This window comes from Sorex araneus, chromosome 3 (assembly GCF_027595985.1).
Source record: "Sorex araneus isolate mSorAra2 chromosome 3, mSorAra2.pri, whole genome shotgun sequence".
Taxonomy (NCBI): domain Eukaryota; kingdom Metazoa; phylum Chordata; class Mammalia; order Eulipotyphla; family Soricidae; genus Sorex; species Sorex araneus.
In genome coordinates, this window is record NC_073304.1 from 207,190,815 (window position 1) to 207,331,195 (window position 140,381).

General features: G+C 49.6%; 3 protein-coding genes and 1 pseudogene across 5 annotated transcripts; 2 read left to right on the forward strand and 2 right to left on the reverse strand.

Annotated features, from left to right (window-relative positions):
* Positions 1 to 14,851: 14,851 nt before the first annotated feature.
* SCPEP1 (serine carboxypeptidase 1) lies at positions 14,852 to 51,462 on the reverse strand. Its single transcript, XM_004608643.2, has 13 exons — positions 51,345 to 51,462; positions 46,396 to 46,541; positions 41,987 to 42,076; positions 35,236 to 35,391; positions 33,844 to 33,918; positions 31,086 to 31,158; positions 26,173 to 26,210; positions 25,442 to 25,570; positions 24,751 to 24,844; positions 22,346 to 22,459; positions 20,128 to 20,265; positions 18,423 to 18,586; positions 14,852 to 16,272 (listed from the first exon to the last, which is right to left on the reverse strand). The coding sequence occupies exons 1-13, from the start codon at positions 51,415 to 51,417 to the stop codon at positions 16,210 to 16,212; spliced, it is 1,353 nt and encodes a 450-aa protein (XP_004608700.2). The 5' UTR covers positions 51,418 to 51,462; the 3' UTR covers positions 14,852 to 16,209.
* LOC129403937 (small nucleolar RNA SNORA72) lies at positions 47,369 to 47,483 on the reverse strand (annotated as a pseudogene).
* A 3,860-nt stretch (positions 51,463 to 55,322) lies between the features above and the next one.
* COIL (coilin) lies at positions 55,323 to 72,887 on the forward strand. Of its 3 annotated transcripts, none has more exons than XM_055133734.1 (7): positions 55,323 to 55,627; positions 60,740 to 61,865; positions 61,983 to 62,096; positions 62,780 to 62,827; positions 65,275 to 65,344; positions 68,715 to 68,803; positions 72,568 to 72,887. In XM_055133734.1, exons 1-7 carry the CDS (start codon positions 55,383 to 55,385, stop codon positions 72,580 to 72,582), a joined length of 1,707 nt encoding a protein of 568 aa, XP_054989709.1. In that variant the 5' UTR covers positions 55,323 to 55,382; the 3' UTR covers positions 72,583 to 72,887. The 3 variants fall into 3 exon arrangements, 2 of the variants coding, with proteins under 2 accessions (XP_054989709.1, XP_054989708.1); XM_055133733.1 differs by lacking the exon at positions 72,568 to 72,887 and adding an exon at positions 71,057 to 72,438; XR_008629366.1 differs by lacking the exon at positions 72,568 to 72,887 and having other exon boundaries at positions 65,279 to 65,344.
* A 20,694-nt stretch (positions 72,888 to 93,581) lies between these two features.
* Positions 93,582 to 117,157, forward strand: TRIM25 (tripartite motif containing 25). The gene is made up of 9 exons (XM_055132231.1): positions 93,582 to 94,218; positions 100,006 to 100,101; positions 101,431 to 101,664; positions 104,756 to 104,930; positions 109,158 to 109,229; positions 109,864 to 109,893; positions 110,819 to 110,893; positions 110,972 to 111,070; positions 116,622 to 117,157. Exons 1-9 carry the CDS (start codon positions 93,631 to 93,633, stop codon positions 117,155 to 117,157), a joined length of 1,905 nt encoding a protein of 634 aa, XP_054988206.1. The 5' UTR covers positions 93,582 to 93,630.
* The last annotated feature ends 23,224 nt before the right edge of the window (positions 117,158 to 140,381 follow it).

Below are 140,381 nucleotides of genomic sequence, written 5' to 3' on the forward strand. Positions count from 1 at the left end.
TCAGAGAGATGCAGATCAAAACAACCATGAGATACCACCTCACACCACAGAGATTAGCACACATCCAAAAGAACAAAAGCAACCGCTGTTGGAGAGGATGTGGGGAGAAAGGGACCCTTCTACACTGCTGGTGGGAATGCCGGCTAGTTCAGCCCTTTTGGAAAACAATATGGACGATTCTCAAAAAACTAGAGGTTGAGCTCCCATTTGACCCAGCAATACCACTGCTGGGAATATATCCCAGAAAAGCCAAAAAGTATAGTCGAAGTGACATATGCACTTATATGTTCACCGCAGCACTGTTTACAATAGCCAGAATCTGGAAAAAACCCGAGTGCCCTAGAACAGATGACTGGTTGAAGAAACTCTGGTATATCTATACAATGGAATACTATGCAGCTGTTAGAAAGAATGAGGTCATGACGTTTGCATATAAGTGGATCAACATAGAAAGTATCATGCTAAGTGAAATGAGTCAGAAAGAGAGAGACAGACATAGAAAGATTGCACTCATCTGTGGAATATAGAATAATAGACTATAAGACTAACGCCCAAGAATAGTAGAAATAAGTACCAGGAGATTGTTTCCATGGCTTGGAGGCTGATCTCTCATTCTGGGTAACTCAGGGAAGGGACCACCAAGTAAAATGTGGTTGGAGGTCATGTGGGGGAAGGGTGATGCGGGCCGAATACAGACTAGAGACTGAACACAATGGCCACTCAACACCTTTATTGCAAACCACAACACCTAATCAGAGAGAGAGAACAAAAGGGAATTCCCTGCCATAGTGGCAGGGTGGGGTGGGGGGAGACGGGACTGGGGAGGGGGGGAGGGATGTTGAGTTTACTGGTGGTGGAGAATGGGCACTGGTGAAGGGATGGGTTATCGAACTTTGTATGGAGGAAACATGAGCACAAAGATGTATGGATCTGTAACTGTACCCTCACAATGACTCTCTAATTAAAAATAAACTAATTAAAAAAACAAACAAACAAACAAAAAAACCCTGTGGTTCATGTGGGTCCGGGGATCCGGCCCAGCCTCCTGAATGCTTTGCATATGCCCCAGCCTGCTGAGTTTGGTCCAGCCTAGCGTGTGCCACACGTAGGCACGAGCGGGCTGTCCCCTCCGGGTCAGTGGAGAGAGGACGGGACAAGATCCTGGAGGCGCAATCAGCTAAGTGAGTGGAAGAGGCATCTGACAGAATCGAGGCAGCCCATTCCAGGTGGTCGGGCAGAGAGGACCGTGGAGGGGAGAGCCGGCGCGGAGGGGTCTGCGTGACGGAGGAGAACATATCAGGCTGCATCTTTGAAGACAAGAGTCAATTCCAGAACAGGCCTGCTGACTCTTTGCTTTTGAGTTGGACCCTGATTTTGACAGCTGACAGGTTCTAATGACAGGGAAGAGTAAGTGCCAGAGCTTTTTCTCAGCATGACAGTAAATTATCAAGCGCCCTTTGCTGCCCCACTCCTCAGCAGAACAACAAAAAGAGCTGATTCCTTGACCCTAACAGATTGTGGAGCTGAACCTCCAAGCATCAGTGTTTTCAGCAGACTTGATTTATTGTAACCGGAGTCATCCTAACACATTTCCTTTTGATGTATCATTTGCTGCTGCTTCTTCCTCCTTTTTCCTCTTTTTTCCTTCTTCTTTCTCCTTCCTCCTCCTCCCCCCACCCTTCTTCCTTCTCCTCCTTCTTACACCTGGTGGTGCTCAGGGCTTACTCAATGCTGAAGAATCACTCCTGGTAGGACTTGGGGGACTATATGGGGACATGGGGTACTGGGAAATTGAACCCGGGTCGGCTGAGTGCAAGGCAAGCACCATACCCTCTGTGTTATCTCTCCAGCCCCTCCTTTTTTTTTTCTTTAGTTGACATTTTTATTTCTAAAATTATTTCTGTGGCCTCTTCTTCTTTTTTAAACCCAGAGTAAAACAGGGCTTGCCTTGGGCTTTAGCACAGATTTCAGGAGCAGAGTTTAATGGGTTTCCAGACAGACATCAAATGCCAGTTTATTTAGTTCTCTCAGTGTGTCTTTTTTTTTTTTTTTTTGCTTTTTTTTTGGGGGGGGTCACACCTGGTGATGCACAGGGGTCACTTCTGGCTCTGCACTCAGGAATTACCCCTGGCAGTGCTCAGGGGACCATATGGGATGCCAAACCCGGGTCAACCGCGTGCAAGGCAAATGCCCTACCCGCTGTGCTATTGCTCCAGCCCCTCAAGTGTGTCTTTTAAAAGTTCTTGAATACTGATGGAAATCTCTGGAAATAAGATAAATTGGGAGCGTCTACTCCTCTCCCCATCCTTCCTCCCCCTTAACTCCTAAGGCAACAAAACTGGAAGTTGGAGATCACGAATTCTAGAGTTTTGCTTAGATTTCCTTCCGAAGGGGCCAGGAGATGAAGTGTGCACGCTTGTCTTGCAGAATGCCTCAATCCCGCAGCCTCTCCCAGCACCACCAGGTGTGCCCCCTCGGCCCCCCCAAACAAAACCAGAATTTCTTGTTGCTGATTCTAAAGTGTTCTCTTCTGTTGGGGTCAGGAAAACCTAAGAAGCCCAAACTGGTGACAAAGTCAGACCTCCTCAGAGTTTCTTAGAGGAAATCATCAAACAAGTTTAGATAGACAAGAAATGAGACTGGGAAAAACAAACAAACAAACAAAAACCAAAAAACAGGGGACTGGAGCGATAGCATAGCAGGTAAAGCATTTGCCTTGCATGCGGCCGATCCGGGTTTGATTTCCAGCTAAGGTCCCCTAAGCACCGCCAGGAGTAATTCCTGAGTGCAGAGCCAGGAGTAATCCCTGTGTATCACCAGGTGTGACCGCCCCCCCCCAAAAAAAAGAGAAAAAAATGGGTCTAGAGCGATAGGTCAATGGATAGGGTATGTGCCTCGCACATAGCCAGCCTGGGTTTGATCCTTAGCACCCCATATGGTTCCCTGAGCACCCCTGGTGAGCACATGTGTGGGACTGCAGGGGTGTCACACATTTTTAAATGCTCACAGAAGTTTCTAGTTTCATGGCCCTGAGGGGGGAAAAATGTGTCAGATGTCGTTTGAGTCATTTGAGTCTATTATTATTATTGTTATTATTTTTTTTTGGTATTTGGGTCACACCCGGCGATGCACAGGGGTTACTCCTGGCTCATGCACACAGGAATTACTCCTGGCAGTGCTTGGGGGACCATATGGGATGCTGGGATTCGAACCTGGGTCGGCCGTGTGCAAGGCAAATGCCCTACCCGCTGTGCTATTGCTCCAGCCCCTTGAGTCTGTTTATTGAATAAAACACGCCTTGGCGGAAGCGTCCTGAAGAGTGGGTGGAGATTGGCCTTGAGGAGGATACTTACCCTGCCCCCTGCCAGGCTTCACCAAGGACAGGGCCTGGTTCAAGTTTCCTGGGAGAAAGCTTTATGTCTGCGTGCTCTGATCCCCTCCTTAACTGACCCTCCCGTCCTTCCCCAGCTGACTTGGTCTTAGCTAGGGAGGGGCTTTGAGTTGGGTTTGGTTTTACAGTGCCAGGAATTGAACCCAGGCCTCACCCAGGGCTCTACTACTGAGCTCCATGCCTGTAATGCCGTCTGTGCGTGTGGTCGGGAGAGTCACACCTGGTGGAGCTTGGGGATCATTCCTGGCTGCTCTGGGGGGCCGTGCAGGACACGGGAACTTTGAACTTGTGACCCTACCTTTGTAAGCAGGAACTCTAAGCTAGACCGCTACTATTCCTCTGGCTTAACTAGGGTTTACGGGGGTGGGAGGGGTTTGGAGCTACCACTTGGCTATTAATAAACTTCATTTTTATTTGTTTTGGGACCACACCGGGAAGGGCTCAGGGCTTACTCCTGTTTCTGCATTTAGAGATCACTCCTGGCAGTGCTTTTGGACCATATGTGGTGTCGGGGATCTACTATGGATTGGCCCAGGGCAAGACAAGTACCCACCTCACTGTACCATGGCTCTGGCCCTAACAGATATATGCTTGCATCACCTTTATTTATTTTTGTTTTGGGGCCACACCTGGCCATGCTCAGGGCTTACTCTTGGCTCTGTACTTACTTCTGGCAAGTTTGGGGGACCATATGGGTGCCAGGGATTGAACCCACGCCAGCTGCGTGCAAGGCAAGTGCCTTACCTGCTGTGCTTCTCTGACCCCTGCACCTTTAGAGGACATTTCAGTTCCGTAGGAGGGAAATTGTGGGAGATATGAAGTCTGTGAGGTCCTGTGGTTAGCAGAATTCACCTTGCGTGGGCACCTCTTTCTAGCCTTGCCAACTCCTTTAAAGAAAGCTTCCTATCTCTGGACTTTGCCTCAAGGTAACTTGGGGTGGGGGGAGAGTGGATGAGGTGTGGCTGGAAGCAGTTAAAGCTGATGGTTTGGGGAACTGGGTGTTGAGTCCATGGGGGATCATTATATCACCCTTTCAACTTCTTCAGAATCTTCCATGATGAAAGGTTTGAAAAATTAAAAGAGTTCTCATCTTTTACAAGTTAACACTGAAATATTTATGGATGATTAGTAGGGCATGCTTTCAAGTAATCGGTTCGGGAGTGGAAAGAATAGGTGAAAGCAGTTTGGGAATTGATCATTGAAATGGAGTGATAGGCTGATCGCTGTATACTGGTGTCTCTACTTTTCCATTGATTCAAAGTTTGTCATAATATCATTTTGTTTGTTTGGAGGCCAGCAGTACTCAGGGGCAAACCCTGATTCGTGCTCAGGGGTCACTCCTGATGGTGCTCAAGGTACCACAGGCAGTTCTGAGGTTGATTGCAAGTCAAGTGCCGTTTTTTGTTGTTGTTGTTTTTGCTTTTTGGGTCACACCCGGCGATGCACAGGGATCACTCCTGGCTCTGCACTCAGGAATTACCTCTGGCGGTGCTCAGGGGACCATATGGGATGCTGGGAATCGAACCCAGGTCGGCCGCATGCAAGGCAAACACCCTACCCACTGTGCTACCACTCCAGCCCCTCAAGTGCCTTTTTAAATCTGTTTTTAGACCACACCTTGCCTGTGCTCAAGGTTCTCTCTGACTCTGCACTCAGGGTCACTCCTGGCGGGCTGGGGGAACCATAAGCAGTGCTGGGAGGGAACCAGGAACCAGCTGCATGCAAGGCAAGCCCATTCCCTCTCTATTATCTCTCTAGTGCTTTCAAAACCTTTAACCTCTCTTGGGGCTGAGTGATAGCATAGCAGGTAAGGCGTTTGCCTTGCATGCGGCCGACCGACCTGGGTTCGATTCCCAGCATCCCATATGGTCCCCTGAGCACCGCCAGGAGTAATTCCTGAGTGCAGAGCCAGGAGTAACCCTTGAGCATTACCGGGTGTGACCCAAAAAAGAAAAAAAAACATTTAAAAGAGCTTTAACCTCTCTACTATCTCTGTTTAAAAATATTGGTAATTTTTCAAAATGCTAAGAATTTGGAGGCTGGAGTAATAGTACAGCAGGAAAGGTGCTTGCTTGCCTTGCACGTGGTCAACCCTGGTCCAATCTCTGGCACCCCCTACAATCACTCCAGCACTGCTAGGAGTGATTCCTGAGCACAGAGCCAGCTGGAATCCCAGAGCATCACCAAACGTGATTCCAAACCAAACAAAAATACCAATAATTACTTCAATTTCTAACTATGTATGACGTTTCAACAGTTCATTAAATTATGTGTGAAACCTGAACAAAGCTGTCAGAAAATCGTGAGACAGGAAGGCAAATGTTAGTGTTCACTTTTGTCACTAGGGCTATTCTGGTGCGCAGAGATCACTTCTGGAGGGGCTAGGGGGACTCAGTGATGTACTGGGGACCAAACCAGGGCTGGTCACATCGAGGCAAGCTCCTTACCTGCTGTACTATCTCTTGGGTCATTCTCTGGATCTCGACTAGACCAAGACAGAAGCTTATAAATATTTTTGTGCTAATAAGAACCCTGGACCCCTCGCTGGACAGACTGTTCCATGGACTCCGCACAATACAACATTTTTTGGACCCCACCAGGAGTGTTCCCTGAGCACAGAGCTGGGAGTAAGCCCTGAGCACCATCAGGTGTGGCCCCCAAACCAAATAAATACACAAGATTTTCCCTAAACAACAACAACAAAACTCTTAAGGATGCAGACTGTGACAGCACCTTAACTCTACTTGGTATTAAGCCATAACTCATCTTTCTGAAGCTTGCTCTACAGCTTGTGCGAGCCAGACTTGCTTAACTTCGAAGTCATTTTCTCACCAGTAAAGTCCTTTTCTTCTTTCTCTCCAGATCTCCTTGTGATTTTTGCATGACAAAGCCCAGCAAAACTATAGCAGCTGCTGTTGGTTCCCCAGAAGAATCTCCTTCCCTACCACACACAGACACATTCATGCATGCACACACGTATGCATGCTCACTCATGTGCATGTGTGCGTACTGGATTAGTCACTTTCAAAGTCCTCCATGACTCTGCAGGGGGCTAGCAAATGCTTTTTTTGCTTTTTTTGGTCACACCTGGGAATGCACAGGGGTTACTCCTGGCTCTGCACTCATGAATCTCTCCTGGCATGGGATGCTGGGACTCAAACCCAGGTTGGTTGCATGCAAGGCAAACGCCCTATCCGCTGTGCTATCGTTCCAGCCCCTAGCAAATGCTTCTAAAGGAAGCTCTAAGGAGAAAACTTTTTTTTTTTTGACCACGGCCTAACTACTGGACCTAACTACTGCTTAACTACTGGACCAAGCAGGCAGCCACAAGAGAATTCTGAGCTGCCCTAGAGAAAACTGACTTTCCTTAGGCCTGTCTGCTGATAAAGCCTGCTAATCCCAAGGAGGCTAAACCATTTGCCATTCTTCCCAGGAGATTAGCTGAAAACAAAACAACATTCCTCTTTCTGTGAACTAATTAACAATAACAGCAGATAATGCTAGTCCAGGCCTTCCAGTTTAATTATCACAATAACCCCACTATTATGCCCATTTTACAGCAAAGGAAGTTCAGGTCCAGGATAGTAGCCAATTGCCTAAGGCCCCTGACTCCTAGTGAACGGAGCTGAGTCCTGGTTAATTCAGAGCTTTGAATAGCTCTGCTTCCTGGTCTTGCAGATTCTTCCAAACACTGTTAACCATTTGATTTTTTTTTTTTTCTTCTTCTTCTTTGGGTCACACCCAGCAATGCTCAGGGCTTACTCCTGGCTCTGCACTCAAGAATTACACCTGGCGGTGCTTGGGGGACCTTATGGGATGCCAGGGATCGAACCCAGGTCGGCCGAGTGCAAAGCAAACGCCCTACCCGCTGCACTACCACTCGGGCTCCTGTCAACCATTCGAAAAAGGACTCTCTTACTTATTCTCCAATTCTCCAGCAAGTCAGCCTCTCCCGTACCTGTCCAGTAACTTTTACAGCTGAAACTCCTCCTAGACTCTCCTCTCTTCTCTCTGGGCAAATTGATTAAGGCCCCTTCGATTCACTTGTCCTCAGAAACAAGACTGCCTTTCAGCAAATAGAACAGGAAAAAAAGAGATTATGCTCAGGCAACAAAATGGGAACATATTTTCCTAGCAAGGCTCAAAGTACATGGTAAGGGGTTCTTAACTTTTTATTTTTTGCTTTTTGGGTCACACCCGGTGATGCACAGGGGTTACTCCTGGCTCTGGACTCAGGAATTACTCCTGGCGGTACTCAGGGGACCATATGGGGTGCTGGGAATTGAACCTGGGTCGGCCGCGTGCAAGGCAAATGCCCTACCCTCTGTGCTATTGCTCCAGCCCCGGCAAGGGGTTCTTGCAGCTCCACATCATCACTGAATGTTCCCAGGTTCTTTCTGCTCGTGGCATGGTGGATGCTCTGTCCAGCCTAATGTTCATGTTCCAGGCAGCTAGAAAGGGACAAGTGTCTTGCAATTCTAGGGGTTCACGGTGTGGCCCAGTGCTCAAGCACTGACCACCAGTATATGTGGCCTGAGTTCAACATTCGGAAACCTCACTAACCCCAAATGATGCAATTCTAATCTCAGAGTAGGTAGTTTCTTGGAACGCCAGTTCAGCCACTTGTGCTTAACCTCATCAGTCAAACCCTGGCTATGGCCAGCAGCTGGGAAATCAGGGATGGATGGTATCTGTACCGGGAACAAAGTTAAGATTCTGACAGAAAAATGCATTTTTGTTTCTGCTTTACTGGAATGTTTTGAGGTAAGGCCTGGGTGTGGCATCTGACAGAGAAAGCTCCCAACCTAACCAATGCTTAGGCCTATAAGATTTGTTGTAATTAAGGTACAATTTTAGATAAAAAGAGGTTGGAGTGATAGGGCATCTGTGTTGCACACAGCCAACCCAAGTACAATCTCTGGCATCCCACTTTGTCCTCCAAATCCGGCCAAGAGTGACCTCGAAGCACAGGAGGGTGGCCCCAAAATAGAAAGAAAATATTTAGGTAAAAAACTGTCTTTCCCGGGGCTGGAGAGATAGCACAGTGGGTAGGGCGTTTGCCTTGCACACGGCCGACCCGGGTTCGAGTCCCAGCATCCCATATGGTCCCCTGAGCATGGCCAGGGGTAATTCCTGAGTGCAGAGCCAGGAGTAACCCCTGTGCATCGCCAGGTGTGACCCAAAAAGCAAAAAAAAAAAAAAAAAAAAAAAAATTGTCTTTCCCAACGATGGAAGACGAATAAGGAGAGGCTGCTATAATCTCAGGGCTGAGTGTAATAGAGATGTTACTGGTGCCCGCTCAAGTAAATCAATGAACAACAGGATGACATTGATACAGTGATACAGAAAAAAATTATGCTTAGGGCTGGAGCGATAGCATAGCGGGTAGGGTGTCTGCCTTGCACGCGGCCGACCTGGGTTCCATTCCCAGCATCCCATATGGTCCCCTGAGCACTGCCAGGAGTAATTCCTGAGTGCATGAGCCAGGAGTAACCCCTGTGCATTGCCAGGTGTGACCTAAAAAGAAAAAAAAAATTATGCTTGACAGACATGATTTCCTCTCTTTTGCCTCTGTGACTACCGGGAATGAACTTTGCACATAGCCCACCTGGATTCCATCCCTGGAACCACATATGGTCCCCAAGTCCAGCCAGGAGTGACCCCTGAGCACAGTCAGGTGTGGCCCCAAACACTCCCACCACACGCGCGCACACACACACACACACACACACACACACACACGGAACCAATATAATGACTTGAGTGTACATAGTTTCCATGCGAAGGAGGTCTCAGAAAGTTTCTTTTTCCCTCTGGCTCATTTTTCCCAGACAGGTAGATAAAGTGGAAGAGCTCTGGTGTTGCATTTGTCATTTTCTTTAGAGAACAACATTTAAAAATATTCCTTGCTTTATTCTGAGATTCATGCTAACTAGGTGCTGAACCCCAGGGCCAAAGCCGTAGCACAGTGGCAGGCACTCCCCTAGCGTGCAGCTGGCCTAGGTTTGATCCCTGGCACCCAGATGGTCCCCTATGCCTTCTAGGAATGATCCCCAAATGCAGAGCCAGAACACCCGGGCACAGCCAGGTGTGACCTCCAAAAACAAACAGGAACCTCAAAGAGCTGCACAAGGTGAGAGATTTTTATAGCCTCAAGAGGCCCAGAACAGGAAATTATACTGGCACTGGCTGGTGAAAGCACGCTTGCTCTCTTACAGGGGAAGGAAGAGAAGCATTTTTCTAACAAAGGGAAGCCTTGGAACCTGGAATCTAAGGAACACCTGGTTGCTTTAGGTCTTCCTTTTCAAGAGGCCAGACAGTTAGCAAAGTTCTGCTTCTCAGACAGTTCAGTTTAGCATGAGTAACCTAATTGGGTCACTTTAAGAGACATTACACCAGTTAATCTGCCTGCCTATTGCCCCAAACTATGCTAAATGAGATTACGACATCTCCCTGCTGAATTTTTAACATTGAAGGAAATATCTCCGAGAACCACAGAGTGCAAAGGGCTGAGCACGTGGCCTGCCTGGTGCGGGCAGCCGTTGATCTCTACACCTGTATGGCTCAGGAACACAGCTGGGAGCAACCCCAGCACTGAGCGAGGGGCAGCCCCTAAGCACCACAGGTATGCACCATCCTCCAAATGAACAACAACAACAAAATATCCTAACTTAAATACAGTGGGCTGTTTGGGGGTCCAAGAGGACCCTCGGTGTCTTTGGCTGGGCCAATCTTCAACAGTCGTATTAAGATCTGTTGTAGGGCTGAGAGGGGTACTGGTACTTACTCTGCATGCTGTTGGCCCTGGCTCCATTCCTTGCACCATATATGGTGCTCTCTCCTGCACACTATCAGGAGTGATCTCTAAGCTATTCCTAACTCCTGACAACCTTCTTGTAGGTCCCCAAAGCCCAGCCCACCAAAAAACAAAACAAAAAAACAAAACAAAGCAAAACAAAAAAACCAAAATCAAAAGGCTAGTTCACATGTTGTACATGAACCATCAGGAACAACCCCAGCCTCTGCCCCACATACCAGCAAAGCCCCAGAAGTAGGCCCTGCGCGCTGCTGAGCGTGGTTCAAAATCAAAAGCAGACCTTCTGTCTCCTCAGTGTCCAGCTCTGTTGATCTCATGCCCAAAGATTTCCACCTTGCTGGCATGGGTTTCCCCACCCTTCCCTCTGCCTCCTGACATTCTACTGTTAATAAACTACTTTTTCTGTCACTTTTGAGCCACCCAGTGGTGCTCAGGAACTACTCCAGGTACTCAGGGATTGCTCCTGGCAGTGTTTAGGGCACCAAGCAGTGTCAAGGATCCAATCTGCATCTCTTGTGCGCAAAACAGGCGCTCAGTCCCTTGAGCCAATTCTTTCCCATAGCTCCATGCTTCTAGACCTAAGAACGGAAGCTGAGACACCAAGCTTAGAAGGCTTCTGGGATTCTTGCTGATTTTGCAGCAGTGAACTAACACAGGGCACCCACCACAAAGTGACCCTTCAGTCATGGCGTTACTGTCACCTGTGAAACAACCAGAGTCCCAGAAGCATTTCATTCATACCAAAGAGAGAAATGACTCAGAACTATTAAGAGCCCTCATTTCTACAACTGGTGATCAGGTCAGAGCTAATACGGGTGACTAGTGACTTCTTTTTCTTTTGCTCAATAGGTCCTAGTCCCCAGCCTGGAGGAATGGCCTGACCTTTTGGCAGGGTCTGATTAGCATTCCATTATGCCAAGAATGCCATTTGCATTCTAAAGTGGGTGGCTGTAGTTTTCCACTGACTTTCATCCAAGGATTAGAGTATTATGTCCCAAAGGTGCTCCTGCATTCCTTTGCCCCAGTTTTCCAGTGATGAGGTTCAAAAATCAATCTACAGCCAGCACTTTTCCTGCTGATTCAGTGTATACAGAGGCTGGATGGGAATTTCTGGTTCCAGTTCCACGGAACTGATAAAATCATTTCCCCCTTTGAAACTAAGGCTTAGTCTACACTGGCAGAGGCTAAAATGGCAAGAATGAGATGTGAAAGTTTTACTACTGGACTAGTAGGACTAAAAGAGCAACTTTTTTTTTCATTCAATCCCTATATCCCCTAAACTCCAGAATTTGGGGTATGGATGGCAATTTAGAGCTTACAGAACATTCTAGAGGATGCTACCCAACCTCAAAGTGTCACTCTAGTTCTCTCTGTAACTGAATCTTTCATTTGTGCCACAGTGAGTGCACAAGTCTGCAGCTTTGCTCAAGGAGTCCTAGGCTTGATCCTGGCGCTGCATGGCTACCCAGTGACCTCCTACCCCCACAAAAGCCACCTGGCCATCTTAGGCAGTTGCTTCAAGATAATTAGAAATAGGGCCAGAGAGATAGTACAGTGGACAGGGTGCTTGCCTTGTGTGCAGCTGATCCAGGTTCAAACCTCCAGAACTTGATACAGTCCCCTAAGCGTCACCTCCAGGAGAGATCCCTTGAGCACAAGCACAGCCAGGAGTAGGCCGTGAGCACCACCAGGTGTGGCCCCCAAACAAACAGAAAAAGTAACCTGGGCATAAGAGGGTAGGTAGGTAGAAGCACAGGAAGGAAGGCACGTGCCTTGCGTGCTGTTGCATCAACAGTGACCCTAGTTTGAATCCCCAGCACCTCCTACGGCCCCCTGAGCACAGCCAGGGGACACTCTTGAGACCTGAGCACCCTTGGATGTGGGCCCTCCAACACCAAAATGCACTGTAGCACTGTCATCCTGTTGTTCATCGATTTGCTCGAGCAGGCACCAGTAACGTCTCCAGTGTGAGACTTGTTACCGTTTTTGGCATATCAAATATGCAACAGGTAGCTTGCCAGGTTCTGCCCTTGCCGGTGGGATACTCTTGGTAGCTTGCCCAGGCTCTCTGAGAGGGACGGAGGAATCAAACCTAGGTCGGCCGCGTGCAAGGCAAATGCCCTACGCGCTGTGCTATTGCTCCAGGCCAACACCAAAATAGTAATAATAATATTAATGGGGAGTGTGGGTCAATGAGGGATTTCTGTGTGCATGTACTCACTGCACCTTTTTTTTTTTTGCTTTTTGGGTCACCCCCGGCGATGCTCAGGTATTACCCCTGGCGGTGTTCAGGGGACCATATGGGATGCTGGGAATCGAACCCGGGTCGGTCGCGTGCAAGGCAAATGCCCTACCGTGCTATTGCTCCAGCCCATCACTGCAGCATTTACTGTGAATAATGGTGATGGCGGATGACATCAGCCGTAAAGTCACACACAGGCAGAAAGAAAAAAAGAAAGTCCGGTGTAAGTGTCCACTGCAGCAAGAACAAAGCGCTGCCTCTTCCAGAATGTGAACGGCCCAGTGGGATCAAGCTACGGCTGGTGACCGGCAAGCCCCTCCAGCACGGCAGCTGTTAGGGGTTCTGGATTGTAGCTTCCTTGGGTGGAGTCCACATGCTAGAGCTGGAGCCAGGGCCACCTCACGGAGCGCCTGCCCATTTTACTGGACCCAGGCCTATCCTTTGTGCCTATTACCATGACACTTTGTTCAGGAGTCCACAGGAATGACTGAGCGATGACACCTTCACTAGTGTTGTCCTACCCCCAGCAATACTCCTCCAGTCTCTGTTGAGTTTTGCTGTGGAACGAACACACACGCCAAGGTGGCTAGTCTTCATATCTCCTTATCACCAATGTCCCCACCATTCCCTCCACGCCTGACCACCCGTCCAGACTCTGCTTTGGTTCAGACCCTGTCTTCTGGGCTGCGCCTCTCCGAGGTAAAGCATACACATGCCTCATTCGGTGTCCGTCCCCTGTGAGGGACCATCCATGCAGAGCTACGTGGAAACCAGGCCCAGGCCATTTCTCCCTCAGCTGACAGGGCAAAGGGGATTTATGAAGGAATGAATGTAGTTCTAGAGAGAATGCAAGGTGACAAGCCTGGGAAACTGGCTGCTAAGATCACTGGATAAGAGACCCACCTACTCGGGGCTGGAATGATATAGCACAGCAGGTAGGGCGTTTGCCTTGCATGTGGACGACCTGGGTTCGATTCTCAGCATCTCATAAGGTCCGCTGAGCACCACCAGAAGTAATTCCTGAGTGCAGAGCCAGAAGTAGCCCTTGCCTCTGGGTGTGACCCAAAAAGCCAAAAAAAAAAAAAAAAAAGACTCATCTACTCAGGCAAGGCTGGCAGGGCGGCTTCTAGTGGTGGAAAGGCTTGAGGTCTCAAGCTTCCTTGGAATGAATCCTTAGATCCCGTCCTATTAGTTTTTGTGGTCATATCTGGCTGTGCTCAGGGCTGACTCCTGGCTGAGTGCTCAGGGATCATTCCTGGTGGTTCTCAGGGGATCATATGTGGTGTTGGGAGATTGAACCAAGGCCAGTCACCTGCAAGGGAAGTGGCTACATATCTTGTCCTCTCTCTCCAGTCCTATTTGTTTTTGGCTCAGGGATCAGAGCTGGAGGTACCTGGGGACATGCAGATGCCAAGGATTGAACGCAGGCCTCAAGAATAAAAAGCACATGGTGGGGCTGGAGCGACAGCACCGAGGGTAGGGCGTTTGCCTCGCGTGGCCTTGCATGGGTTCGATTCCCAGCATCCCATATGGTCCCCTGAGCACCACCAGGAGTGATTCCTGAGTGCAGAGCCAGGAGTAACCCCTGTGCATCGCCGGGCGTGACCCCTGTCCCCCCAAAAAAAGCATATGGTCTGGCCCTATGAGCGGTTCTGATACTGAGACTCCCATTGCTTTGCCATCAATGCCATGACTCAAATGGAAGAAAGTCCTTGAGGGCTGGAATCCAATGGAGTATTGGGGAGACCCACAGGGCTCAGGAATGACTCCTCACAACTTTTTCTCTTGCTCCCCAACCAATAGTTCCCTGGGAGGAGCAGAACACCACGCCACAGAAGTCAGAAAGATCCAGCACAAGCCTCCCCTTCTCTGTGTGGTGTTTAGAAGTGCTCTCCGCACCAGCAAACCCAGGAAAAGCACGTGGTGCCTCTGCCAAAGGCTCGGGAGGCCCATTTCAGTCTCAGTTCTGAAGGGTCTCGTCATGTCGGCTCCAACTGCGTGCAACTTCTTCCCGACATTCCTCCGGAACCAGCTGGGTTTGGAGTCTCCATCTCGAAGAAGCGGGAGGCGGGGTTTCATTCCTGACCTTGCACAGAAGCTGAAAGGGCCCTACGCAGACCTCGAGTCACCAACGCAGATTCCTGAGCTCCGCGATTTAATCTAAAGGACTGTCACAGCCCATGTGAACAAATGACTTATGCTTCTCTAGCTCCCAGGAGTTACTGCTAAGCAAGTAAGGATGCACACAAAAAACAGATCAGGAGGAATGACTAGAGCACTGGTAGCAATAGTGACAAACTACAGATTACTCCAAAGACGCAGATCATTGGGCATCTGGTTCATAAATTATGAATATATACTGCACATCCTTCAAACAGAATACTCAGCAACCATTAAAAAGTATTACTGAAGAGTATTTATTGAGTTCATTTTGGGGTCACCCCCAGAGGCGCTCTGGGGCTATTCCAGGTTTGATGGTTGGGGGGTTGCTCTTGGCAGTGCTCACGTGACCAGGTGGTAATGGGGATCAGACTTGAGCCTTCTGCATGCAAAGCGCTATTATTCTATCCCTTTGGCTTTACAGAAGAATATTACTGACATAAGAAGGTGCTTCAGACAAACTAGTATGTGAATCAATAGGACAGTAAAATAACAGTGCTGATTCACTCTATGTATTCACAGACTCACAGATGTATGGTGGCCTGACATGTGTTATCTTGATTCTGTGATGGGGCAGCCACGTGCATCTATGAACCATTTAGAATCTTGACCATACCCCACGGTGTGCTGGTCTCTTGCTGGACGCTGGGTGGTGCTGAGCTGGAGTTCCCAGGCAACCGTGTTGGGAGTTAACAATGGACACCCCGCCAGGTGCCTCTATGCTGCTGAGGACAGACCGAGGACCCTGGCGTCACATCACCTGCACGGATATCAGCTCAGCGCCAGTCACAGCCGCAGGCCCGGAGGGTTTCCCACTGAGCTGTCAGTGCTGAGAACTCAGCCAGCCTTCGCTTTCACTGTCAATACACCATTAATACATTATAGCAAGTAATCAATACGTCATTATCAAGCAGGCTTTGCACTGGATCCTTAGCTAACCCAAATGGAGGCTAGCTAAGCTATGACGTTCAGTAGGTGAGGTGTATCAAATTCATTTTTGATCTAAGATATTGTCAAATTACAATGGGCTTATATCCATATTGCAGAAAGGGCAGAGCTGCATCTAGAGGAAACAAACAAAGAATATATACTGCGTAGATAATAGGAATGGAGAGCAGAGATCTTTCTTGATTGTCTCCCTTTTTTCTATTAAATAATTTGCTTTTCTTCTTTTTGGTATTTTTTTTTTAATTGAAAAAAATCAGGTAACAGCAATAGCACGGCAGGTATGGCGCTTCTCTTGTACATGGGTGACCAAGTTCAACGCCTGGTTCCCCATATGATCCCCTGAGCTCTGCCAGGAGTGATCAGAACCAGGAACAAGTCATCAGTGCCAGGAATAAGCCCCGAGCACAGCCAGGTACGGTCCAAAAATTTAAAAAAAAAAAAAATCTAGTTTAGTTCTATCCTTCATGATCATGAGAACAAATCCCCTAAGCCACTCTGAGGTGTCTGAGAAACAGAGGAGATCCCCAGCTTGCCGAGGCCACGCGTCTGTTCTCAGGGAGGCTGGAGGAGCCTTCAGCCGTCACAGTCGGACCTGGGGCAGCAGCGGGGCCCTCCTCCAGCTTCGGGGAGCTCGCCTCCAGCACGGCCAGCCTATTCTTGCTGCGTCACCTGCCTCATCATCTTCAGAGCCATGTCCCCCTGGTCAGACGGAACCTAGAACCCAACAGCATTCAAGTCAGTGCTCCGGGCTGTGCTCCGGGGACGCACCAGGACGTCCCCCCCACCCCCCCCCACTCTCAGGAAGCCTGCCGCAGCTCTGGGCACCCCCCTCCTCTGATGGGGGTCTCAGAGGCCAACGGGAAAGCCTAGAGCAAGTGAATGAGCCCAGGGGAGGAGAAGACCACCCACCAGGAGAGCAGAAGGAAGCAATCCATGCTTTCAGAGGCCTGATGCGAAGCAGGCATGAACATGCGGGCAAGACACACGTCAGGATACAGGGCTGGTACCCAGCTCCTCCATGGCCGAGTATACACCTTGTAGGGCGCTACTTCGGGCGTGCACGGGGTCCTGTTCTTCCTCATCTCAACTCTTGCTTCAGGTCCTCTTAGATTCCACAGTACTGAGGCCCTGTCCCCTCTCCCCTTCCCACCCCTGAATCCTGAGCCTCCGAGAACAGACATCTGTCTCCCAGTCCAGACTCAGCTTTCCCATTGTTGTCTTCCAGACAGCCTCCCACCTGGCTATTCTGCAAATTAGCCCGGCCTCTCTCTCGTCTCCTCTGGATTAGCAGGCAGACCTCCCAACCCCCTCCTCTGTTCTTCCCCCTGTCTTAGCCTAGACCTCTGCTTAAGGGAATAATATTTCTGGGGCCGGTCCAGGGCTTTTGCTCTTTTGCTCACACCCCTCGATACCGCCTGCCCCCGCTGCCTTAGGAAAGATCTTTCAGGTGGGGCACACAGCCTCCCAGCCCAGCCCCTCCCCTCAGCCCCCCGCCGTGCCCGTGCCCTCTCCGGGTCTGGCACGATGCCCTCCTGGCTTCCTCATTCTTCCTGCCCAACACTGGGCCTGGGTCTTCTGGACTCCCCTACCCAGCCAGATCATTTCCCTGCACCGTTTCTCAGGCCCTGTTCCCAGTTTCAGCCTGTCTGTGCCCTGCCCGGGGTTCAAAGGAGCAGAGACTGTGCACCCATACCTCTGTGTGTCTGCTGGTGTGTGCCTGTGTGTTGGTGTGTGTTACATGACTCACCAGCATGTAAGCAAAGCGCAATGCTGGTTTCTCTGAGTTCTTGTAAGGGGCTCTGTGAGAGGGGCTCTGAGACCAGACCTGAGACACCCCCAGATGCCCAGTTCCTCTCTGCCAGGGTTCTCCACCCTGACATGAATGACATTTTAGGGAGCACCTCTTTGTCGGGGGGCTGTCCTGGGCTTGGCAGGTTTTTCTCAGGATCTCAGGCCCCTTCCATGTGGATATCTCCCACCTTCTTTCTAAGCGGTGACATTAAGATGGTCTTTCGATGTGCCAGAGTCCCCGAAGAGGGCACTTTAGACCCCCACTCCCTCTGAGCATTCCCTCAGCCAGCCAAAACAGTCATGTCTGCGGCATGCAGAGAGCTTAGGGAGCTGGAAGTTGGGGCTCCTGCAACACACAGACAGACAGACACACACACACAGACACGCACACAGACATACATACAGACACTTACACACAAAGATACATAGACATGCACAGATATGCACACAAACACAAAGACAGACACGCACAGACATAGGGACACACATAAACAGACATACAGACACCCCCCCATACAGACACACGACACGCACATTGACAGACAGACACACAGAGATAGACATGCACACATGATACACACACACACACACACACACACACACCCATGCTGGACGGGTGGCCTGCTCTGAAGGATTTGAAGTCTGAAACTAAAATAGATGTTAGGGCCAGAGAGTAGGTAGGGTGTACATGGTTTGTACATGTACAAGTACAGCGGGTAGGGTGCTTGCCTTGCATGTGGCTGACCAGGGTTCAATCCCCAGCACCCTGTATGGTCCCCCAAGCCCTGCCAGGAGTAACTCCTGAGTGCAGGGTCAGGAGAAAGCCCTCAGCACCACTGGGTGTGGCCCCAAAACAAACAAACAGGCAGAGGCAGAGCTGGAGAGAAGCTTAAAAGACCAAGAACATACTTTGCACAAGAGACCCAGGTTTCATCCTGGTCCCCCAAAAGCACTGTAGGGAGCGACCCCCGAGCACTAAGCCAGGAGAGCAGCCCTTCCTCCAACCAAGATGCCATCAGAGTCAAATCAAACCCAAACACCCGAGCCCAAATCTAACCCAAGCGGCTGCTCACCATGTGCCCAGCTCTGAGGATCCAGTAGAAGGTCAGGTTCTTGTAGGACTTGACAAACGCTGATGTCTCTGGAGACTTGGGGTCAGCATACAGCGGCTTCCACCTCAGCTGATGGAACTTGGGCAGCTCTGGCCAACTGAGCTTCCGTATCCAGGCCTCCTGACCTGGGGAGGGGGGAGAGCCGAGCACTGATCACTGGCGGGGCAGAGCAGACCACCAGGCCCTCCCCACCATGGGTCTCCAAGCTGAATGTACCCCAGAATCACCTGGACAGAGTGATGCCCGTGCCTCCGCCCCTGCAGAGATGACCGTGATGTCACAGCCCTGGCCGTGCTCTGGCCCTCAGCCCCAGGCTGAGGATATTATAAAGACATGAGGGGTCTGAAAGCTTGCCCAGAGATTCAAGTAAAACGGGAGTTTTGAGGATGTCAGTCCTAAGTTACTACCTGCATAAAACTTACCCTGGATCTTATTAAGAAAAAAAAAAAAAAGGTGGTCGAGGGAGGCAGTACAGTGGGTGAAGCACTTGCCTTGCAGCCATCCCTGGCATCCCATGCAGTACCCAGAGCCCCGACAGGAGTGATCCCTGAGTTCAGAGCCTGGGCGAAGCTCTGAGCACTTCTGGTTGTGGCTCCAAAAGAAAAACATCAAAGTCACAAAATGGGCTGAGGAGAGGACTGAGAGCGCCGAGCACATGTTTTCACACACAGCTGACTTGGGTTTGATATGCAGCATGACAGTTCCCTGACCACTGCCAGGTGTGGCCAGTACAGCGCCCCAAGCAAAACCCTAACAAAAAGTTGACTTCAATACCTGCAATGATAGTACAGCTGGTAGGGCATTTGTCTTGCACGTGGTGAACCTGGGTTCAATCCCCAGCATCCCTGAGCATCACCACCAGGAGTAATTCCTGAGTGCAGCCAGAAATAAGCCCCAAGCATCGCCAGGTGTGACCCAAAAAGTGGAAAAAAAAAAACCCAAAAAAACCCAAACCAAACCAAAAACAGAACCAAAAAACCCCAAAAGCATAAAGCTGCAAAGTGGCACTCAGCAGGTTAGGGTGGGGTGGGAGACAGTGCCAGCATCCGTGGGCAGGTCACCAGAAAACTGAGCAGTAGGGTAAGGCCATTGTCACCCAGGAGGTGACAGGGCTGTCCATGGACAGAGGGGTCTGAGCAGGGTTGAGTCAACCATGGCGCCTCCTCACGGTCTCCTCACGCCTTGGCTTGCAACCACAGAAACGCACGGCTACGTCGTGGTCCCCCACGAAGGGTCCTACCTATCATGTCCATCACCACTGCCCTGGAGACGCCCCCCAGTACCTGTCCTTAGGCTTTCTGAGCCCCACCTCCAAGCCTCCACTCTGCACAGTGGAGCTCTGCAAAGCTCACGGTTTGCAGTTGTTGGTGGTGGGGGGTTGGGGGGTGTTCCAATTCGAAATCCACCATCTGCTGTGACAGCACAAAATGAGGCTCCCCTATTCCTAAATAGCATCTTAGCCCCATGACCAGGAAAAATGAAAAATGGCTTATTCTGTGGTGGAGGCAGGTGCATGTCCTTCCCGTCCACCACACCCCGATCTTAAAAGTTGGGAGAGCCTCAGGCAGCTCCTGTCTCCTCAAGGCACCGAGGGGAAGGGCGGGTGCTTGGGCGGGTTGATGGCCTCTCACCAGCACGGCCAATGGTCCCCCACGCAGGGTCCTACCCATCGTGTCCACTATGAGGTCCAGCTGGCCATTGTACACCGTCACGTTGACCCCAGCTTCCAGCAGCTCGTCCACAACGCTGATTGCAGACTTCATGAAGTCCCCTTGCATGTTCTCAAAGACGGAGGTGGCCTGGCCTGCACCCAGGAAGGAGAAGCAGCAGCTTGTAGAGCCGGTGATTACGGCACAGTTCCTCCCGGGCACCGAACACAGCTGTGCGGGGCATGGGGCAGGGAGAGATAGGATGCTCACACCCGTCTCTCAGTCACTAGCAATGACAAGCAGATGTCCTTTGAGGGGGCAACGCTGGAGATCAAACCCAGGAACTCACAAGAAAGGCAGAGCCACATCTCAAACTTAATGGGCCAGGGGAGGACAGGAGGTGGTGGTGGTGGTATTGGGGTGTGTGTGTGTGTGTGTGTGTGTGTGTGTGTGTGTGTGTGTGTGTGTGTGTGTGTGTGTGTGTGTGTGTGTATGTGCATGCATCAGAGCAGTGCAGAGGGGATGGAATGCACTGTGTGTGTGTATGTGTGTGTGTGTGTGTGTGCGCGCGCGCATGCATCAGAGCAGTGCAGAGGGGACAGAATGCAGTCAGGGTCAGCCCCGAGTGAGGCAAGAGCCTTACCCACTGGCTATACTATCTCTTCAGTCTCCAGACGCCTTTATTCTCTTATTTGTTTTGGGGCCACACCTGGTGGTTCTCAGGACTTACTCCTGGCTCTGCACTCAGGAATCATTCCTGGCAGGCTCGGGGGACCATATGTGGTATCCAGGATCGAACCCTGGTCAGCTGTGTGCATGACAAGTGCCCTACCCACTGAAGGACCCAACTGGTCCTCTAAATGCCACTTTGTTTGTTTTTGATCTTTGTGTGTGTGTGTGTGTGTGTGTGTGTGAGTGAGTGTGTTTTTTTTGGGGGGGTCACACCCGGCGATGCACAGGGGTTACTCTTGGCTCTGCACTCAGGAATTAGCCCTGGCAGTGCTCAGGGGACCATATGGGATGCTGGGAATTGAATCTGGGTCTGCCGAGTACAAGGCAAACGCCCTATTCGCTGTGCTATTGCTCCAGCCCCCATTTGTTTTTGTTTTGGGGCCACCCCTGGTGATGCTTGGAGATTAATCCTGGCTCTGCACTCAGGAATCACTCCTGGCAGTGCTCAGGGATGCTGGGGATGGAAGCCTGTAGTGTGGAGTTCTATGGAGTATCTGCAAATCACACCCCCAGCAGCTGCAGCCGGAGCCTGGCCCTTCAGTACAGAAAACTTCCAGCTGATATACTGAGGAAAGGGAGGCTGACCTGACCCACACACCTCCACCCCCGGCTTCCAGGTACCGAGTCACAGGCGGGGTTCAGGCACTCTCTCTAGCCAACCCGCATCCTGAAGCTCTCCTGGAATGCTGCCTCGGCCTCGGCTCTCCCATCTGTGAAACAGGCCACCTCCACCGACCAGCCCCATTCTACGAGATCAGGCCTGGGGACGCAGGGACAGCCCGGACTTTAAAGCACTTGCCTTGTCAGAACCGGCCCTGCCTCCTGCCCAAATGAGACCCCGAGTGGTCGCCCATAAACAGCTCCCCCGTTCCTGAACAGCCATGATCCCAGCACCACAGAAACCAATCTCAGAATGTAGCGGCTGCTGGCAGAAATACCTCTGGACTTAATACCAGCATTCCAAACCTGGGCAGCCGCTTTCGAGACCGTGCAACATCATATGCTCTGTTACCAACAATAGAAAACATACAACCTACTGATGACACTCCGAAAGGTCTGACTGTTGGGGGAAAAACTCCAAATAATGATAGTGAGTTTCCTGTCGAAAATTGAATGTAATCAAGGTAAGGAAAGAGTAAAAGTGAAAATCATCTGCCACACAGGCAGAGGGGGAGAGGGAAGGGGGGTATGCTGGGATTATTGGTGGTGGAACATGTGCACTGGTGAAGGGATGGGTGTTTGAGCATAGTATGACTGAGACTTGATCCTGAAATCCCTGTAACTGTTCTCACGGTAACTCAACTAAATAAATAAATAAATAAATAAATAAATAAATAAAGCACTTGCCTTGAATGCGGCTGATTCCGACTGAATCCCCGGCTTCCAAGGGTCCCTGGGCATTGCTTGGGTGTGGCCCCCACCCCTCCCCTGAGTCAGCAGACAAGGGCGGAGCCTGGCTGCGTCAGCTCTCCAGGTAGCAAGTGATTGGCTCTCGGCAAGTACCTCCCCAGGTGCAGTCCTCGGGGATGATCCTGAGCTTCTTCCTGATGGGGCCGTTCATGAGCTGGCTTAGGGCATCCCGGTGCAGGTGTCGCAGGTGCCGCTGGCTGAGTTGAACTGAAACAAACCAGCACACGGTGAGCCAAAGGGCCGGCGAGAGGGTCAGCAGGAAGAGGGGGGCTTTGGGGGTTGAAAACCGCCAGGCGGCTCCTGGATTCACCACGGAGCCAGGAAGAAAGTCATCAACATGCCTGAGTGCAGACGCTCGTCAGGAGGCACTGTGCTGGGTTCCCGAGATGATCCCAGCCAAGAGGTGGCACCTCAAGGCCTCTTACAGGCTGACTCCAGCCTTCAGACCCGCAGGGAAGCTGTCACTGTTACTGTCACTGTCATCCCGTTGCTCATCGATTTGTTCGAGCGGGCACCAGTAACGTCTCTCATTGAGAGACTTATTGTTACTGTTTTTGGCATATCCAATACACACGGGTAGCTTGCCAGGCTCTGCCACGTGGGCTCCATACTCTCGGTAGCTTGCCGGGCTCTCCAAGAGGGGCAGAGGAATCGAACAAGGGTCGGCGGCATGAAAGGCGAAAGCCCAACTGCTGTGCTATCGCTCCAGCCCTCAGTGAAACTGTACCCCCAGGAAACAGAGCAACGTAGCCAGTGGGAGGATAGATTAGGGGGGTCTGGGGCAGCAATTGATGCCCACACTTAAAAAACACTGTGCTCTGGGGGCTGGAGAGACAGTACAGTGGAAAGGGCATTTGCCACCTGCCTTGCATGCAGACAACCTGGGTTCCATCCCTGGCATGCATCCCCTCTGGTACCGTGAGCCCAGCCAGGAGTGATTCCTGAGTGCCGAGCCAGAAGTAACCCCTGAGCATTGCCAGGTGTGGCCACCAAAACAAACCAACAAAAATTACAGTGGTAAGCCAGAAGCTAGTGTGAAAGACTCCCTCCTGCCCGATTCCAGTGATGAGGGTCCTACCAAGAGAAAACTGGAAGTAAATAAGTTCAGGGATGAGTGGGGAAGAGGTAAGGGTGGATGGGGTGGAAGTTTCTAAAATTTTAGGACTGTAGTGATGAGGGCATGGCTTGGTGAATAGGTGCCAAACCACTAAATTCTGCACCTAAAAAAAGTTTTTTTTAGGGGCTGGAGAGATAGCACAGCGGGTGGGGTGTTTGCCTTGCACGTGGCCGACCTGGGTTCGATTCCTAGCATCCCATATGGTCCCCTGAGCGCTTCCAGGGGTAATTCCTAAGTGCAGAGCCAGGAATGACCCCTGTGCATTGCCGGGTGTGACCCCTCCCCCCAAAAAAAAGTTTAAAAATTTTTTTTTTAATTTTATAAGGTAGTTCACAATATTTGATTACATTTAACATTCAAACACCAATTCCACCACCATTATACCTTCCCACCACCAAATTAGGGATGTTTCCATCTCATGCCCCGATCCCTGTCCCAAGGCACAAATGGAATAATAAATTTTGTATTGTCTGTTATGAAGAACTGCTGAAAAAGCTTTCAAAAAAGGACTCATATAGGAAAGAGTGTGGAGACTGTTCTATTTTGGCAGGGACCATTAAGACATTCTTCAGGATATCACTAACATGTTGTGAAAGGTTGACTGATGTGAGCTTTCGTATATATGAAAATATGCATATATGCATATACATATATATTTCCCTCTGTGATTTGTTGCCTACTATCTGAACCAATCAAATGTGGTGTGGTACTTACAGAGATTGAGTAGGGAGTGTCTTATGATGTGCCAAGAATATGTTCATTCATATGTGAGGCTCAGCCCGGAGGGGACTGGAGCGTGACGGTGTTTGGGTTGTGGAGGTCAGCTGCCGGGGCTGGGTTCCTTGAGGTGGGGAGAACTCTCACCCGCCTCCCTCTGGGGCACCCTGAGTGAAACAGCCTGGTGCAGAGTCCGGTGGCATGGCTATGGCAGGCTTCATGTTATGCTCGTAATTATTATTATTTTTTTTTCTTTTTGGGTCACACCCAGCGATGCTCAGGGGTCACTCCTGGCTCTGCACTCAGGAATTACCCCTGACCGTGTTCAGGGGACCATATGGGATGCTGGGAATCAAACCCAGGTCGGCCGTGTGCAAGGCAAACGCCCTACCCACTGTGCTATCACTCCAGCCCCTGTGTTTTTTTTTTTTTTAATAAAATTTTTTTTTAGACTTTTGGGCCACACCAGGTGGTGCTCAGGTCTTAGCTGGTGGGACCGTGGAGACCACAGGGGAGGCTGCATGGAAGGCAAACACCAGGAGTCACTGTACTATCCCTTGGGCTCCAAGTGGCGGGCTTTAGGGTAGTGAACTATAGGTCCGTTACGACTCTCAGAAGCAGGGCTACCTTGGAGCCGGGGCTCTGAGCCTCAGGTCTTACTCACCTAGATGGCTCTGGGTGAACTCCAGGCTCGACTTCATGGCAGATGTGGGCGTGTCTTTGGTTAAGATGTTGTAGAAGTTCACGCCGTCCGTGTTCTGAAACACAGTGGGGGCAGCGGGCAGCTCGTTGCACGTCTTTCTGAGCGAGGCTGCATGAGGGAACGGCGCCTGGCCTGTCTCATGAACTTCACCAGCGTGCGCAGATCAGAAAGTAGGGCAGTTAGGGGAGGCGTGTGAGACCCCGAACCAGCCCCCTGGCCTAGGGGTGGCGAGCAGATGCGGGGAGGGGTTGGGGGAGGAAGAGCTCCCATGCTGCAGGGGGAAATCTGGCCGTCTTTCCCAGGAAGCAGGGGAAGGGCCTGTGCATCTGAATCCGCACCCAGGCCCTCCTCCTCTTCCGACTGCAGGATGCTGCCTGTGCCCCAGTCAGTGGGGACACACCTGCAGGTGGACCACTTCTGACAGAAGCCACTCGGGCTTGCGGTCAGGGGGAGAGCAGACTGGCCGCTCCCAATAGCCCAGGGAGGGGAGGGCTTCCTGACCCCCAACATCCCTTGCCCACACCAGAGTTACCACTTCTGGTCTTGTGGGCCAATGCCGGAGAGAATGGGATCCCCCCGGCACCTGCCAGGGGCCCCGTGCCTCACGGAGTAAAAGAGCCACAAGAGCTGCCCAGCGCCGACTCCCTCTTACCTCCTCGATGACCATCTCCGCCTTCCCCCACAGCTGCGTGGCCTCCGTGTACTGCCCCTTATTCAAGGCGCGCAGGACCTGCTCTGCCACCCTGGACACCTCCTTCAGACCTTGGTCATCTAGAAGGGACTGGAATGCAGACGAGAACAAGATGACCGCGCGGCTTAGAGCCACACAACCGGGGCTGCCCTCAAGGCCTCTGCCTGCCAGCCGCCTTCCCACTGACGCCACCGGCAGAACAGGACGGTGGCGGCTCTTGGGAGCGAGTAACCGGGCTCTGTCCTCTGTCCCGCGTGTCTGAAGACAGCCATGATGAAAAGCTGGGTGGACTTTATTCATTTTGGTTTGGAACAGGGTGTGTGTGTGTGTGGCGGGGGGGCGGGGGGGTGGGGGACACACTGGCCAGTGCTCAGGTCTTACTCCTGGCTCTGTGCTCAGGATCACTCATGGTGGGGGCTCAGGGGTCATCTCCAGGTCAGCCCATGTGCAAGGCAAGCACCGTAACCCACTGTGTTATCTCCCCGCCCGCCCCACAGATTTTGTGTTTCTTGTTCCCAGAGAAATGGAGTAACTCCCTGAGGCCAGCTCTTAATTAGGGTCTCCATCGCAATGTGGCCTCCCTCAGAGTCCCCCAGGAGAGGGCCAACCACATGAGCAGGGTCATCTGGATCTGTCCTTCCCGGAGCCCACAGAGGCCAGCGGAGCTGCTGGGCGACGTCCCGTCCACTTACCATGCTGTAGAGGTAAGGGCCCCAGGAGAGCACCGAATCTAAAGGCAACCAGAGACACAAGATAAGGCCCTCCCGGCTCTGTCCTTGCCAAGGGAAATCCAAAGAAGAGCAGAAGCATGAGATGTGGGCTTTGGGCCTGGGGGCCCGGGGACAGCAGGGGCCTTGGTGGCTGGGCCACGGGGAGGACACGTGGTCTCCTTCTCTGCCGACTCAGGACTCCTGGCACGTTAATTGGCCTGAAACTGGCCCCTCGAGTGAGTCACAGCCAGTGAGTTGCCAGCAGGCCCTCAATTGCAGACGTCTAGGCTTTCGGAGCCGAAATCTCCCCGCCCTCACATTTCTGCTCTGCACCCTGGCCGCGCCTCCAGTTTGGGGACACCAGCTTCTGCGGAGGAGCTAATTAAGGAAGACAAACGATTTTGCAATTCTGGTGTCTCTGGCTACACAGCCAATTGATTTCTATCCTGCAAACGTGTTGAGAATTTACAAGGGGCCTGAAGCCAGGGAGGAGGAGGTGTGGGAGATGAGTAAGTTGGGCTCACCCCAAAGAGGACATTTGTGCGTGGCTGAGAGGGTCACGAGGAGCGTGATGTTAGGGCAGGCCAGTGCCAGCGGGAGCCGTCCCAACAGGCACCAAGGACCACAAACCCCAAGTGTATTTAGTCCAACACTCCTTTGCTTAAAAGTCTTTAGCGGCTCCCTGAGGTCAACTGCCTCAAAGTATGTTTCAAATAGGCTCAATGCTGTAGGCTTTCGATCTGGTATTACAAGAACAAACGAGTCTTTGGTTAAACAGCGTTGATGGGGGGGCTGGAACACATGTTTAGTCTAGGGGAGGCCGGGGTTGGATACCCAGCACCAGACAGTTCCCTGAAGCACTGAGCCAGGAAGACCCCTGAGCATCACTGGGTGTGGCTCAAACAACAAAGAAGAAATATCTGGGGTGTGGGGCTGGAGAGATAGCATAGCAGGTAGGGCGTTTGCCTTGCATGCGGCCGACCCGGGTTCGATTTCCAGCATCCCATATGGTCCCCCAGCACTGCCAGGAGTAATTCCTGAGTACAGAGCCAGGAAGGAGTACCCCTGTGCAATGCCAGGTATGACCCAAAAAGAAAAAAAAAATATTTGGGGTGTTATGCCGAAGAGAGCACATTTCATTACAGCAGGACTTCCTGGAGCCTTTCATGTACCCAGGAAACTGGAAAAACAGATGGAGCTGTGTGTAGCACTTTCTGAAACACATTTGAAGGGTCGATGGTATTTTTGGTTCTTGTTTTGTTTTGGGGTGTGTGTGTGTGTGTGTATATTTGTTCATTTGGGGCGACACAGGGAGGTGCTAAGGGGTAACTTCTGGCTCTGCACTCAGGGATCACTCCTGATGGGGCTTGGGGGACCATATGGGATGCTTGGGATCAAACTCAGATTGGCCATGTGCAAAACAAGCATCTACCTGCTGTTCCCTAGGCTCTGAGTTCAATTGTCAACCCTCCCCAGACCCCTCCCCCCCACTCAAATAATATCCAAGACTAATTTGCCTGTGGAGTCTTTGTGTAATGCCCCTCTAGACTGGTATTCTTCTTCTTCTTTTTTTTTTTTTTTTTTTTTTGCTTTTTGGATCACACCCAGCGATGCTCAGGGGTTACTCCTGGCTTTGCACTCAGGAATTGCTCCTGGCAGTGCTTGGGGGACCACATGGGATGCCGGGGATCGAACCCGGGTCGGCCGCGTGCAAGGCAAATGCCCTACCCGCTGTGCTATCGCTCCGGCCCTGGACTGGTATTCTTCAATGCGCTTGCTGAGAAATGCAGGTGTGCCAGGTCTCCCTGAGCCGAGCCTTCCCTCTCCAGTCTAGACATCAAGCTGGTACCCTGGGTGCTAGGATACTCCTAAAGGCAGCATCACCTGCCATTCTCAAAAGCGTCCCTTGTTGGATGGCGACCAAGATGGAGACCATACACCTTTTCAGTAAAGGGATGAAAAAATAAATCTTCGCAGTCTGACAGGCCAGCCGGTCTCTGTTGTAGCGACGCATCTCCAACACTGTGGTCGCAGCACCCAAATAGCCCCAGCCGCGCTGTCAGTCAATGGCGTGACTGTGTCCCAAGAAAAACCTGCTCCTCCAAGTAAGGTGAATGTGACCTGTCTGTGGATCGCAGCCGGCTGATCTTAACACAGCGGGTATGTCTAATAATAGGACTTCCTGCCGTGATGGCGACATATTTATGTGGTCTAAACCAGCCACCAGCCACCAACCACGTAAGTTGTAGAGCATATGAAACACGGAAGGTGAAACCAAAGGACAGAGTGCTGTACGGTACTTTTTAATTAATTCAAATTTGCATGGTCTAATGTGGCTATGAGTACCACTGAACAGCACAGGTGTCCTTTGAAAGGCATGGGCTGTCTCTGTCTGTCTTTCCTATATCTATCACCTAACAAGCAATTAATATTGGTCCAGGCCTTTATTCTTCAAAAGTCACTTCTGAGATAGGGGAGTGGCAAACCAAGTGGGCCTGGAAAAAGGAATTAAGATGTGAACAGGTAGGGGGCTGAGGGATAGAACAGTAGGTAGGGTACTTGCCTCGCATATGGATGACCTGCATTTGATGCCCAACATCCCATATGGTCACCCTAGCACTGCCAGGAGTAATTCCTGAGCATCGCTGGTGTGGCCCCAAAACAAAACAAAAAAGATGCAAACAGGGAGATGAGTGATAGTACCATGAAGGGCACTTGCCTTGCACGTGGGTGACCCGGGTTTGATCCCCAGTACCCCATATGGTCCACTGAGACTGTCAGGAGTGATCCCTGAGTGCAGAGCCAAGAGTAAGCCCTGAGCATAGCCAGGGGTGAGCCAAAACCAAGTAATTTTTCCAAATATGTGAAGAGGAAGAGTCATAGGGAAAATGGGTTGTGACAACATAAAAATACAGATTCTAGACGAGATGAACAATACCTGCAAAGCCATAGACTAAACACACTTCCTAGGGGAGGACCCACATGGCAGGTGAGTGCTTGGATCCCAAGGCCTGGGGCTTGAGCAAAACGGCATACCCTAATGAGTCTGTCTCATTAGTCCCCAAACTGTGGGGGGCTTGTAAGGACAAATGGTAACATGTGTAAAGTGCTGAGTGTCTGTGTGAGAGTACAAAGAACCCCCCTGTGAAACCATGAGGGCCAGAGCTGGAGCAATAGCACGAGAGGGAGGGCATTTATGCCTTGCATGCAGCTGACCTATGTTCAATCCCCGGGATCCCATATGGTCCTCCGAGCACTGCCAGGAGTAATTCCCGAGTACAGAGCCAAGTGCTCACTTCGGCAGCACATATACTGAGCACAGAGCCAGAAGTGATCCCGAGCATCGCCAGGTGTGACCCAAAAAGCCAACAAATATATATATTTAGATAAATTTGGAGCTGGAGCAAAATAGCACATCGGGTAGAGCGTTTGCCTTGCATGTGGCCGATCCGGGTTTGATTCCCAGCATCCCATCTAGTCTCCTGAGTACTGCCAGGAGTAATTCCTGAGTGCATGAGCCAGAAGAAACCCCTGAGCATTGCCAGGTGTGACCCAAAAAGCAAAAACAAAAACAAACAAAAAACTAATTAAAAAAGTTAAAATTAATTGTGCTGCTAAAGCCTGAGCAACACAGCTGGCCAGAAGCCTCTGAACTGAGTGTCTCCAGCTAAGGCACTGGGTATCCTAGGAAATCCCTCAGCAAGGGCAAGTAAGCAGCAGTCCTTCCCCCAGGAAACCCTGACCTCTCGCTAAGGCCAGACCAAGCCTGTCGGGCGGGTAGGGCGTTTGCCTTGCACGCGGCCGACCCGGGTTCGATCCCCGGCATCCCATATGGTCCCCCAAGCACTGCCAGGAGTAATTCCTGAGTGCAAAGCCAGGAGTAACCCCTGAGCATCGCTGGGTGTGACCCAAAAAGCAAAAAAAAAAAAAAAAAAAAAAAAGAAAAAAAACAACAGACCAAGCCTGAGCATCTCTGGGTGTGACCTAAAAAGCAAAAAAAAAAAAAAAAAACAACAGACCAAGCCTGTCGGAGGGCACCAAGAAATCCAGGCCAAGCAGCACAATATTCAAAAACATTAGGATCTGCTCTGTTAACAAGACACAATCCTATGTTTCGGGGGAAATGTTGTAAATAATAATAAAAATGATAATGATGATGATGATGATAATAATAATAATTTGGTTTTTTAGTTAAAAACAATTTTGGTTTTGGGGCCACACCCAATTGTGTTCAGGGGACCAGATGGGATAACAGGTATCAAACGTGCCCCCCACCCAAGGGACATCTGGCAATGTCTGGAAGTGCTTTTTCCCCTGGAATTTTAGGTTACAGCCAGTGGTACTCAGGAACACTCCCAACAAAGCTTGGGGGATTATATGTGATGCCAGGGATTGAATGGGGGTCAGTCGTGTGGAGGTGAAGTGCTCTAACCCCTGCACTATCTCTCTGGCCTTGGAGGACCCTGATGGCACACTAGATAGTCTTAGGACTGTAGTGGGCAGAGATACTGCTAAACGCCCTCCAATGCCCAAGACCAGGAATTACGTGATGCGAACTGTCTGTGGTGCTGAGATTTAGAAGCCCCAGGTTAGAGCTCACTCCACCAAGATGGTTATTTCAGGGTCTGCAGGGACAGACACCCTCTCTCTGGACAGAAACAGCATTTCTTGACACTCCCAGCAAGGAAATGCGGTTAGGAAACCGTGAAGCTGAGTTGCAGGGCTAGATGGGAACCTCATTATTAATCAGATCAACCAATGAGAATGTTGTCATCTTGTCCCCATCACCACCCGAAGGCGCCGGCAGCAGGTGCTTATGCAGGTTCTCATATCCGGATACACAGCCCACAGCCCCGGGGAGGGCAGGAGAGGCACTGGGAAATGGGGACACTTACCAATCGGCGAGATCCAGGAGTCACCCAAAGCGACTCCAGCGAAGTTACAGCAGATGGTCCCTTTCTGAATGGCCTGAAAGACGAGACATCCATTGAGGGGTGCCAGGGCCTCAACACTCCTCCAGGAGGAAGCCCCACCTCCCTACACCCCTTCCCTGAGCACAGGAAACTCCCACTGGTGCCTTGGAGATTCCCGAAGCGCAGATACTCGTGAAAAGGTGACATCCCTGTCACCATTTTCTGCAAAATGAGGAGGAGCTGTGTGAGTTCCTCTCTACTTTTCATAAAGGTGACTGCAGGATTTGGGGACAGCTGGCACTGTCCCTGATAATTTCTAGAAGAGACCTTGTTACCCTCTCTCTGGGGTCACGAGGTCAACCCAGCAGGAACCACCAAAGCCATGAAAGGGCTGGGAGCCACCACAGCATGGGCTGGATACCTTAGGACAGGTATCTCTACTGCTTTTATTCATTTAAAAGTAACACTGGGACTAGAGCCATAGTACATCAAGTGAAGAGCTTGCCTTACACAAAACTGACTTTTAGTTTGATCTCTGGCATCCTAAATGGTTTCCTGAGTTCCTGCCAAGAGTAACCCCTGAGCATAGGCAGAGCCAGGAGTAAGCCCTGAGCACTGCCAGGTATGGCCCCAAACCAGAAAAATAAATAAAAGTAATGTTTGGGGGCCGGAGCGATAGCACAGCGGGTAGGGCGTTTGCCTTGCACGCGGCCGACCCGGGTTCGATCCCCGGCATCCCATATGGTCCCCCAAGCACCGCCAGGAGTAATTCCTGAGTGCAAAGCCAGGAGTAACCCCTGAGCATCGCTGGGTGTGACCCAAAAAGCAAAAAAAAAAAAAAAAAAAGTAATGTTTGGCAGCAAAAAATTAGAGACAGTATCAGTAACATGGGATAAATAAATGATTATTTCCATAGTACACTGTAGGATAACATTGGGTTTGTCCTTTCAGCCTTGTCACAGGGAACTTAGTTTACCTTAGAGCAATGGCCTTTCTGTAGTGACACAGGAAGACAGTTAATATTATGCTTTGTAACTTGGGAGCTGAGTGACTCCAATAATATTTATTCCTGGACATCTGCTTTCTCAACTCAGTTGCCCTTAGTTCCTAGCACCCCAAAAGCAGGGTCCTGATGAGGGACAGAATGGAGCCAGGGCAAGCTGTGAGCTACCCTGGCATTGAAATGGGCCAGGCCAAAGCGCCACAATACTCAACTATAAGTTGAGAGCATGGTCATAGACAAATGCTGCGATGATCCAAAAGTAACGATGAGACTAGGACCCTGCTGGGGTTAAGAAGACTAACCTGGCCTGAGGACTGTGGTCTGGAATATATAGTGAATGTCCTCAGGAAGAACCAAACTTTAAGTTTGATACATCTCTTACTGTGCTCATACAGAATGACATTACTAGAAATATTTGAAGTAGATTTACTAAACTATTTAAGCGGATTACTAGCTGAGGAAGGAAGAAAGGGACACACCCTAACACACCCTTGTTTGGACCCCACCCTTGATCGGATCTCCTAGTAATCTACAGTAATCAATCTCCTTAGATGAGATTTTGTTAATCTCCTGGAACAATGGTCCTACCCCTCTTTGTTGACTTGTTAATGTTCAACCCATCTTTGTGTTACCGCCCTATGTGATTGCAATATAAACTAAGACTGTGGGGGAAGAGAGGGAGACAACACAGACAGAAAAAGACACAGCAAGAAGACACAGAGGCATGACAGAAGAGGCAGAGGTAAGACAGAAGCAGCAAAGGGAGGACAGAGGCAAGACAAAAGCAAGGAGAAGAGATAGAAGTGGAGAAAGAAGGTACAGAAGCAAGAGAGAAGACACAGAAGCAGAGACAGAGAGAGGTCGGAAGAGACCAGAGGAGAGACCACAGAGACAGAGATAGAGAGACAGACAGAAGAGAGCACAGCAGCACACACAGAAGCAGAGCACAAGGAGGAGCCATCCCGATCCGGTCCATACTCAGCGGCTCGAGAGCACCGAACTCGAGCCGTGCTCGAGAGAGAGCTGCCCCCGAAAGCCCAAGGACAACAACAGAACACAACACACACACTGCATCTCCCCCCACCCTCAAGCGCGAGTGTCCTTGTAATTGTTTTACAGTACACGAGTCAAATTGAAAAAGAAAAAAAGGCCCTTTATTTTTGCTTCAGGGCCACACTTGGCAGTGTTCGGGGGCCTCTCTTGGGGATGCTCAGGGAAATATGAGGCACTGGGGTTCAAACCTAACACTCCTGTATGCAGAGCAAGTGCTCTTGTCCAAGAAGGCTCTGTATGGACTGAAATGAAAAGATCTCCAAGGTAAACTGCTAAATCACCAAGATAAACAAAAGAAATAACGTGCAGCATATAATTTCATTTCTATAATAATAGGGGCAAAGTCTATGTAAACTAGCTCAATAGGCATGAGCTACCTCCATAAAGATAAACCGGCAGAGAGGTTGCCTTGGGGGTTCTGGTTATGCATTTAATCTACTTATCAGTGGCTATGCCGGCACTACAGTGTTTTACTCATCAGACTTTATAGCTTGTTTGGTATCTGGCCGGGCCCCCTTCACTGTTCTTTCTACAACGCTTTTCGCTTATTAGTATAGACTTGCTCTTTCTGTTCATGTACAAAGCCTTATTCAAAGCACAGTGTTAATAGGAAACAAGTACGAAAAGGTGAACATAAGCAGTTTCTGTCTGAAATCCAAACAAGAAAGGCATCTTGCCTATTACCTTATGAAGTTCCAGGCCAATGGCAGCAGCCATTTTTCCTCCATAAGACTCTGAGAAAATGTAGAATGGAATCCTCTAGCAAGAAAAGGAATTTACAAACAGTTAAATAGCACAAAGGCCCTTTTTTATTTTCTTATGGTGTCAGGTATCAAACCCACGGCCACACAGATGCAAAGCCTATACTCCACCACGTAGCTACATCATCAGGCCCTTTTCAAGTCATAAGAATTGACTGTGGGCTAGAGAGATAGCACAGTGGGTAGGGCGTTTGCCTTGCATGTGGCCCGGGTTCGATTCCCAGCATCCCATATGGTCCCCTGAGCACCGCCAGGAGTAACTCCTGAGTGCATGAGCCAGGAGTAACTCCTGTGCATTGACGAGTATGACCCAAAAAGAGCAAAAAAAAAGAATTGACTGTCTGGGAGACACATTTGACAGTGCTCAGAGCTTACTGCTGGTTCTCTGCTCAGGGACCACTCCTGGCAGTGCTGGGGGTGCCCTTGGGGAGGCCATATGTGGTGACAAAGATTGAGCTGGGGCTAACTGCGTGCAAGACAAGCACTTGACCCCCAAACTGTCTCTTCATAAGAATTAATAAGAATTAATTTAAAATTCCTTTTACATGTAACAGTCAGATAAAACAAATCTGCTGTCTCCCCTACCCTCTCCCATATCTGGTTATTATCTCTCATTAAAATTTTGGCTTCGGGGGCTGAAGCAATAGCAGAGCAGGTAGGGCGTTTGCCTTGCATGCGGCCGACCCAGGTTCAATTCCCAGCATCCCACATGGTCCCCTGTGCACCGCCAGGGGTGATTCCTGAGTGCAGAGCCAGGAGTATCCCCTGTGCATCGCGGGGTGTGACCCAAAAAGAAAAAAAAATTCTGGCTTCATGGAGGCTGAAGCGATAGTACAGCGAATAGTTAACCTTGCACAAGGCTGACCCAGGTTCAATCCCCAGCATCCCCTATGGTCACCTGACTCCTCCAGGAGTAATTCCTGAGTGCAGAGCCAGGAGTAACCCTTGAGCATCACCAGATGTGACCCAAAAAGAAAAATAAATAAATAAAATTCTGGTTCCAGGATCTATTTAGCAAGTTAGAAGCCCTGCACGTGACCAACTGGGATTCAATCCCCAGCAACCCACGGGGTCCCGTGAGCACTGCCAGGAGTGATCCCTAAGCAGAGCCAGGAGGAAGCCCTGAGCACAGCCAGGTGTGGCACCAAAACCAAAAACTGACAGCAACAACAAATTCTTTAGAACTGACAGAACAAAAGCCTACACTTCAAGGCTCTCCCTGCATCTCTGCAGGAGCTGAGCTCTCCGGGGAGACAATGTTGCAGCTTCCCCACCCGTCCCCACACCTGAAAGCTGGCCCAGCCTCTCTGCTCACCTGGAATTCCTTGTGGCTGTCAAAGAAGCTCTTCAGGAGAACCAGCATGTCTGACGCCACCATGGCAAGGTCTTTGGCATAAGCGTTACTCTTGTTCACATAGCTGAACCCCGTGCCCACCGGGTTGTCCACAAACAGAAGATTGGCAGACTGGAGCTACAACAGGGAAACAAAAGTGGGGAGCAGTCACCCACTATCCTTTGATCATCTCTTACCAGCTCATCAAACCCCACAGGTGAGGCTATCAGTGGGTTACGACCTTTTTGCTAGGAAGGATTAAAAAAAAAAAAAGTGTGTGCGTGGTGGGAACAGGAATCAAGGCCACTACAGCAAACAAGGGAAAGGGGAAAAAGAGGCAGACAGAAGAATTCAAACATGAGATCCATGACTCTACGGCGGGATTCTGTAGCAGTGCGGGGAGAAGCAGGCGGCATCTGTCCAAGTGGGAGGCTGAAGCCGAGAGGGCACACCCCGTACGTTCTCTCCAAAATGAGTCCAGTTTCCACCTGGTCTGATTCTCTGTGCACTGCAAGAAGTCTTTATTCTGGGCCAGAGCAATAGTACTAAGGTCAGGAGCTTGCCTTGCAGGAGGCTGACCAGGGTTCGATCCCCAGCATTTCATAAGGTCTTCCGAGAACCTCCAGGAGTGACTCCTGAGTAACCCCTGAGCATGGCTGGGTGTGGCCCTCCACTCCCCCAAAAGAAGGCTTTATTCTAATTCCTTTTCCAAAGAGGCTTAAAGTTACATTGTTTTCTATCTGGGTTGGCCTTAAACAATGATAGAGCAGCTATTATCCTTGCTTGATCAGGAACCCAAAGTATGTGTGTGGACCAGGACTTATCCAAGTGGCCCTTGGGTGAGTCCTGGGCAACACAAGTTAACAGGTAACAGCGGCATCAGGTTTAAGACCTGAGTCACCAGTCTTCACTCAGGCTGTCTGCCCTTTCTATCACCATCCGTCCTGGCAGGCTGCAGACAAGTTAGTGGGGTGATCTACTACTGCAAGGAGAAGGGGTGCTTCCAATGAAATAGAGAGCAGGAATATTCCAGATACACATTCAGCATGTGCAGAGACCCTGAGGCCAGAGTGAGTAAAACACAGTCCAGGAAGACCAGGGTGGAGACAAGAGAATCAAAGGAAGGAATCTCGTTCTCGTTCTCTCTCCTCTCCTCTCTCTCTCTCTCTCTGGCACACCTGGTGATGCTCAGGGGTTACTCCTGGCTCTGTGCTCAGGAATCACTCCTGGCAGTGCTCGGGGGACCATACTGAATGCTGAAGATCAAACCCAGGTTGGCCGTGTGTGAGGCAAGTGCTCCACCTCCTGTACTATTTCTCTGGCCCCTTCCTGGTCACTTTTGGTGTGGGGTCTATATCAGGTGGCTTTCCAGGGACCATATGGCCCTGGGGGGTTGTTACACACGCCAGGCTTGTGCTCTGCCACTTGAGCCACATCCCAGCTCCCCTGCATTAAGCCTTTTGTGTGTGTGGAGGGGGGGTGGGGAGGTGAGAGGGGGTAGAGAGAGTAATTGGGGTGACACCTGGTAGGACCCTGGCATGCTGCTGGGGACTGTCCTAGGCAGTGTCTGTGGGACTGTGATCTCAGGGATCAAGCCAGGGCCTCCTGTGAGCAGTTTCCCTGCGCTCCGGGCCTCGGAGCTACCTCCCTGGCCCTGTCTTAAAGAGCAGATGGGGGAGGGGGAGCCGGAAGGGTGGCCAGGGAGGAAGTCAGGAGGAGGCAATCAGCTACCCAGAGGCCAGAAAGTGGGCTGTGCACGGGTAAGAGCTGGGAGAGGGAGGGGCAGGCTGTGCCTCAGAATCTGGGTCTGGTCTTGGGGTAACTGAAACGAAGAGTGACCTGTGTTGGAGAGCTTCACTCAAGGGGGACATAGAAAATGAACTGCGCGCACACGCCACCAAGTCACTAGGGCTGATGAGGAAGGGACGGGGAAGGAGGAACAATGCCTGGGTGTCGAACACTGCGCTGGATCCTGAACCAGCTATTCCGGTCGTAGGCACAGTTCCCATAAATATTGGAAAATCAAGGGCTCCAACAAATATTTGTGTGTCAGTGCTCTCTGCATTATTCATAATGGCCCAAAAGTGTTCGTCAAAGATGACTGGATAAACAAAATATGGTGCAGCAGTACAAAGGCACAATGCTCAGTCTTATTAAGGAATGAGGTGGGGGATGGGCCTCATGGCTTATAGGTCAGAGGCCCGGGATTTGACCCCTCATATGGCCAAACATAAACTCTATTTTTTTCAAAGGAAAGAAAGATTTTTTGGGAGGCTAGTGAAATGGCTTAAAGGGCTGGCACACCTGCTTTGCATACAGGAGCCTCGGGTTAATCCCTGGCGTTGCTTTCCTAAGCATTGCTAAATGCAGTCGAAAAAAAAAAAATAAAGAACTGACCCACGCTTCATGCGTGGACTCTGCAGAACTTATGCTGTGAACGGAGACAGATACCAAAGGTCAAAAACTAAGATTCCAATTTTTGGGGGGGAAGCAGGGTGCTGTCGAGTGGGGTGATTGTTGGTCACCTAGCCCAGGAGTCAATGCAAGGCGTGGTTCCGGTCCTGTGGTGAGAGATTACCTGGGTCACCTTGGTGGTGTTCAGCAGCCACCAGGACTGTATACGGCTGTGCTCAGGGTTACACCCAGCATTGCTTGGGACATTCAGTGCTATACCAGGCGATGCTTGGGGACGTCCAGGGCTATACAGGACAAGGTTCAGAGGATGTTGACCATGCTCAATTCACGGGGTGCCAGGAGTTGACCCAGCATCAGCGACATCTAAAACCTGTGCCTTGAGCCCTGTATCTCTAGCCCAAGATCCTATTTTATAAAATGTTCCTAGAAGGCAAGTCTAGGGAGAGAAAGTGGTTATGAGAGAAACTGGAGGATGACATCTAAGAGGTATGATATTTTGGGGGTAGGAAGGTAATAAAATATTCTGAAATTATGGTAAATGGTTGCAGAATTCAGTACAGAGGCCCAAGCAATAGTACTGCAGGTAGGGTGTTTGCCTTGAATATGGCTGACCCAGTTTTGATCTCTAGCATCCCCATATGATTCCCCGAGCACTGTCAGGAGTGATCCCTGAGTGCAGAGCCAGGAGTAAACCCCTGAGCATCATCAGATATGGCCCCCAAAACCAAAACTCTGAGTATATACTAATAGCCATTAAATCATACACTTTAGATGGGTGATCTGCATGACATGTGAATCACTTTCAATAAAACTGCTTTGTTTGGGGCCAGAGAAATAGAACAGTGGGCAAGATGCTTGCATTGCACATAACCAATCACTGGCACCACTTATGGTCGCCTGAGCACTGCCAAGAGTGATTGATACCTGAGCATAGAGTAGGAGTAAGCTCTGAGGACCTCCCCGAATGTGGCCTTAAGACTCCTAACCGTGATCCCCCGCTAAAGCAAAAGAGCTGTTTTATTTTATTCCCCAGTGTCAGGGATAAAACCCAGGACCTCACACATGGAGGGAAAGCGTTCTATAGTGGAATTACGTCCTTGCTCAAGCAAGCTGCCTTTTAAGGCTCTATTCTTTGCATCGTAGAACCCAATGCTTGGGGAGTCCAAGGCTGTACATGACAATGAAGAACCAACCCAGGCAGGTCTAGGGTGGGGAGAGATGGGGAGGGCTGAGGCGCCCACGTGGTTGGTCATACAAAGCACCCTAAGAAGGGAAATGGGAAGCTGGCTGGCTCTGTGGGTGGGGTGCAGACCTAGCGCCTAGTGTAGGACACAGAACAATGAGCACCATTTGGGATGTATGGGTGGGGGATGGAGGAGGGGAGACCCAAAGGCGAGTGGAGAAACAGTTCTGGGGCAAAGAGGAAGTTCAGAATGAGTGATACTGTGAGCAGCTCTAGTATCACTAGAGCTCACATATGGACTAGAGTTCACATGTGGACGCCACTGTGCTAAGTGTGAGCCACCGGTGGTCAGGGCTGGCTTCCACATGTGATTAAAGCCGTTTGGAAAGGGGAAAGAGAGAGAGGCAGAAAGAGAAACAGAGAGAGAAGAGAGAGAGGGAGAATGAGAGGGATAGAGGGATAGAGAAAGGGAGGAGAGAGGAGAGAGAGGAAGAGGGAGAAAGAGGAGAGGAGAGAGAGGGAGAGAAGAGGGAGGGGGGTGGAGAGAGAGAGAGAGAGGGAGAGAGAGAGAGAGAGAGAGAGAGAGAGGGAGGGAGAGAGAGAGAGAAGAAAAGTGCCTGCCACAGAAGTGGGCATGGGTGGTGGGAGAGAACCTGGGGACACTGGTGGTGAAAAATGTACACTGGTGAAGGGACAGGTATTGGATCATTACATGACTGAAACTCAATCATGAACCACTTCATAACTGTTTGTCTTACTGTGATTCAATTAAAAACATTAATAAATTTTTAAAAATTAAAAAGAGTGAGAGGTGGCTGGGTGACAATCTTAAAACTTTTACTGCTGTTGTTGTTCTGGGCCGCAGAGATAGTACAGCCAGCAAGGCACTGCCCCTGTGTTCAGCTAACCCAGGGTCGGGTCAATCCCTGGCCCCTCCATATGGTCCCCTGAGCACTGCCAGGAATAATTCTTGAGTGCAGAGCCAGGAGTAAGCCCTGACCACTGCTGGGGGTGACCTCCCCCAGTAGTAGTAATATCATTGATAATAATAATAAATGTTTTGCTCTGTACTTGGGAATGCCTGGTGGTGCTGCACAGGGGTCACCCTGACAGTACATGAGTGACCATGTGGTTGGGGGGGGGGGGGTCTACACTGGGCCTTCAACATCGAAAGCCTGTGCTCCAGCCCTTGAGCCATCTCCCCAGTCCAGAACTTGCTTTTCTCTTTCTTTCTTTCTTTCTTTCTTTCTTTCTTTCTTTCTTTCTTTCTTTCTTTCTTTCTTTCTTTCTTTCTTTCTTTCTTTCTTTCTTTCTTTCTTTCTTTCTTTCTTCCTTTCCTTTCCTTCCTTCCTTCCTTCCTTCCTTCCTTCCTTCCTTCCTTCCTTCCTTCCTTCCTTCCTTCCTTCCTTCCTTCCTTCCTTCTTTTGGGGCCACATCTGTGGTGCTCAGGGGTTGCTCCTGGCTCCAAGCTCAGAAATTACTTATGACCATGCTTGGGTGACCATAAGAGATGCCAGGGATCAAACCTGGGTTGGCCGTGTTTATTTGTCTTTTTGGGGCTTTTTGGGTCACACTTGGCAGTGCTCAGGGGTTACTCCTGGCTCATGCACTTAGGAATTACTCCTGGCGGTGCTCAGGGGACTATATGGGATGCTGGGAATTGGACCCAGGTCGGCCATGTACAAGGCGCCCTCTCTGCTGTACTATCACTCCAGCGCCAAATTGGCTGTGTTTAAAGCAGGTGCACATACCCGCTGTACTGTCACTTCAGACCTGAGAAAATTTGCTTTGTTTATTTGTTTTTGTCACACCCAGCAATGCTCAGGGGTTACTCCTAGCTCTGCACTCAAGAATTACTCTTGGCGTTGAGCGGGGCACCATGTGGGATGCCAGGGATAGGACCTGGGTTGGCTTCATGCAATGTAAATGCCCTCCCCACTGTACTATCACTGTGGCCCCAAGAACTTGCTTTTCTTTGGGAAAGATGGGCACATGTGTGCACTGTCAGGGAAGAGAGACCAGAGACTAAGATGCACAAGGAGCCTGACCGCCCACCATTTGGAACTCGGAGGACAGAACATCAGGATGAGAGGTCTTGCCTGACGTTTTGATTGGTTTGGTTTCTGGGCCACACCTGGCTGTTCTCTGGGGTTACTCCTGGCTCTGCGCTCAGGGATCACTCCTGGCAATGATCGGGGGACCATCTGGGGTGCCGGGGGTCGGGTCAACTGCATGGAAGGCAAGCACCTTTCCTCTGTATTATCTCTCCAGCCCCCTCACCTCATGCTTTGGGATGAACAGGGGAGTAGGAAGGCCAGCAGGAAGGACAGAAAGTTGCCAGTTGCACGTGCACATTACTGTTCTCTCTGGGAGGCAGGGACAGGGATACTTCTCACAAGGGAGGAAAACTGCAGCCTGGACCTCAGCAAAGTGGAGAATGTCTGGGCAGCAGGAGCTGGGGGGAGGGCAGAGCCGGGCACAGAACAGAGGGCAGAGCACCGAGCAGGGCAGAGCCGAAGCTGAGCCCGGATCAGGGAGCAGCGGGTAAGCCTTGGCCAGAGCAAAGCCCACCGTGGCAACAGTGCTGACAATGTGGCTTGGGCTGCTGTGTCAGGCGGCCTGGAGAAAGGGGCTAGACAGGTGGGAGTGACGAGCAATTGGGTGAGGCAGGGCTGTTAAGGGGGCCGTCCTCCAGGAAGTCGGTGGGGAGGAATGGCTGGGGAACGCGGCCATGCAAAGACTGAGGAGAAAGCGAGGCCAAAGGCCAAAGGGACACAAGGGCCGGGCTCCAGGGACATGAATCCCATCTCCACTCTGCCGTGGAGAAGGAGGGCTGCAGACGGTGCGTGACGGAGGCTGGGGGCGCTGTGGATGGAAGGTGACCTCAGGGAGGGGGAGCGCAGAGAGGGTCACTCCTGGGCGGTGACAAGGTCAGCCGGTGAGGGCGGAAGGTCACCAAACAGGACAGAGGAGAGGAGACACTGGCGGAGCCATCCCAAGAGCTAGGAGAGCGGCTTAGAGGAAAGCTGTGTGCCCTGGAGAAAAAGGGGAGCAGGGAGCCTCTTGGGGGGAGGGGGCCAGCCTTGGAGGGGCTATATGGCAGATCCAGTGGGGGGCGGGTCATCCTCACCGTACCCAGGTAGTTGTTCGTGGTTTGAGGTTACTGTCGAGGGGCCCAATTTCCTCAAAGTTTCCAAATCCAGTGCTGGAACCACCGGGACCACCCTATGGAGGAGAAGAGAAACAAAAATAAATCAAACAGAAAACTAGAGTCAGGGGCCAGGCGGAGAACTCAAAGGGTTAGTTCAACAAAACAACTTTAGTCTAGGGCCAGAGTGATAGCACAGCGGGAAGGGCACTTGCCTTGTATGCAGCCGACCCAGGTTCAATCCCTGGCATCCCCTATGGTCCCCTGAGCACCACCAGGAGTAACCCCTGAGCATTACTGGGTGTGACCCAAAATTAAAAAAATATTTTTTTAATTAAAAAAACAAAAACAAAAACCACTTTAGTCTATTCTTGGCTATTACAAAGTCACAAAGGCCTATATTCCCATATTCCCCTCGGTAACTTATGATTCAGTGGTGGCTGGGTCAGCCCAGCAAAAAGGACAGAACTGGCCAGAAAGAAATTGGGGGGAGGGGAGGGGTACTCTGAGCTAAGAAATCCTCACCCCCTCCTAGAATCATTGGTCTTCCTAGAAGTAACTCACCTCGGCTGAAATAACTGTTTCAAAAAATGTTTCTTTAGGAGCCAGCAATAAAGTATAGCAGGTAGGGTGTTTGCCTTGTATGCAGTTGACCTGAGTCTGATCCCAGCATAAGATCCCAGAATAGGATCCCCTGAGCCCTGCTAGGAGTGATCCCTGAGTGCACAGGCAGGAGTAAGCCCTGAGCAGAGTTTTGGGTATGGCCCCAAACCAGTTTATTTTATTTTATTTTTGGGTCACACCCAGTGATGCTCAGGGGTTACTCCTGGCTCTGCACTCAGGAAATTATTCCTGGCGGTGCTGGGGGAACCATATGGGATGCTGGGGATTGAACCCGGGCCGGCCGTGTGCAAGGCAAACACCCTATCTGATGTACTATCGCTCCGGCCCTACCAGTTTATTTTACTTATTTCATTTTTTTAAATTTTTATTGAATCACCATGTGGAAAGTTACAAAGTTCTCGGGTTTACGTCTCAGTTATACAATATTCAAACACCCATCCATTCACCAGTGCCCATATTCCACCACCAAAAACCCCAGTATACCCTCCGCCCCCCCCCCCAACTGTATAACTGATGAATTTCACTTCATTTTCTCTTTACCTTGATTACGTTCCATATTCCAACACAAAACTCACTATTATTGTTGGAGTTTCCCCCCAAGAAAGACAGCCCTACTACCAAGGGAGCATTTGATGATTACTTTTCCATTAAAAGATTGTATGTTTTCAGTTTTTAGAAAAGGTCGGAGTTTTTAGAAAAATTTCGGAGTTGTCCCAGTCCCGCATCCTGGAGCCGTGTTAGTTGCTGCTCAGTGTCGCCGGGGCTCCATCTGGAGAAGGTGTCCTACCAGTTTATTTTAAAAGGTTCATAATCCAGGGGCAGAGAGATGACTCGACAGACCAAGCACCTGCTTCACACACAGGAAACCAGGGTTGGATCCCCTGCACCGCATGGTCCCGTCAGCACTGCCAGGAGTGACCCCGAGCACGGAGCCAGGAGCAGCCCCAGAGCACTGCTGGGTGTGGCCCAAACCAAAGCTCACAATCCGAAGGCAGCTGTTTGTCATGGGGTATGTGTTAAAACAGCAAAGTCAGGCAGCAGCTTGATGCCTCGGGTCAGAAAATGGTGTCAGGATTACTGAGTCACGGGGCTGCAGGCGGAAACGTGACACTGACGTCTAGAATCGCGGTTAAGAACGGTGTGGCGGTGGCCCTGGAGAACGCTGATTGTGCAGCCTGCGCTCCCTGAGAAGCAAGAGTGCCTCCTCCTTGAGCAACGGTGGGTCCCTTTCTGTTTCCTGGTGCATTCCCCGGGATGGGATCATGACCCAAGAGAAAGGAGGGCAGCTGGGGACCGGGCATGGTTGAAGGGGAAATCCTACTCCCCCTGCCCCATTTCTGGTAAGCCATGATGGCAGTGTGGCCTCCGTCTGCCCAGCCAATGACAGACGAGAAGCTGGATGGTGGATGTGGCCGTTCCGCTTGGTTTAGTTCTCAGGCCACACATGCTGGTGCTCAGGGGCCAACTCCGAGCTCTGTGCTCTGGCCTGGCAGTACTGGGGACTGAGTCGCAGCGGGCCACGTGCAAGGCCAGTGCCTTACCCCCACACTTCCAGCCTTGCACAAAAATTTGGGATGGCATGCTATTATGGCCGAGGGCTCTACAGCGGCCCTGAAGAGTAAGTCTGCAGACCAACTGTACCACGTATCCAACCCCCACCCACCCCACCCCGGTGATCACAATGCCAAAAACAAAAGGGAAAAGGAGGTGCCAGGAGAGAGGGGAGAGGGGTTCAAAGGGCTGGAGCACATGCTTTGCATGCAAGAGCCGTGGTTTCAATCCTGGTACCACAAATGGCCCCAGCACCACAGGAATCACCCCAGAGCACTGATGGGTATTGTCCCCAAATTAAAAGAAAATTGGGGGGGAGCATATCCGGGGGTTCTAAGGGTTTACTCCTAGCTCTGCACTCAGGGGATCATTCCTTGTGGGGCTTAAGGGACTATGCTGGGTGCCAGGGATCAAACCAGGTCAGCTGCAAGCAAAAGGGATGGAAAGTGGAAGAGAAGGACAAGGGATGATGATAAAGCAACAACAGCAAAACTTTAAAATTCTGGCAACTAACTGAAACAAAACAACCCCGGTTAGCAGTCAAACAAAAGAACAACTGGCAACCTCTGAAATCCAGTGTTGGGCAAATTACATTCCTGAGAGTCCAGAAAGTGCCTCAAAAGGGACAGTACAGGAGGCAAAGTACTTGCTTGGCTTGTAACAACCTCGGTTTAATCCCTAGCACCGCTCCAAGCACAGACAGGAAAGATACCTGAGAGAGAACAGAGAGACCCTGAAGAGAGACAAGAGCAACCTCTGAGCACACAGGTATGAACCCTGGGGCTGGAGCAACAGTGCAGCGGGTAGGGTGGTTTGCCTTGCATGCGGCCGGCCGACCTGGGTTCGATTCCCAGCATCCCATATGGTCCCCCAAGCACCACCAGGAGTAATGCCTGAGTGCAGAGCCAGGAGTAACCCCTCTGCATCGCTGGGTATAATCGAAAAGAAAAAAAAAAAAAGGAGTGAGCCCTGAGCAGAAACAAGAAGAAGCCCGGAGCACCAGTGGATGTTGCCCGAGCACTTGCTCCCTAGCCAAAAGGACTAGCGTTTTGTCTCAGGGCATCTGCAAAGCCTTGCATGCATGAAGCGTGGGTTGAACACTTAGCACTGCAGAGCCAAACATGTCCCGGGGTAGCATGTGACAAAGAGGAGCCTGACCAGATGGGGCCCGTCCGCCAGCCTCCTTCAGAAAGCCAAAATGCAGAGAGGAAGTGTCACGAAGGAAGTCACAAGTCACGAGAACCCCTTATCAGGCCAGTGCTTGCCCCGGCCAGGCCACTGGGTCAGGTGCCTAGAGGGCGCCCCCGAGTCTCCGCACCTCCAGGCTGGGCCTCGCCTCCCGCCCCACAAAAAGCCACTGACTGTAACTCTGAGAGGCCCCTGGCCGCAAACGGAAAGTTTGTACTCATTGGCCTGGGAGGCGAAGCCAGCCCCTGGGGAGTCGAGTACCTGGGCACCTTTGTCACTGCCGAGCAACCTGCAGGCCCAGTTGGGGCGTGCCCGCACTGGCCAGAGGTGGAAGCAGGGCGCTGCTGCACCCCACCCCGGCACTGGTCTCCAGGTGGGTGGGTGTGGGCCGCCTCCGGGCAGATATTCCGGGAATGTGAGGAGGATCACCCTCTGCCTGACCCCGAAACCCTATGACCTGAGCCCAAGGCACAAACACTTGGGGAGAACCAAGACACCACAGGCTGGCTACTTAAAGATCAGCTTTACTCGGGCAAAAATTCAGGATGGACGGGGCTGGAGCTATAGTCCAGTGGGTAGGGTGTTTACCTTGCACGCAACCAACCCAGGTTCAATTCCCAGCATGCCATATGGTCTCCTGAGCACCACCAGGAGTAATTCCTGAGTACAGAGCAAGGAGTAACCCCTGAGCACTGATGGGTGTGACCCAAAAAGAAAAAAAAATTCAGAATAGAGGGGAAGGAAGGCGACTCGGTCAGAGTGACGGTAGCCCTGTCTCTGCTTTGGAAACTCGGAGAACACCTGGTGGACACAGAGATGCACCTTCAGGCTCCTCTGCCAGCAGCTCTCCCCCTCTCACCTGGTCTCTTTCCCATACCACTGCCTTTGCTGGCCTGGAGAACCCAGTCTAAGTACCAGATGTCCCCTGCGGGGGCGGGGGCAGGGGGGATGAGAGCCCTTCAGTATTAATTACTTCCCTCTTCAGTGATGGAAAAGTGGCCTCAACCTCTAGCCTGGAAGTGAAGTCTCTTACCTGAAGCCACATGACCAGGGGCAGTTCGGAGAAGGTCTTGTTGGAGTTGGTGGCATAATAGAGCCACCAGAACATGTGGGCGTCCTTGCGGATAGTCACATAATCCCATTCTTCCTTGCCCTCCCTGAGACAGTTCAAGACGGCTCCTGATACAGAAAGAAGCACAGTTTGATCATCAGTTGATGTTCAGCTGAAGTCCCGGCCCAGCAGGAACGGCCAGGCCAGAAGGGAGAGGGCTTAATTTATACCTTAAGCAGTCTCCTCATCCTAATATTGTGGCAATGATCCTAAAAACCCCTCTGGGGCTGGAGTGATAGCACAGCGGGTAGGGCATTTGCCTTGCACGTGGCCAACCCGAATTCGATTCCCAGCATCCCATATGGTCCCCTGGGCACCGCCAGGGGTAATTCCTAGTGCAGAGCCAGGAGTGACCCCTGTGCATCGCCGGGTGTGACCCAAAAAGCAAAGAGCAAAAAAAAGAAAAAGAAAAAGAAAAAAAAAAATCCCTCGGTCAAGAAAAAGCAAACCAAATTCCACAGTGGCCCGAGTTCCTTCTACACCCTTATGCAGTGTTTGAATTTTTGTTTCTGTGACTGCGGGGTCACAACCAGCAGTACTTGGGAAGAATGGCAAGCTCTGTGTTAGGGAGGTCACCCTGACAGTGCTCAGAGAACCATGTGGTGCCAGGGATCAAACTAGAGTCAGTCTCAAGCAAGGCTGAGACTTAACCTTAACCTTAGCCCCTGTATAATCTGTCCGGTGCCTAGTTTTTGGAATTTGGGGAGTAAGGTGGGGCATGGGTTTGGGCCATAGCAGGTGATATTTAGGGATTACTCTTGACTCTGCATTCAGGAATTAGTCTGCTAATGGTGATGCTCAGAGGACCATACTGGGCGCAGGGATCAAACCTGCATCAGGTGCATATGCCCTATCTGCTACACTATCTCTCCAGTCCCTGGATTTTTTTTTTTTAATTTAACACCAGCATTTATTGGAAGAGCCTAGGTAGGTAAAGAACTAGATATGGGGACACATGTATGGTCTTACTATAGTGAATGCTTAGATTGCCCTGATTATGATATTCACAAGTGTTTGGATTTTTTTTTTTATTAGTGAATTACCGTGGGGGTACAGCTACAGAGTTATACATTTTTGTGCTCATGTTTCCCCCATACAAAGTTCGAGAACCCATCCCTTCACCAGTGCCCATTCTCCACCACCAGTAAACCCAGCATTCCTCCCAACCTCCCCAGTCCCATCTCCCCCCACCCCACACTGCCACTATGGCAGGGTATTCCCTTTTGTTCTCTCTCTCTGATTAGGTGTTGTGGTTTGCAATAAAGGTGTTGAGTGGCCATTGTGTTCAGTCTCTAGTCTACATTCGGCACGCATCACCCTTCCCCCGCATGGCCTCTGACCACATTTTACTTGGTGTTCCCTTCTCTGAGTTACCCAGAATGAGAGACCAGCCTCCAAGCCATGGAGACAGCCTCCTGGTACTTATTTCTACTATTCTTGGGTGTTAGACTCCTAGTCCATTATTCTATATTCCACAGATGAGCGCAATCTTTCTATATCTGTCTACAAGTGTTTGGATTTTAAACAATAAACATGAAATGAGTTTCTGCTTTAAAAAAAGAGAGAAAACATATTTTTGGGGGGGAAAGGGAAAAAAGTGTTAAAGTACAATTGAGTGGCTTTTTAAAAAATATCATATTGCCCTGTCAGTGCTCAGGGTTTCATATATGATATTGGGGCTCAAACCCGAGCTCCTTGCATGCAAAGCACAACCTCTAGCCTGATGAGATGCTGGCATCTAAACATATTGCATTAAGTTTTTGCTTTTCTTTTTTGGGGGGGTGGTCACATAAGGGTTACTCCGATGCATAAGGGTTACTCCTGGCTCATGCACGCAGGAATTACTCCTGGCAGTGCTCGGGGGACCATATGGGATGCTGGGAATCGAACCCGGGTTGGCCTCGTGCAAGGCAAACACCCTACCTGCTGTACTATTGCACCAGCCCCCAAGGAGTTTCTTTTCCTTTACCTTTTACTTTCCAATAAACCTTTCTACTTAAAAAATAAAATAAAATAAAAGGCCTTTGGAAGTCCTAATTAAATTGGCAAAGGTTACAAAGAAATTACTTATGGAAGGGTAGTAACCACAATATTATAACAATGTGAAAGTTATTTTTTCTGGGGGGACAGGGTATGGGTCACTCATGGCAGGGCTAAAGGTTACTCCTGATTCTTTACCCAGGGGTCACTCCTAATTTTCTTCCAGGGACCCTACCTGGTGCTGGGGATCAAACCAGGATTGGTTGTTCAGTGCCTTAACTACTTTATTATCCCTCAGTCCCTGGAAGGATTTCAACATCACTTTCACTCTCCCACCTATTTTTTTTTGGGGGGGGGGCCACATCCAGTGGTACTCAGGGCTTACTCGGGGCTCTGTGCTCAGGAGTCACTCCTGGAGGAGCTCAGGGAACCATATGGGGAGCTGGGGATCAGGGTCAGCCATGGCTAAGGCACCGCCCTACCTGCTGTACAATTGCTCGGGCCCTAAATTTCAAAGATGAAAATTAAAGATTAAAGAAATAGGTTAATAAATAACCTGTGCTTATTTTGCCAAGAAAAAAAGGCAACTACAACTTTCTCACAAAGTGAAAACAGACTGGCACCTTTACAAGCACTTTTTTTCTTTTTCCTTTTGGGTCACACCCAGCGATGCACAAGGGTCACTCCTGGCTCATGTACTCAGGAATTCCCTCTGGCGGTGCTCAGGGGACCATATAGGATGCTGGGATTCGAATCTGGGTCGGTCGTGTGCAAGGCAAGTGCCCTACCCGCTGTGCTATCACTCCAGCCCCCCTTTACAAGCACTTTACAAGAGAAAAATCACTAACTTTTGGGGAATGCAATTTGGCAAAAAATATTCTATATTAATATATAGAGAGATATATATGGACTGGAGCGATAGCACAGCGGGTAGGGCGTTTGCCTTGTATACAGCCAGGCCGGGTTTGATTCCTCTGTCCCTCTCGGAGAGCCCAGCAAGCTACTGAGAGTATCCCACCCTCATGGCAGAGCCTAGCAAGATACCCTTGGCATATTCGATATGCCAAAAACAGAAACAACAAGTCTCACAATGGAGACATTACTGGTGCCCAATCGAGCAAATTGATGAATAGGAGGATGTGCTACAGTGCTAAAATAAAAAATGTAACAGGAAAAAAGTAGACTAAATACACGCTCTATATTACTTTTTACTAAAGTTACTGGTGCCTGCTGAAGCAAATGGATGAATAAGACAGTGCTACAGTGCTACTAAAGTTACAAGTTACAAGTTTCATGATACAGGGGGCTGGAGCAATAGCACAGCGGGTAGGGTGTTTGCCTTGCACGCGGCCGACCCGGTTCGATTCCCAGTATCCCATATGGTCCCCTGAGCACCACCAGGGGTAATTCCTGAGTGCAGAGATAGGAATAACCCCTGTGTGTTGCCGGGTGTGACCCAAAAAGAAAAAAAAAAGTTTCATGATACAGTGTCTCCTCCTCTTAAAAACAACTGGGTTGGTTAACAACAATAACACTGAAGTTAAAAGGTAACAACACCCTTGGTGACCAGAGTCTTCTACTTTCTAGTTCCATTATGTTTAAATTTCAAGCTCTTTTGTACAAGCAAAACAACACAAACTTGCCCCTCGGAGAGAAAGGCGCAAATAAGAGAAGAGTGCTAGGACAGAGATCAGGAAAGGCAGAAACAGACTGCAGGAACAAAAGGGGAAGACCAGAATATTATTACCCAGAATATTACCCTTATGGCTCTGAGATTGTATATGCAAGAAACAAAAGCTTGAAAATACTAGACTTGACTTGGGTCCCTTTTGACCTAATCCCTGAACTCCTGCCCTCCCAGACGGTGACCCCTGTTCAAGTTTGAGAGCAACACCTAGAACATTTCCCAGACACAAGCTGAAGGGCCAGCGCCACCCTTTTTGACAAAAAGGAAAATAAGAACTTGCTTAAAATTCACAAGACCAACTTGCGGCTCCGTTCAGACAACAATTTGCTGGGCAGAGTGAAAACTAATTTGCAAGTCATCCTATTAAACACCAATTTGCTGGGCCGAAGAACACCACCTATCAAAATTTACATTTGAGGGGCCAGAAGAGGACGTTTGCTTTCCAAGCTGTTGCCCTGGGTTTGGTTGGGGCACCCCAGATGGTTCCCTGAAACTGGGCTGACGGGAAATTTCTGAGTTCAGAGTCAGCCAACAAAATAAAACAAAACAAAAAACCACCAAGTTGTTTCTGCTGAAAGGGGTCTTTCCGGAAGAAGACCTCAGTTCAGGATTTCGTTTTGATTTTGCGCCACGTCCAGGGGGTGCTCAGGGTTTACTCCTGGACCTAAGTTCAGGGATCACTCCAGTCAGGCGCAGGGGCCATATGTGGTCGGGCGGACGGAACCCGGCGCCCCACCCTCTCTATTTCTTCGGCCCTTCAGGAGAAAAAGATTTAACCGCATGCTTCTGTTCAAAATCTTTTATAAAAGTCTAAGCTAACAGCCAATCAGCGCAGGAAAGGCAGCTGGCCTTAGGATCGTGGAAACCTCACTGCCCAAGTTTCTCTGAAACCAACATTTTGGACATCTACTGGGCTGGGGAAGAGAGGTGCACCCCATTCATCATGCACAGCAGCGACGCTCTTTATTTTTCTTCTATTTCCATTAATTTCGTGTCCAGGCTATTTTTTGGGGAAAGCAACTTATAATAGGAAGGTCAAAAGCAATTTAATTACGCAAGACTAAAAATGGGGAAGAGATTTTTTTTTTTTTTTAAATCACAAACCCACTGTCCCAACAACTCATCCCGGGAGAGAGAAACGGGCTACAGGGAACAAGTGGACAGCGAGCTGATTTCAGCCGATGCCTCTGTTGCCCGAACGTACCTGTGCTCAGGCCCACGAGCAGTAGCAGCAGCAGCAGCGGCCGCGCGGGACAGACCCGCGCCAGCAGCTCCATGGTGAAGACCGCGGGACAGCAGCTGCACAGCCGGAGGAACCCCGAGTCTGGTCACGTGGCGGGGAGGGCGGGGCTTGGCCTGGCCTCGGGGTGGGGCTGAGGCTTGCTCAGAACCAGGGCGGGGGCGTGGCCTGAGCTTGTGGGGCGCAACATGAACTCGAGGGGCGGGGCTGAGACCGTCTCACGACCCGGGGCGGGGCCTGAAATCGAGGGGCGGGGCCGAGACCTTTTCTGGACCTGGGGCGGGGCCTGAACTCCAGGGGCGGGGCTGAGACCTGCTTAGGACCTGGGGCGGGGCCTGGGCTCCCGGGGCTGGGCCTGCGCTCCCGGGCAGGCTTTCTGGGTCCCTCCTACAAGCCTTCCGCGGGGCTAGTCTCATGGGACTTTGTACGTGGTCGCCAGGGTATTTTGACGGCCCCACTCTACGATTTGGGGGAAGTAGCAGAGATAAGGAGCTGCTCTGCGGCAGTATTAGACGTGGGTCATGAGACAGGACCGAGAGGTTACTGAACCATATAGCCCTTACCAGTTCATTTCTTCCCCCTCAGTTGAAAATCTGGCGTGAGATTCCATTCTCAGAGATTTGTTTATAACCTATATTTTGGTATTAGGGATATTTGGGAAATTATCAAAAAATTAGATTCTACATAACTTGATGGCATTTGGGACATTTCTTAGTCTTTTTTTTTTCATCTTCTGAAATAAAAGTTTTAATTCTGCTCCCCCCCTCTAAACTTGTTATCAGCAATATTATGTGTTAACATCTTCACCACAGTCATTTTATTTTTAAAATTCTTTTCAGTTTTGGGGCCACACTTGGTGGTGCTCAGACCTTACTCCTGGCTCAAGTATCACTCCAGGTGGTGCCTACAAGATCCTAAGGGGTTCCGGGAATCAAATCGAGGTTGCTCATGTGCAAGGCAAATGCTGACCCACTGTTTTATCTCTCCGGCCGTGGTTCCCTAATTTTCAAATTCATTTTCTGATTTTAAATTCCTCAGGCACAAATGACAGGAATAATAATTCAGCTCTATATGTAGGATGCATTGGGAGAATTTATTTCTCAAATTTTCAAACTCAAAGAAGTGGATCAAAAACCAGAGTCTAAGGAGTTCACCTGAGTCCATTTGAGAATGTTTCCTGATTGACAAGGAACTCTCCGCAGGGTTCTGCAGTGCCGGGCTCCCCCAGTCCCTTCTCTCCTTCAGGGCGAGCCAAGTCCAAGTAGTGAGGCCAAGACTTTGATCCCCCAGCCTCACCTGCAAGCAGTAGCCTCCCCTCTCAACCAGAGTCAGAGAAAGTCAATGAAAACATTGAGATTCAAGATCTCAGAACCTAACAATGAGCAAGTTCTGATTCAATGACAGTCATTCATCATATGTAAGAGCCAGAAAGAGGTCAAACTGAAAAGATAATCCACATCAACTCTGAGATGACAGAAGTGTCTGAATTATCTGACAAATACAATGTATTTGTGTCCCAAGTACACCAAGTAGATGGAAACTCAACTATAAGAAAATAATTTACTTCAAAGATGGATCCTGCGCCTGGGCAGTCTTGGGCCGGGGCCCGGTGCCGGCTCGAGCTCTGCCGAGATTCGACCCGGGTGGCCATGCCTTTGCACAGCCGCTTGGCTGCTGAACGAGCAGGAGCCAGAGCCAGTTATATGACTTGGGGTTCCAGTGAGTGCTTGCAACCATGTGTATCCAGACTGTGAACTAAGCTTTTGCTCCATGCTGCTCCAGGAAGGGAAATGATTCAATTTCCAACTTAAATCTTCCTGGACTTAATAACTAAAATACAGAAATTATAAACCGCGCGGCCGCTAATGCAGCCGCGTGACTTTTTATCTCTTCATTCTCATCAGTGGAAAACTAATTATCAAATATTTCCCTGTCAATAGGGCCGTATTCTTGGGGGATAAATTCCAACAAGAATAGTGAGTTCTGTGTTGAATCTCCAACAACAATAGTGAGTTTTGTGTTGAAATATGGAATGTAATCAAGGTAAAAAGAAAAGGAAGTGAAATTTATCAGTTATGCAGGGGGGGTGTTTGGGGGGTGGGGGGTGGGATGTATACTGGGTATTTTTTTTTTTTGGTGGTGGAATATGGGCACTGGTGAAAGGACGGGTGTTTGAGCATTGTATAACTGAGACATAAGCCTGAGAACTTTGTAACTTTCCACATGGTGATTCAATAAAATAAACAAAAAATAAAAGCAGCACAATGAATAACCTTTTACCACATATCCTATAAGAATAAAGTGATAACATGCAAAAAATAAAAATTTTTTTTTAAAATTTAAAAAAATAAAATAAAGATGGATCCTGGACTGGAGGAGAGATAGTACAGTGCGCAGGGTGCTTGCCTTGTGTATAGCCTACCAGGTTAGACTTTGGCTCTGCATATGGTTCCCTGAGCCCTGTCAGAAGTGATCCTTAAGCACAGAATCAGGAGTAAGCCCTGAGCTCCACCAAGTGTTGCCCAAAAACAAAAATAAAAACACAATAGGGGGCCAGAGCAATGGTACAGTGGGTAGGGTGCTTGCCTTTCACAAGGTGTCAGGAGTTCAATTCCCGAGATCCCTGGCGTCCCATATGGTCTCCCCAGCACTGCCTGGAGTGATTTCTGAGTGCAGAGCCAGGAGTAACATTACTCCTGAGCATCACTGGGTGTGGCCAAACTGGCCCCCATCAAAAGGGGGTGTGCAGAGAGGTAAATGATGTCTGGTGGGGGGATGGGCTTTGGTCTACCTAGTTTGGGGGCACACAAAAGAGCCAAGTGGTCTTAAAAATCATGTAAGCCCAATAGCCAAAATCTGGGAAAAAATGGAGTGCCCAAAAACAGATGACTGGTTAAAGAAACTTTGGTACATCTACACAATGGAATACTATGCAGCTGTTAGAAAAGATGAGGTTATGAAATTTGCATATAAGTGGATCAACATGGAAAGTATCACATTAAGTGAAATGAGTCAGAAAGAGAGAGACAGACATAGAAAGATCGCACTCACCTGTGGAATATAAAGTAACAGAACGGGAGACTAACACCCAAGAGTAGTAGAGATAAGGACCAAGAGGTCTACCCCACAGCTTGGAAACTGGCCTCACATGCTGGGGAAAAAGGCAGCTGAGATAGAGAAGGGAACACCAAGTAGAGGATGTTGGGAGGACCCATTCGGGTTGGAAGATGTGAACTGAAAGTAGGCTATAGACTGAACATGATGGCCACTGTATACCTCTATTGCAAACTACAACACCAAAAGGAGAGAGAACAAAAGGGAATGTCCTGCCGCAGAGGCAGGGTGGGGTGGTGGGGGATGGGGTGGAGGTGGTGAGAGGGATACTGGGATCATTGGTGGAGGTGAATGGGCACCGGTGGAGGGATGGGTAAACGATCACTGTATGAGTGAAATGCAAACACAAAAGTTCTCAAGTTTGTAACTGTACATCACAGTGATTCTCTAATAATTTTTTTTTAATCACGTAAGCCTCATTTAAACCTTTTCGGACACCAAGAAAGTGAAAGAATATAATGATGAGACAAATCCTAACGTGGAAAGCTAGCTCATTTCCAAAGATTTATTTTCAACATTACCCAACAAGAGCCCATCGATAAGAACTACGGGCCTGCTCATCATACATTGGTGATGAGCGCAAAAGGAGTAAGAGCGCTTCATTCCCGCTCTTACCTAGGTGGGGCTTGAACAGAATGGGAACCCACCTGCTATCCTTTCGTGCCTCCCACACCGCCCCCTCTCCCCCTCCCCGTCCCACCTAGAGGCTGCAGTAGCTGGAACCTACACGCTGTCCCTTCTTGCCCCAACCCGTCCTCCCCCAGAGGCTGCAGTAGCCGCAGGCGACCAGCAGGTGGCGCTCCGCGGAGGTTGCCGAGGTGGGGGCGCCCGAGCACGCCCGTCGGCAGCTTTGTGGTAGCTCTCGGCTTCCGTGGCCCATCTAGCAAGATGGCAGCTTCCGAGACGGTTCGGGTACGGCTGCATTTCGAGTACCCGCCGCCGGCCTCTCCGAACTGCTCCTCCTTCTGGCTGCTGGTCGACCTGACCCGCTGCCGAGTCGTCACGGATCTCATCAGTCTCATCCGCCAGCGCTTCGGCTTCAGTTCCGGGGCGCTGCTGGGTCTCTACCTGGACGGGGGGCTCTTGCCGCCCACCGAGAGCGCGCGCCTGGTACGGGACAACGACTGCCTCAGGTGCGCGTGCGCGGCGGCCCCGGGAACGCGCCTGCACGCGCGCGCGCGCGGGGCCGCGGGGGGCTGCGCGGGGTTGCGCGGGGCTGCGCGGGGAGGCGGCGGCGTGGCCCGCTGCCCGGGCGCCCTCCAGGGCCTCCTCGGGGCTCGGGGCCTGGAGTCGGCATCTTCCTTCCAGCTCCCGAAGCCGCCGCTTGGCGGGGAGGGGGCGAGCCCGGCCCCGGGGTGGTCGTGGGGGGGGGGACCCTCCCCGTGTCGGGGGCTCGAGCAGGGAGGCCTCCTCGACTCCCCCAGCACCCGGGGTGCGTTCTGAACCGGTGTTGGGGGACCCGGGACTTGCAAATGGGGAAAGCCTGCATCTTTTTTTTTTTTTTTTTGAGTGTGCTTTTGGGAATTCAGCACAGCGAGGTCCCTAAGAGGAGCGATCCCGGAGGTTTATGGACGGGCGCGTTGCATTTGGATACAGTTGGAGCTTAGTTCCAACGCATCGGCTGCAGGGGAGTTCGAGGGCAGTTCGCGCCCAACTAGGACCACGTCCTGGAGTGTGGGATGCGCCTTTCTTAGACAAGGCATGCCCAGTGATTTATTGGGCTTGAGGCCGGTTTCCTCCGGTGATTTGATACAGCTTAGATGTCAGGATTTGCGTTCCCTCGAAGTCCCTTGAGAAGGATCCCTCTTCTCTCTGCCGTCCTGGGTTCTGCTTAAGGATTGCAGTTGTCGGCGCTGGGCCACCCACTGTTTAACTCTCTCTGAGAGTTCCCTGCCTGATGAATTACTAACTCACAGGTAGCCACTGCAGCTAGGCTTCCGTTAGTAAACCATCCCGGAGTTGCTTACTTTGTAATGAAGTTAGTGTAGAGAGCCCATCCCGGGAGCTGCCCTAATTACGGCCTGGTCACGCGCAGAGTTCCTTTGAATTGCCTCAAATGCACTTACACAGGGCAAGAAATAAGATTGCAGTTGGCTTTTGATGGTGAAATGTATGCGTGTCTGGGACAGGGGTTGAGGCGGGTGTCAAACCTTGGGAAGAAATTGACTTTGGAAAAGTAATGTGATTTCCTGACCCCTGTTATTCTTTCTTTCCTGACTCCTTTATCTTTGATTGGCGTAAGAGGCCAGAACAGTAGTACAGCGGGAAGGGTGCTTGCCTTGCACAAAGGCTGATCCAGGTTGGATCTCTGGCAACCCATATGGTCCCTCAAACCCTCTAGAAGTCACCTCTGAGCACAGAGCCACGAGTAAGCCCTGAAGACCATCATGTGGGGCCCCCCAAAACAATCAAGAACTGCAGAGGAAAATGGGCCTGCGTTCTCCAAGGTGGTGGTGGAGTAGACCACACTCCTTTGGCACTGCCAAGTATGACCTTCCGCGCTGTGGGCAGCTGGGGTGGGTGATCAGGTTAGGTTGTGCCAGCCTGACCTGAGTACAGAACAGGGTGAGAAAAAGAGAGGAGGCCACCGAGCGGAGATCATCGGGGAGTCAGTGGTCCTGCGGAGAATGGGTGGGAAATGTGGGGGTGCGAGGGAGCCCGGCTTCAGCAGGCCTCTGGTGGGATTTCTTGTGAGGAAAGGGGGAGCAGGGAGGAGGGCATCACCCCGCGTACGTGTGCTCGTTACTCCCTGAGAGCCTATCCTCTGTGCTCCCGGGCTGCTGACCTGGGCATCCTGGCAGGCAGGCACACCCCCCGAGTTAGGTGCCCTCGCTTTGATTGCGGGGGCCGCTCTGCCGAGGGGCGCTCCTCTCCACTCTGGAGGCCCCAAGCCCAAGGCAACGGCGAATGCTGGCGAATGCTGGGCCCTCCGGGGACTTCTCTCCTCGGCTGTGTCCTCATATTCCCCGGTGTGAAAGCGTTGCTGGTGTCTTTTCCGGTCTCTCTTTGCCAGACACCAGATTAGACAGGGCTGTAGGGCCCAGTCTCTAAGTCCAGTCGGGTTCTGGAGCCCTGCAGGTTAGGGCTTCCATGGCGGGCGGATTAGGAGGGTCACAGTTGACGCCTTCACACGCCCTGCTGAGAGAGTCCCGAGGCCTGGCTGTCGCCGCCCGGCTGGAGCGCAGCCACGGGCCTTCAGATTGGCAGATTGTTGCTGAGGCTCGTTCTGTCAGGAGACAAAATGTTCTCTGTCTGTTCTTTTGGACCCCCCGCGCTCCCCCGCCCACCGTGGGGTTTCGTCCTCGGTTAAGTGTCAGGGGTGGCTTCTGCTTCGCGCTCCTGGAGTTGGTCAGGCCCTCTGAGGTGCCTGTGGGATGGGAGTTAGGCAGAGCCTGACCCTGGCTAAAGCTGCCTGTCCTGACACCTTCCGGTGCCAAGGAGGATGCTGGCCACGAAGGTCGCTGCTGATCCCTGTGCAGCTCAGTCTCTGACACTAGACATCGTCTCCCGGACTGCGGATGGTTGTGGGGTATAAGCCACCACAGATGACCTCTGCTGTGGAGAAGCATGTCTGTCTGTCTGTCTGACACCCACGGGCAGAGGAAGTTAGGCCTGGGCTACTTTAATTCTAGAATATTTGTAGTCCCTTCTTATGCTTTTTTTTTCTTTTGTTTGTTTGCTTTTGGGCTTTTTTGGATCATACCCAGCTATGATTAAGATTTACTCCTGACTCTGCACTCAGAAATTACTCCAGGCGGTGCTCGGAGACCATATGGGATGCTGGGGATCGAACCCAGGTTGGCCTCAAGCAAGACAAACACCCTGTACTGTAGCTCCAGCCCCCTGTATTCTTTTATTTAAAAAAAATGCTGATTTTGTTACTAATTTTTATTTGTTGGGGTCACATCTGGCTGTGCACAGGGCTTACTTACTGAAGGACTCTTCTCAGGGATCACTCCTGACAGGGCTCAGGAGAACCATACAGGGTGCCAGGGGTCAAACCTGGGTCAGCTGTGTGCAAGGCAAGCACCTTGCATACTGTACTACCTCTCTGACCCCCCTCAGAAATTTGTTTTGTTGTTTTTTGGGCCAGCCTGCCAGTTTTCAGGGCTTACTCCTGTCTCTGTGCTCAGGGATCACTCCTGGTGGGGGTCAGGGACCATCCACCGTGCCTGGGAGCAAACTGGGTTGGCCACATGTAAAACAAACACTCTCTGTTTGGTCTCTGCACCTCACTTTTTAGCTTAACATATGCTGCTGTTTTTAATTTTGATGTTTATTTTTATTTTATTTTATTTTATTTTTGTGTCACACCTGGCGATGTACAGGGGTTACTCCTGGCTCTGCACTCAGGAATTACCCTTGGCGGTGCTTAGGGGACTATATGGGATGCTGGGATTCGAACCCGGGTTGGCCGCGTTCAAGGCAAATGCCCTACCCTCTGTTCTATCGCTCCAGCCCTAATTTTGATGTTTATTTGTGATGTACATTGTTCTTTGAAAATGCCGTATCATTCTCCTTTGTATGACTATGTGAGTTAATGAGCCGCTTACCAATGACATCTTTAGTATTCTGTAGAGCATATCTTTGTGTGATCTTGTGTGGATGCAGGAGAATCAGGAGGATGTGTTCACAGAAGAGTTACTTTGTGGCCAGATGTAATTTTTTTTTTTTTTTGGTGTGTGGAGGGGTGTGGGTGCTCTATAGTCCATGCTCAGGGGTTACTCCTGGCTCTGCACTGATCAGTAGTTATCAAGGTAAGTGCCCATTTCAGCCCCTAAATGTAAATTTTGATAGACACTGTTTGATTGCCTCTGGAAGAGTCAGGCAGGGATGTATTGATGCCAGCAATCCACAGATTCCTTTTGTGAGACTTGTTATGTGCAGAATGAGAGCTGGAGTCAACGTTGGCTTCAAGTCTTGTCTCTCTGACTCATTCATTGGGTGACCTTGGTCAGGATGCCCTTTTTGAAGGTGATAATGCAGGCTACTGTGTGCCAACAGCAGCCAGACCACGGGGGCTTGCAGGGAACAGATGGGGCTCAGAGGGGAGAGGCTGTCTGTGTTTCCTGCTTTATGGAATTTCATTTCCGTTTGATGGGAACAGTTCATTGAAAACCCACCAGCGTCTGCTCTCACACTAACACTATTCAGTGAGTGAATTCATAATAGTAGAGCTCACATTTGGGCAGCACTTATCCTGAGCTCATTTGAATACTACGATGGTCACTGCCCCCATTTTTATAGATGAGAAAGGTGGGCCCAGAAAGATAGCACAGTGGATAGGGCACTTGCCTTCCTTATGGCTGGCCCAGTTCAATCCCCAGCACCCCATGGAGGTCCCTGAGCACCATCAGGAGGGTCCCTGAGCACAGAGCCAACTGCGAGGTGTGGCCCAAAAGTGCTCCCTAAAATGTCCCCTCTCCAATCAAATCTCTCATCACTAAGTACACAGATCACTCCATTTTGTTTTGTTTTTGTTTGGGGGCCACTCCTAGTGGTGCTCAGTACTTATGCCTGGCTCTGCACTCAGGGATTACTCCTGGAGGTAATTACTCTGGGGACCGTATATGGTGCCAGTTCAGCTGCATGCAAGGCCAGCACCCTACTGCTGTACTATGCTCTGGCCTCAGTAACTCACTTTCTGTGAAAGGACAGTTGCATTCAATTATCTTGTTATAGTACTGCATTTGCTGTCTGTGGCCCAAGTAGAGAAATGAGGAATATTGTGTAGGAAAGCGAGTACCCTGGTAGGAAGGGTCACTGAAAAGAGCCGTGCATACCGTTTACGTGTTCTGGATGCATCTGGTTTCTCAGTCTCAGTCTGTCCCAAGCAGGAATAACCCTCTGGGGCAGAGCACAGAGTGAGGCCTCGCACGCGCAAGGTCATGGCCTCAGTTATGAGCCAGTGGATGGTTGAGCTGGGGCCAAGGACTGCTGTGGAAAGTGTGAGGGGAGTGCCACCAGGAATAACCCCTGGGCCCCTGAGCAGTGCTTGAGGAGACCCCATCTCTCCTCTCCCAGAGGAACTCCTTTTTGGTGATGTAGATGTCTAATAGCTTAAGCTAGTGAGTTCAGAATAACCACAGTCGATGTCCTATAGGTCATTTTTGTCACAAAATCTCTGTCCTTAACTGATTTGACTTTTTTTTTTCTTTTCATTGAGAACAGTGACAGTTTGCAGGTATCTCGGTGTACAGCTTATGAATGGCTTACTCTTTTCTTTTTTGTTGTTCTTTTGATAGAATTAAATTAGAAGAGAGAGGAGTTGCTGAGAATCCTGCAGTAGTCACTAATGGTGACGGTGGCCAGTTAATACCTAGAAAAGTAAAGAAGCGGGCCTTAAAGTTGGAGGAGGTTGAAGAAACCGAATTGGATTGCAGAACCTCAAAAAAGCATTGCAAGAGGCAAGAGAACAGGAGGAGCAATGAGAAAAACTTGATTCCAGAGCCCAAATCCTCTAAAGGTCACAGTGTAAAGAAAAAAAACAAGAAGAAAAAGAAAACTTCCGGTCAGGGAGCAGATGATGATGATGCAGATGATGATGATGCAGATGATGATCATGATGATGATGATGAAGAAGAAGAAGAAGAAGAAACCCAAAGAAAAACACCAAAGAAAAAGGAGAAGCATGAATACAGAAAACAGACAAAGACTCTCAAGTCTTCTAAGGCACAGACAGCAAAGGAGCGGACTGTCCAGAACTCAAGCTCTTTACGCAGTGCTCACACTCGGAACAGCATCCTTAAGGGCAAAACTAAAGGTGGCGTGGACAACTGTTCAAAAGGCAGCCCCAGTTCCGACTCAGACTCAGAATCAGCCAGTGAGGGTCTCGGCAAAGCTGTCTCTAAGAAAACCCCCCCTGACTTATCAAAGGAAGGGCCCCCGACCAAAAATGCTAAGACAAGCGAAGTGGCTGCCAAACCTCGCGTTCCCTCCACCCCTGCCCCAGGCAAGTCGCCGGGGACCTCATCCTCTGATTCAGACTCTAGTTCAGACTCCGATGACCAGAGTGCGGCTTCGAAGATCAGCCCCAAGGCTCTCTTGCAGAGAGTGGACCTCTTTGCAGGAAAGACGTGTCCAGGTCCACGGCCGTTAACACAGACCCCAAGTCCTGCCGCCTGGAAATACTCCGACACCAATGGTGGCCCCCAGGTCCTCAGCCCTCCTCCCAATGTGACTCTCCCCTCCACTTTGGGAAGAGGCTGGGGCAGGGGAGAGGACTTTCTTCCTTGGAAGGGAGCACGGGGTCGGGGCATGCGGGGACGTGGTCGAGGCCGAGGTTTTCCCAATGTTGTAAATAGAAGTGCGGAGAATGTGAAGCAGCGGCAGCTAAGTGAAATGGTAACGAACTCATCTATTATTATCCAGGTAAATATGATGGACTGTGAGTTCACCTCTTCCCGGTTTCCCAGTCGGTGGAGCTAGTGGTGGAAGTGTACGTTTCCTCACTGGTGTCCAAGCATCTTAATCAATGCTGTCTTTCAGAACCCAGTAGAGATGCCCAAGAATGAAAACAGTGCATTCCCACCTCCAAAGGACTACAGTCTGTTACCGCTGCTGGCAGCCGCCCCTCAAGTTGGAGAGAAGATTGCTTTTAAGGTATACTTTATTCTTTTTTTTTCTTTTTAAATTTTATTTGTTTTTTTAAATTTATTATTTTTTTATTAGTGAATCCCTGTGAGGTACAGTTACAGATTTACATATTTTCGTGCTTGTGTTTCAGTCATACAATGTTCGAGTACCCATCCTTCCACCAGTGCCCATTCTTTACCACCCAGTATCCCTCCCACCTCCCCCACCCCACCCCGCCTCTGTGGCAGGGCATTCCCTTTTGTTCTCTCTTTCCTTTTGGGATTTAAGGTATACTTTAAAGCAGCAGCAGCTGTGACAGAAAAAACATGACTCCACCCTCAGACACACTCATTAGCAGGTCAAGTTAAATATTGCCTCTAAAAACCCTTCCAGGATAATATCTTTGGTGTTCTCCTGTCTCGTATGTAGTAGGTATCCTGTAACTATTTTCTGGATGAATGAAAAATGACTTGGGTTGGTGTCTGGGTCACAGCAAGTACTCAATAGAAGTAATTATACACACCAGCAGAATACACACCACCAGAACTTATTCCAGCTGGAACCCATCTTGCTATAGATTTCTGATAGGGCTTCTGGAGAAGTTTCTGGAGAAGTTCAGTGTTACATGTTGTCTCAGGGAGCTAGGGTAGTGGATCCACAGGACTTGTTTATTTGTGACCATTGTCTTCTTTTTCTTTTTTTCTTTTTAGCTTTTGGAACTAGCACTCGATTATTCTCCTGGGGTTTCTGAATACAAGGTAAGGCTGTTCATTAAATAAAAAAAAAGAAAAACAATTGTCTGTATACTAAGGAATCTGAGGTCCTACTTAAAAGTATTAATAGGGGCTAATAGAAAAAATTTTGAATGAAAAATGTCAGAGTAGGGGCTGGAGTGATCGTATAGTGGTAGGGGGCTTGCCTTGCACATGGCCAACCTGGGTTTGATCTACCCCTGAGCCCCACCAGGTGTGATCTCTGAGTGCAGAGCTAGGGGTAAGCCCTGAGCACTGCAGGGTGAGCTTTACAATAGTGTATCTGTGAGATCTCCCGGTGTTATTTTCCTTACACTGGGAAGAATATTGAACAAGAGTGCTGGATTAAATTATTTTTAATCTTTTTTTTCTAATGAGCTTAGATAAATGAGGTAGTCTAAAGTATCTCTCCTCATGCTCTTAAACTTTAAAATCACCCCCCGCCCCTTTTTGGGGGAAGGGTGGGAGGCTACTCCCACATGCAAGGCAAGCTTCTTAACCCTGTCGTAGCTCTCTGGCCCCATGTTCTTATACCTCAAAAGAAAATAAATAATTCTAAGTCAAAGATGTGATTATGTTCATCATGATACTCTATTTTACATATTTATAATTACCTTAGGCTGTTGGTCTAATATGATTTCTTTTACATTATCATTTAGCCACAGACTATGGGGCTGCTTTTCTAATCTTTCCAGGGTATGGGGAGAAGCTGCACGTGACAGGATTTATTCCTGGTGCTGCACTCAGGGATCATTCGTGGCAGTGCTCAGGGGGCCATATAGGGGTGCCTGGGATGGAACCCAGGTCAGCTGTGTGCAGGGGCAAATGATCTACCTGCTGTTCTATTCCTCTGACCTGATCATGGAGCTTTTTACTAGCATGTGAGCTGATTTTTCCCTTCCATCTTGGGGACCAAAACCAAGGCCTCATGTGTGGGATACACAGTCTATCACCGAGCCACACCATTGGCTCTGACACACGAGTTTTTTTTTTTTTTTCTTTTTGGGTCACACCCGGTGATGCACAGGGGTTACTCCTGGCTTTGCACTCAGAAATTACTCCTGGCGGTGCTCAGGGGACCATATGGGATGCTGGAAATTGAACCCGGGTCAGCTGCATGCAAGGCAAACGCCCTACCCTCTGTACTATCGCTCCAGCCCCCTGACACACGAGTTTTATCACAGTTCTCTGGAAACTGGACTCAGTGCCATACAGAATAATATGTTTTCTTCACTTTTTCATTCATCCTGTTTTTCATTGTTTTTGGTTTGGGGTACCAGGAACCATGCAGTTGTGGTGCCAGGAATCAGGCCAGGGCCTGGCATGTGTGCATCTGTGTTATACCCCCTTCTCTTAAGCTATTTTTAAATTCTTAGTAGAAGTTTTCTTCAAAAGCAGGCTAGAGGGATCAGCTTGTGAAGGGACCTGATGAGTTAGGTCTGGGTAACTGGTGTTTTAGCATGTTTTTCATCTTAGCCCTTAAAATAACTGGCCTATGATTTATCGCTTACATACTTCCGTCAGTACAGTTACAAATGAAAAGGGAAGTCATCAGTAATTATACTGGAAAGTGATATACACACACTTGTTCTGGGCAAACCAGATGTTTTGTCATCCTACCAGAGGTAACTCATACTGTGATATAAGAGGAACTGGGAATAAATCCAGGATTGCTACAGTCCACAGCCTCTACATACTGTGAGTCTAGGTGCGATTGATTCTTAATTACATATGAAATGGATGTTGGAGCTTAAAAAGCTGCCCTACTTTCTTTTTTTTTTTTTTAATGTTGTGGACTGAAAATCTGTTCTATGTTTTTGTTTGCTCTCAAGTGCTGGTACTCAGCCTGGTGGCTTCTTTTATTCATGAAAATGACCTCTCTCTTCAAGAATGTCATCTGTTTGGCCCTTGACCTGGTCCCATTTAAACCTTTGGGATTTTCATTTATGAGGTGACTGGGAGTTGGCAATGAAAAGGCAGCACCATTGAAAGAAGCATTTAGTGATGACATTTTCAGAGCAGAAGGGAAGGCTACCCTCAGGGTCAGGAGGCAGATGCAGGGGCAAGAAGAGTGGAGGCCAGAGCTCTGACTGCCCAGCACCCCATATGGTCGGTCCCCTGAGCACAGAGTTCAGGAGTCAGCCCTGAGCACTGCTAGGTGTGGCCCCCAAACCAAAACAAAACCCAAGAATTGTCTCGGGTTGCATATTACCTGATAAAAGAATGATTTACCCTAGCAGTATTGTCTAAGAACTGTTGTTGGGAAAATTGTCTTGGTGGGTGGACTGGGGTATAATGTTCCCTACATGGTAAAGTTTACTTATTTTTCAAAGACATATAATTGAGTTATAATTCACCACTTTCACTATTTTTAGGTATATAAACTCAGTGATTTTAATATATTTGTAATGTTTCATATGTTGATTTTTGACCTGGACTTTTATTTTTGAAAGGAAGGAAGAATACTAAACCACAATCCTGAGACCCAGCAAGTAGATATAGAAATTCTTTCATCTTTACCTGGTGAGTTTTCTAGAAAGGATTAAAGGAATTTGACCCTTTAGGTTCTTACTATCTGCATTTGTTTCTTGGTTGGTTTTTTTTTGGGGGGGAGGGTCGAGGGGAGTCACACCTAGCAATTCTCAGGGTTACTTCTGGCTCTTCACTCAGGAATTACTCCTGGCAGTGCTCGGGAGACCATATGGGATGCCAGGGATCAAACCCAGGTCGGCTGTATGCAAGGCAAATGCCCTACCCGCTGTCCCATCACTCTGCCCCCTGATTGGTTTCTTAATATCTTTTGTCACACAGTAGAGCCAAAATGAACTGATACTCACCACTGTGCTCACTGGTTCTCTCTCAGGAGGGCTGTATGCCTCACTGCAATTCCCAATGTCACTGGCCTAGAGATTTATATCATTATAATTGAGTGGCTTTATAAAAAGGGCATAGATGATGAAAAAGTGATCGCAGAGAACTGTTTCTGTGAAACCCAAGTTGAACTCTGCTGCCTCAGAAGTATCTCAGAAATAATTGCCTTTGAATGATGTAGGATGAGTCAGTCGTAAAAGACTGAAAGAAGTTTGGTAAAACCCTAGGAGGATTTTTCTTCTTTTTGGGTCACACCCAGCGATGCACAGAGGCTACATCTGGCTCATGAACTCAGGAATTATTCTTGGTGGTGCTTGGAGGACCATAATGGGATGCTGGGAATCGAACCTGGGTTGGCCACGTGCAAGGCAAACGCCTTACCCACCATTCTATCGCTCCAGCCCCCCCTAGGAAGAGTTTTACTTAGATTGCCTTGCTAGTTTTTACATTCCTGCATCACTTAAAAAAAAAAAAAAGGAGGGGGGCAGTAAAAACTGGAAATTGTGGAAATTGCTGGCATTATATTGTACATGTATGTAAACATAACTCATATATGTATGATATACTTATCACGCCTCTTGTGCTCTGTTTCATTGGCATGTAAACACACTTATGTGTGTGAAGTCAAAACAGTTTATCTAAAGTCTCCATGTGCATATTCTCACACTTTGTTTTTGAGTGGAGAGCCACCCCCGGCACTGCTCAGGGGTTCCTCCGTGTTCTGTGCTCAGGGCTCACTCCTGGCAGGCTCAGGGGTCCAAATGGGATGATGGGGATTGACCCTACTGTACTTTTGCTGTGGTCTTTTTTGCATGTGTTTGTATTTGCTTTGGGGCCACTCTTGGTGGTACTCGGGGGTTACTCCTGGTTCAGTGCTCAGGATTGGCTCTCAGTAGTGCCCCCCGGACCACACACTGCCAGGCGTTGAACCCAGACCCCACACATGCAAAGCCTGCACTCAGCCCTTTGATTTATTTTATTTGGGAGTCCTTTGGGACTGTTCCCAGCTCTGTTCCACATTCTGACAGGTTCCCCATTTGTCCTCTGATTTACCCCACCTATCATTGGTTCTGGAAATTTAGAGAGAGAGAGAGGACTTTTCTGTATATAATCTGACTTTGCTTCCCTAGTCAAAAGGTATTTGAATAAGGTAATGAGCCAGAGATTGAAAGCTCCAATATACAGAAATTAGTCAAAAGAGTTTTTCAGGGCTGGAGCAATAGCACAGTGGGTAGGGTGTTTGCCTTGCACGCGACCGACCCGGGTTCAATTCCCAGCATCCTATATGGTCCCCCGAGCACCGCCAGGAGTAATTCCTGAGTGCATGAGCCAGGAGTAATCCCTGTGCATTGCTAAGTGTGACCCAAAAAGCCAAAAAAAAAAAAAGTTTTTCAACAGAGTCCCCTTATAATGTGAAGTAGATTATTAAGTACAAATTATATTGATTTTCCAGCTGATTAGGTTGAGTCTCTCTCCTAACCCTTATAGGGCATAGAACCCAGGGTCTCACACAGAGCTTGCACTGTAGCCCAGATGAAAAAACCAGATTAGGCTTCACTTCAAGAAATCTCCCATTTTAGGATTTGTGGACTTTTTGTCTGGGGTCACATTCTAGAGACACATCCTGATTTCTTCTTGACTAGGTGACTGATAGTGATGGCATCCAGTGAGATCTTTGTGTTCTCAGGCCAGAGCAATAGTACAGGGCTTTGCCTTGCATGTGGCCAACCTGGGTTTGACACCCCCCCCTCACCCCCCCCCCCCCCGCCCCAAATATGGTCTTTCTGAGTACTACCAGGAGTAACCCCAGTGTATCAATGGGTGTGGCCAAAAACAAAACAGAAAAAAGAAGAAGAACTTTGCATTCTCTAATAGAATTACAAGACTACTCATATCGCACGGTTCTGGTGAACATGAACTTTCTAACCACGGATGCATCAAATAGCGCCAATCCCCCGACCATACTGGGCATATGTTAAGTGGGAGTGGTTGCAGAAAGCACTGCTAGTGAGTTAGTCCACGGTCCACGTAAGGAAGTGGTGCCCAACGCTCTTGACGCGTCACTTCTCCCGAAGTCTGTTAGTGATCGGCCGCCAGCCCAGGGGAGTTGTGCCCGGGGCAGGCCACACAGCCCCGACTGTTTAGGGGACCCTGACAGCCAGAGGCCTGAAGAGGGCCTAGGGAGTTAAAGTGTCTATGAGGTCAGGAGCTGAAAGCCCCTGAGTGCTGAGGTGACAGATTGCCCCCAGTTTGGGGCCCCTCATGAGGAAAATTTTAAAGACTGAAACAGACAGGTATGCTTGTCCCCGTCGATGTCCCGCTTGCTCTCTGCGCATGCGCGCTCCTCAGTCCCTGCCCTGCCTCGCAGGAGCGGTCAGCTGTGCAGCATCGTAGCTGAGCTTCCTTCTGAGGGCAGAACCGCAGGCAGGACATGGGCTGGACTCATGTTGTCTCCTTGTAGAAGCGTTTATCTTTGATTTGGGGCCAGGGGGATGGTTTTCCCTCATTCTGGGACCACAGCAGCCAGCGGCTCTCAGAAGCCCCATGGAGCTGGGGCTCCAGCCCTGGCCTGCAGAGGTCACAGCTGTGTTGTAGCCCCTCGGGCCTTCTCCCAAGCTCAAATCATTTATTTCTGGAATTGTCTCAAATGGGTCTGAGTTTGGGGGGAAAGAGGCCTAGTGACAATTTATTAAGCTTTTTTCTTTCTTTTTTTTGGGGGGGTGGTGGCTTTGGGCGGGGGTGTCACGCAGCAGTGTTCAGGCTTTACTCCTGGCTCTGCACGTAGGGAGCATCCCTGACGGAGCTTGGGGGACCATATCGGGTGCAGGGCCAGGAAGTGCCTGTGTGTCAGGTTTCCTGCGGGTCTCCTGGCTCTGAACGCTCCATGCGGTCAGAGCGTGCCCGTCCTTGGTGTCGGTGGGTCGTCTGTTGGGTGTTCTCATGATATAACCTCCCCATAGAGCAACAGCTTTCACCACTGAGAAATCACTCACTGTCTCCCCTCCCTGCCACCTGGTTTCAGCCACGAAAGAACCTGGGAAGTTTGACTTGGTTTATCACAATGAAAATGGAGCTGAGGTAGTGGAATATGCTGTCACGCAGGAGAAGAAGGTAGGCGTGCTTCTCTTCATGGCATTACTTGATCTCCCATCTTCCCCTGACTGGTTACCAGTGGTCTGTAAAGTGACCTTGCAGCTTCCTGAATGCCTGCAATAAAATCAGAAAAGGTGGGGCCAGAGCCATAGTACATCAGGTAGGGCAGGGTGCTTGCCTTGCTCGATTCTGACCCCCTACTCCCACCCCAACTTGGTCCCCTGAGCCAATCAGGAGTGATCCGTGAGCTCAGAGTCAGGAGTAAGCCCTGAGCACAGCCAGATATGACCAAAAACAAACAATTTTTTTTTTTTAATAATCACAAATGGTATAGGACCTGGCCTACAGAAGAGGCAATAATAGTGCCAAGTACCTTGAGCATCCAAGAACCTAGATGATAAGGGGACAAATAATGAACTCCTATTTAAGAATGTAGTGTTGCATAACATTGTAGTTACATAAAGCTTTCAGTAGAGAAGAGTAGCCTGCTTTAAAAAGTTTATTGATGCATTCATTCAGAAAAATGTACTTAAGTATATCACAAATGAACATGTGAGATATCACAGTAGATAAGGCACTTGTCTTGTACGCAGAAAATGAGGATTCAATCTCCAGCATCCCATGTGGTCCCCTGACTTCACCAGGAGTGATTCCCAAGTGCAGAGGAAGGAGTAACCCCTGAGTACCGCTAGGTGTAGTACCCCACTCAAAAAAAAAAAAAAAAAGGAAAAAAAAGAAAAAACGTTGACAGTCTCTGAAAATCCTAAATTATTTCTCCTTATAGTCACTCCCACTATCATTATCATTATAATTTTCTGTATCTTGGATCATAAAATGATGATTCTATCATATGTTTTTGTTTGGGGGCCACACCTGCCAGTGCTCAGGGCTTGCTCATGATTCTTCATGCAGGGGTCACTCCTGGCAGGCCTGAGGACCATATCAGATGCCGATGATCAAACTTGGGCTGGCTGCATGCAAGGCAGGCAGATGCCTTACTGACTGTACTATCTCTCCAGCTCCAGTGGTTCTGCATTCTAGAAATCAGTCATGGGTTCCAAGCCCTAGTGCTGGTTGGTTTCAGCCGTGGATTTGGACCTGCAGATGCAGAGGTCTGAGATGAGTAGTTCTTGGATCTTGTACTGCACTCGCAGGAGTTCTGAATCCCCACATTGTTCAGTGGTTAAACCCAGGCTGGTCTCAGCTGTTGAGGCAGCCAGACTCCCATATTGCTGGCCATGGCTGGCTTATTAGGTAATGGTAGTATTCAATGAAACAGAATTTTTGTTTGTTTTTGGCATTTGGTTTTGGGCCACACCCAACTATGCTCTGGGCTTACTTATGACTCTGCACTGAGGAATTAGTCCTAGTGGTGCTCAGGGGACCATATGCAATGCCAGGGATCATACCTGAATTGAACCTGGGTCAGCCACGTGCAAGGCAAGCGCCCTACCTGCTGTACTATCATTCTGGCCCCATAAACTAAATAGAACTTATGTGTAAGAAGATCCTTCTCCTGAATGTTTTATATTAGAAATGTCAAGGATATTATTCTGTTAGGTTTCAGTATCGCAAACTCACATTTTATAAAAAATGTAGTTTAGGAAACCCTAACTGGGTTGTATATTTTGTGTTGTCTTTAGGATAGATGATATTCTTAAGGATTTCTATAAAGCAGGAAAATCTCAAGGCCTGTGGTAGGATCAGCAGGTCTGGCCTTCTCTCTGAAAGGTGCACTTGGAAACTCCACAGCAAGAGAGAATTAACCCCTGGCGGCTTTGCTCCATAGATGCTTATTAACCAGTGGCCTGAAGATGAGCCTGTAGTTATCTTTTGTGGACACTAGATGGCCCTCCTTCACCCATAAGCCTTTGGAAGCTGCGAACTACTTCCTGTTTGGGGCAGCTTTGGGCAAGAACCACAGAGCTGCAGGCAAGGAGTGTCAGCAGCTAACACTGATGCACCTGGGGCCACATTTACCTCCACACTCTGAGCTCTGGCCAGCTCTGGTCGCTGTTGGACAGATCCTTCAAACAGCCGCCATCCCCACAATCTCTGTTCCAGATCAGAGAGTGAGATTTATGGGGAGTTTTGCTGCACTCGAGGTAACAAGGCCTTCTGCTGCAGTCCCGCGTAGGTAAGGGGGACTGCAGGCATTCAGGTCCTCAGCCATTCTGCCCTGCTGGGAACTTCCTCGATTGTCTCATGGGTTCTGACCAGTATGCCCTCCAAACTAAGTCTCTAAATAGAATGTTTTGTGTTTTCCTTTAGATCACCGTTTTCTGGAGAGAGTTGATTGATCCAAGACTGATTATTGAATCTCCGAATAAATCAAGTCTAAAGCTTGCCTGACTGTGACCTCTCTAGCTCACAGTTTACAGATGTCTTATTTGTGAGAGTGACTATAACCTGAACTTTTTTTTTTTAAAAAAAAAAAGAAGATTTGAAAATTGTTTGCATTTTTTTGTTACCTTTACTGCATTAGGGGGAAAAAAATCTACCTCATCTTTTAAAATCACATGGGCGTTGCTTTTGTAGACTTTTTGCAGGTTTAATTTCAGTTACAAAATTTAAAACATGACTTTCCCTGCAGGCATTGTTATATGCCAATGTGTATGGTTTCTTTCTTTTAAAACATTTTTTCCACCATCAAGTAGCCATCGTCAGTCGGAGTGCATAAGACCAAGTATTAGGAAGCACTGCATATCTTGTTTTATAAATTTTATTGAGTAACATTTGAAAACATGGGACCATGTTACTTGACTCAATTTTTTAAAATTTGAGTTGTTCCATTAAATGTGGAACATCTTAAAAAAATCAAGTATTTTATACTTGTATTTGTCAAGAATTAACAAGTAATTAAGTTTGTTGCAGGCAATGAGTTAATCCTTTCACATTTTTCTTAACTTTCAACATCAAGGATTCTCAGGGCCCTGTGAAAATAAGACTCTGTGTGTGTGTGTGTGTGTGTATGGTGTGTGTGTGTGTGTGTGTGTGTGTGTGTGTGTGTGAGTGCGAGTGCGAGCGCACATGTGTGCACCTGGGGAATAATTTGTATTCTAGTTGGGTGCGAGGATTTACTGAGCCCAGGCCAGAGAAGGGATGCCTTGCTACAAAATTCTAAGAATCTGGCTGAGTACTGGAGGGTGGATCTTGAACAGAAATTTCCTTTCCTGTTATTCAATACAAAGCTAAAATAGGAAGATACAGACTGTGAAAAGAAAAAAGGAAAAACCCAAGGGTCATTTTAATGAAAGTCCAGATCCTTCAGTTTTACAGAAGTTTGTAAATAAAATCCTGTTGAACTGAAACTTCTCTCCTGAGTCATCATGTTTAGTTGAGTATTGCATGTTGTCTTTCTTATTTTACAATAATGCAAGAGATTAAAGTTTTCTGGGTGGCCACAGCAATAGTACAGCAGGTGGGGCACTTGCCTTGCATGCAGCCAACCCAGATTTGATCTCTGGCATCCATATGGTCCCGTGAGCCTTCCAGGAGTGAACCCTGAGTGCAGAGCCAGGAGTAAGCCCTGAGCACCAAAACCAAAATAAATAGTTTTCTGGAAGAAAGTTGGTCTTAACTGAAGAATCTGTTTACTGGAGTCTGTGAGATCTGGGAGCAATTGAACCAATGCAGATGCTTTGCCATTTTAATTTGTATGACACTGATGTATATCAAAACGTGGAGTTTTTTTAAAAAAAACAACTGAGAATTGTTACTCCAGAACAAGTGTGTGATGGCATCGTGGTCTTTGGCTCCTGTGTTGCATACTTCCTTTTCAGGGCTTGGCAGACTAAGGAAGATGACGAGTAGACAGCAGCAGGAATGTGAAGAGATACCGGTCATCCCCACGCACCAGGCACTGCCCCTCACAACCACGAGAGTGCAGATGCCAGAAAGAGAAGAAATAATAAATGCAGGCAGCAGCCAGGAGAAAGGAGGGCACTGGGTCGAACTCTAGATGGGTGTGACAGCTCTAGAAAGAGGTTTGGAGACATCTTCTATGATCCAGCCATTTCACTTCTGGGTATTTATCTGAAGAAAATAGAATCACTCATTTTTTTAAAAATTTATTTATTTTTTTAATTCTTTTATTGATTCACCATGTGGAAAGTTATAAAGCTTTCAGGTTAAAATCTCAGCTATACAATGCTCAAACACCCATCCCTTCACCAGTGCACATATTCCACCACCAAGAATCACAATATACCTCCCCCCTTCCCCCCACCTCCCCAGCCCCCCACCCCGCATGTGTAACTGGTAAATTTCACTTTACTTTCACTTTACTTTGATTACATTCAATATTTAAACAAAAAATTCACTATTATTGATTTGGAGTTTCTCCCCCCTAAAGTCGATCTGCTGAAAAGAAAGCATTTGGTAATTTGTTTTCCATTGCTGAGAATGAAGAGATATGAGGTCAGGAGGCCGCACCAGCAGCAGCATAGTTTTGGATTTCTGTATTTTAGTAACTAAGTCCAGAGAAATGTCTGCTAGGAATCGCAACATTGTAAGCTTGTACCTCTCAGCTACTTTATATTCCACATATGAATGCGATCTTTCTATGTCTGTCTCTTTCTTTCTGACTCATTTCACTCAGCATGATACTTTCCATGTTGATCCACTTATATGCAAATTTCATGACTTCATGTTTTCTGACAGCTATGTAGTATTCCATTGTGTAAATATACCAGAGTTTCTTTAGCCAATCATCTGTTTTCGGGCACTCTGGTTTTTTCCATATTGTGGCTATAGTAAACAGAGCGGCAATGAACATGGAAATGCAGATGTCATCTCTACTATACCTTTTTGCCTCTCCGGGATATATTCCCAGGAGTGGTATGGCTGGGTCAAATGGGAGCTCATAAAATTTATTTTTTAATAAGTGAGTCACCATGAGGGTACAGTTACAAATTTACCCATCTTCGTCCTTGTGTTTCCCTCATACAATGTTTGAGAACCCATCCCTCCACCAGTGTCCATTCTCCACCACCAGTGAATCCAGTATTCCTCCCACCCTCTACTCCCGTCCCCCCCTCCCCCCGCCTCTGTGGCAGGACATTCCATTTTGTTCTCTCTCCTTTTGGGTCTTGTGGCTTGTGATAGGGGTATTTAGTGGCCATTGTGTTCAGTCTCTGGTCTACTTTCAGTACGCTTCTCTCTTCTCGAGTGGGGTCTCCAACCACATTTTACTTGGTGTTCCCTACTCTATCTGGGTTGCCTTCCCCCCAGCATGTGAGGCCAGCTTCCAAGCCATGGAGCCAACCTCCTGGTATTATATACTGCTATTCTTGAGTGTTAGTCTCCTACTCTGTTATTTTATATCCGACAGATGAGTGCAGTCTTTCTATGTCTGCCCCTCTCTTTCTGACTCATTTCACTTAGCATGATACATTCCATGTTGATCCACTTATATGCAAAGTTCATGACTTCATCTTTTCTTATAGCTGCATAGTTAAAGAAACTTTGGTACATCTATACAATGGAATACTATTGCAGAATCACTCATTCGATAAGATCAGTGTTACTCCCTTTTTTCATTATTATGAATAGGTTCTGGTTTTGGGGGAGACACACCCAGCAGTAGGTCACACCTGGACCTACTGATTGTTTGAACTGGGTTTCCAAGCACAGGGATCCCACGTATGAAGCCTAAACTCCAGCCCTCTGAACCATCACCCTGACCCCACAGTAATGTTATTTATGGTAACTAGAACAAGCGAGAAATCTGTGTCCAGAGAGGAAGGGGGCATGAAGAGGAGGACTAGAAGTGCCAAAGATGTGGGTGACGAATCTTGGGTGGGTGTGCAGAAATTATTTTTCGAAACTGCGAGTTTCAAGAGAAAGCACATGGGCATGCATTGGATGGGAGCGTTCAGTGGCCGAGAGCCATTCCCCTGGCCAGCCCACGGCGACAGTCGGACAAAGGACCTGGAAACAGAAACGGGCTGGATCCCAGGCTGGTCCGTAGTCCATTTATTTCTCTCCTCTCCAGCATAGTCCGATCTCTCCCTTACAGCACAATCGACGTGGTTTTGGTCGTAGTCCCGGTCATCATAGTTCCAGCATCCTCGTCCTCATCATAGTCCTTATTGTGCTTATCGTAGTCCTAGTCTTGCCCTCCTACCCCTTGCAGTGTAGTTATATAGAAATCATGAAGGGTGGAGTACACATGGGTGACCTTGAACATTGTCTAAGAGCACACAGAGGTAAAGCCACTCCTTCAGGGGAAGGACAAAAATCTCACCTGAGGGTTCAGGACACCAGATTACTAGGAGATCCGCTCAAGGGCGGGATTCCATCCAGGGTGTATTACTTCCTCCTTTTCTCAGCTAGTAATCCATTTAATCATAGTGAATTTACTTCTTACTAATATTTCTAGTCATTTTGTATGAACACAGTAAGAGATATATTGAGCATAAAGCTTGGCTTTTCCTGGGGACATCTTGCTATATATTCCAGACCACAGTCCCTAGGCCAGTTTACTCTTTCCTAAGCCCAACAGGGTCCTTATTTAGTTACTTCTTTTCGGATCATGACAGAGTTTGTCCGTGACTGTGCTCTTAGCTTGTTATGGTGTTTAGCTTGCCCCTTTTTGATACCAGGGTAGCTTACAGCTTGCCTTGGGCCATCCAGTCCTTTCGTCAGGACCATTCTTTCGGAAGTAAAGGTAACTAAGGCTTAAGTCAAGTAAATATGATGGATGCCCAGGAGTAAATATTATTTGGAGTCAATTAACTAACACGTTGCAAAAGCATAGCATCAACTATCTTCCCATGTCTATACAAAAAGGCCATTGCTAAACCATGCAAGTGACATAAAGGAAAGAGAAAAGCAATATAGGATTATTAGTGCTTAATGGAATTGGGTGTGCCTCAGGGGCACTGTTGTGGGAGTAACACAGTAAACCTAAGCTCCCTGCGGGAGGAGTAAGGAAAAACCCAATGTTATCCAACACGAAACTGTACTTTAAACTGCATGCATTAACACTAGGTAAACATGTTACCTAAACTACAGTTAAACATCTTAAATGTCCGCAGATGGATGGGTGGTGCCATTTGTCTATATAATAGAATCTTACTAGCCATAAAAGGGAAGAAATCTTGTTATTTATGACAACATGGATGAACTCTGAGGACTAAATCTAATGAAACTAACCATACAGAAGGGAATACTGATTGATCTCTTGTGGAATGCAAAACAAGCTAAACTTTAGCTTGTGAAATAGGGGAAGCTGGTGAAATAGGGGGAAGTGGTCATAGGTATAAAGTTCAAGTGATGGGGACGAATTGATACCATATTGCAAGGTTGAAAAGGGTTTAAGAGTAAATCTTGAACAGTCTCGTCACAAGAGAAAAAGCTATATATGGTGGCAGATGTTAACTACATTCAATGTGATCATTTCACAATTTATTCAAATATTGAGTCATTCAATTATGTAAACAGACTCTGATCCCAATGCAGCCCAGTAACCCTCTGCATCTTTGTACCCTCTTGTGAAACCCTCAGCTGCTCTCACGTTACCCACGTGGTTGGTCTCAGCTGTTCTCCTTTAGGCCACCATTGGTAGCTTTGTTACAGATTAACTTCGGTTTTGGGTCACATAGGAGCTATTTTTGACACAGTGCTCAGGGTCCTTTCTGCTTTGGTTTTGGGGCCACACCTGGTGGTGCTCGGGGGACCATCTGTTGTCTTGGTGAGTGACCTAAGGCAGGACAAGTGCCTCATCTCCTATGCTCTCTCTCGGGCCCCTAATTTTCAAAATCTTGGGGCTGGGGTGATAGCACAGTGGGTAGGGCATTTGCCTTGCACACAGCCAACCCGGGTTCGATTCCCAGCATCCCATATGGTCCCCTGAGCACTGCCAGGAGTAATTCCTGAGTGTATGAACCAGGAATAAACCCTGTGCATCGCCAGGTGTGACCCAAAAAGAAAAAAAAAAAAGAAACCACCTAATTTCCAAATTCTTTAGACTAAAACCAACTGTTTCACCTTCCACTCAGACCTCCCTTTCCTCTGATGAACAGACAGCCCATCTTGTTCACAGAGGAGAGCATAGCTGCCAGGACCCTGTGTCCTTCACAGAAATGGCTCCATTCATTGGGTTTTCTTCCAGATAACTCTCCTCAGCCTTTCCTGGAGAGACAGATGGTGCCAGTCCAGTTTCCTGAAGGAGAAACCACATGGTCATTCGAGCAGGACAAGTTGAGTAAAGTTGGTTATGCAGAACAACTACGTCTGGGTTTGGAGCAATGAAGGACTGGCTAGTAAGACACAAAGAGAACTCTAGAAATGTTGGAACAGGCTGGAGAGAGAGTGCAAGAGTTCAGGCACTTGCCCTGCATGCAGCCAGCGCCAGATCAATCCTCAAATATGGTCCCCAGTGCCTCCAGGAGTGCCCTCGTGCACAGCCAGGTCGCGCCTGAGATAGTCCCCAAGGAAGAAACTCCAGTACCCCTGAGGTAGGAGAGGCCGTGGGGAAAAGTGCTTTGAGAACAGCAAAGAGGCCACAAGTTCGACAGTCTTGAGTTACCAAGTTCCCTTTACTCAGGGGTCTTTGAAAAACAGTTATTTTGGTTTGGTTTGGTTTGGTTTGGTTTGGTTTGGGGGGCACACCCAGTGTTGCTCAAGGCTTACTCCTGGCTCTGTGCTCAGGATCACTCCTGGTAGGCTCGGGGAACTGTATGGGGTGCTGCAGATTGAACCTGAGTCAGCCGCATGCAAAGAAGTGCCCTACCACTGTGCTATGGCTCTGAACCCTGGGAACCAGTTCTAATCAGCTTTGGGGTGCATGACTTCACTTTTCATGAAGCCCCAAATACACATGAACTCTGCTCCCTTGCCGTAGAATGACAAGCTAATGATACTTGCGATAGATGAGCAAACAGGAAGTTCCAAGGGGGATTTCAGCACCCCACAATCATGCTGCTCCCACCCAATCTCTTTAATCATCCCACCTCGTTTGCTCACTCCTCAGAAGCCCCTTGGTCCATGCCCCAGCCAGGGAGTTTTCTCCCTCAGAGCGTCCACAGCCACCATGCCTTGGTTGTGTACTACCATGCCAGTAAACTTGCTGCTTTTATCTATGCTCTGGCTTATCCTCAAATTCTTTCTTGAAATAAAGACAGGAGCTTGATCTTCTTCCACCAAACCTTTCTCTTAGCTTCACAAGGAGCAAGAATCACCCCTCCCTGGGACCACAGTGCCCTGAACACATCTCCGTCCGGGGCAGTGAAGATCAATTGAAACTCAGGTGCACATCAACAACTGCCCAGTAGCGATTTGCCCCTGGAGTCCTATGTTTCCTACTTTTCAAGTGTATGTGTGTGTGTGTGTGTGTGTGTGTCTGTGTCTATGTCTGTGTGTGTGTGTGTGTGTGTGTTGGGACACACCTGGCAATGTGCAGGGCTTACATCTGGCGATGTGTGGGGAATCATGCTAGGTACCAGGGATGGAACTCAGGTTAGCTGTGTGCAAGGCCAGCACCCAACACACCAACCCACTGTTCTCTCTCTCTCTCTCTCTCTCTCTCTCTCTCTCTCTCTCTCTCTCTCTCTCTCTCTCTCTCTCTCTCTCTCTCTCTCTCTCTCTCTCTCTCTCTCTCTCTCTCTCTCTCTTTCTCTCTCTCTCTTTCTCCAGCTTCCTGAGATTCAGTGTGGCAGAGCTCCTCCCCAGGCCTTGCAGATCTAGTGGCGAGAGGCCTCTCTGTGGACGACAGCCTGGCTGTGTGCAGAGCAGCACTCCCCCAGGTCCTCCCTTAGCTCTGCCACCTCCCTGAGCCGGCAGCCAGCCACCCCTCTGCTGTGGTCAGACTTTAATGAGCACTCCTCTCTGTGTCCCCTTGAAGGGCAGAGGTCACTGTTCTGCTGTCCTGGGGGAACTTGCTGGAAATTCACTGTCACAGGTGACCCTTTCCATGTAGTATTTTTTGTTTGTTTGTTTTTGTTTTTTGCTTTTGGGGTCACACTTGACGATACACGGGGATTACTCCTGGCTCTGCACTCAGGAATTACTCCTGGTGGTGCTTGGGGGACCATATGGGATGCTGGGAATCGAACCCGGGTCGGCCACATGCAAGGCAAACAACCTACCTGCTGTGCTATCGCTCCAGTCCCCATCTAGTATTTTTATTTGATTTTATTTTGAATTATAAATTTATTCTACCTCTCTTCCCAGTCACAAATCTTTCATCTCGAGGGCACCAGAGCATGGAACCACCCAATGGTTTTGTGCCCTGGGTGAGGGGATCCTGAATCCACTTCTCTCCCCAAACACTGGCCACACACGGGGCGGGTGAGTCTGCGTTCTAGCAGCCAGGAGGGAGAGTCGAAGGTTGCAGTGCTGAGTTGGGCCTGGGAGCGTGCGCCCTGGCCCAGGAGCACCATCTGCAAAAATCTCCTTCCTGCTAGTAGCCATGGGCCTTTGGATTTTCCTCTTGGCACCTCAGGTTCCTCACTGACAAACGGAAGAAAACATTCTGCGGTACCTGGAAGCACTTAGAACAGTGCCCAGCAGCAAAGCGGCGCCCAGTAAGGCCCTCTGATCTATCATCATCACCGCTGGCCGTGGGGTTCAGCGGCGAGCACTTGATTTGCACGAGGTCCCGGGTTGACTTCCTCACACCGGTCAGAAAAACGTCAGCATGATTGATAAGGATCACTATTTACCCCTGCAATGTGGGGGGGGGCAGCCCTGGCAGGGGGAGCGATGGCCCGGTCCTCGCGGACACACTGTGCATGCTTGCTGACTCAGCTCTCCTGCTGCTCCCAGTCACCTCCAGATACCCCCGCCAGGACCCCCTCAGCACCTCCTTGCCTTCTAGGAAGGCAGTATTTTTAAATCTCATTTATTACTATCATCCAATATCTCCTTTACAGAAAAAAAAAAATCTAAGTGTCGGGAAACTGTCAATTCACTGACAGGTTTTTCAAAAATCCTAATATTTGCTTGAAGGCTTAAATTTATTTCACTGGCAACTGACATCAGTAGTCGTTCTTAAAGCGAGAGGCTTGCTTCATTCATTGACAAGAAATGACCACCAATACACAGGCCTGAATGACCACAGGCTTTCTGGCAGTATTTCAGGCAAGGGAGGCTGGGGCCAGAGAATGTAGTGAGGGTAGGGTGCTTGCTTTGCATGTGCCCAATCTGGGTTTGAACCTCAGCATCCCGTATGGTTTTGTGCTTTCTGAGTGCAGAGCCAGAATGAAGCTCTGAGCACTGTTGGGTATGACCCAAACACCAAAAACAAAACAAACAAACAAACAAAACCCAAAAAAACAAAGAAAGCCAAACCCAGTGGTATTCCATGGGAAGTGGGGACAGTTTAGCTCAACATAGCCCATTGCACAAATGTTTTTGTTGGCAATGCTTGTAGACTGTGCCATCAGTGGTCAACTTTAGTAATAACAATGACCACTGCTCCAACAAGGACATTTCTTTTTGTTGTTTTTGGGTCACACCCAATGGTAGCTCAGGGACTACTCTTAGTACTTGGGGTACCATACAGGGTGACAGGGATTGAAACTCAGAACTCCCACATACCAGGCATGTGCTCCGGTCCTCTTGAGCTGTACCCTTAGTCTCTCAAGTACGTTCTTAAGTACGACTGTTTTGTCTTTTCTTCCTGCTATGAAGGTGAGACCAAACACAGCTGCTCATTGCTTTTATACCATTGTTGTGAACATCAGCGCAAAGACAATCTCACTAGTTTTGACCTCAAAGACATCTGAGAATCATTCTGCTGGCTGTGGGTGTCCACAGACAATGCTTAAAGAACCACATACATATTGGGAAGAAAATGGATTTTCAAGTGGGATGTGTGTGTGTGTGTGTGTGTGTGTTGTTGGGAGATTGAACCGCTGAACCACTGAACTATATTTCCGGTCCCATAAAAAGGGATTTTGAAGTCAGACTTGGGTCCCTTCTGAGGTGAGAAACAAACAGGGTAAATTTCAATTTGTATAGTGGGTCCGATGCATCCCCAGACTTAGAATGAAAAGTCAAAATAATCCTGTAAAATATAACTTTCATCGAGTGTTGTTCTTAGGCTCTTACCAGGCTCAAGAGAAGCTAATTAATATATTCCAGCTTATTAGCAGTCAGGGAAAAAATGTCACCTGAGGGGCTGGAGCGATAGCACAGTGGGTAGGGCATTTGTCTTGCACGCAGCCGACCCGAGTTTGATTCCCAGCATCCCATATGGTCCCCTGAGCACTTCCAGGGGTAATTCCTGAGTGCAGAGCCAGGAGTGACTCCTGTGCATTGCCAGGTGTAACCCAAAAAGAAAAAAAAAGTCACCCGAGAGGGGCCAAAAATATAATGGTAGGTAGAGTGTTGGCCTTGCATGTGCCAACCAGACTTTGGTCCCTGTCATCCCATAGAGAGCCTGCAGGAGTGATCCCTGAATGCAGAGCCAGGAATAAGCACCGAGCACCGAGGCTGTGCCCGATCACCACCAAATTTCTTATTGTAAAAACTGGTGTCGTATTTTATGTTATAGCTGCTCTGTTTGCCCTTCCTTGTGTGTGTGTGTCTGTGTGTGTGTGTCTTTGTGTGTCTGTGCGGGTGTGTGTTTCTGTCTTTTGGTGGAGGAAGTTAGTCTGCTTCTCAGGTGGCATGCTTTTATTCTAGAAGGCTTGGCAGATTTCTAGTAATGACTATATTCATTATCTCCAAACTGTTGTGTTTTCTGTTATTTTGGGGGGAGCACACCCAATGGGGCTCAGGGGTTACTCCTGGACCTACACTTAGGAATTACTCCTGGTGGTGGTGCTGAGGGACCATATGGGATGCCGGGGCTTGAACTGGGAACAGCCACGTGCAAAGCACGTGCCCTGCCCGCTGTACTATCGCTCCCGTCCCTCCTGTGCTGTATCTTAGTGCTTGTGTTTATCTCGAGTGCAGCTTTTCTACCACGGTTCGAGCCCCTTCAAACACCTGATGCTCCAGCAGCTGCATCCTCACGCCCTCACATTGAGTGCTAGCCCGGCTGTTTGATTCACCAGGAGCAGCCCCAGATCCCCTGAGCTCCCCACAGGAGGCCAAAATAACAACGACAGCAGCAAGAGACACCATGTGACGCCCATTTCCAGAGAGGTAGCAAAGATACTCTTTTTCTAAATTTATTTATCTATTTATTTTTGCTTTTTGGGTCACACCCAGCGATGCTCAGGGGTTACTCCTGGCTCTGCTCTCAGGAATTACTCCTGGCGGTGCTTGGGGAACCACATGGGATGCTGGGTATCGAACCCGGGTCGGCCGTGTGCAAGGCAAACGCCCTACCCACTGTGCTATCAGCTCTGGCCCCTCTTTTCTTTTTTTTCTTCTTCAAAAAACCACTCAGAGATGACTAGTGAGGAATTACGGGAACCTGAGCACAATGAAACCGCAGAAGAAGGTATGCAGACTGCTGTGACCTCCCGGTAATGCAACTGCACATAGGGAACACTTGCGTTCAGGGAAACCACAGACAGAGTTTTCTTTTCTTTTGCCTTATGTGTGGTGCCCACGATTGAACCCAGTGCCTCACCCATGCAAGGTAAGTGCTTCACCGCTGGTCCCATCCCTGCCTCTCTTCCTGGGCTTTCTACCATGTGAAATGGGCTATCGCACCTGATATTCTAAGGAAACAAATTCAGTGTAACTGTGCCAAACTCGTGGCCTGGCTTTGCTGGCTGAAGCCAGGCTGTGGCCAGCTCGGCCAGTGAGCTGCTGCCCGTGGCCAGGCCTGTTCACGCAGGAGCACCCTCGGTGTCTGCAGAACATGTTGCCATTTGCTCCTTGGTCTTGGCATATTGGCCCTGGAAGCCGAGACAAGCCTGAGGGAAGGGCTGGAAGGGCCTAAGTTAGCACTGCAGAAGAGTTGGGTTCCCAGGTGACGGACGCCCCTGGAGGTTTGCATGTGGTGAGGGAAAGGAGGGGGACCATATGAGATGCCGGGGATTGAACCTGGGTCGACCGTCTGCAGGGCAAACGGTTTATCCGCTGTATTATTGCTCTAGCCCCTCATCAGGTTTTCTTAATTTACATCAGAACATTATGGAATAAATATGCCATGAACTCCCCTTGTACAGAATGGGAAACGAAGGGCCTGAGAGGCAAGGTGCTTGCCTTGCATCTGGTGATCCTTGTTCGGTCCCCCGGCACCGCTTAGGGTCCCCCAAATCTCACTGGGAGATGGCGGGGTTGGAGGGAGAAGAGGATGTGGGAGCTCCTATGAGATGAGCCCCGCAGAATTTCAGCACAGGATGAGGGCAGACAGGCCCTGGCGGAGGGTGCGTCCTGCCTGTGGCTCCACATTTACCCCAGGGGCCACAACCAGCCTGCAGTAGCAAGGATGGGAAGTCGCACCCCTCAAGCCTCTGCAGACTTGCTGGCCCATTGAGCCAAGTCAGCTGACTGCTATTTCCCCTGTCCTGAGCTGATGGGGGTGTGACCAAGCATACAGCCTCTTGCCTCATCACCAGCTTAGTAAGAGGAGCAACAGAAGACAAACAGCCCCACTGCTGGGACAGAGCGGAGACTAGGGGTGGTGCTGCTGGGATGCCCTGGTGGTCCCTGGCTCTGCATTCTCAGGTCTTCACAGTCAGTTGATGGCTCGTTGCCTGAGATTTGCTAGGAGTAGCCCCTTGGGTCCTCTAAGCACTGTTTGGGAGACCTCACCCCAACATAATAATAATTACAATTAAATAATATAGCCTTACAGGGGCCAGAGAGATAGTACAGTGGGTAGTGCACTTGTCTTACATGTAGCCAACCCAGATTCAATCTACAGCATCCCATATGATTCTTTAAGTCCATCAGGATGATTCCTAAGTGTGGAGCCAGGACTAACCCCTGAGTATGGCCATGTGTGTGGCCGCCGAAACAAAAAACAAACAAAAAGCCTCACATACACACACAAAATATGGTCTTGTAAACTAATTCATTATCACTATCACTATCACTATCATCCCGTTGATCCTCGATTTGCTCGAATGGGCCCAGTAATATTTCCATTCGTCCTAGCCCTGAGATTTTAGCAGCCTCTCTTTACTCGTCTTTCCCAACAGTGCTGATTAGACACTCTTCTGGGATCAGGAGAATGAGACCCATCATTGTTACTGTATTTGGCATATGAATACGCCATGGGGGAGCTTGCCAGGCTCTCACATGCAGGCAGGAAAACTCTCAGTAGTTTGCCAGGTTCTCTGAGAGGGAGAACTGGGCTATAAGATGTCGCACAGCCACTTCTCCGTAAACTAATTCATTGGGAAAAAAATCCTTAGTAACTTCACTGTTCATCGATTTGCTCAAGCGGGCACCAGTAGCATCTCCATTGCGAGACTTGTTGTTACTGTTTTTGGCATATCGAATAGGCCACGGGTAGCTTGCCAGGCTCTGCTGTGTGGGCGGGATACTCTCGGTGGCTTGCCAGGCTCTTGGAAAGGGAAGAAGTAATGGAACCCATTTTGGCCACATGTAAGGCAAACGCCCTACCCGCTGTGCTATCACTCCAGGTCCTTTAGTAACTAAATACAAAAACGTACATGTAGCCCATTGGCATACTTAGAACTAGCTGCTAGGTCTACGTGACATGAATAAGAATCTTGGTATTTAAAAAATTCTTGATGATGATGACCAATGTAATGTATAGATCTTGGTTTGGGGGCCACACCTGGTGGTGCTCAGGGCTACTTTCAGCCAGGGATGGAATGCAGGCCTCCTGCATGCAAAGCAAAGCACGCGCCTCAGTCCTTTTGAGTCATCTACCCTGTCCAGTGTGATATTTAAAAATATTTTTTTCTTCAATATTAATTCAAATGTATGTTGTGTCATGTCAGGTCATATTAAGATTTTAAAAAATTACATAGACAACAAACACCCCTCCTATTTTTTAAAAACAAGTCCTGTCTTACAAAACCCTCAGAATTCCAAACACTTATTGCATTAATGCCACCAGTTTGCCAACCTCCTTGGAACTTCCTTTTAAGAGAACAATCTTGAGAGCTCTTGCCAAATCACCATTGCAAAACACTAATAGAAATACAGCGAATGGGCACGAAGGAAAATAGAGTTTCAAGTGATGGGATGGGGTATTGATGGGAAATGTCAGCAAAGCAACAGAAACCAAAGTAAACATAAGTAAATAAAAATAAGCCCCAGAAAAATACACAAGAACCAAGTGGAAATTCTAGAGTGGAAAGTAAAACATTAATAATCAAAATGTGACTGTAGTGCCAAGGATGTAGCTCAGCAGTAGAGTATTTGGCATATGAGGCCCTTGTCGTGTGAGGCCCTGGGTTCAGTCCTAGCGCTTGCACATGTATGCACACACACACACACACACACACACACACACACACATTAACTTTCAAAGATTAACAGAAAATTGGAGACAACAGAAGAAATACTAAGCAAACCTGAAATCAGATCAATAGAAAGTATCCAATTGCAGTAGAGAAAGAAATGCTTCACAGAGCTTCAGTCACCTGTAGCTGCCCGTGGCAACCTTTTTGTTTTTGTTTGGGGGCCACACCCAGCAATGCTTAGATCTTACTTCCAGCTCTGCACTCAGGGATGACTCCTGGCAGGCTGGGGGACCATCTGGGATACCAGGGATTGAATCTTGTCGGGCAAGCACATTCTGGCCCCCCTATGGCAACCTTCTCAAACCTAGGCATTGGTGCCTGGCCTGCTTATCATAGTCCATGGACCACGCAGCTGGTGGATGAGTGGTTTAAACCTTTCTCTACCTGCAGACCAGCACCAGTCTATGGATCAGCAGTAAAAGATGGAAACTGACCTACGGACGGTATCAGGCAAAACTAGTAAATATTTTACTGGACAGAGGGACAGAGTGAATGAGGAAGGAGGAGAAGAAACAGGGTCTGTGATGTGGTTCAACTTGGACAGCACATGCCTGGTGTGTGTGTGTGTGTGTGTGTGTGTGTGTGTGTGTGTGTGTGTGTGTGTGTGTGTCTAACCCTCAGCGCCACACGGCCTGCTAAGCATCTCCAAGTGTGGCTCTGGTAGTCCCCAGAACTGGACACAGACCTCACAACAACAGAAAAGAGGGGTGGAGGAGAAGAGGAAGGAAGAGGAGCAGGGGGAGGAGGGTCTGCAGGGGGAGGAGAGGAAGTTGCAGCCCAGTGCGTAAATGGCTAAAATTGAATACAGGTCTCTGAAGTCCAGTAAAACTCAAGCAGGGCTTTTCTTTTTCTTTTTGAGGCCACATCTGTTAGTGCTCAAGGCTTACTCTTGGCTTTGCACTCAGGGATCACTCCTGGCAAGGGTGTTCCTATGCAAAGCCTATGCATTGGCTTCATGCAAAGCAAGCACCCTACCCACTGTACCATCCAAGCAGGATTATTTTTATTTTTATTTATTTAAAATTTTTTTGTTTGTTTTTGGTTCACATCGGCGATGCACAGGGGTTACTCCTGGCTCATGCACTCAGGAATTACTCCTGGCGGTGCTCAGGGGACCATATGGGATGCTAAGAATCAAACCCGGGTCGACCGCGTGCAAGGCAAACGCCCTACCCGCTGTGCTATCGCTCCAGCCCCAGGATTATTTTTAAGGGCATCTAGGTATGTCGTAGTTAAACACAGTATCAGAAACTCCCAGACAAAAATCCATAAAAGACAGTACCTATAGGGCACACCAATACAAATGATTCTTTAAGATCTCCTTCCCTTTGTTGGTGTTTGTGTTAAGTGGTGACCGTGGCTTGCATAGGCCTGGCCACGCTGTTCATCCCAGCTCACACACAGGATGTGGGATTCACACCCTCTGTGGAGGTGCGCACTCGTTAGCTGGGGTCCTTGCACACCTGAGAGTATGGTCATAGCTTCCCAGACACTGTGGCAATGCTCTCACACATGCAAACCAGGGTCAAGCTGTACCTCCTGGCCACACTATGCTCAGGCATCTTTTTATAAATTTAATTTAATTTTTTTTTTGTTTTTGGGTCACACCTGGCAATGCACAGGGGTTACTCCTGGCTCTGCACTCAGGAATTACTCCTGACGGTGCTCAGGGGACCATATGGGATGCTGGGATTTGAACCCGGGTTGGCCGCGTGCAAGGCAAATGCCTTACCCGCTATGCTATCACTCCAGCCCCTTTAATTTAATTTTTTGGTCACGGTGCTCCCTGGGCTGGAGGCCACACCCTTTGTGGTTCTTAGGGAAATCTCTTAAGGTGCCAGGGGTCACAGAGTGGTCAGACTCATCTAGCAGAGCCAGACTGTGCTCCGTGCATGTGGGACACTGGGGATTTGAACTTGTGACCGTGTGCTTGTAAGGCAGGCACTCTGACCCAGCATACACTTTCTCTGGGTGCACGCGAAATACTACTGGAATCTCTTCAGAAACAGCTGTGTTCAGAAGCCAAGAGAATGAAATCTTCATTTAACTTCATCAATGTTTGCAGTGCTGGGAGTTGAGTCCAGTGCCTAACACACAGAAATCAAGTGAACCACCGCTGAGCTACATCCCCAGCCAAGACTGACATCTTTACTGTGTAGAATGTGGGCTGGAGAGATAGTGCAGCAGGTAGGGCACTTGCTTTGAAGGGCCTGGCCCAGAATGATCCCTGGCACCCACATATGCTTCCCTGAGCCCCACCAGGAGTGATCCCCTGAGCACAGAGCCAGGAGTAAGCCCTGAACCCTGCTGGGTGTGGCCCCCAAACAAAATAAACTGTAGAAAGCAGGGGCAGGGGATATAACTCAGAGTGCACATGCTAGATCTAATAGTCAGATGCCACCTGACTCTTCTCCTCCTCTGCCAACACTGTGGAGTTGAATGACACCATATAGCTGGACTCCAGTCCTAAATCGTCAAACTGGCAGAGCCAGGCTGAGGGTTTCCAGGAGTGGCCTGGGGCCTCCTGAGCACTTCAGGGGACCCCATCCCCCACCCCGCCAATGGACATAATTGCACAGGGACATAGAGTATCTGCCTTACAACAGGGTGGTCATGAGCTCAAATCCTCAGGGTCCTGCCCCTGCGGAGTGTTGTCCTACAGCTCTGCTGCTCTGCTAGCTACAGTTTCCAGCATGACACTGTAGCCTGGTGGGTGTGACCACCATCAGGGCTGCGGTCCCAGGAGCACCGAAGCTAAAACAATGTGAGCACTACAGCTCAGAAGTGAGATGCCAGGGGCCGAAGAAAATACAGCGGGCAGGGCATTTGCCTTGCATACAGCTGACCTGGGCTAGAACACGCCCCCCCCCCAAGGATCCCCCCAACCCACCGCCGCCCTATAAGGTCCCCCAAGGCCCACCAGGAGTGGAGCTCAGAGCTTGGAAGTCCTTAGCTCTCCTGACGTGCTCCCATCTCCAAATCCCCAAACAGAGAAAGAAACATAGTTTATTTTATGAATCCAAAAGATTTTTAGAAGATGGGAACTCGGGAACAATAATAACAACAACAGAATAATGAGACAAGTAAAGCACAATAGGAAACAGACTAAATTCAATAAACACATTAAATACAAACTAACTAAGTCTTCTTGCTCATGGGCCTGCAGTCCTGTGTGTGGTGCTTACCCCCACCTGGCTGCACAGTAGCGCTGGGAACTGTAGCCAGAAGAGCAGCGGCAACACTTGCAGGGCAGGATTTGAGTTTATGACCTTGTAAGGCAGTTAAAAGTCAGAGACTGGGATGGAAATGATAGTACAGCAGGTAGGGTATTTGTTTGCTTTGCACCCAGCCAATCCAGGTTCAATCCTGGGCATCCTGAGCACTGCCAGGAGTAATACCTGAGTGCAAAGTCAAGAGCATCACCAGGTGTGGCCCCCAAAATAAAATAAAATAAAATAAAATAAATAAATAAATAAATAAATAAAAGGCAGAGACAAGGACTGGAGACCTAATACAGGAGGTATGGCACTTGAATTACACTTGGAGAACCCCAGTTTGATCCCCGGTGCCACATATGGTACCTGGAGTTCCTCTAGGAGAACAGACGCAGAGAACCCTACGGCTGGTTGTGATCCAATCCCTCAAAACATAAAAATTCAAGAATACACTTTATTATATATATTTTTGGCCATAGTCAATGGTACTCAGGGGCCACTCCCTGGGCACCATGTACACGAGAACCACAAGGAAGGGAGCGTGAACCTCGGGGAGCTCTGTGGCAGCGCGGGCAAGTACCACTCCCAGATGTGCAACCCTCACAGGCACCACAAGCGCGTGTGTGAGGACCACAGCCAGGCAAAGGTGTCACAGTGGCGATAAGGAAGAAGGGAAGGGAGAGAGGGAGGACATTTTAAAAGAGGGGCAGGAGGGGCTGGAGTGATAGCATAGCGGGTAGGGCGTTTGCCTTGCACGCGGCCGACCCGGGTTCAAGTCCCAGCATCCCATATGGTCCCCTGAGCACCGCCAGGAGTAATTCCTGAGTGCAGAGCCAGGAGTAACCCCTGTGCATTGCCAGGTGTGACCCAAAAACCAATAAATAAATAAATAAATAAATAAATAAATAAATAAATAAAAGAGGGGCAGGAAAGAGCCAGCATCTCAGGAATACGAGGAACTCTGACTGCAGGCTGCGACAAAATTCAGAGTAAGTGACATGCTGGACATACTTATGTTCCAACAAGCACATCATCATGATGAGGTGACACAAAGTTAACAGAAAAGTAGGTGGCTGCTAAAAGATAAAAGGGAAGCAGGATGAGACACGCCAAGGATGCAGGGGCAGGAGGCCCTGAGAGAAATCTGAGATCAGACTGAGTATCTCACACACTGCTCTGTTCAGCTGCCAAGTAGAATTTTTTTTTTAACTGTTCAAGGCTAATGGTGAGTATCTGACTTCTGTACTCTGCATCCTTGCTTAGTTAGAAGAAAGTTGATTGATGTTGCCGTGCAGGGTGTGATAAGAACGTACAAAAACTTTGCCTGGACTTAGGTTCGAGGCTGTTTGTTGCACTGAGACCCTTGTTCCAAGCTTGGCAGCCCCTGGAGGTTAATAAAGGCTCTTCATTTCTGCAAACAGACTTTTCTGAGATTTCTTGGGACTTCATGGAGAAATTCTCATGCAATAACATAATGGGCTTTCCTTAAGGAGAGGAGGACAGAATATTGGAATGAATATTGAAAGAACTAAGGATAAAAATGGCACACTAAGAGCTGGAGCGATAGCACAGCGGGTAGGGTGTTTGCCTTGCATGCGGCCAACCCGGGTTCAAATCCCAGCATCCCATACGGTCCACCTGAGCACCGCCAGGAGTAATTCCTGAGTGCAGAGCCAGAAGTAACCCCTGTGCATCACCGGGTGTGACCCCCCCCCCGAAAAAAAAAAGAAAAAGAAAAAAATGGCACTCTAGGAAATATTGAACACAGAAGAACATAGTAACAGATAAATAGAAGATCAAAAAAGACATGATTTAAAATAGCACATGGAGGACACAACTCTTGCCTTATCAGTAATTTAATGCAAATGATGATCATGCCAGTGAAAAGGCAAAGCCTGACAAGATGCATAAAAACTGTTTTAAGGGGGACCAAAGAAATAGTATAGTGGCTAGGATATTTGCCTTGCATGCAGCAGACCTGAGTTTGATCCTAGGCACTCCGTATGGTACCCCATAGCACTGCCAGGAGTGATCCCTAACTGTAGAACCAGGAATAAGCCCTGAGCACCACCAGGTAGGGTGCTTGCCTTGCACATGGACAATTCAGATTCTAATCCTAGCATCCCATATGGTCCCCTAAGCACTCCCAGAGTGATCCTTGAGCACAGAGCCAAGAGTAAGCCTTGAGCACCACTGGGAGTGACTCAAAAGCAAACAATAAAAAGCTTTAAACTGTCTACAATTGCCATCATAAATAAAGAAAACAAATCAAACACAAATAACACAAGGATGGTAAACAATAACTCAAAATAGTATAGACTATTTTGGGGTAAAGCAAAAAAAGAAATCCCAGTAAATCTAAAAGGCTGAAATAATACAAAGTATACCCTCTGACCACAAAGGAAAAACTTTAGCATATTAGTTCAGTAAGTATCTAAGAGTTGGTCCATCCTTCCTAGGCGTGTTCAAGTTCCTGTAAACTTTTCTCCCTGGAAGGAGAATTCTACAAACACTCTGGCATGTGAATCACCAAGTCATCTCACCCGCAGGAGTTAGGTGGGCAGGAATTTCAAACTGTTTCCAGGAAGGGGGAGGGGCTAGTAGTTTAGAGCAGGAAATACCCATTTGGATGCCAAGAGCCATTGTCTAGAGAAGTTATGTGGTTTCTAAGTAAGCCTCTGTTTTTTATTTATTTATTTTACTTTTTAATCTGAAACGTGAGATAATTATATCTATCCCCAAACTTCAGTGTGAGAATTAAATGAGATCATGTACATCTTAATTTCCTCTTATTCTCCTCCCACTTTCTCCCTCTCAGGCAAACAGTAAAAAAAAAAAAAAGAGAGAGAAGGGGGATATGAACAAGAACACTTTGGGTAAAGGGCCCCAAAGGAAGAGAAACAGGGGAATTATTAAAATATTAACAGGAATTAGAATGAGTAAAACTATCCTGACCTAAAACCCCAGTCTATTTCGTACATGCTATGTGATCCTCATGTATAAAACGGATGCGAATTCGGGGCTGGAGAGATAGCACAGCGGGTAGGGCGTTTGCCTTGCACGCGGCCGACCCAGGTTCAAATCCCAGCATCCCATATGGTCCCCTGAGCACAGCCAGGGGTAATTCCTGAGTGCAAAGCCAGGAGTAACCCCTGTGCATCGCCAGGTGTGACCCAAAAAGCAAAAAAAAAAACACGGATGCGAATTCTTTCTGCTAGGGTTTATAAGCACTGTGACAGTGTAACTGAATCAGTGTGATTTTTCTGATTTTTCTTATAAATGCTCACCTTTACTATTAGTCATAGTCTAAAGTACCTTTCCTTCATTAAGCAAATTTGTATGGGGGCTGGAACAATAGTACAGTGGATAGAGCATGTGCCTTGCACATGGCCAACCCAGGTTTGATCCCTGGCACCCCATATGGTCCCTGAGCACCTCCATGAGTGATCCCTGAGTGAAGATTTGTAAGCCCTGAGCATTGCTGAGTGTGCCCCCATACCAAGAAAAAAAATCATTTGGCGTGAGGGAAATTGTGTAGGTATCAAGGGGATGGAGTATGCAGAGAACCTAAATTCCTTTCACAGCATCACCTGATTATTCCCTGAGGAACTGCTCGGGCCACATGGCTCTGAGGAGGGTCCTTAGGAACCCTTAGCACTGCTCAGGAGACCTTCCTGCCATCCCCCTCACCTCCAAATTAATGGGACTATCTGCTCTACTTGAGCCACATCCAGGGCCCCTTTCCTAATTTTTGCTGCCTACTCAGTCCCCAAAAGCAACCTGCATCCGCCTCCTCCCGCCCCCACTCTTTCTCTTTGGCTCTCCACCTCTACCCCTTCCTGTTACTTTTCCTGAACTGGTAGGAGGAGAGAGGGTGGAGCAGAGCTTTCTTCAAACATAATGAGGAAAAGGAGCAAATCTAAACACATTTTAGAAACATGTTTCAGTTCCAGCACTAAATTTGTGTAGGAGCGAAGAAATGGACATGAATAAAATGATAAATAGACACATCAATAATAACAAGGGAAAGCACGGAAAGAAATCTCCTGGTTTAAGCCAGAGCATGTGAGTCTGGGCTCCCCGGGCTCTCAGGGCCAGCTGCCAGGAGCAGGGAAGAGAAAGGAAGGATTTAAGAAGAGAGGAAAAATGGAGGAGGGTGGCAGGGGGAAGTGGGGATAGTGATTTAAGTGACCCTACTACTGTTGTTGCTTAACTTTTGGGCCAAAGCCTAAGGAGCCGAGCGCTGGATGTACCATAAAGTGGGTGAGCTGTGTGTAAGTCAAGAGCTCCAGGACCACTTCTGCTGGCCCTACAGTTATTTTAAAATTTATTATTATGAGTTTTGGGCATACCCTGCGGTGCTCATGGCTCTGAGCTCTGGCATCACCCCTGGGCATCGGCATCACCCCTTTTGGGGGGAGGGGGCCGGTGCACTGGCCACCTACAGTTGCTCTTGTCGTTATGTTTTTTTTGTTCTGTTTTGTTTTGTTTTTAACTTTCTGGGTCACACCCGGCGATGCATAGGGATCACTCCTGGCTCTGCACTCAAGAATCACCTCTAGCGCTGCTCAGGGGACCATATGGGATGCTGGGAACCGAACCCGGGTTGGCCGCGTGCAAGGCAAACGCCCTATCTGCTGTGCTATCGCTCCAGCCCCTCTAGTCGTTTTGTTTTTAAAGGCCTGTCTTTGATCCGCCAGCCTTGATCGCGGGCGCCTCGGGCATCTGTCGGGTTTGGAAGAGTTCTCCGAAGGTCAGGACTTGAATCGGGCTGGAGCGTTCCTGCAGAATCCGAATTCGGTCTGCGGGGCTTGAGAAACTCGGAGTCCCACTGTCCCGCGCCCACCCACCCCGTGGCAGGCACCCGGGGATCGGAGGGTCAGCACGCTTCCTCCACGAATGCCGGCTCGTCTACTACTTCACGGACCCCACTGACGCCCCTCCAACACCCCGCCCACCACCGCCCCGCCCATGTTCGACCACGCCCCGCCCCTTCCCCGCCCACAACAACCACCACGCCCACTCCCGCCGCGCCCATACTCATTCGCCCCGCCCAACTTATCCACCCCGCCACGCCCACACCCCTCGACCACGCCCACTCCGCCCGCACCACGCCCCCAGCCCGCGCGTGACTTCCTGAAAGACCTCGGGTCCCGCCCCTGGGACCGCTCACTTTCATTTCCCCGGTTGCACGGGCTGGCAGAGCGGCTGCCGTGTCTGCAGCGCGTGTGGTCCGTGTCTACCCCCCCACACACCTCCACCCTCCAGCAGGACCACCATGGCGGAACTGTGCCCCCTAGCCGAGGAGCTGTCGTGCTCCATCTGTCTGGAGCCCTTCAAGTTGCCGGTCACCACCCCGTGTGGCCACAACTTCTGCGGGTCGTGCCTGGACGGGACCTGGGCGGCCCAGGGGGCTCCGTACAGCTGCCCGCAGTGCCGTGCCGTCTACCGCTCCCGTCCGCAGCTGCAGAAAAACACGGTGCTGTGCGCCATCGTGGAGCAGTTCCTGCAGGCTGAGGTGGCCCAGGAAGTGGTCCCCGACGGTTGGACGCCCCCCTGCCGCCGCACGGAGGCCGCCCGCGTGGCCTGTGATCTGTGCCTGAAGGAGGCGGCGGTCAAGACCTGCCTCGTGTGCATGGCCTCCTTCTGCTCCGAGCACCTGCGGCCGCACCTCGACAGCCCCGCTTTCCGCGACCACACGCTGCAGCCGCCCATCTGCAACCTGATGAACCGAAAATGCCCGCAGCACAACCGTCTGCGGGAACTCTTCTGCCCCCAGCACAGCCAGTGCATCTGTCACATCTGCCTGGTGGAGCACAAGGCCTGCTCGCCTGTGACCCTGAGCCAGGCCAGCGCCGACCTGGAGGTAGTGTGTGCGTGTGTATGTGGGGGGTGGCCGAGAGTGTCACTCGTGGAGGGTTCCATCTAGCCTCTTCCAGGTGGGTGTTGGACAAGGTTGGATCTGAGATCCCGCTGGGAGATCGGCATCTATTTGGTGTCCTCTGAGCTCTCACCCCTCATCTGCTCTACAGAGGGAAGGGCTGCAGACGGTGGGTGATGCTGTGGCCTGCCTCAAGCCTGGGACTTGTCCATGGGTATTTGAGGAAGCTTTTAAGGGCCGATAGGAGCTCGGTGGTTACCCCTACCCTGCTCATGAAATCCTGGCCGTGGGAATAGTTCCTTCCATTTTGCAGGGGTGGAAACAGGTCCAGAGAGGCAGTTGAGCCTGGCCGAAGGCAGTGCGTGGCTCAGGTCCCATCTTTGGCTGGCTCCATTCCCACTGGCCATTTCTCCCAGCAGACCAGCCTCACACCCGGGTTTAAGGAGCAAGTAGAGGTGGTGTTGGTGTTTGTAGGAGCTGTGGATAAGTAGAGTCCTGGGACTCCTGGATAGGCTTTGTGGTACCACATGGATTCCTAAGGGGCCTTCCAGGACTTGGAAGAATTTTGGGGGGGCTACACCTGGCAATGCTTAGATCTTACTCCTGCAGTAAGAGCTTACACCTGGTTCTGCGCTCTGGGAGAATGGGGGTGGACACACACACACACACACACACACAAACACACACACACACACCACACACTACATGACCATTTGGGGTGCCTAGGATTGAATCCGGGTCAGCTGGGTGTAATCAAAGCTCCTTATCTGCTCTACTGTCACTCCTTGGTTTGCTTTTTGAATCACACCTGGAAGTGTTCAGGAATCACTGCAATCACTCTTGGCAGAAATTGGGAGACCATTTAGGGTGCCAGGGATCGAACCCGGGTGAGCCGCATGCAAGGCAAGTGTTTTACCCACTGTACTCTCGCTCCAGTCTCTTGGTTTTGGTGTTTGAACCTCACCTGGAAGTGCTCAGGGATTAATCTTGTTGGTTGCCTTAACCCCTGTACTATCTCTTTGGCCCCCTTGGAAGATTTTCAGTGTTTCGGAAATTCTAATTTGCCCCCATAAACTCCAAGGCAGGCCTTGTAAAGGCCGTCAGATCACCATCTTTATCTATAGTGATGTCAACTCCAAGCACGGCCTGATTTTTTTCTTCCCCCCCTCTTCATGCTCCTTCCGAGAGAGCCAAGACTTGCTTCCTGTGGTCTGAGAGTACCTGGGGCAGGTTTGTGGGGTTCCAGACCACGGTGCCGGCCTGCCCCCATAGGTCCGGTCTGCCTCTGTCTCTGGATTTCTCTCCTGATTCTCAGAAGCCAGATGTCAGGCCTGGCCTGAGAGTTGATGTCAGAGAAGCTTGCTTTCTGGGACTCCACCTTTCCTGGGAAGAACCTGGCTGACCTTTGGAGCCAGGTGTCCTGCTCTCCCTGCCCAGGTCTGCTCTGCCCTTCAGGTAAATTTCTGTAGTTCTTGATCCTCTGCCACCTCATCAATGAAATAGAGAGCTCAGACCAGACCTGACTTTGCATTCTCCTGTTGCCTCTTAGGCATGGGGGTCATGGGTATCATTAGTTCCCATCTCAGAGGACACAGGGAGAATGACACAGGCATCATGTATGCTTCATGGTGCATATTCCTAAAACCAGCCTTATTGCTTACACCACCCCAGGGTGGGGTGGATGAGCGCTTGCCCAGTGGAGGGGGTGGGTTGGCCTGTTTCTTGATTTGGGTGCAGGGGCCTGTAGGTAAGGTCTGGGGCAGCCTGGTTGTTGCCTATAAAAGTTCTTATGCTGTCAGGCAAAGGCAGGAGACCCCTTTTCAGCCTGAGCTGGGGTCTGCATCTGGTTGATTGGTGTGAGCTTTCTTTTTTTTTTCTTTTGACTTTTTGGATCATACCCTGTGATGCTCAGGAGGGATTTCTGGCTCTGTGCTCAGGAATTACTCCTGTTGGTTCTTGGGGAACCATATGGGATGCCAGGGATCAAACCCAGGTCAGCTGCGTGCTAGGCAAACGCCCTCCCCACTGTACTTATCGCTTCTGTTCCTGGTGTCGGCTTTTTTTTTTTTTTTTTTTTGCTTTTTGGGTCACACCCAGCAATGCACAGGGATTACTCCTGGCTCATGCACTCAGGAATCACTCCTGGTGATGCTCAGGGGACCATATGGGATGCTGGGAATCGAACCTGGGTCGGCCACGTGCAAGGCAAACGCCGTACCCGCTGTGCTATCACTCCAGCCCCTGGCGTCGGCTTTTTAATCCTGAAACTGGCCCTTCTGCTGCCACAGTCTCTGTCCACTGGATTCTCTGGCCTGTTGCTTCTTGCTTTACTGCTATGAGTGCTTGTCTCCTGCTGGACACTGCGCTGCCCCTGGGCAGCTGGTTACCTCTACCACTGGAGCCCCACACATCCTGTCAGATGCCTGACTTTTAAGCTTCTAGTAGCCAATCAGCTCACAGGGCTTTGCTGAGTCAGTCTCATGAAACTGCTGGTTATACGTGTGGCCGTATCAACAGCTAACTAACCATGTGAACAATTTCTTACGTTCTCCAACTCGGAGCTGCTCCTGCTCTCTGTACATTTATACCAGCCCCCCTGCCAGGAGTAAGCCCTGAGCACTGCTGGGTGTAGCCCCCAAATCAAAACCAATTAACAAACAAAAACCAATCAAACTGTGCTCGGTCCACTGGGAGTTCTCTCTCGCTGGTGTCCTGAGGTCTGTCCTGGCTCTGCTTGGCCTTCTGCCTTTGGTCGGTAGTGTTGGAGGCCAGGTCGAAGGGCACAGTCACAGAGGTGAAACGTTTTGACTGAAAATTTGACTGTGAAACATTCAATATCAGGCTTTGAGATGGATCAGTGTGACCTTGCTGTCTCCTTCTGGCCTGTACCTGTCATGGTCATCCAGCTGGGCAGTTACAGGCCCATGGTCTGGTTTGGCCTTGAAAACTTGGAGTGGTGTGAAAGAGATGGAAAAAATAGAGAGCGCGCCAGAGTAAATTGCATCATCTTGTGAGAAGAAGTAAATGCTTTTTTTCTAGAAATTTCTGGTGTGCTCTGTTTTGACTCTAGTCTAAAATTACCTCGGGGCTAGGTAATATAGTGAGTAGGGCACTTGCATGTGGCCTACCTGGATTCAATCTCTGGCACCCAATATGGTCCCCTGAGCCCAGCCAGGAGTGATCCCTGGGCACAGAGCCAGGATTATTTCCTGAGCACTGCTGGGTGTGGCTCCCAAACCAAAAAAAATGGTAACCTGAGGTTCTTGTAAGACCAAGTTAAAATAGCCCTGCAACCTGGGGCAAAGCACCTAGTTACTGTGTCCTTACTTCTAGAGGACAGGTAATTCCTACCTTGGTACATTGTCTTTCTCTTTAAATAAGTCAGTACTTAAATAACTAATTTAAATAAGTTAATAGTTAAGTGCTAAGACAATGTCTGACATCTAGTGAACATGGGGCGAAGGCCCCCTGCTTTCACTCTGGCCATGCTGGTAGTGACTGTTTTCTTTTCCATTTCTGTGCCCCAACATTTCATCTGAGCAGGGAGGCCTGATACTCTGATGGATATGAAAAAAATTGTTGGGACTTGATCCAAACTGCAACCACTGAACTTTGTGATGTGCCTGTCAAGGTCCCAGGTGGGGCGGGGGTGGGTGTATGGGGTGGGGATGGGGGATGGGAACACTGGTGGTGGAGGGAAGTTGACACTGGACACTCGTAGTGGGATTGGTGTTGGAATGGAATGTTATAGGCCTAATACTCAGCTGTGTAAATCATGATTCTTTAATTAAAAAAAATACTTTAAGAAGAAGAAAAGGAAAATTTGTCAGAATCCTTTGGATCCCTGGAGCATTTTCACTTTTTTTTTTTCTTTTTGCATTTTGGGTCATACCTGGCGATGCACAGAGGTTACTCCTGGCTCATGTACTCAGGAATTACTCCTGGCGGTGCTCTGGGGACCATATGGGATGCTGGGATTTGAACCCCTGTTGGCCGCGTGCAAGGCAAACGCCCTACCCACTGTGCTATTGCTCCAGCCCCAGCATTTTCACTTTTATCGGGCAGATTTCTCTTGGGAGTGGAGTGGTAGTGTAGCGAGTACCGTGCTGGCTTTGCACTCGGCCTACCCATGTTGCCTCCCCGGCACTGCAGAGGATCACCCGGGCCCACCAGGAGGAAGGCCTGAGCACCACCAGGGGGTGTGGTCCCAGAACAAAACCCACAGGTTATGAGGGAATCACTGCAGTGACAGGGCATCGCCGAAGTGGGCTCTAGGGACTAAGGCCATGAGTTGTCTGGGGTTATCCTTAGCCCTGGGCGAAGCCCCACTCGGACCACATACCTGTGGCCCTTATCTGTCCTGAACCTTGGACAGCCCCGAGGGCAGGCTTATCTCTCCTGGGGTGGGGCCTGCTTCTCTGGGTGCTGACTCCAGATCCTGCCTGCTCCCTTTGCGCACCCCCCACTGTCTAGTAGACTCCCCTCGCCCACTCGCATTGGGTCTGCTTATCTGGTTCTGGCAGCGGGAGGGCTGGTTTGAGGGGCCTCTTGGCCACGGCTGCAGCTACTGTCCTGTCCTTTCTGCCTCTGTGAGCCTGGGCTGCCTTGCTCTCTTCCCTTCCTGCCTCAGTTTCCTCCTTGGTGAAATGAAGGATTGTGAGCAATTGTGTGCAGGCCAACCATGACACGGTCCTTCCTCCGATGCCAGCCACGTGCCCAGCACTGGTGGTGTCAGAGTCCTCCTGCTGACCCCGGGCTGGGAACTGGCCTGGCACTCTGGTCTGTGTGTCTGCAAGTCACCTACCCTGAACTCACGATAACTTTTTAAATTAATTAATTAATTAATTAATTTGCTTTTTGGATTACACCCAGTAATGCTCAGGGGTTACTTTTGGCTTTTCACTCAGGAATTCCTCCTGGCGGTGCTTGGGGGGATCATATGAGATGCCGGGTATCCAACCCGGGTCAGCTGTATGCAAGGCAAACACCCTACCTACTGTACTATCGCTCCACCCCCCCTTTTTTTTTTTTGGTTGTTTTGGGGGTCACATCCGGCTGTGCTCAGGGCTTAGTCCTGGCTTTGCTCTCAGAGATCACTCCTGGTGGGGCTCGGGTCCATATGGGGTGCCAGAAACTGAACCCAGTTTGTGTAAGGCAGGTGCTTTATCCACTGTACTATTTCTCCAGTCTCTGTACCCTGAACTATTTCTGTTGTTATTTTTTATTTTGGGGCCACACCTGGCAATGCTTAGAGCTTACTCCTGGCTCTATACTCAGGACTTATTCCTTCACCAGGCTCAGGGGACCCTAGGGGATGCTGGAGATAAAACCTGGGTTGGCCGCATGCAAGACTAAGCACCCTGGGGCTAGAGCGATAGCACAATGGGTAGGGTATTTTCCTTGCATGCGGCCTACCCGGGTTCGATTCCCAGCATCCCATATGGTCCCCCAAGTACCGCCAGGAATAATTCCTGAGTGCAGAGCCAGGAGTGACCCCTGTGCATCGCCAGGTGTGACCCAAAAAGAAAAATAAAAAAAGACAAACACCCTACCCACTGTACTATCGCTCTGACCCCTGAACCCTTCACTGTACTGTCCCGTGGAGAGGAGGGAGGGAGGCCAGCTGTCCACCTGAAGCTGCTTCTGGATGCCAGACGCAGATGAGACGTGGGGTAGCGGGAGCTCCCCGGGAATCCTTGTGGGGCTGGTCCCTGGTGCTGGGGGCTGGCACCCACTGAGGGGCTCTCTTCCTCTCCGTGCTTCCCTCTGCAGGCCAAGCTGAGGAGTAAACTGGCCGTCATCCATGGCCAGATCAACGGCGCAGGGGTGGCACTGGAGGACGTGCGAGCCCGGCAGCAGATAGTGCAGGTGAGTGGTCCCCGTCCCCCCAATCTCCAGGCAAGACCGGCTCAGGCAGCTGCCAGCGGCCTTGCAAAAACACACAAAACACGTGTGCCCCCGAGGGCGGAGGCCCTGACCCCAGCCCCAAAGTAACTGTAAGCAGAAGCTTGGGAGAAATCCCAAGTAATCAGAGTTTAAAAAGTCGTAATCGTACCGATGGTGGGCGGGAGGAGAGAGCAGCGGGCAAGGGCGAATGTCTTCCCAGGGTCCTCACGCCTTACTCTCACAGTGCTGGAAGCCCCAGTTGCTAAATCAAAGTCTTGGCGAGGTCACAGGCCCTCTGATGGCTCTGTGGCCTGATCCTTCCGGCCTCACGCAACTTCCGGTGGCTCAGACACTCCTTGGCTTGTGGCCACATCTCTCCCCTCCCTGCCTTCATCCTCATGCGTGGTCTCTTCCTCTTTTCCAGCCACCAGCCTACGTTGGTTGTGCTGCTCGAGGACGGGGCTGGAGGGTGGCATGTGAAGCAAAACAGGTCAAGGGGGAAAAAAGACAAATATCAGATGATCTCACTCGTCTGTGAGATGGAGAAACAAAGCCAGGGAATAGACTGAACCAAACCATGACAAACTCGTGGCCTTGGATTTGAAAACTGATAACCAAGCAATGTGTGTGTGTGTGAGGGGGTGTGAGAATGGGGGAGGGGAGGGACATGGCACTGAGAGGGTTAATGACCGGACTAGAGGTGACCTCAGGACAGTGGTGGAGAATCTTAGGTTAGTTGGTGGTCCTGGGGTGCAGCAACTTTGTACATAGATTCTGTGACCTAACACTACTATAAGCAGTTTACTATACTGTAATACAATGTTTAAAAAATAAGTGAGGGGCCGGAGCAATAGTACAGCGGGGAGGGCATTGACCTGGGTTCCATCCCAGTCATCCTGTATGGTCCGCTGAGCACCACCAGGAATAATTCCTGAGTGCAGAGCCAGGAGTAACCCCCGAGTCTCGCTGTAAATGACCCAAAAAGAAATAAAATGAAATAAAATATTCCTTGAGAGTGAAAAAGCAAATAAACTGTGGATCCCCAAAACACCACTGGGTGTGCCCTGGAGGGCTCCGGGAAAGCCTGGCATCCCTAGCTCTGCAGGGCCTGAGCAGGACCACTGCTTTAAGAACCCTTCCACCCCACCCGCTGCAAAAAAGTGGTGATGTGCATTAGTACTGCCACAGAGCGTGGGTGCAAGTTCGACCTTCCAGGACTCCACATCGCACCAGCAAACACCCTCTAGGATTTGTTCCCCACCCCCGCCCCCGCCCCTCTGTTTGGCTACTTTCTTGCCTTGGCCCTTGTAGGAGGCTGCACGGAAGAAGCTGGAGCAGATTAGTCTAGAATACGTGGAAATGAAGGCTCTGCTGGATGCCTCGGAAGCCAGCTCAACACGAAAGATCAAGGAAGAGGAGAAGAGGGTCAACAACAAGCTGGACTCCATCTACCAGATCCTTCTCAAGAAGCAGAACGAGATCAAGGCTGCCAAGGAGGAGATCGAGCACGCTCTGACCAAGGAGGATGAGTTTGAGCTTCTGGAGGTGGGTGTCGATGAGGAAGTGGCTCAGGACTCCATGTAGCATGATGAGGGAGACTGGCCGTCTAGTTCTGCTCTCCAGGGGACCTTTGCATGAGACCCAGGCCGTGTTCCTGTTCTGTGCCACCTGACAGCGTCAGTCTCAGACCTGCTGTGACTTTAGGAGTCTGCTTTGTGACTCACAGGTCTGAATGTGTTTCCTTTATTGTTTTTTTTTTTTTAATTTTTAAATTTTATTGAATCACTGTGAGATAGTTACAAGCTTTCATGTTTGGGTTACAATCTCACCACGATCAAACACCCATCCCTCCACCAGTGAACATTCCCCATCACCAATATCCCAGCTATACCCCCCCTTTCCCACCCTCCCCCTGCCTTCAAGGCAGACAATATTCCCCATACTCCCTCTCTACTTTTCGGCATTATAACTTGCAACACAGACACTGAGAGGTCATCATGTGTGCTCCATTATCTATTTTCGGCACACATCTCCCATCCCGACTGGTTCCTCCAGCCATCATTTTCTTAGTGATCCCTTCTCTATTCCATCTGCCTTCTCCCCTCCGCTCATGAAGCAGTCTTCCAGCTATGGGGCAATCCCCCTGGCCCTTGTATCTACTGTCCTTGGGTGTCAGCCTCATGTGATGCTACCCTACACTCCACAAATGAGTGCAGTCCCTCTATGTCTGTCCCTCTCTTTCTGACTTGAATGTGTTTCCTTTGGAGTTCACGGTTGTCATCCAAGCTGCCCTGGTTAAGCCTGGAGTGATGACCAGGGGTGAAGGTGCTTGACTTGCTTGTGGCCGACTCTAGTTCGATCCCCTGCACTACCATATGCCCCTCCCGAGCAGTGCCAAGAATGACCCTTAGACTCAGAGCTCTGTGCGCTGCCAGGTGTGGCCACAAAGCCAAAAAGAGAAAAAAAGTCTATGGTTGTTGGCAGAATTCAGTTCCTTCTCGTCTCAGGCCTGGGGTCTCAGCTTTCTGGCTGGAGTGCGCCTTGAGTCCTTGCCACACGGCACCTCCCTTGGCTGGAGCTGCCAGAGCCTTCCTCCAGGAAGGCCTCGGTCATGCTGGCTCTCCTTCAAGGGCTGTAACCTGAGGAGGCCAGCCCCAGCCCAAGAGATTCCATTTTATTATAAACCAAATTTCCTTGAAAGACACATCACATAACATTTGTTTTCATTTTGTATAGATGATAATCACCTTTTGGGATGAATTCAAAATCCACAGGTTTGGGGTTCTTAGTTATATCTGCAAAATTCCTCTGTTTCACCCTAAACGTCACCTAGTGGCAGGAAGGCTAGCTGCATCCGTTCCCCACCTGCCCATACTTGGGAAAGGGGCTCAGGCGGGTTGTGTGCCCCAGGTGAGAGGATTGTCTTGGGGTCATCTTTGGAGGTGTAGGGACCAGAGCAATAGTATAAAGGTTAAGGTGCTCCAGACCCAGTTCAATTCCTGGCAACCCCTGTGGTTCCTGTGCCCTACCAGGGGAAAGCACCAGTGTGCCCCCTTCCCCCCCCCCAAAAAAAAGAATGTTTTTCTGCTACATACACCTCTTTCCTCTTTTCTTCTCCCAGATGACCCCCGAGGAATCTTTCTTTTCTGGTCTTTTGGTTTTGGATCACACCCAGCGATGCTCAGGGCTTACTCCTGGCTCTGCACTCAGGAGTTACTCCTGGAGATACTCAGGGGACCATATGGGATGCCACATGCAAGACAAACTCTCCACTCACTGGACTATCACTCTGCCTACCAGCCCTGAAAGTATCTTTCTGACACACGGGCCTCCCCTCTGCCCCTTCTAGCTTTAAGTTCCGTGCTGTGGCCCCGAGACCCTTGGTGACTGGGCTCTGTCTTTGCCAGCAGCCTCATCTCTCGCTTCATCCTGCAGTCCACAGTCCCTGCTTCCACCCACCATGCCCCAGCCAGATGGGCAGCAGGCGCCAGTGGACGGACCTTTGCCTCAAAGCCCGATTTTCCCAGGGTCGCACTGCTCCCCTTTTTTCCGAGGGTCCCTGTACTCTGCCATGGCAGGGCTTTGAATGTTTGCTCCCGGGTCTCTGCAGGAGCAGAGCATCTGATGATGATGGTGCTTTGGACATGGCCGGTTCTTTTTGTTTTGGGGCCACGCACCTAGCCAGGTTCAGGGGTTGCTCCTGGCTCTGCACTCAGGAATCCTCCCTGGCTGTCCTCAGGGATGACCCGGACAGAACTCAGGTTGGCTGCATGCCAGGCAGGCGCCCTCCCCCCTGTACTATCTCTCCTGCCCCGTGGGTATTGCCTGTCCTGAGTCAGCTCTCAAGTGGCCTCTGGCTTCCGCTCCTTCTGAGCAGAGCCTCCGTCCTGAGCACCCCGTGTCCCACGCAGAGTTGCGTGTCTGCCATACAGTACTGAGCTGGGAATCCACTGATGGGGTGATGTGCCTCCCTGTCTCTGGGGCTTGGGGCCATGCAGGGCTATCAGGCACCTGTCCCTGTCCTTACTAAGACACTAATCCAGCTTAGTCATGGGTGCCTGCGAGCTGTTTCCGGGGTTCGGGAGCAGCAGCCACCGCTGCCGACTCTGGAATCTTCCCTGAGGCAGCCCTGCCTGCTTTGGGCACTCATGCTCAGAGTCCCCTATTCTTTTGCAGCTTTGCCTACTTCATGTAGATGGTGGTGCTACAAAGGGCTACTCCTGTCTGGTGCTCGGGGACCATGTGACTCTGGGGATCCGACCCCGACAGCTACCTCTCTGACCCCAATCCAGGGCCTTTTCCATATTTATTTCCCATCTGGTTTAGTGAATGATTCCACGGCTTCCTCCCAGCTCCAGTCACTCTTAATTTTATTTATTTATTTTTGATGATGCCTGGCCCTTACACATGTCAGGCAAGCTTGTTTCCATTGTACGCTGTCCATTTAGTGGTGATTTTATCCCATTGCTCATCAGTGTGCTCGAGCGGGCACCAAGTCTCACTCTGTCCACACACCCCTTATATGTCCCTTGACCCTTGGTTCTCTGGCTTATTGCACCAGTATCCTTGAGCCTCTGCAGCTGAGCTCGGGTGCTGAATTGGCAGCCGCTGCATGCACTAACCTGGCTTGTTCTAGAAATCGGGAAAGCTGCAAGCATTGAGCACCAAGTCGGTCTACGTGCCGAAGGTGGAGCTGAACCAGGAGCTGGTGAAGGAGGTGTGCCAGAGCTCCTCGGAACTCAAACACCAGCTGAAGCAGTGCCTCAAGCAGCAGCAAGACAAGAAGAAGCCTGAGGAGCCCACCAGCTCACGTGAGCCGATGCCAGCAGCCTCCGGTCCCCTGGAGGGGGCCAGATGGGTCCTTTCAAGCCATTTGCGGGGATGAGAGAGAGGGTCAGGATCCGGGGCATCAGCCCTTGGCTTTCAGGACGGTCCTGTCACATTTGGGGGGGGGGGAGTTGTCTCAAAGTCTCACTTCACCCTATGATTGTGGCCATTCTTCCTATAACATCTCGGGGGCAGGGAGTACTTGGAGGTCAGGGTGAGACTTTCTGGGCGGAGCTTCTGGTCTGTGATCCAGGGGCCAATGCTAGGTCCGGCATGGACTCTAGGAGGTCAGTGTGTTTGGTTGGGGGAGGCGAGTGTTGGGCACAGAGAACCCTGGACCTCTTCCTTAACACCCCTTCCAACCCCCACCCCATGCAGTCAGCAGCTATCCCTGACTCAGTTCCCCAGAACCTTGGCTGCTACCCCCACCTGCACTGTGGCAGCTTCCTGAATTGGTCAGTCCGCTGTCTCCTACCACAGATGGGGCATTTGTTTGTTTCTTTACATTTTCAAATTTTATTTATTTATTTTTGATATTTGGGTCACACTTGGTGATGCTCAGGAGTTATTCCTGGCTCTGCACTCAGGAATGACTCCTGGCGATGCTCGGGGGACCATATGGGATGTTGGGAATCGAACCTAGGTCGGCTGCGTGCAAGACAGTCACCCTACCTGCTGTGCTATCGCTTCAGCCCCCCATTTTAAAATTTTAATACCATGGTTTACAAAATTATAAAAAACAGTTGTGGTAGGCATTCAGTGTTCCAGCACCAGTCTGCCCACGAGTGTCCCTAGTTTCCCACCCCCACCCTAGCCTTCTCCCTTGCAGGCGCATATTTACTTCATACTGTTTGTTCCAATGCAAAGGCAAAAGGAATATCAAAACTTAACAAAAATTAGATCAGTAAGAGTCAATTTGTGGTCATCGTTATCCCTTGTGATGTTGCTGAAGTCCTTGTCTGGGGCTCTCCTGTGCTGGCTGGTGCCTGGCAAGCCTTCCGTGCTACTGGTTAGGACCACTGAGCTTAGGGATCCTTCTGTGCGACTTCCCATCAGATTGGCTGTGGTCCTCCTGGGCTGACAGTGCGATGAAATCTGGAGGCCTCTGCGGCCGTGCGATCCAGGGGTTACAGATCTGGAACAATTTGGTCGCTTAGCAGTTTGATGGCGTTCAGTTGTGGAGCTGGGCCATTTCTGTGCCCGAGGGTGTCAGCTCTGGCTGCTGTGCAGAAAGGGGAATCTATCTGCCCGCCCTCACCCTGAGGTCCCAGCTGTGGATGGAGCTTTGTGGAGGCTGGCCTCCTGGGACTCTGCAGCCTCCACAGGGGACTGGCATCGTTTTTTGACTCCATATCATGCTCTTGACTCATTCTGCAGCCCCTGTCCTGAGCAAGGTCCTGTCGGTTTCCCCTGCCCCCACCCCACCATGCCCCCCTGCTGCCCACCCCACTGTGCCCCCTGCTGCCCACTCCACTGTGCCCCCTGCTGTCCACCCGGCCGTGCCCCCTACTGTGCACCCTTTTGTGCCTGGCCCTTGATGTCTACCCCACCATACCCCCTGCTGTCTACCCCACCATGCCCCCTGCTGTCCACCCTGCCCCGCCCCCTGATATTCACCCCGCCATGCCCCCTGCTGTCCACCCTGTTGTATCCCTTGCTGTCCACCCCACCGTAGCCCTGGCTGTCCAGGTCTTAGCTGTGCTGAGCTTCCTGCCATGGCGCCTTTGTCCCTACACTGCCCATGGGAGGCAGAGCCTTGGCCATCTTCACCACTCCGCTCGCCCCTTCCCATGCTCCGCAGGCAACCCCCTCACCCCAGACCCGTTGCTCAGACATGAGTGTTGTTCCCTCCCCACCCACCCCCATGCTGGCCCCATTGCACCATCTTGAGCTTCCTTGCCATTCCCATTCTCCTCCCCCTCTGCTGTGGCCCGGCCCCAGGCCTGGGTGGGGCTCAGGATGTGGGGTTCGGGTTCTGCTGGCCCTTCCTTTACCGGTGGTTGAGCTTCGGTCCATCGGGGGAATCCAGCTCTGGGAGGCGGCGCAGCTGAGGGGGAGATGAGCCATGGGAGAAGATTCTCTAACAGTCTTCACCGGCACCGCCCCAATGCAAGCTGTCTCATCAGACTGGGGGGTCCCCGCTCTCCTGCGGCCACGCCAACTCGGGGCTTGCCTCTGCACACAGCAAGCGGCTCAGGATTCTCTGAGCTTCTGTTTCCCTGGGAGCCGGTCCTGGGCTCCACCGCTCTGCTCTTGTGACTCCATCACACCTGCCTCCCCGTCTCTCTGCCTCAGTCTCCCCCAGGGTGCCTTTCCTCTCTCTGTCTCTTTGAGGGGCCTTTCTTATAGGAAGGGAGACAGAGCTGGCACAATGCCAACGACCCTACATATGCTCAAATAATCGTGTTCCAGTACTCCAGGACCTATTTCCCTGGGTCCCTGTCTTCAGGGCCCCTCTGTTTTGCCTAAGCCAAGGACTCCTTCCTGTCCCGGCTGTGTGTGATCAGACACACGGTTCAGGCTTAACTGTTTAGTATGTTGGGGACGAATTTCAGATCCCCAGTTGCAGAGAGACCAAGTCCACACACGATCACGCAAAAGCAAAAGAACTTTTATTGCTAGCTTGAGCTAGGGTCCCAGTCTCATCCAATACAGTGGGGTCTTGACAAGGACCTGACTCCAAATCACTAGTGGTTCATATAGGTTTCAGAGTTAAGCAAGCGCTATGGGAACAGAGATCAGGCAACAATTTAACTATAGTTTCCAATAGCAGTAATAGTTCTATGAGTACATAGGCTACCCATTCCTTACGGTTAACAAAAGATCATTTCTAAAGCATAATAACTGAGGCATAGTAATTGAGGATTTATTGGGCCCAGGAGCTTCCCAGCTGGGTTCAGGGTGGCTAGTTACACATTGTTTCATTGCTGGGAGACTAAGTCTGTTTCAGTTCCAGGAACTGAAACTGAGGCCTCCCTGATTTTACTGATTTCTGTCACCTGTCATGGCGAGTTACGCCCTTACATTCTCCCTTTTTTCTTTTCTTTTCTTTTCTTTTTGGGTCACACCCAGTGATGCTCAGGAGTTACTCCTGGCTTTGCACTCAGGAATTACTCCTGGTGGTGCTTGGGGGACCATATGGGATGCTGGGAATTGAACCCAGGTCAGCTGCGTGCAAGGCAGACATTTACCCGCTGTGCTATCACTCCAGCCCCAACATTCCCCCTTTTTTCTTTTGCCTCCAAGAGTAATCATCCTCTTGCATGCTTAACTGTTCTATGGACTGTGGACTCTGGGCCAACCCAATGTATTGCTGCCTTAAGACCACAAGCTCTACTGTATTTATTCTGTCCTTAACAAAGGCCACTAGCTTGTTCAGGATGCAGGGTCCCATGGTCAGGGAGCAAGCGCAGGAGCACTAGGGGTCCCAGGTGGGATGGGATCAGGGTGACAAGCTGACTTTCCCAGTTCCCTTCCTATAATACACTTGTAGCACGATCTTTACCAGTAGACCCAATTCAGGAGTACTGCAGCTGGCAAAGTAGGAGGGGAACAAGCAAGGGGTTACGTACAAGCGAGCCAAGTATTGTTGGGTCCCCGGTATGGGGGCTCTGCTAGCTGACCTGTGGGAGAGTCTCTGGGGGGCCACTCTAGAGTTGGTTACAGTGGGCTCGGTAGGTCCCTGAATAGGCACACGTCCCAGCATCACTGGCCTCGAGGAAGAGGCCGAGAAAACACTCGCAGGACAGGAGCTAACACTTAGGACACCAGCACAGCCCAGGCCGCCTAGCTCCTGGCCTTGAGCAAAGGGCATCCTCTGTGGCACGGTGCCACCGCAGCTCACAGGAGTTGCAGAGACTGTGTCGCTGGTGGAGAAAGGCCTCCACCCCGCTGGGGCTTGGAGCCATATATGGCAGTGCTCAAGTACTCCTGGCTCTGTCTCAGGGATCTTCCTGCTGGTGCTCGTGGGAGCACATGGGTGCCAGGAATCAAACCCAGCGCCCTCCCCACTGTACTGTCTCTTCGGCCCCCGGGCTGGCTTTCGGCCTGAGGCAAGAGGGAAGAATCCCCCTCCCTTCTCCCCTCCGGCCCCTTCTGCCCTGTCCCTAGCTTTGTAAGTGATGGGGTGGGATGTCCATCCACACCAGGGCTGGGGCTTCAAGTTGGACTGCAGGGAGTCCTCCTAAATGACCCTTTCTCCTTTGACACAGGGGTCCCCAGAGAGTATGTCGCAACGCCCTCTGCCCCCAAAGCGCCCCCGCACCCTGCGAAGAAGGTCCCAAGTAAGTATCTCCCTCTGTTCAGGGGCATCACCCAAGGAGACTTTATTTTTTGGACCTGTGAGAAATCTTTTAACAATGCAGGTCTTATTGTTGTTGTTTGTTTGCTTGCTTTTGGGCCATTCCCAGTAATGCTCAAGGGCCACACTCAGCACTGCTGATATTTGAACCAGGGTCATAGCCGCAGCTGTCAGCAGTGGAAGAGCCTTAGCCTCCATACTGTCTCTGGCCCAGAGTACGCAGATCTTTGAGGCACATTGAGATCCCTGTGTGTCACCATTGCCCCAGTCAAGAGAAAGAGTGTCTGTCATTCCAAGCTTTATTGGTCTGGGTCCCATTCATGTGAATGATTGCTAGGATGGTGGGTTTTTTTTTTTGTTTTTTTTTTTTGTGTGTGTGTGTTTGGGTCCCACCTGGCCATGCACAGGGGTCACTCCTGGCTTCGCACTCAGGAATTACCCCTGGCGGTACTCAGGGGACCATATGGGATGCTGGGAATCGAACCTGGTTGGCAGCATGCAAGGCAAATGCCCTACCCGCTGTGCTATTGCTCTAGCCCTAGGATGGTGTTTTGAAAGGGTCATTTTGTTGTACATTTAACAGAACAGCATCTTAATTCTGAGACTTTCTTTTGCAGAGGAAGAAAAGAAACAACCCAAGAAACCTTGTAAGTTAGAGCATTTCTGCATCTTTTTTCCCCTTTGTGTTTGTTTTTGGACTATTCCTAGTTGTGCCCAGGGCTTAATCTTGGCTTCTGTACTCAGGATTTGGGGGGCCATATGGGGTGTTGGGGATTGAATCTAGTGTAGCCGCACCTTATTCCCTGTACTATCTCTCTGGCCCCCACTTTTTTTTTTCTTTTTGGGTCACACCTGATGATGCACAGGGGTTATTCCTGGCTCATGCGCTCAGGAATTACTTCTGGCGGTGCTCGGGAGACCATATGGGATGCTGGGAATCGAACCTGGGTCAGCTGCGTGCAAGGCAAACAACCTACCTACTGTGCTATCACTCCAGCCGCTGGCTCCTACTTTTTGTTTTTGTGGGTTTTGAGCCATATCTGGTGGTGTTTGGGGGTTACTCTTGGCTCTGTACTCAGGGTCTTGCAGGTGACCATGTGGTCTTGGGGATGGTACCAAGCCTACTGCACAAAAAGCTGTGCTCCACTGCAAGAAATAGTTCTTGAGCACAGAGCCAGGAGTAAACCCTGAGCATCGTTGGGCGTGGCCCCCAAAATGAACAAGATAAGGGCTCTAGTCCATAGAGCTGTTTCTCTGGCCATCTTTCTATTCCCAAGGCTGTTGAATCTAAAACTAAACACTGGCAGAGAAATCCCAGCTGTTATCCAGGTTCAGTGAGGCTGAGATCCAGGTTCTGGATTACTAGTAGGGCAGGTGGCCTGAGGGGGGAGGACCCGGACCCCGGGAGACAGGGACATGGGAGACCAGTATGATGAACGTTGCCCTCTGGACTCCTCTGTGCCCTGGCGGTTTCCAAGGTGCCTGTGGGATTGGCTGGTGTGGAGAGACACAGTGGCCACCAGGCCCTCTGTGACCTAGCCCCAGCTCACACCTCTCCTTCCTCATCTCCAGCTGCCTTCCCCAGCAAGGGCCCCACTTTCGGAGCCCCAGAGCAGCTAGTGGATCTGAAACAAGCTGGCCTCAATGGTGAGTAATTGTGGGCCAAGGGGCAGTGGGTGGCCGCCACGCTTCGTTGCTTCTGAAAGTGGCCCTCTCTCCTCCCAGCTGCAGCCCCAGTCTTGCCCGTGCAGCCTAACCCGAGTGTTCTCAAGGCCAAGATTCTGGAGGCCTTCTTGGTGAAGACCAGAGCCGAGCTTCTGGAGTGTGAGTCCCCTGTGCTCTGTCCTGGCACTGCCCCGAGCCTGGCCGCCCCCTCCTGGTGCCCTCTCAGTCCTCTCCCGCGTCGCCATCCTGCACTTGTGTGTCCGTTCTGTGCTCCCTTTGGTCGGCCCTTGCCTCTCTGCACTGCTCTTCCCAGCCAGCTTCCAGGCCACCTCTGGGCTGGGTGGGCTCGCCCCAAGCCCTGGTTGAACACAGTTCTTAGGACCCTGCTGGACTCCCCGCCAGAGACCTGACCACTGCTGCCTCTGCTGTTCCCTTCCTCCCTCACTCCACTGCGCTCACATTTGCTGCATCATTCGCTCCCTGTCCCGCCCGCCCTCTGCTTCCCAGAAGGAGCCTCTGAGCCTCCGGTCACTGCCTCTCCCACCTCTCCCTGCATTGACGCCCTCGCCCTTCCCTCCCCACCCACCTTGCAGCACACGCTCCTGCTCTCCCACGTACACCTTTTCCCTGGGCTTCTCTCTCTGGCCTTCTTTCTCTCCAGGGCTGGCTTCATGCAAATCCTGCTAGCAGTTCTCTTATCACAAAAGCACAGCCAACAAACAAAACCCAAACCAGTCAAACCAGCTGACCTTTCTTGGCTTTAGCTGCCTTACCTCCCTCTCACCCCAGCACTGGCTGGAAGATAAAAAGACAAATACCTGGGGCTTATCCTGTTTATAAGGAACAAGGATAGGAGGTGTGTGTGTGCACGTGTGCGTGTGTGTATGCACGTACGCACACGCGTGGTTGTGTGGGTGCACTTGCACATGAATGCAGGCATGCATGTGTATGCAGGGGATCAAGTTCAGGTCTGATTCATACAGGGTGCATGCTTTACCATTGAGCCATATCCCAGCCAGAGACTGTGTTGAAATCATTTTCATCGTGATCCTTTGGAAGGCAGTTTGGGGTTTGGAGTGACTGCCAGTTAATGAGGGTTTAGTGACAGCAGACACTCTCTGCTGTCACTCAGGCCAGGATGTGCCTCAGTGGTAGAGAACATGCTTGGTGATGTGTGAGCTTCGTATGTTTGATTTTCCAGAACCAGAGGAAAAATAAAGGCCTCTGGTGCTTTTGTAATTTACTGTTTGAGTTTTGGGGGCATACACTGCTCAGGGATACTCATGACTCAGTGCTCAAATTTCTGATAGTGCTGGGGATTGAACCATCATTAGCTCCATGCAAGGGAGGCGTCTTAATCCCAGTGCTTCCTCTTGCTTGTTCTAGAGTTACCTTGAAAAGCTCCATCCTATATCAGTTAAAGTCTTAGTTATTTTTATTTTATTTTATTTTATTTATTTTTTTTTTTTGCTTTTTGGGTCACACCTGGAGATGCACAGGGGTTACTCCTGGCTCTGCACTCAGGAATCACCCTTGGCTGTGCTCAGGGGACCATATGGGATGCTGGGATTTGAACCCGGGTCGGCCGCGTGCAAGGCAAACGCCCTACCCGCTGTGCTATCTCTCCAGCCCCTTTAGTTATTTTTAAAAAATGAGGGGGAAATCTATATATTATATATTTGTTTTTTGGGCCACACCCAGCAGTGCTTGGGGCTTATTCCTGCCTCTGGCCCTAGGGATCACTTTTGGTGGGGCTTGGGGACCATATAAGGTACTGGAGATCAAACCTGGGTTGGACATATGCAAGGCAAGTGCCCTGTTATCTATCTCTCCAACCCTCTAAAACATTTTTTTTTTGGGGGGTTGCCCACACCTGGCGATATTCAGGGGTTACTCCTGGCTCTGTACTTAGCAATCACTCTTGGCAGTGCTCAGGGGACCATATGGGGTGCTGGGTATTGAGTCCCAGTCAGCTGCATATAAGGCAAACACCCTACCTGCTGTACTATCTCCCTGGTCCCCACTAAAAAATATTTTTAAGTGGAAACAAAGTTTTTTCTTTCTTGGGATTCCAGATGGGAGCACTGGGTATTAGACTCATGGACACACTCTATTCCTCGGTGCTTTGATGTTGAGGGCAGAGGCACTCCCAACAGTGCTCAGGGCTACTCCTGTCTATGTGCTCGGGAATCACTCCTGGCAGGGCTCAGGGGCCCACATGGAACGGCAGGGATCAAACCCAGACCAGCTATGCACAAGCCAAACAAGCTGAGCTATTGCTCTGGCCACCTCCTTTTTAAAAAATTTCTGGGCCATACCCACTAGGGCTCAGGGATCACTCCTGGCAGAGCTCGGGACACCATATGTGGTGTTGGGGGTCACACCAGCACTGTGTGCAAGACAACTGCCTTAACTCCTGTACTGTCTCTCCAGCCCCTGCTCTGGGTGTTTTTTATTTATTTATTTATTTTTAAATTTTCTTTTGCTTTTTTGGGTCACACCTGGCTCTGCACTCAGGAATTACCCCTGGCGGTGCTCAGGGGACCATATATGGGATGCTGGGAATCGAACTCGGGTCAACTGTGTGCAAGGCAAATGCGCTACCTGGCTATACTATCGCTCCAGCCCCTCTGGGTATTTTTTAAACCACTGAACTATTATCCTGTCCCCAGGTCTGTTATTTATTTCTCCCCCACACCCCTGTTGGCAACTGTGATGAGCAGAGACGTTAAAATTTCATCTTGAAGACTAGAGAGATAGTTCCATGGGCTGAGCAGAAGCTCTGCATGCAGGCGGCCCAGGTTCTTTCCCCAGTCCGAAGTCTTCCAGTGCTGCCAGGAGCACTGAGCTGGAGGAGTAGTCCCTGAGTACCCTCGGGGTTGGCCCCCAGACCAGTGACAGAATCTTCTGCCATAGTCCGACCTCTTCTGTCTACTTTTGTCCGTCCTCCTCACCTTGATGACTTGGCCTGGCTTAGCAAATGCTATTTCATTTATTATGTTATTTCCGGGGCATTTGGGGGCCACCATACCCAGTCATACGTGGAGACTCCTCCCAGCTCTATGCTTGAGGGTCACCCCTGGTGGCACTCGGAGACTCGTGACACAAAGGATTGGGCTGTGGTTGGCTAAATGCAAGGCAAGTAAGTGTTGTGACCCCTGGACCATCTACTTTTACTTTATTGCTCAGGTTCCAGGGATAGAACTGAGGGACTCACACATGCCAGGCGGGTGTGTCTATGCCTTGGCCTCCTGCCCCGGCTTCTTCATTTAAATCATATTTCATTTAAATGTTTAATTTAAATTTTTTTTTTCTTTTTGGGTCACACCCCAGCGATGCTCAGGGGTTACTCCTGGCTTTGCACTCAGGAATTACTCCTGGCGGTGCTTGGGGGACCATATGGGATGCCGGGGATCGAACCCGGGTCGGCCGCGTGCAAGGCAAACGCCCTACCCGCTGTGCTATTGCTCCGGCCCCAAATGTTTAATTTAAATTTTAATTTAAATGTTCAGCCTGCACTGGGCTCCATCTCTCTGCAATAGTTGTCCTTTCTGTGGTGTCTCGCGCCCCTGAGTCACTACAGTCCCCCCGGGATCCCAGCATCCCTCTCTGCAGTTGCGCCTTCCCAGCCACCCTGAGAACCCTGTCATCTTCTTGTCCCAACGGAAGTGGCTGGAGCGCTTTCTCTTAGCTGGCGGAGGGCCCGCCTGCTGCTTCCCGTTGTTTTTACCGACATTTCTCATATTGCCCACACAGCACTCTCCACAGGGACCCTTCTGTGCAGCGAGCAAAGTCTGTTTCTTCTTTTGGCATGGAGCAGCCTCTGACGGAGTCCTCAGGGCTCCCAGGGGCCACTCCGGGTGATTCTGTTGAGCCGGCAGGTCAGTGCTGTTTGGGACTCTGTGTTGGCAGAGACCATGAGGGCTACCCCAGCAGTGGCTCGGGGCCTCCGGGACTATCCCTGGCTGTATCCGGAGGACTATGTACTGGGTGTTGAGTCGAGGTTCAGTGCATGCCAGGCCTGTCCCGTCCCTGAGCACTGAGCTCTTTCCCGCGCCCTCCTGTTAAACAGTGCATTCTGCTGCTGCTTCAGCTGCAGCTTCTGCAGTGAGCTTAATGGGGGCCTCTGGGTACCAGTTTTTTAGGGTTGGCCTCTCCAGAGCACTTGCTGTCCCTGGCCCTCATGCTTACTACTGGGCTCGAGCAAAGTGTTTCAGAGCTGCTGGTGGCTGTGTGGGCCAAGTGCTTCTGGAGTGCCCGGGGAGAGTAGGGTTCTAGCAGCCTTAGAGAACAGGCTCCCCAACAGGCCTTTTGGTTTGGTTTTGTTTTTTGTTTGGGAGCTACCTCTGGGGTTACTCCTGGCTCTGCACTCAGGAATCACTCCTGGCAGTACTTGGGGAACCCTATGAGATGACTGGGATGAAGCCTGGTCAGCCGTGAGCAAGACAGACACCCTACCCATTGTATTATCACTCCAGCCCCCTCCCCAGCCCTTTTATTTCATCTAGGCAGAAACCCAGCCCTAGTGGCCTCTTGCCCTAAGCGGCCCTGCAGGAAGGGGCTGAATGGGAGAGTGGGTGGAAATACATATGGCTTGATTGCCAGGTTCCCAGGCCTTGCTGTGCCGTAACCCGTCTCCCCACGGGTCCAAGGATGGAGATGGGTGTGTCCTGTAGAAGTGGGGACAGGAAGGTCAGCCTTCAGGTCTCCTGGAAGTGACCGGAGGTGGTTTTAGGAATCTCACCCACCTCGCTGTTGCCATCCAACCCTTGTCTGGACCCCTTAGTTCTCCAGTCTGTAGCCCCAGCGTTCCTCCTTCCTCTTCCGGTGGCTTTTGTGCTCCAAGCTGTCCAACCAGCACAGACTTGCCATCCTGTGAACTCCTGGTTTGCCTTTGCTGTCTTCTCTCCCTCCTCTGCTCTTCTGTTTTCCTTCTCGTCTTCTGTCTTTAATTCCTTCTGTTGTTCGGCTCGGCTTTTGGTCTCCCTGTGCTTTGGGCCCCGAGCCTGCCCCCTGAAACAGTCGATGCTCACCTCTTAGTAGAGCTGGGTCTCTGGAGCGGTTTCTGAAGAGTTTAATCTGGCTTATGGGGGTGAGAAATTCATGAGACCTGGTGCTGGGTCTCTCTTGTTCATGACTGTTTTGCACAGATTTCAACATAGCTCAGGTTCTCAGTAAATAGTTTGGGGTGAATGAATAAACACAGATGGGGTGGACTTACCAGTGGAAATAGAGATAAATTAATGGAGAAAGATGGAAATATGTTTGTCTAGAATAGGATGCATGGGTGGATGGATACCTGGGTAGATGGATGAGCAGATGGGTGAATAGATGAATTGGTGGATGGTTGGATGAAGAATGGATGGAGGGATCCTGGAGTAGATGGGTCGTTGAATTGAGTGGGTGGCTGGCTGTTAGGATGAACTGATAGATGGATTAATAGACAGATGAATAAATGGGTTGGTGGATGCCTGGATGGATTGATGGATAGCTAGGAAGATGGATGGATGGATGGATGGAAGATGGATGAATGGATTGATAGGTGGATGGATAGTGGGTGGCTGGCTGAGCAAATGGATTAATGAATGGATGGGTAGATGGGTGATGACTGGAATAGGCGAGTAAAAAAAACACTCCCCCGGGGAAAGTTTTGAAAACTCGAACATTTTGGTCTTTTTGCAACTGACTCCCTGTGGGTCATGCTCCTCAGATGCTGCTAAGGTCATCCTGGACTACAACACCGCACACATCATGGTGGCCCTGTCAGAGAACTACACTGTCGCGTCCGCCGTGGACACAGTGCAGAAGTACCGCCCGCACCCACAGAGGTTCCTGTACGAGTGCCCGCAGGTGCTGGGCCTGCACTGCTACAAGAAGGGTGTCCACTACTGGGAGGTGGAGCTGCACAAGAGCAACTTCTGCGGGGTGGGCGTCTGCTACGGCAGCATGGCACGCCAGGGCGCGCCGGGCCGCCTGGGCCGCAACAGCAGCTCCTGGTGCGTGGAGTGGTTCAACACGGAGATCTCCACCTGGCACAACAACGTGAAGAAAACCCTGCCCCCGACCAAGGCCACCCGGGTGGGCGTGCTCCTCAACTGCGACCACGGCTTCGTCATCTTCTTCGCGGTGATGGAGAAGACCCACGTGCTGTATAAGTACCGGGTGGACTTCGAGGAGGCGCTGTACCCTGCCTTCTGGGTCTTCTCCGCCGGCACCTCCATCTCCATCTGCTCCAACAAGAACTGAGGCCGCGGACCCGGCTGGCTCCCCGGAATCCCTCAAGGACGGTGCTGTGGGAGCAAGGGTCCCTGAGAGACCTTAAGGGTGGAGAGGGGCGTGGGGGTGGTGGGGGTGGGGGCTGATGGGAGGTGGAAGGCGAGAGGCTTGGGGAAATGGGATTGGGCCAGAGGAATGGGGTGGGGCGGTTGTGTGGGTTGAAGCAAAAGGACGTGTTTCTACCCCAAAGGTACGCCTTAGGCAGGGTGATGTGCCCCCAACTTGGGGGGTGATGTCTCTGGTGCCCCTTTTTCTCTTGTAGAGAAGCTGGGGATCCTGCTGCTGCTTTGTGGGGCCACATGTTCACCCCTTTTCTCCCGGGCTTAGCTGTTGATTACTTGCTTCCATGCTATAGATATTTCAAGATTCCGAAGTGGTTGCATTCCAAAGATTACTGCCCCTTCTGGCCCTCCCCCTAACACACACACACACACACACACACACACACACACACACACACACACACACACGTTGGAGGTGTGTATGAATGCTCAGGCTTCTGTGCATTCTCCTTAGCCCCAGTGCAGAGTTGCCTGGGGAAGTGGGGCCTCTCGCTTTCCCAGAGAATGGCCCCCACTCCCCTCCCCACCTGCCTCCCATCAGCACCCCAGCAAGGCAGTGGGGATTAAAATACTGATCAAAGGAAGCTTGTGTGCCTTGCCCTTCAGGCCAGGGTGCCCAGGCTCGAGCATGACCAGAAGCCACCTCTCTCGAGTCCCAGGGATGAGGAAGGTAGTGGTGCTTTGGCTGCAGTTGCAGGTTCTTGTTACCTTCTCCCCCCCCACCAGCCTTGCCTTGGTGCCAGGAGCTCTCATGCACAAGAGGGACCCGCCCTGGGCCGGCAGGCGTGTTCATCCTTCAGGACTCTCGGCTTCTTCCTCCTGGAGCTGCTCAGTGCTAGCCCCTGCCCTGGAGTCTGTGCCGCTGTGACCCTCATAGGCATGAGATTGCTAAGCCCCATGTCCAAAGCCTGTTGTACCGTTGTCCCACAGACAGGCATGGGTGACCACTTCAAGGGTGGCCCCAGGTCACCTTGCTGGCTGGGGTGATTGATCTGTGACCAGAAGGGCCTCCAAGGAGGAGTTGCAGGAACTGGGCTTCTCCTGTTCCTCACTGGCCATCGCCTGTAGAAGCACGTGGCTCCCCTCCCATGAGTCCCAGCGTGTCACCAGGGTGATGAGTGCTTCCAGCTGTCCTCCTGGGAGCACTTTCTGGCTGTCTGAGGGGCCAGGGTCACTTTAAGGACAGGCTGCCAGACTCAGGTTGGAGGGACTGTTTTCCCTGCCGTGTCTCCTGTGCAGTGAAAATCACCCCAGACCACAACAAGGTTAGTGACTTTGGAAGGGGGAAAGGATGGGACTGCAGGAAAGCCCCCAAACTGCACATCTCCCGATGGAGTCAGGATGTGAGCTTGCCGTCCAAAGGGGCGAGTTTCACCTCTCAGGAGAAACCAGTCTCGCTCTGCATTTTCCCACGGGCAAGCTCAGGTCAGGCTCCTAGTGGTGTGAGGAAGAGGCCACCTTTGGGGAGGCCGCCCCAGGCCTCGCCCTCTAGGTATTTGAGTGCTTAGCTCTTCTCTGGTTTTGTGCTGGAATTCCAGGGCGTTCCTGGGGAGAGTCCCCCTTCCCTCCCAAGCCCCTCCGCATCCGTCCATCCCCTCTGGGGTGCCTCCAGCAAGGACTTTCACGTCCGTGAAAGACCGAGCTCCTTTGTCTGGAAGACACTCCCGGTGGCCAAAAATGTGCCTGTGAGAGGTTTCCTTCCTTTTCTGTTGCGAAGGAGCATCCCTTGGGGATTCTCCTCTACCCTTGGAGATGGTGAAATGCATCTTCGCTGATCTGAAACAGAAGCCTGTCTTCGGGCGATTCACAGTGGGGAAATAGACTCACTCGGAGGAGGGGGATGTGGAAAATCAGTCCATGGACTGTCTGGCTCCAGTCTGCAGAAACGGCCTCTCCCCTGGCCCGTGTAAGCTCAGGCAAGGGAAGCAGGCGTCCCTCTAAGAGGAGGAACGTGTGCTGAGCCCTGTACCAGGCGCTTGGGCGATGTTAATCAAGGAGCACCCCTTGCCTCCCAACTGTGTGCCCTCACCCTGCAAGGCCACTGTCTGGCCCAGGGTTGGGGGAACGGGGAGAATTGTTTTCCTCTGACTTATTTTGCAGTATAAAATAACTCAGGTGGAAGGTAAGAGGGCCCCCCCCCCCGCCCATGGCTCTTTGCCATACCCTAGTGGAGGGGGTATACTTTAAATCTTGACACCAAGGGGAAGTCAGGAATTCCTCGAAACATCAAAGTGAGAAGTACTCTCCCAGACCCAGAGGTGGGGCTCCTGGGTGTGGCCACTGAGGTGCCTCAGTCAGTGTGTGTTAGCCAAGATGGGTGGAATGAATCTTTCTAATTAGTACTGATCTATCAGCATTTTATTGTGATCCTCCCCCTTTTGGTTGGAAACTAATCAAGGGGATTTGAGCTGTTCTTTCTAAGGGCACTTGAGTTAGAGTTGGTTCTTATGGAGGTAGTCCAGGCCCTGGAGAAACCCATGGGAAATCCTAGTGCCACGGCCATGGATGTGCTGGAGTTTTGACTCGGGTGCTGGGGGTTGGTCTTCATTCTCACACATCTTGAAAAAAGAAAAGGCCTTCAGAAGCTTCACCATGGAGGTAAACACAGTGGCTGAGTGAGGGGGCCCCCTCAGGGGGTGGTGGCCACCTCAGGAAGCGCTGGGATGGAGAGACTGGCCTGTGTGTCCTTCCTTCTCTGGTTGCAGCATCTCGACACTCTGCCTTGGATTCATTGGCAGGGGCTCTGACAGACAGCGGTCACCACCCAAGGGTGAAAGGACCGCACCCTGGCGGACTGGAGATAGGGCGTGATTGTCAGCAGTGTACTACAGCAGGGCTGAGATTTCTGAGGTGTGGGACTTAGCTGTGTGCGTGTGCGTGTGCGTGTGTGTGTGTGTGTGTGTGCGTGTGTGTGTGTGTGTGTGTGCGCGCGCGCGCGCGCGTGTGTGTGCAGTGTACTACAGCAGGGCTGAGATTTCTGAGGTATGAGACTTAGCTCTGTGTGTGTGTGTGTGTGTGTGTGTGTGTGTGTGTGCAGTGTACTACAGCAGGGCTGAGATTTCTGAGGTATGAGACTTAGCTCTGTGTGTGTGTGTGCGCGCTTGCGCTTGAGCGCGTGTATGTGTGTGTTGACAGGCAGGGTACTGAGTGGCTAGCGCCCCTACCTGGCAGCTGTATACTTACAACATGGGAATGGGTGATAAGGAACTCCAGAGTCTCTGGCAGTGCCGCCTTCTGGAGGACTGTCCTTCTGGACGCCATCTTGCCAGTAACAAATCCTGAGGGTAGATCCCTGAGGAGAGAACCACCACCCACCCCTAGCAATGCGCTAAGGTAGTTGGGGGCAGAGTCCAGGATTAGGAAGCGCTTGCTCTTGCAGACCCATTGCCAGTCTGCAAGTGAGTGCTAACAAGCGGAGCTCACCCCCACTGACAGTGGCCATAACTTGCCAGATTATGTGCCTGGTCAGCACCAGCGTATGTGCTCTGCCGCCATCTGGACCTGATGCTAGCCCTGCGCTCCTCTTAAACCCTCCCTGGCACGGGTTCCCCAGCCAGCCATTGCCCAGGTCTGCATGACCAGTGCAGCCTGATGGCTGTTGGGCGCTGACTTTGAACCTCTGCTCTATGTCCAGGCTCCCTTGGACGCAGGTCTCTAGTCCCTGTGGGCACCAGACCTAATAGGCTCAGAGTTGCTGGCAGGTGCCACCTTGCGATGACAGTTTTGCTCTATGCCATTTTGATTCTCCTGGTAGACAAAACCAGTGTGGATCAAGACAACAGCTTGACAGAACTAATATAGTCAAGTGACACAAACTACTTGAAATGATCTCAAAGCAATGGTACTGATAAACTTACGGAAATGAGAGGCTCATGGAGAACATGGACAAAGACTGAGAAGGGTCTAAAAGAAAGTTTGAGGAAAGTGCCAATGAAAATCTTAAGCACTGAAAAGCAGTAGTTGAGCTTAAACATGCAACAGAGGGAGTCAGTCCTTTACAATATAGTCAGCATTGTAGAAGACATCAGAAATGGAATTTGAAGAGCTGGAGAGAGAGTACAGTGGCTAAGGCACACACAGCTGACCCAGATTTAATCGCTGGTACCCATTTATGTCCCTTGACCCTAGCCAGGAATAAGCACTTAGGACTGCTTAGTGTGTGGTCCAAAAAAGCCCCATGGAATTTGAACTCCAAGGTAAAGTAGTAGAGACTACTTGAAAAGGCCACCAGAAGAAGAAAATTTAAAACAATAGAGATAGGACAGCCTGAGCAGAAAAACATTCCTATCACTGAAGTTTTAAAACCAAAGAGAAGAGGCAGGATTCTTACTTGAAAAAACAATAGCTGAAAATTTCCCTACGTTGGCAGGGGACAGGGGGGAGAAAATATTCCTATGCTGAGTATGGGGTAAGACTCAGATCTAGGAAGCACCAAGAGTTTCAAACGAGATAGACCCAGAGAGACGTGCACCAATCGGCAGAAATCAAAGAAATAATCCTGAAGCAAACCTCTAGCAGATTCCTCACAGGACCTCAGCAGGCCAGAAGGCTGAGAGAGGCATGATGCATGTGAAGTCCTGAAAGAAAAAGACTTCCAACCGAGAATACGCTACCCAGCTAGGCTATAATCAGATTTGCAGGAATAACAAAGAGTTTTTCAAGTAAACACCAGCTAGAGGAATTCATCGCCCCCCTTAAACACTTACGTGATTTCTATAAAAGGAAAAGAAACCCCAGTTGAAAACAGGACACACATACACACACACAAAACCATACAGTTTGGGAAAGGAGAACAGTATTGGACTATTTTCAAGTTCCTGGTCTCTTGTTTATTGTCTTTCTTAGTAGCTTTCACACACATAGATTCACTGAGCATTCACATAAAAGTCAGTTTCTTTGGGCAACACTTTAATACTCTCTTTAGGCGGCTCCTGGAGACTTGATTTTAAGTTCAGGTGAATCTCAACATGCCTTTACCTGAGGCTGGGCAGCCCTGCACCCAGAGGAGGGCTTTGGAGTGTCGTCCGCTGCCGGCCCTTTGTTTGCTTCCTGAGGCTCCAGCCCCAGCAAGGCTTCTGTACTCTGTTTGCGTGGTTTCATCCTGATGAGGATCTAGAAACCACCTTTAGGCAGAATGCTGGGGCAAGCTTAAGAGCTTGACCTTCTGTGAGGCTTAATTTCCTGTACTTCCCGTTGTTGGATGAAAAGAATGGTTCTGTATATTCTACGTAAGTGCTTATTGTGAAAGAATAGGTTGTTCAGCCTTCATGGCAAGAAATGCCATCTGTCTGAGCCAGCTCCTCAGGAATCCAAATCTTTGTCCATTGTATGGTGGATGTTTTCCTAATCCTATTCTGATTTTTATGTGAAATGAATGTATTGGAATTCTTTTAGCTAAGGGCAGCTCTTGCCTGGCATTACTTTTGTTGATTTTTTTTTCTTTTAAACTTTCTTTTTGCTCATCGATTATTCTGTTGAAATTGTGTTAGTATATGTTATTTCATGGGTCTTCTAGTTTTCAAATTGTTTGTAGCACAAGACATATAAATAAATGTTAAAATGATACAAGTATCCAACTGATTCTGAATATTATTTCTAAAGCTGTAGCACTCAAGATCATGTCTGCTAAACGAGTCTTCTGTGTAGACTACTGTCCTGGGTAATCCACCAAGTAGTAACACAAAATTTGTGCTCAATATATTTTGATTATTGCTACCAAAGGCGGAGGGGGGAGGAGGGAAAGAGAGAGAGAAAGGCTCTTTTGATAAAGGAGTTCCAGAATAATAGGATTTCCTGGGTTTTACTGCACGATTATCTGACTCTAGGGGAATAGAAAGGGCAGGTCACATGCAGAGAAATTAGCAAGACAATGATTATGAGAATGTCAGGGTTTATTTTACTATTCTTACCACAGTTACATATATTTTAAAATATCTATAATTTCTGTGTGTGTGTGATGCTGGGACCACACCTGTTTGTGCTCAGAGCTTACTCTTGGCTCTGTGGTCAGGGATCACTCTTGGCACATACTTAGGCACATACGTCATCCTGGGGTTGAACCAAGGTCAGCAACATGCAAGGTAAGCATCTTACCCCCTGTACTATCTCTTGGGCCCTGAAAGTACCCTGTATTCTAAGAGCCCCAGGCTCAAGGACTGTTTCTGCAATCACTGGCTCTCAGTGACCCTAACAAGTCACTCAACCTTTCTGAGTCTGTTACTGTGAATGTAAAATAAATAGTTTTACTTATGAAGTTGGTGTAATAGATGTGAAATAATACACATGAAACATACGTGAAGTAATATATTAAAAAATTACATGAAATAACATACAAGAACTACATATTAATATAAACATGCACGAGAAACTATGAAACAATCTGTGGAAATAACACATGAAATAATCCATATGAGATAGCCCGTATAAGATAATATGAAGTAAATGTCACATAAAAGAGGGGCTGGAGCAATAGCAGGTAAGGCACTTGCATAAAAATGTCTGTCTTCCAAGGTTTTGGTGAAGAGCCAAAGTTAGTACATAACAGTTATTACATTACCTAAGATAAAAATATGTAGGGACAGTATGAGAATATAGTGGGTAAGCACTTGGTTTGCATTAGTTTGGGTTCAGTCCCGAACACCACATACGTTCCCCTACATATGGCACCACCAGGAGTGATCCCTGAGCATCGCTGGGTGTCGCCCCAAAGCAAAAAAAACCCAGAATAATCCATGCGAGATAACATAAAACAAACCATATGAAATAGTGATGCACACAAAATATGTATGTAATCCATTATCACACCAAAAATACACCAGAAATAATCCCTGTGAGGTAATTCACTTAAAGTATACTTTAACACTTACACATGCTTTAGACTTTCACAGAATCTACTCAGCAAGTAAGTGGCAGTTTTTTGTGTACGTGCTGGTATTTTTGTGGGGTTGCTCATTCATCAGTGCTGTACTATGAGGTTGCTCCTGGCAGTGCGGGGCAGGAGGGGAGGGAATGTTGGTGCCAGGGATCAAACCACAGCCACCTTCTTGCAAAGTGTGTGTTCAGCCCATTGAGACACTCTTTGGTCCTAGTTACTATATATGTATATTTGGGGGGGCTTTGGGTGGGGTGAAGGGCATACCTGGTGGAGGGCTTACTCCTGGATCTGTGCTCAGGGATTATTCCTGGTGGTGCTCAGGGGACCATACGGGGTGCAGATGATCGAACCTGGGCCAGCTGTGTGCAAGGCAAGCACCCTACTTGCTATACTACCTCACTGGCTTCTTATACAGATTTTGTTTGTTTGTTTTGGGGGCCACACCCACTTGTGCTCAGGGGTTACTCCTGACTCTGCACTCAGGAATCACTCCTGGAGGTGCTCGGGGAACCATGTGGGATGTTGGAGATCGAACCTGGCTCAGGTGTACACAAGGCAAACGCTCTCCCTGCTGTACTATCTCCCTAGCCATATATATATGCTTTTTGGGTCACATCCAGTGACGCTCAGGGGTTACTTCTGGCTCTGCATTCAGGAATGACTCCTGGCAATGCTCAGGGGATGGTAGAGGATGCCGGAGATCGAACCCAGCTTGGCTATGTGCACAGCAAACGCCCTTCCTGCTGTGCTATCGCTCCAGCCCTACCCCATATATTTTTATCTTATGCAATAATTGTTTGGTATTCGGTCCTAACTTGGCCCTTCACCAACACCTTGAAAGACAGCCATTTTTATCATCCCTATTTATAGATGATGTTTTGAGAAGGCGAGAGTTTCACGAGAGATAATACACCTAGTTCTCTGAGTCAGACTGCTGCTCCTCCCCTTCTCTAACAAGAAAATTCAGAGGCTCCGAGTGCAGAGCCAGAGTCCAGCGCAATGGCAGAGCATTTTCCCCTACTGCCCTAAGGCATTGCCCTGCCTTAGCCGTCAGTGTCCACTCATCATGTGGCCCTGAGTCAAGAAGAAAAGGGTCACTAGGTTAAAGGGTTTACTTGACTTGACTAGGACTTTTTTTTTTCTCTAGAAGGCAACACCCAGTCTTGCTCAAATACTGTTCCTGGTGGTGCTCAGGGATCCAAGCACTGCTGGGACCAAACCACGTGTAAAGCAGACTCTCTGGCCCTTTGAGCCATTTCTCCCGCACTTAGAGGTTTTTGTTTTGTCTGGTTTTATTCTGTTGGTGGGGGGGCGCTGGAGTGATATCGCAGCAGGTAGAGCATTTGCCTTGCACGCAGCTGACCTGGGTTCGATTCCTCTGCCCCTCTTGGAGAGTCCGGCAAGCTACCGAGAGTATCTCAACCACAAAGGCAGAGCCTGGCAAACTACCCGTGGTATATTCAATATGCCAAAACCAGTAACAAGTATCGCAATGGAGACGTTACTGGTGCCCACTTGAGCAAATAGATGAGCAGCAGAGTGAGTGACAGTGACAGTGACTCATTTGTTCTGGGGACACACCTAGTAGTGCTCAGGGGCTATTCCTGGCTCTGTGCTTAGGAATCACTCCTGGCAGTGCTCAGGGGACCATATAGGGTGCCAGAAATGGAACCCGGGTTGGTCACATGCAGGGCAAGTGCCTTACTGCTGTATATACTATTGCTCCAGCCCCTGTGTTGTCAAAACTACATAAAGCATTTCATTAAAAAAAAAATTTCTTTTGGACCATATCCTGCGATGCTCAGGGCTCACTCCAGGCTCTGTGCTTAGGAATTACTCCTGGTAGTGCTCAAGGAACCATGTGGAAGGCTGGGGATTGAACCTGGGTCAGTTGTGTGCAAGGCAAGCGCCCTACCCACTGTACTATCTTTCCAGCCCCTACGTAAAGTATTAAAAAAAATAACTTTCTCCCCCCAAAGTCTCTGGAGGGCAAATTTTTCCTCAGAGAGCAGGAAACAGTGGATGGCAATACTAATGCCACTTATGAAGCACTTCCTGTGTGCCAGGCTCTACTCTTGTATCGCTTCTTCACTACGCCCAGGGACGTGACTGTTTACGCTCCCTGATTATGGGTGGAAACACTGAGACTCAGAGGGGTTGACACACACAGGACCTGCGGCTTAGGAAGGGAGGTAGGATCTGAGCTCAGCCCTTAACTTATGCCCTGAATCTTAGAACCACACTGACTTCTACCCGCCTACCACCCCCTTCTGGGTTCTTCTTCCTTTTCTTTCTCTTTCTCTCTTCTATTTTCTAATTTTTTAAATTTATTTTAAGATGTTTCGAGCGGCTTCAGGCTCACGGTCAAGTAGAAAGTGTAGAACTCTGCCACACGCCCCTGCCTGCTTCCCCCAACTTCTCTCATGATAAACAATCCCCCTCCACCACCACCAACCCCCCATGGTGACACATTCACTGCAGTTGATAAACCTGTGTTGACACAGCACCATTATCGTTATCAAAGTTCCTAGTTTACTTTGGGACTCACTCTTGGTAAATTCATTCTCTGGGTTTGAGCACTAACCGAGGGATGTGTCACCATTGGGATGGTGTCATGGAAGAATGACACCATGACACCATGACTCTACGGAGCCCTCTATGGAAGTTCTACACATTCATCATCACCCCCGCCCCACCCCCACCCACACACACACCCTGTCTCTGGCTCTCCAATTCTTTCACTGTTTCCATTTCTTTTTTCTTTTCCAGAATATTATACTGTGGCCTCAGACAATGTAGACACTTTTCAGATGGGCTGTATGCACTTAGAAAAAATGCATTTCTAATTTTCCCTTTTTTTGTTTGTTTGTTTGACATTGGGAGGTGGACATATCTGGTGATGCTCAGGGTTTACTCCTGGCTCTGCACTCAGGAATTACTCCTGGGGTTTCTCAGGAGACCATATGAGATGTTGAGGATCAAACCCAGGCCGGTGACATGCAAGACAGGCACCCTACCTGCTGTACTATCTCTCCAGTCCCTCCCGTGGCTTTTCATGGCTTGATAGTTGGTTTATTTGTAATTAGTTAAATTAAGTGAACTTATTTTTGATTTGCAAGCTACACCCGGGTATGCGAAGGGATCACCTCTGGCGAGGTTCTGGGGACCATAAATGGTGTCAAGGATTGAACCCAGATCACCCATGGGCAATGCAAGCACCTTAACTTCTATCTCTCAGCTCCTAGTTCATTTCCCTCCTGAATACTAGGTAATTATAAATACTAACAATTTACAATTGTCAGGATGGGCCAAATCTTTACCACCTGAAAGACACTTGTCTACTAACTCCTATAATACTCATATGCAGGTTTTTATGTGGACATCCATTTTCAACTGTTTCGGGTAAATATCAGGGTGTGTGCTTGCTGGATCACACCCAGAGATGGTTGCTGGGGGTGTGGCTGTGTTGGCTGCTAAGAAACAAGACAACTGGGGTGGCTGGGGAGATTATACAGCGGGTAGGGCACCTGCTTTGCACACAGCCGACCTGGGTTCAATCTTTGATCCCTGAACACAGAGCCAAGGGTGAGCCCTAAGCACCACTGGGTGTGGCCCCACCGCCAACAATAGCAACAACACACCAGAACATCCTGCATGTTGAACATCCTGGGTTGAAGACTCTGTCTTTTTTCAGCCCGTGAGTCTCACCCCCGGGAGACGTTGAATCCCTGTCTTTGTCTCTCCAACCTGGATGGACCCAGCAGTTTGCCTCTCTCCCCCCAAACTTTTTTTTTTTTTTTTGCTTTTTGGGTCACACCCAGCGATGCACAGGGGTTATTCCTGGCTCTGCACTCAGGAATCACTCCTGGCGGTGCTCAGGGAACCATATGGGATGCTGGGAATCGAACCTGGGTCGCCGTGTGCAAGGCAAACGCCCTACCCGCTGTGCTATCGCTCCAGCCCCTCTCCCCTCAAACTTTTATAGAGGCCTCACTCGATGGCGACTGCCGGGGGGCCATGTGGTGCCAGGGATGAAACTCAGGGCAGAGCCTTGCTCCAGCCCTCCTGTGGCACATTCATCCTTTCCCATCATGTGATTCCTTCCCCTCCATGCTGCCAGTCCACCCTGGTGGTGTGGCCCAAAGTTCTGCCTCCTGGACCACAGACCCAGTTCCCCCCACTCTAGGGCGGTTGCTCTTCCCAGTGTGAGGGCGAAACTGATGCCATGACAGGCTGAAGCCAACATTAAGTCTCAGCGAGGCCTCAGTTTCTGTTTCCCCAAAGCAGGACTTGCAGTTGCTGAGAAACTCCCAGTGGAGTCGTTTGCCAAGACAAGGAATTGGGCAGTTGGGTCTGGCCAGTCATGAGGGGTCACTGCACCCTCCTTAGAAACGGTTGCTAACCATTGCCTCATTGCTGACCACCATTGTAATAGGGCCGGTGCTAAAAACAGATCAGTATATAAATTGCTTCTTAACTCCAAACCCTATATAAACTGCTTGTGATTTGGAGTCGGGGTCCTTGTCGAGACTCCACTGTGTTGGATGAGACTTGGACCCGAGCTCGAGCTAGCGCTGGCTTGGGCTAGTAATAAAGTTCCTTTTGCTTTTGCCTGATCGTGCGTGGACTGGGTCTCTCTGCAGCCGGGGATCTGAAACTTGGGCACAACACCAGAGCCCAGCCTCACCTCCCAGAAAGCGCCGGTTCATGCGTGGTTCTCTCCGGGAGCTCTGGCCGTCAAAGCCTGTTTTCGTCTGCCCACCTGTTGGCTTTGCCTTCAAGGTTGTTTCCCAAAACGCTCTAAATGACCGCGCTGGTTACAGGTGTCTTAGGGGTAGCGGTACCGTGCCCTTCTCTATTTGTTTCGTGGGTGGCACCGCACCCAGCTGTGCTCAGGGCTTATTCTTGGCTCTGTGCTCAGGAATCATTTCTTGGGGGGACCATCTGGGGTGTCAGAGATTGTACCCGCGTCGGCCTCACGCAGGGCTAGTGCCTTACCATCTGTACCATCTCTCCAGCCTCTTTTCTGTCTCTTTTTACAAGTCAGGCAGCTTTTCTGGACCCGCCCCGGTTCATCTCCTCCTCTGCTTTCAGCCCCTCCTGCTAACCAGAGCTGGCCCACATGCCTGACTGGAATCGAATGAGTCAAGAGAATGGGAGCACTGTCTTGAGTTTTGGGGAAGAAGATCACTTTCTCCAAGTCCTTGGTTATCCTTGGGGATATATGGAAGGGAAGGGGGTACTGGGTGGTGAGTTTGAGGGGGCTGGGGAATCAGATAGGGAGGGGGTAGCGTCTGTGGCAGAGGGAAGTGTTCAATCTGGAGGAGGAAGTGGTGCTGAACCTTGGTAATGCGTTAGGTAGGAAACCCTAACACAGTGCTGTCAGCACCAGTACTGTAAAACCACTATACAGCAATGCATCTATATATTTTAAAAAGTGCCTCTAGTAGAGGCAGACTGGTGGGTTGGAAACAAGTGGGGCTGGTGGGGAGTGGAGGAGGGAAGCGGACACTGGTGAAGGGCACCGTGTAGAGACATTGTCTGCCTGAAACTCAATCATGGATAATTTTGTAACTTCATGGTGGCTTAATAATAATAACAATAATAATAATAATCCCATTGCTCATCGATTTGCTCGAGTGGGCACCAGTAACGTCTCCATTGTGAGACTTGTTGTTACTGTTTTTGGCATATTGAATACACCATGGGTAGCTTGCCAGGCTCTGCCGTGCGGGCGAGATACGCTCGGTAGCTTGCCGGGCTCTCCAAGAAGGACGGAGGAATCGAACCCAGGTTGGCCACGTGCAAGGCAAACGCTCTACCCGCTGTGCTATCACTCCAGCCTAATAATAATAATAATAATAATAATAATAATGTAAGATGTGGACATCCCCCTGTGCTTTGGTAAGAGGAACAGCCACGTTTATTGTCTAGTATGAATCTTGGTTCATATCATGGCAGTGACCTCTAGTCCCCTGATTCTCCCAGACCACGGACGTTGAGGGCAGAGAAGGCTAGAACTTGTTATTCCTGGGGCCAGAGGGTAGTACCCTCTGCAGGAAGTGCTTCAAGGCACACAGCCAGCCCAGGGAAGATCCCCGGTACCCCATATAATCCCGGGAGACCCACCAGGAATGTGACCTCAAAACATAAAAGAAAACAAAAAAAATGCTCATGGCAAGTGTGGTTTATCTCTGGGCTCTCAATTCAATTCATTGTGTCTGTTTTCGTCCCAGTGCTCTGCCATTCTGGTACTCTGTATCTCTGCAGTAAGGATTGAAGTTGGGAAGGTGATGTGTCCAATCCGTCTGTTATTTTACAAACACATTTGGCAGTGCTCGGGGCCTGGGGCTGGAATCTTGGGCTGGTGGGACTTGGGAGACACGCAGGCTGGGTGAGGGCCCCAGGGACACACCTGATGGTGGGGCTGCCATGTCACAGCTTGTGGAGCTTCGGCACTGGGTGCCAGGGCTTGAACTGCTGGGCTTGAACGCAGGGCCTGCAGCCCCTTAAAACAAGCTCTGTCTCTCTAGCTAACCCCAGCACAATTCTTCTTTTGCTTAGGATTTATTAGGCTATTTGAGGTCTTTCGTGGTTCCATGAACCTTTCAGAGATATTTGTTCTTTTTCCTTGAAGAATGATATTAGACATCTTTTTTTTTTTGGCATTTGAATTTTTTTTATTGAATCACTATGAGATAAGGCATTACAAAATTGTTCATGATTGCATTTCAGTCATACAATGTTCCAACACCCATCCCTCCCCCAGTGTAATTTCCCAGCACTAGTGTCCCCAGTTTCCCTCCCACCCCCCAAACCATCCCCCACCCCAGCCTGCCTCTATGGCAGACACCTCTCTTCTCTCTCTCATTTTAGGCATTATGGTTTGCAATACAGATGCTGAAAAGTTATTACATCTATCCCTTTACCTGCTTTCAACATTCAGTTATTGTCCAGAGTGACCATTTACAACTAGTATTGTCTTAATGTATCCTTCTCTATCTTAACTACTCTCCATCTCCCACACCATTGACCAACCATTGACCTGTCCTCCTGGCTCATTTTTCCTGGCCTTGGATATTAGTGTCATCACTGTACCACTGTCATCCCATTGCTCATCGATTTGCTCAAGTGGGCACCAGTAACGTCTCTATTGTGAGACTTGTTATTGTTTTTGGCATATGGAATATGCCACGGATGGTTTGCCAGGCTCTGCTGTGTGGGTGGGATACTCTCAGTAGCTTACCAAGGCTCTCTGAGAGGGATGAAGGAATCAAACCTGGATTGGCTTCATGCAAGCAAACGCCCTACCCACTGTGCTATCGCTCCAGCGTCATACTGTTGTTGTTTTTTTTAATAGCCTACAAATACATGCAGTCATTTTATATCTGTCCTTCTCTTTCTGACTCATTTCACTCAGCATGATACTTTCCAAGTCCATTTATAGGCAAATTTCATGACGTCATGTTTCCTAACAGCTGTGTAGTATTCCATTATGTAGATGTACCATAGTTTCTTTATCCAGACTTTTGAGAGGGATTACACTGAATTTATAGATTTCTCAGGAAGGGTGGTCATTTTGTTGCTTGGGGGCCATGCCCAGTGTTTCCCAGGGCTTACTCCTATCTCTGTGCTCACAGATTGCTCAGGTAGTGCTCGTGGGAATGTGGAGCCAGGGATCAAACCAGGACCTCTTACATGCACAGCATGTGCTCACCCCATTGGAGTCATTTCTCCTGCCCAGAAATGGACATTTTTGCTTTGTTTTGTTTTGGGGCCACACCTGGCAGTGCTCAGAGGTTTCTCCTGGTTCTGTGCTCAAGGGTTACTAATGACTTTGCACCCACACTGCTGGTGGGCTTGGGGGACCCGATGAGGTGTCAGGGATCAAACCTGGGTCGACTGTGTGCAAGGCAAACACCCTACCCACTGGAGCAACAGCTTCAGCCCCAGAAATGGCCATTTTCACAAGGACAATTCTCTTGATGCAGGAGTATGAACAGCTTTCTGTTTTGTACACCTTCTTTTCTTTCTCTTAATATAGTCTTATAGTTCATGTTGTTTTTTATAGTTCACCTTTGTTAGGTTTCTTCCTTAGTGCTTCTTTCTTCCTGAAGCAATTGTAAATTGGATGGTTGTCTTCTCCTCCTCCTCCTCCTCCTCCTCCTCCTCCTCCTCCTCCTCCTCCTCCTCCTCCTCCTCCCCTCCCCCTCCTCCTCCTCCCCCTCCTCCTCCTCCTCCTCCTCCTCCTCCTCCTCCTCCTCCTCCTCCTCCTCCTCCTCCTCCTCCTCCTTCTTCTTCTTCTTCTTCTTCTTCTTCTTCTTCTTCTTCTTCTTCTTCTTCTTCTTCTTCTTCTTCTTCTTCTTCTTCTTCTTCTTTTTTGCTTTTTGGGTCACACCTAGTGATGACTAGGGCTCAGGGCTTACTCCTGGCTCTGCACTCAGGAATTACTCCCGGTGGTGCTTGGGGACATCTGGCATGCCGGGGATTAGAACTCAGGTTGGCTGCATACAAGGCAAATGCCCTACCCACTGTCTATTGCTCTGGCCCGGATTATGGTCTTGATTTCTTTCTCTTCTATGTAATTTCTGTGTGTAGAGAATTTCGTGCATGATATTCCTGTATTATATTGTAGATGATGTCAGTCCTTTTCCCTTTCTTGTGGTGGGGGTGTCATGGAGATGCTCACACACTCGCTGGGCTGGGACCCTCACACCATTCAGCTGTGCTGTTCGCTGGGATTGCAACATCAGGTGGAAGTGGTGGCATGCTCGCCCAGTGCTCCTTCACTTGCAGTGCTCACACTCATGCTCGCTGGGGATCGCACTCTCTGTTCAAGTAGGCAGACTCCAGGCATGGTTGCTGGGCATCACTATGGTGCTGACACATTCTTTAAGGTTGCACTAGTTGCCTGTGGTATTATCGCCGCTATTATATTTGTGGTGGCTGCCAGGGGGTTGCCCCCGGCCCCCACACCCAGACTTCTTTTTGCAGCACCAGGACTGATGTCAAGGTGTCACATAGGCAATACCTGAACTCTGCTCTCTTTCCTGAACCCTCTTGCTCTCTGCCTTCTGCCCTCTTGACTATCTTAATAGCCAAATTCTACCACTCACACTTCCCCCCCTCTTATTTATTTATTTATTCATTCATTTATTTTTGTAGTTCTTAGGGGTGTTTAGCAGGGATGTGGCTGAAAACTGTGGCCTCGAGGTTTGCAGCCAGCAGAGCTGTGAGGCTCGCCAGGGCAGAATGTAGGGGACTTAGCTCAGCACCTGTGGGACTGGGCATTTTACCACACTCTGCATGGCAGCTTCTCTGAGCCACTGCTCCTCCTCCAGGCCCTTGTGCCCTGGTCTTGCAGCTCTCACTTTACTAGATGGCTTTTGTTTTTTCCTAATAGGCTGTTTTGTGTGTGTGGGGGGGAGAGGGGTGCTCCCAAGCAGTTCTCAGGGGGCTGCTCTTGGCGATTCTCAGCTGAGGATGCCAGCAGTCTAATGAGAGAGCCTGAGGGTGTGGTGCTGGGGACCACCAGAGCCATACGAGGTGGTACTTGGGGACATCAAGGGCTATGCCCGGCAATGCTTGGGGGCTTGAAGTTCCAGGGATGGTTGCAGGCACCACCCCTCTGCCAGTCTGAGATTCTAACAGATCTTTAAGTAGTCTCTAGGGTTTTCTATGTATATTATCATGTCATCTACAAATAGTGAAGCTACTCATGGCATATTCGATATGCCAAAAATAGTAACAAGTCTCACAATGGAGATGTTACTGGTGCCCACTCGAGCAAATTGATGAGCAATGGGATGACAGTGATAGTGTGACAGTGATTTTTATTTATTTATTTTTAATTAATTCACCATGGGTTACAGTAACAAAAATCTCATGCTTGAACTTTGATCATACAGTCACCAAACACCCATCCCTTCACTAGTGCACGCTTTCCACCACCCAAATCCCCAGATTCCACCCCCTTATTCCACACCTCCCCCTGCCTGTGTGGCAGACAATTTGAAAAATATTCTTTCTCTACTTTAGTTACCGTCAATATTTTAAGACCAGTCCTACCACCCCTTATACCTGCTGAAAATGCAATGCTAGACAATGAGTTTTGATATTGCTTGTTACAGATTTGATACAATGTCTCGCAGCTGTGTACTCTAGGAATTCTAAGATTTTAATAATTAGGGTCTGAAGAAATCACTGCAGCAACTTGCTGGGGTCCGGGATTTGTTTGTGTGTCTCTGAATCGTGGTCACATGGGAGCTTAAGTAGACAGTGGACGGACATGGCATCATCTCAACATCCCATTGAAGGGAGGGGGAGGAGGGCCCACTCCTCCCCTTTCCCGTGAGACTTGGGATCTGCCATCACAGCGACGAGTACCTGGTGCTTCTTGCTGGCTTCTAGAAAATGGCTACTGCTGGAGCCCTTAGGGACAGGCGCAAATAGTGATCACTTTAACCCATTTCATTTGTATTCCTCTGATTTCTTCTTCTTGCCTAATTGCTGATTAGGATTCCTTCTACTCTTTACTCTTTTTTTTGGGGGGGAGGTCACATCAGCAGTGGTCAGGACATACTCCTGGCTCCCATTCAGGGATTACTCCTGGCAATTGGGGAACCATATCGGATGCTGGGGATAGAACCAGGTTGGCTATGTGCAAGGTAAACGCCCTACCTGTTGTACCCTGGCCCCCTTTTTACTATTTTATTTTATTTGCTTTTTGGGTCACACCCGGCAATGCACAGGGGTTACTCCTGGCTCTGCACTCAGGAATTACTCCTGGCGGTGCTCAGGGGACTATATGGGATGCTGGGATTCGAACCCAAGTCGGTTGTGTGCAAGGCAAACGCCCTACCCACTGTGCTATCACTCCAGGCCCCCTTTTTACTATTTTAAAGTGCTAACTTAACTTAACTTCATTCAGACTCTATGTAATAATCATTAGTAATCTCAGGTTTCCAGAAGGCAGTGTTATTACTGTTTTTTTTCATTTTTTATTTTATTGTTTTAGTTGTGGGGGTCACGCCTGGGATGCTTAGGGACTACTCCTGGCTCTGTATCAGGAATCATTCCCAATAAGCTCAAGGGACCACATAGGATGTCAGGGATCGATCCTGGGTCAGCCATATGCAAGGCAAATGCTCTACCTGCTGTAATATTGCTCCCACTTCTCTTTTAATTTGTTTTAATTAAGTGCACTGTGAATTACAAAGTTATTCATGACTGGGTTTCAGGAATACAATGTTTCAGCACCAATCCCTTCACCAGTGTCCATTTCCCTCCACCAATGCCCCTGGTTTCCCTCCCACCCACCCACCTGCCTCTATAAGAGGCACTTTTCCTTAATATAACTTTGACGCTGGGGTTTACAGGACTATTGCAATAGGGTTTCATGCATACCACTTGGCTACCTTTCAGACTCCTCTCATCCTCCCGGGGGAAGTCTTCCCCCTCTACTGCTGTACTACTCCCCTCCCCGTCCTATCTCCCCCCAACCAGTGGCATGCTTCCTACTGAAGTCCAGTTCGCACATTCCTATACTATGTTAAGTAATAGAGGTGGCCATCATGGTTGCTAAATAGTGGGCTCAGCCCCTCAATTAAAAGTGATGAGAGTGGAAAATCTTGTCTCACACCTAAGCTTAGAGGAAAGTCTCCAGCATTTCATGGCTAATAATGATCTTAGGGTTCCCCCACCTTCAATAAATGATCTTTATTATGCTTAGGAATGTTCTTTCTGTATAAATTTTATTGGCTTTCTTTTTGTTTGCTTAGCCCCATTTGATGATGCTCGTGGACTAATTGCAGCTCTGTGTTTGGGGATCTCTCCCAGCAGGGCTCAGAGGATCATATGGTACCAGGGAACAAACCAGGGTGGCTGCATGCATATTAAGGCATAGTAAGTGCCTTTATACCTATTCTATCGGTCTGGTCCTGTTTTTTTTTTAATTTTTAAAAAATTTTAATTGAATCATCATGTGAAAGGTTACAAAGCTTTCAGGTTTAAGTCTCAGTCATACAATGATCAAATACCCATCCCTTCACCAGTGCACATGTTCCACCACCAAGAACCCCAGTATACCTCCCCTCCCTCCTCTAGCCCTCGCCTGTGTGGCTGATGATTTTCACTTTTACTTTATCTTTACTTTGTTTACATTCTTACATTCAATATTTCAACAGAAAATTCACTATTATTATTTGAAATATCCTCCCAACAATCAAACCTGCCGAAAAGGTGTCATTTGATAACTTGTTTTCCATTGCTGAGAATGAAGAGCATATGAGGTTTTGATTTCTGGTATTTTAGTAATTAAGTAATTAAGTCCAGAGAAATTTCTGCCAGAAGTCACATCACTGCAAGCTCGTACCTGTCTTTAGTGGGCCTTATTAGATGGTGGTGACCACGCCGCCGCCGTAAGAAAGGCCGAGAGAGAAAAACCTTTCCCCTCCCGGGGCAGCATGGGGCCGTAGCTTACAGTCTAGAAGCATTTCTGCAGGAAGCCACTGGGTGCCAAAAGTAGTTAGTGGAGACCTCCGGGATCAAGGGCGATCAGGAATGGAGGAGCTGTTCTTATGTGGCCGCTCAGGGTCACATCTGGGTGGACAGTGGCCCTGGTCCCGTTTTGAGTGTTTTTTTTATCTTAACTGGATGTTGAATCTTGGCAAACGCTTTTGCTGTAGATTGATATAATCACCTGGTTTTTATCTTTTGTTGTTGTGTGTACACATACTGATTTACATATGTTGAATTGCTCCTACATTCCTGGGATTAAGTCCACCTGGCCATGACATATGATCCTTTTAGAATAAGACTGAATCTGTATTGCTAAGATTCCACCTGCCCCGCCCCACCCCCAAACCTTGGGTGATTTTTTTTCAAGGTTCTACTTTTATTTTTTCCCTTTATTTAAATACCGTGGTTTACAAAGTCGTTCATGATACATTTATTACAGCCATTCAATATTCCAACACCAACCCCACCAACAGTGTGACCTTCCCTTCACCATTGACCCCATTTTCCCAACCATAACCCCAGCCTGGCCCCTTTACAGAAACAAACTAATTTATTTATTTATTTATTTTTTTTTTCTTAAAACTAATTTATTTTGTATTTCTTGTTACAACTAAATGCCTAATGGCATGATCAAAGAGTACTTAAGTAAAAGAAAATTTGTTGAAAATTGTTTTTCTCACCAGGGGGTCATTAGGTCCTTATGTGAGAGTTTACTAAGCTGTTTCTTGTTACTCGAGCCTTCTGTGTTATTATTTTTGTTTGCTGGTCTGACTTCCCCCATTTAATCTGGTGTGCGCCTACTGGGATGTCAGTATTGTAGAATTTGGAGGCTTCGTGGGCTCCAGAAACTCCAGGATATCTAACTAGGCTGTGAGTTTACGTGGCAGGGTTGTGGGATGTGGCTGTGGCTGTGGCTGTCAGGGCTTCCGGAAGTATGAGTGGGGGAAGGCTGCCTCTCCATCCCTTCAGGCAGAGTTCTCAGCCTGAAGATGGGCGTACCTGGAACTTTCGGCAGTTTGGTGTCTCTGCAGGGATTAATCTGCAACGGTGGAGTTGGGCTGTTGGCATGGCAACAGTGATGGGGTGTGGGTGCAGCTGCTGGGGCTTCATCAGAATAGGGGTTTTGCTCATTCCCTCCCTCCTAAGGGTGCCCCAGAGTTTCAGCTGGAGACCAGTGTATCACTGTATCACTATCATCCCGTTGTTCATCGATTTGCTCGAGCGGGCACCAGTAACATCTCCATCGTGAGACTTGTTGTTACTGTTTATGGCATATTGAATACGCCATGGGTAACTTGCCAGGCTCTGCCATGTGGGCGGAATACTCTCGGTAGCTTGCTGGGCTCTCCGAGAAGAACAGCGGAATCGAACCTGGGTCAGCCGTGTGCAAGGCAAATGCCCTACCCACTGCGCTATCGCTCCAGCCTGAGAGGCCAGTGTACCCATGAATTTTTGCTTGATTCCTTCTGAAATTTAATAGTGAATCTATAAGGTTGGACCAATGGATGAGTTTATATGGCAGTGGCTGTGACTATACTTCTAAGATTTTGTTAAGAATTTGTTTATTTTTTAAGACACAGTAATTTACAAACTTCTTCATATTGGAATTGTTTTAGACATACAATGTTGCAACATCACTCCCACCACTAGTGTCCCCAGGGGCCTTGCCATTCCCCAGCCTGCCCTCTTGCCAGGCATGTAACAAATTTTATTTCATATTGCTTTGCTCCAACAAAACTTAAAGATATGGCAAATGGAATTATCTGATGATAACAAAAGTTATTTTGTAGTGATTAACAAAAGTCAATTTGTAGTTATTAATTGCTATATGATTTTAACCTATATAAATAAGGAAATTCAAATAATTTAATACAATGTAGTATACTCCCTATCCTCATGTACATTACTAAGTTTCCAATGCTGGCATCTAAAACATTGCATTAAGTTTTTTGCTTTTCTTCTTTTTCTTTTTGGTCCTACCTGGCGATACACAGGGGTTACTCCTGGCTCATGCACTCAGGAATTACTCCTGGTGGTGCTCGGGGGACCATATGGGATGCTGGGAATCGAACCCGGGTCAGCTGTGAACAAGGCAAACACCCTACCCGCTGTACTATGCCTCAAGCCCCATACTATATTAAGTTTTATTTTGTACTTGAACCTTATTGTGGTAATCAACATACCTTCCCTGTTACATGAGGATTCCTTTTTGAGATTTTTGTTTATTTTTTTAAGTTTGTTACTTTATTGCTTATTTAAAATTAGAATAATGAAACTAAACAGGATGTTACAGATACTTTTAGAAATAGGCTCTTTTTGAGAATTTTTGCATCCACGTTCATCAGAGATATTGGTCTGTAGTTATCTTTTTGTATGATGTTCTTGCCCATTTGATTTCAGAACACATTTGGAAGAAAGTCCTCTTAATTTTTATTTGGGGCGGGGGGCTACCCCCAGAGATGCTCAGGGGTTACTCCTCGTCTGTTGTCAGATGTGTCATTCATTGTGTCACTGGCCCCATACTTCAGGGGCTACTCCTGGCTCTGAACTCAGGAATCACTCCCGGTGGTGCTTGGGGAACATATGGGATGTTGGGGATTGAACATCCTGGGCTGGCTGTGTGCAGGGCAAATAATCTATCTGCTGTACTATCACTCCAGCCCCTCCTCTTCAATTTTTGGGATGAATTTAAGAAGGTTAGTAGTTAAATCATCCTTGAATTTGGTAGGACTCACTGGTGGAACCATCTGGGCTTGGGCTATAGTTTGGGGGATGTTTTGATTACTGTTTCATTCTCCTTTGTAACCGATCTGTTCTACCTTTTTGTTTTGTTTGGTGTCACTTCTGACTGCTCAGGGCTTACTCCTGTCTCTGTGCTTAGGGAATCACTCCTGGTGGGCTCAGGGAACCATATTAGGTGCTGGAATTCAAACCTGCAAGGCAGGTGCTTTACCCACGATGTACTTTACTCTCGATTCATTTTTTTAAATTTTCTTTTGAGGGGCTGGAGCAGTAGCACAGTGGGTAGGGCATTTCCCTTGCATGAGGCCGATCCGGGTTCGATTCCCAGCATCCCATATGGTACTCCCAGCATCGCCAGAAGTAATTCCTGAGTGCATGAAAAAGGAGTAACCCCTTTGCATTGCAGGGTGTGGCCCAAAAAGCAAAAAAAAAAAAATTTTATTTTTTATTTTATTGAATCACCGTGAAAAAAATACAAAGCTTTCAGGTTTAAGTCTCAGTCATATAATGATTGAACCCCCATCCCTTCACCAGTGCACATGTTCTACCACAAGAACCCCAAAATACCCCCTCCCACCCAGCCCCCACCTAAGTAGCTAATGATATTCACTTTATTCTCTCTTTACTTTGAATACGTTCAATATTTCAATAGAGAACTCACTATTATTGTTTGGAATTTCCCCCCAACAATCAGGCCTGCTGAAAAGGCATCATTTAATAATTTCTTTTCATTTCTGATATTTTAACTCAGTTCACAGCCTAGATGCATTTCTGTAAGAAGCCACTCTGGGTGCCAAAATGGGTTAGAAGACCTCTCAGATCATCTTTAGGAGCAGAGGGTCCGTTTCGAGCTCAGCAGCTCTGGATCTTATCTGGGCTGAGGGCGTGCCGGTAATGCCCGCTTCCCATGATCACTTATGAGCCACAAAACTGCAAAAATTGTACCTCTGGGTTGGGAGTCCTAGAAGGTGGCTCTCGCCACGTGGATATTGCTGCC

What these genes read in the sequence shown, in the direction of transcription:
- TRIM25 (XM_055132231.1), top strand. Translation starts at nt 93,631, where the DNA reads ATGGCGGAACTGTGCCCCCTAGCCGAGGAGCTGTCGTGCTCCATCTGT. An exon ending in CCCTGCGAAGAAGGTCCCAA is followed by an intron (nt 109,230 to 109,863) that starts GTAAGTATCTCC and finishes TTTCTTTTGCAG; the next exon opens with AGGAAGAAAAGAAACAACCC. An exon ending in GAAACAAGCTGGCCTCAATG is followed by an intron (nt 110,894 to 110,971) that starts GTGAGTAATTGT and finishes CTCTCCTCCCAG; the next exon opens with CTGCAGCCCCAGTCTTGCCC.
- SCPEP1 (XM_004608643.2), bottom strand. Translation starts at nt 51,417, where the DNA reads ATGGAGCTGCTGGCGCGGGTCTGTCCCGCGCGGCCGCTGCTGCTGCTG. An exon ending in CTCCTGGATCTCGCCGATTG is followed by an intron (nt 26,211 to 31,085) that starts GTAAGTGTCCCC and finishes GGTTGCCTTTAG; the next exon opens with ATTCGGTGCTCTCCTGGGGC. An exon ending in TCCTCAGAGCTGGGCACATG is followed by an intron (nt 16,273 to 18,422) that starts GTGAGCAGCCGC and finishes GTTGGGTTCTAG; the next exon opens with GTTCCGTCTGACCAGGGGGA.
- COIL (XM_055133733.1), top strand. Translation starts at nt 55,383, where the DNA reads ATGGCAGCTTCCGAGACGGTTCGGGTACGGCTGCATTTCGAGTACCCG. An exon ending in CGGGACAACGACTGCCTCAG is followed by an intron (nt 55,628 to 60,739) that starts GTGCGCGTGCGC and finishes TTCTTTTGATAG; the next exon opens with AATTAAATTAGAAGAGAGAG. An exon ending in CTGTCACGCAGGAGAAGAAG is followed by an intron (nt 68,804 to 71,056) that starts GTAGGCGTGCTT and finishes GTTTTCCTTTAG; the next exon opens with ATCACCGTTTTCTGGAGAGA.